Source organism: Pinus tabuliformis, chromosome 8 (genome assembly GCF_031772625.1).
Source record: "Pinus tabuliformis cultivar Carrire ecotype Pingquan chromosome 8, CPIR1, whole genome shotgun sequence".
NCBI classification, from domain to species: Eukaryota; Viridiplantae; Streptophyta; class Pinopsida; order Pinales; family Pinaceae; genus Pinus; species Pinus tabuliformis.
In genome coordinates, this window is record NC_142294.1 from 298,606,610 (window position 1) to 298,750,788 (window position 144,179).

Below are 144,179 nucleotides of genomic sequence, written 5' to 3' on the forward strand. Positions count from 1 at the left end.
GCGGGATCGGGGGGGGGGGGGGTGGGCACGCTCCCCCGCAGCACTGCGCCGAACACTAAAAGGGAGAAAATGTTAGTATGTTGAATTTCAATAATAAATTTCAAACTCAATACAAAGTTTAATTTCATAAAAATGGTTGGTAGATGTTGATAAGCATCAAAACACTTACCTCATAATTTCCACATTACGAAATTTTACAAAATCATAAATATAACTAAACTATAAATTTATTTTAAACCAACCTAGATTCTTCTTAACTTTGGATCTATAATACTTTGAGAGAGATCAAATCACTTGAGGTGCAAACATTTCCTCAAATTTTTCACTCAAGAAAGAGTTTTGCACGAGATTTGATCCCTCTCGACGCTTGATATATCTAGAGTTAAGATGGATTTAGACTCATTTTAGCAATGTTTTAAGCTAGTTGTGTCAAGAGACACTCTACGACCTAGAATGGAAAAAATGTTGTAAATTCTTGTTATGTTATGTTATCTAAAATTTTTGACTTGATCAAATAAAAAAATTTTGATATATATGTGTGTGTATGTGTGTGTGTGTGTGTGTGTGCACGTATTCTAACTAATAGACAAAATGTTTTTTTGGTCCTAATCTCATAATACATCTTTTAGTAAGATTTTGATTTCATATTGTTTAAAATGTGTTTTCGAATGCATAAATGGATTTAGCATCCTCAAAAATACATGACACTTGATATTTGCAGATTAAACAACTTAAATTTATGATTTTTAAAAATATCTACTAAAATTTGGACAAAATTGACCTAGAAAAGTGTTTGGAAAAGGGTCATTTCATCTATTAGTTAGATTATATATATGTGTGTGTGTGTAAACCTTTTCAATAAAAGAAAAATAAAATAAAATTATATATATATATCTATATATATATATATATATATATATATATATATATATATATATATATATATATATATATATTCATTCATTCATTCTAGATCCATCTTAATTATGAGATTTTCAAGGGTTGAGAGGGATCAAATCTCTTGAGGTTCAAATCTTTCCTCTAATTTTGCACTCAAAAAAGAGGTTTGCACACCTTGAGAGATTTGATCTCTCTTGATGTCGGAGAGATCTAGAGTTAAGATGGATCTATATTGGTGATAATAAAATGAAAATTTTGATCTTCTATTTTTTATTTAATGACCTTTGTATTGTCTGTTAATTTTATTTTATTCTACCTGGATGCGGGTGACAATCAAGGTAATTAATGCAGAATCGACTGAAAGGTGGCGAGAGGATGAGCCACATGGTCGTCGGCGTTCCTCCCCACACCAGTCTGAGCCGAATTTATGGCCGTCTGCAAGCAGCATTTAATGAATGCTTGGGCTAATAACTAGCCATTATGTGCCTAGAAATAGACTCCCCTCGCCATACTGTTTTCCTTCCTCCCCTGCTCAATTGCAATTGCCCACACCAAGATGTTGAACCCTGCTCTCGCACTGTCACCGGGAGTCGTTGCTGGTTAGTGAGATATGTTGATCTTGGCAATGGGCATCACTATTCCCATTCCAGGCTTTGCTGTTTAACCTCAGCCCAGCCGTCCCTTGTTCCTCCTCGGCTCAATTCCTCTGTCATTTCTCCCACTGAAAACTTGGCCAGGCATTCCGTCATGGTTCGTCATCGCATGAGGAGCCGCAGAGGGGGTACTCAGGGTGGTAGTGTCCGCCCTCAGGCGACGCTAAGTCCTGAACCCGCCGCCCCTTCTCCTTCCCCTAAACTTCCTTACCCCCATAGCTCTGTTTTGGGCAGGTATCCTAATACCCGCAATGGTTGGGGAAGCGCTCAGTTTCCAGGTGGTTGCCAAAGCGATGTTGCGGTTCACACTACCAACTTCCCTTTGCCACCTCACCCAGCTCCCCACTTGATCCAATTCAGATTCCGCAGCAACCTAAATAGACCGGTGATTACTGCCACCATCACCATTGTTTTCACTGAAGAAAATGAGCCGCAAGCCACCCAGGCGGGGAGTACTGAAGCGCAGCAGGAGGAGGCTCACAGACACGGGAATGGCTGAGATACTGGAAAGCATCTGCTGGATGAGGAAAGGGGTTCTCTACATGGCTAGGACATGGGTGGCGGTCAACATGCAACACGAGGAGGTTCTGGAGCCACGCAACCACCAGGTGGCAGCATGACTGATGCGTTGGCTCTGCATGCAGTTGCTGGCAGCTCTGGGGGTGTCCAACTTGCGTGTGGGCCACACAGTGGCGTGTCGGAGGAGGAGGATGATTGGGATCAATATGTGTGTCCAGTTGAAGAGATACCTATCCTAGACGAGTTCAAATGATGATGCGTGGCAGCCAGGTGTCACCAGCTGAGGTCTCATTTGCTGACTGGTCTTTTTCTGATATGTTTGTTCTGTTGGAACTTTTCTAGGTTTATGTTTGTCTCGTTGGAACTTCTCTCGTTTTGTTTTTTCCTGTCTTAAAGACTGATATCCCATATCTAGGTATTTTTTGCCTTTGCGGACTGGTTTCCCCAACGATGGGGCAGTCAAGATATTCTCTAATAAACAATGTTCAACACTGTCAAGGCCTGAGCCTCATTGTACTCATATTTTGTTACATTTTAATAGATTAACTTTACTTAGGAAAAAAAAATAAAAATCTTTTATTCTATAATTCTTTATTCGAAGTCACAATTTCTTCTTAAATTTAGATATAATAGTATTTCATATATTAATTCATTTTATAATAATAATGGTAATGATAATGATAATAATAATAAACTTATAATTTAGTTAGTTTTTATGATTTTTTTTTAAATATTGGCCATGTGAAATGTATTATAATTTAAGTGTTTTGTTGGCTATCATTAGTTTTACCAACAAGATGTGTCATAAGGTTGATGCTTTGATGTCTATCATGAGCTTTATGGGTCATCTAATTTATACGGATGTGCTAGTTACCATAGGTATGTCTATTTTGGAATAGAGCTTGCACGCTTTTAATTTAATTAATAATAATTAATAGGTGGATGGTAGATATTTAAATCTATAGAATATTCACAAAATATTTTTAGTACTAATCACATATAGAGAGTTGAGATTTACTTCAAAGGTACTTATGCCTTTTTGTTTTTCAATTTAATTAAAAATGTTATAAAATAAAATATATAAAAAACATTTTGACTTTGAAATGAGTTATGGTTTTTTAGGTATGTGGCATTGATAAGCCATGGTAGTGATCCATGGTATTGTAACAAAGCCTATTTATATGTTAAGAGTATTCATGGTAAAGTGGGGTTGAATCTCCATAGTAAGAATCTTGTTACATATTTTTTTAAATGTATGTATGTATTTTTAACTCATATATTAATTTTTCTTGTAATTATAAATAATAATAATAATAATATTTTAAAATAAGGTTATAAGTTAGTTAATTTTTATGATTTTTTAAATCTTGATAATGTGAGATGTATCATGAAGTAAGTGTTTTGATGCTTATCCAAAATTTCCAATCATTTAATTACACCAATAATCATGTCTATTTTGGAATGGGGATTCCATAATTTTAATTTAACTATCAATAATTATTAGGTGGGTGGTAAGGATTTAACTCTCATGGGATATTTTAGAATATTTTTAGTAGCAGTCACATATCAAAGGTAGAGATTTTTTCCAAAAGTAATTATATTCTTTCTACATTTTTAATCAAACTAATTAATTAAAGAAATGTCATACAAATATGATTTATGATTTTTTGGGCATTTGGTATTAGTAAGCCATGGTATTGATCCATAGTATTGTAACAAAGCCTAAAAGTCTCTATGCTAAAGTGAAGGTGAATCTCCATAGTTAAGAACCACATGTTTTTTAAATATACATATATTTAACTTATATTAATTCTTTTTATAATAATAATAATAATGATAATAATAATAATTTACTTAATTTTTATGATTTTTAATTTTTTTGGCAATGTGAAATATATCATGAGGTAAGTGTTTGATGTCTATCCATGTTTACTAACCATTTAATTTACATGGTTATTCTAGTTTATATGGTTACACTAATTAAATTGAAAAAACAAAAAAACTAATTTTGAGATAAATCTCAACCCCCTATACTATTTCTAAAGATATTCCATGAGTATTACATAAAATTTAAATCCCTATCATCTACATATTAATGATTCATCATTAAATTATATTCCAAAATAAATATGCATGTCCACATAATTCGTATAAAGAAGAAAATTAATATATAGCTATAATTCAAAATAAAGTTAAAATTTAATTTTTATGATATTTTTGAAATGTATCATAGGTAAATGTTTTGATACTTGTCCACACATTTACTAACCATTTAATTTATATGGATGAATTAGCAAAATTGAAAAGCAAAAAATGCATAACTACCTTTACTATAAATCTCAACCCTTTATCTTGACTATTACTAAAAACATTTCATAAATATTCCATAAAACTTAAATCTCTATCATTTACATCTTAATTATTGATAATTAAATTAATATTCTGAAAATCCTATTCCAAAATCAACATATCTTAAAAAAAATATATTATTAAAATAAACACTATCTCTTAACATATCTATTAATGTAATTAATATAAAAAAATTAATATTATTAAAATAAACACTATCTCTCACCATTTTTTTAAATATTAAAAAATGAAAAGTAAAAATCATTAATTTCAATGAATATCAAAATAATATATTCACCATTTAAGTTTAAAAATAAAATAAAATAAAATATAAAAAATAAAGATCTCTTAACATAAAATTGTAGTATTATCCAATGTAAATATTATTTACCATTTAAATCACTTGGATCCTCTCCGTATAATATGCATTTTACATTCTTCATATAATTTATATTTATAATTTAACCACGATTATTTAAAATTAATAAATAATTGATCAACAATAATCAATCTCCATTTCATGGAAAAAATACTCACAATTATAAATAAAACTAATGGCCAACCAAGCAAGAACGCGATGATAAAATTTGTAAACATCATATACAAAGCTGCAAATAAGAACATTAACAGAATAGCATTAATTCCGCTCAAATTAAGAGAAGTGGACCGGGTTATACTCAAAAATTAAAAGGGAAAGAACATTATTGAGGTAGTGGTATCCTCAGAGAGATAAGAGTGGTAGTTGTAGGTGTTGGGGGTGTAACAACCGTTTCTTAATCTGGCCAGCCCAGAGACCCTTCACAGTCTATAACTGTGACACATGAGCATTGCTTTTAAACTGTCGGTTATGTGAATACGATCTGCAAAGTCCCCTGCACAAACAGACTGAACCCATGCCACTTGAAAATCCTTCTGTAATTGGCAATGTGAATGCCAAGTTACCTAGCGAGGAAACTACACATGCAGTTAAGCTTGAAGCTCCAACGGTTGATCTTGATGAGCAGATCTCAAAATCTGAAGCTCAGGCCACTGGAGAGCACATAGGAATTAGTTGGTCTAACACACCACCTTCAAATAAATCACGGAAGCATGGGACGTTCATAATATCCCCAGATTGGCTGCCCAAAGGATGGCTCACTGAAGTCAGGACCAGAGAGACAGGCCGCAGAGATAAGGTACTGATGCCCACTTCTTCTTTATCTTCAACATTGAACTGAAGCGTGCGTTTCTGTAGAGGGGCTGGCATTTTGTCTTTCACTTTTTATTTTCATTTTTTTGGGTTGTTTTGATGAGCTGTTCGAAATTTTAGAGGCATGGATCTGTTATATGTATTAGATACATTTTTAACTATATTTAAACAAGTTTCAAAGGGATGGTGGTTGCAGTTCAGAACAAATAAGAAGAGAAACACAAAGTGGTATCCACCCAATGTGGCTCCTAGGGACATTCTATAAAAGATTCATACTTTGCAACTTTGATTTTGATTTTGAGCTGGGGAAGGTCAGGAAAGTTATTGATTTTTTCATACAATTAGATCATGTCCTCAGCAAGGCCTTCTGTAAAATTCAACCACTGTTAAGCTAGTGAACTAGATTGCTGTCTAGCACTTGCAGCACAACATACTTGTTTTGACAATTGCACAATTGGGTGTATTACCAGTTTTCTTTCATTGACTATGCCTTCTCTCTGGTTCTTGTAATTTGAATAGTACTTTAGTTGTATTGTTGTAGTTTGTTTGCTTCAGTGTACTTGGCTTTTTGTGATTCACTTGAGAAACATATTCACTTCACTTCGTTCGTTCCATTCAATATTGTATTTGTTTGAGAAATCTGATCTCGACCACTTCAAATTTAATTCAGAATTCACCCTTGTTCTTGACTGCTTACAGGAAGCTCCAGAGTGAGTTTTGTGTTTGTTAATTGAATTGGATTTATGCAGATCAGTTTGCTTGAGAACAACATACAACCCCTAGGGGCACCACCCTGAGACTGGAAAAGAGACAGTTTGAATTAAGAGGGATCCAGTAGTGACAAGGTTGGTTGTCTAGAATCGTTGCATAGATTTACCAATGTAGATACACATGATAACACGACCATATTGAAGAGGCTTGATCTTTCAATGAGAACTTTTAACCCTTTCTTTTTGCACTTGTAACCAAACTCAATCACCTACTTGGAAAGAATGAGACACTCAATGTGTGTTGTGGTTTTTTGTGCTTCTACTGCTAATACTACAAGACAGACTGCACTTGTTCATGGATTCATTAAATCTACTTGATGAAATTATTTGCTCTATCATATTCATTGGAAATATAAAGAGCAAAGGATGTTGAGGATTGTAGGTATGGACATCAACAATGTCTGATGGTTGGACACCAAAACAGGTCTAGAAAGGACTTTGTTCAGTGCAATTGTTGCATGCTTTTTTACAAGAATGTTTAATGAAAGCTATGTTCTAATCCTGGCTGTGAAGGTGTGCATGACTATACATACACCATAGATGATCTAAAGTTATGTTGAATAGTGTTTATTCATCATTTTGAGTGTGGAAAGTACTAAAGTGTTTGAGTTGGGTGCCAAGCATTGATGACAATGCATCTAAAAAATGATTTAGAAACCTAGAATCATGATTATTCCCCATGGAAGAAGGTAAACCAAAATGGGACCAAACATGGATGAAATTCATGTGAGTTGTGATAGTATTCTTACAAGGATCATGTTAGTCATGGTAGAGAAGCTACCAACCATAAATAATATGCAGCCATGCTGGTGCTTGGTCATGGGTAAACCCAAGAGAAAATCTAAATTGACATATTCCCAAGGTGTAGAAGGAAGATGAAATTGTCTATACACATCTAAATGGCGATTGGCTGGTCTAGCTATGCAACATGAAACATGAGATTTGAGGTAGGTTTCAACATATTTTCTTATGTGAGGTCAATACAAACCCATTGCAATGATGCTACTATCTTCCTCACTCCAAACTGTCAAGCTAACTTAGAAAACAAAACTTTCAAATCAGCAACTATTTGGGTTCAGATGCAAGTGCACAATTTATCATGGTGGTAAACAAGATCACGTCGCAAGTGGAAATCAACTATATCTATAGTAGGTCCTATAGAGGTGCCATTATATCCATGTTGGAGGGTAGTGTAGATTGTTGTTAACTTTTGTTGTTGTACAAACCTATCCATCTTGTTGTATTACAACCCTTGGTGTTTGTTACTGCAAAATATAGCAACCTATTGTAAAGTTTCACTAGGCATTCTAACTTCTAATTCTTAGAGCAACAAAGAGATCAACAATCATTGTCACCTCAATGGCATCTCCTCCGCTATTTTGTGATCAAATATTATCCCCACAAGGAGGATTACCCAATAAGACTTAGAGGTTAGGTGACTAAGGATCTTAGGCAATATGGCTCTCTAAGGATCTTGCAACACCACTCCACGCCACAACAAGTGGCAAGAGTTTCCAGTGGAGAAAGGGTCAACAAAGGGCCTTTGAGGAGCTAAAGAAGAAGATTATTCAAACACTAGTTTTGGCATTACCGAACTTGCAACAACCCTTCGAAGTGGAGACAGATGTGAGTGGGTATGCTATGGGAGTGGTCTTTATGCAGGGATGAAGGCTTGTGTGCTACCATTCTAAAGTATTTCATGGGGCAATTCTTAACTATCCTACTATGACAAGGAGCTCTATGCCCTAGTACAAGCTATGAAGATGAATAAACATTATTTGATGGGAAAGGAGACAATAATCCACACAGATCACCAACCACTATAGCACCTACAAGCCTAAACTAAGCTACAACAAACTAGGTATTACAAATGGATAGTGTTTCTATGACAGTTTCATTTAGTGATCAAGTACAAGAAAGTCAGCACAAACAAGTTGGTCAACATGCTTTCAAGGCCACTCGCATCAAAGATCACATCTTTGGGAACTCTAAAGTACATGGATCCATTCATCCATGATGCATATAGAGAGGCATACTTAGAGGATGCGGACTTCAAGGAGGTGTTTTAGCAGTTATAGTGCTAGAGGCACGTGCACGATGGTGATAGAACAGTTGACTACCATCTCCAGGATGGGTTACTCTATAGGTTGGATAAGTTATGTGTTCCTAAAGGTAAGAAATTGCAGCTGATCAAAGAGGCTCACACCTCCAAGGTTGTAGGGCACTTTGGTGTAGGGAAGACAGTGGCCAACTTGTAGAGGTATGTGTAGTGGCCCAATATGCAATAATAGGTAGCTAGGTTTATAAGAGGATGTGTGCTTTGTTGTACCAGATAGCCTTGTAATAAGAAACAGGGTCTATATCATTCTTTACTTGTACCTGTTTGTCCCAGGGAAAGCATTTCCATGGACTTTGTGGGAGGTTACCAACAACCAGGTGTTGAAGAATCTAGGGCATATTGAATTAATGAGATTCTTCTTATTTTGATAACTATTTGTGAGGCATTTAGTCTTTAGATCATTAGATCTTTTGCTTTTTATGGTCAATGTGTTTATTTCTTACTTCAACAAATAGCTACCAAAGCAAAGAGACAAGAGCACAAGATATGTCATTCTGCCAGGGGCAAAACCTCTCCCTCTTGGAGAGGAAAACCCACACAAAATTCTTCTTATAGAGATTCTTATTGCCGAACACCAAGACCACGACCCTTGACTTCCTGAGCCACTCCAAGACCAAGACACTAATTCTCTGCTTTGTCACTATAGAGATCATCACTGCTGCTGTATTGTTATTCCTTCAATGAGATCTTTATAATGTTAGCTAGTTCACTGTTGCTACTCTATTGCTGAGATTCTCCTTATCTTCTTCAGAATCATGAAAATCATAATTGTAATTGTGACAAAGATTTATTATAACTTCATTCAGTGTGATTGCGTTGAGTATATTACACAAGTACACTGAGACTTGTGACTGAGATGTCATATGATTGCGTTTTGTATGCCAAGGATATATCTCACATGACTGTGTTTGTATTCACAAGATTGTGTTTTGTATGTTATACAACTACCTGAGACTATATCACGTGATCCTTCTTTGTCATAGGTGTGCAGAGAGTATGATACTTAGATGGTTTCCATCGAGACAGAGTATCCACCGAAACAGAGCATCCACCGAGATGGTGATGAAAGGAGTTCTGAGGTAGTGTTTGCGTGGAGATCATATAGGGATGCTGAGACAGAGTGTCCTTCTCTGTCACCAAAACAGAGTACCCTCCGAGGTCATATACTGAAATTCTGTCACTTGTTTTGTATCACCGAGATCATATGTCGAGTATGTCACTGTTTTGTATCACCAAGATCATATCTCGAAATTTCAGAGTGATCCAAGGTTTGTGTCTTCGTTGATCATTCTTAGTTGCGTATACATATAGTTATTTGACCATGTATGCAAGCCGACATGAGCCAGTGTACTGTTGCGTCCTTTTGTTGAGCCGACATGTCATCTATATATACACTGAAGCTGACTTGACTATCTTTCTCATTGTTTTCGCTGGCAGACTTCTTCTTTGGAGAATGGTGCTTGTCTTGGAGGGCTGCTTGACACTAGGTTGACCCATGTGCATTACATAAATGCTCAAGAAGAGCTCTTTAACATGATTTTGACTCTTTGACTTTCCTAGACCTATGGAATGAGCAAGAAACTCATTCATATAATTTACAAAGATAATATTTCTTTTTCTTGACAAGTACAAAGATCAAAATTACATTTTTACAAATACCGAACCTAGTTACACTTTTCTTCACAACTCCCTCTTAACTAGGTAGGTATTTACAATGGTACTTGGTTATTCTCAATCTGAAGAATTTCTCATAAGAAGAATTGGATTGATAATCCCATCTGTATAGCATCATATCAACCAACATTGTCACAATGCAAGGCATTGACGAACAACTCCATTTCTCCACGAGATCATGAGATACAATGTTGGCGAGACCAATGATTTATAGACACCTTCATCATTGTCTCTCAAGGTACATACCCACCCGGGTTTGTTAGAGAATCTAGGGAAAAGTAGTGTTGATGATTCTCCGAGAGTTGATAACAATTTGTGAAGTATTTTTACCTTTTTTGTTAGCTTATTTTTATTCTTCTTCTTCTTCTTATAAGTGCATATGTAACTTACCTCTTTAGCATTGTACGCGCAAACCACCACTTGACTTTACCCAATGCCTTTTTGAGGGGGTAGGCTTCTTATAGGGGCCTAAACGTGGATTAGAAGGGTAAAGCCAAGCGAGTGTATTAGCCAAGGTAATAGCTATAGCGTAATAGCCCATAGAAGGAGGTTGGCAATCTCAATTTTGACAGATCTGGATGAATTTGGGTTTTCATTAACTGGTTGGGATCGGCTCATCATCAAACTGCTATCAAAACAAAATAACAAGAACACAAAATTTGTCTCTTTGCCAGGGACAAACCCTCTCCACTCTTGAGAGGAAAACCCTTTGTAAAATATCTCTTATTGAAGCTTCTTATTTGAACAACTACCAAACCCTAAACCCTTGACTAGGATATCCTCCAAGCATCAGCCAAATCCTTCTTCTTTCTACATTGTCACTTCTGGCACATCTTTCGACAGTTCTTCTGGCACTTTGTCTTCCAACACTTTGTCTTCTAGGCTAGGAAACCCTAGAATATTAGGGCTTCTTTACTTCATTATAGATAGAGGCTTCTTTTCTTCTCTTTGTATACCTTGTAGGCCTAGGTATACATCTGAATGAGGCTATTCATGTTGTTGCCTTAAACTGTTGTCAAATTCGTAAGAGTTGTCTTGCTACACGTGTGGATAGGAGCCCTAAAACAATCCTTTTATTCTCGCTGGCTCTTCCTTCCTTCCTCGCTGATGAGAGAGGCCTTGTAGGCCTAATTTGCACCCAACAATATTGAGATATGCTGACCTGTACCTTTCTATTGTTATAGCCGCAGTCAAACCTTCCTTGACCTCGCACGTGTGGCTGTAACAACTTCAAAAATGACCTCCTTCCCTTCGTTGTTTTGTCTCCTTGACTTCACTGTCCTAGTTGCCCTTTTTCTGCCTTGTCTTCATCCCTTTTAGCCCTTCTATCTTCTGCAGATTTCAGAGAGAGATTGTGTGTCAAATGAGGAGTGGACAACCTCTATTTATAGAGGTTTGTCCCTCCTCTTTAGGCCAACATGACTTTCATTTAGGATGACTTACAGTTTTTCTCTATAATTCAATTTTACCCATCGTTTTGCTACTTGTAGACTTCGTTGCTGCTAGGAGAGGATTTGACCATGCTTGGAGGTGTTCCCATGACCTTGTATGATGACTTACATGATGTAACATGCCCTCAAAGGGTCTTACCATAATTACATTTTGACTTTGACTCTCTAGAAGCACTTCAAAATGTGCTTGACCTATTTTCAATGAGCAAGAAACTCATTGACAAATAATATCAAAATAAATTGTCTTTTCTTGAATAAGTACAAATATCAAAATTATATTTATGAAGACCTAGCCTAGTTACGTTTCCTTCAACAGGGTTTTCATTGAGTATGACCTTCTAGGACCATTCTTATCTTGGGTTCCCAGCCCTCAAAGTATATCAGTCCTCTTGCCTACTCTTGTCTTGGATTCCCTACACATCCTCAAAGAGTATCGGATGCCAGATGATTACCCAATCCTCCATTCTTTCTTCTAAAATGAAGACAAGAATGTTGTGTCTATCATGTGTCTACATTTCCATTCATGGCCTTCACCTAGACTTACGGCTGTTAGTCCTGGTCTAGTGCATGACACATAAAAACACAACTATCACTCCTTTGTAATCAGGGGTGATCTAATCCAAGTTCCTTCTTGATCAGAGACCTGTCAAAGCTCCCTCTTAGCTAGGGACTCTTCTATACATCAACAACTTCTTCTTCGTGGGTCCTTCAGTTTCTTGATCAAATTCTCTTCTTGATGTCATGAAAGTTAGTTGAGCTTCTTTTTTGTAGGGCAACAGTCATCAATCACTTTCCTCCTTAGTTCGTCATGTCATTCCTTTCTTCATGGAAAGTGGCCTTCTTCATATTTGGAACCTTCGTCATATGACTACTTCTTTCTCATCATGCTTCTTCCATTCATCACATGAATGCTAGTTGTACTTGTAAGTAGCCCTGCATGAACTTATCCAGATATTATTCAAGAAATCAAATATATCATTAAATCAAATCATACCTTACTAGGTGGCTCTTCATCATGACATCTTTTTGTAGGTATCAGCATCCTGCATTCATGTTGACACATCTCCCAAAGATATCCATTGTCAAGGGTCTACATCTTTTCCATCAGAGTCTTCATATCTTTCCGGGAGATTTTCTAGTCAAGTCTTCTTGATCTTTTGGATGTTGATTGCCTTCATCATGGTTGCATAGCTCACGATCTCTTCCTTCCTCACTCATTCCATTCTCAGGGGTTACTAATCAGAGTTCTTGTAATCATAGTCAACCACCTCATACTTTATATGAGAACATATTATGTTGATTTCATCTAGTGTGACTTATGCTTTTTTGCATCTTTTCAGAGGAGGAGATCCTTTTTCTCTTGATCATGCTTCTTAAGATAGAAGTAGTGATCCATGTTACTTGCAACCATACGGCATTATAAAATACAAGCATACATACCTCATTTTACCTTTAGGTCATATAGGCTTCTTCCAATAGCTTCCTTGATCTCATGTTGATCATGTTAACTTATTTTACTAGCTTCTTTACCAATATGATGTACCTGCACCACTTAGACAACAAGTACAAACCAATTATGTAGAAGCACGAATTGGTCATAACAAAAACTTTATAGTAGCAGAAGTATTTATAATTTTTATAATTAGCAAGAGATTACACTCTTCAATCATCTAGACCAGGTTTGATACAAACCCTAAGTCATATCAGCAATTCAATTATGATTAGGTAACTTGAGAAACCATATGATAGACTATCTATTAGAGTTTTTCGGTAAACCCTAAATTTTATCAACACGAATTGCTTCTACTAGGGTTTGATGTAAACCCTAGATTTTCAATCAATTATCAGCATATAAGGAGTTTCTTACTAGGGTTTGAGGTAAACCCTAGATTTTCCATTTATAAATTCTCAACACAATTTATAAGTTCAGATGAATACACATACTAGAGAATTTAATCATCACTAGGATTTAGTTACAAACCCTAGATTTCACTTATCATCCTAGAACTTTCAAACTTTGACTAGGGCTTGACTATCAAACCCTAGATCCCATAATCTTTAGAAAATTTGATCAGCACATATTTCTAGGAGATAGCCATCATGTATAGACACATTATATAGTTAATACATTGACCAAGACTAAGCTAGAAAAAGAAACATGTACCTAGGGTTTCATTCTTAGGATTTTTCATGGCACAGATCTTGCTTGTAGACCTAACCAAAACTTAGGGTTTTGATTCATTGTCAAAGCAAATCCTTATTCCATCAGAACTTCAATGGTTCAAGATTTCAACCTTAATAGTTTAGAGCTTCCGTGATCATATCAAAAACTCGAATATGATATTATCAATATAGGAATTTCTTCATTGATAGCCCTAATTAGGTTTAGGGATTGACATCCTATCAATATGTCCTTAGGTTAGGGTTTCCAGAGAACCTTTCAAGGTTCTTTTCATTGAAACAATTTAGAGATGAATAGGGTGGTAGATTCATCGGATGATGAATTACCTCAAACAAGAATCTTTTATGATTCAAGAGATCTAAACAAGATGAACATTAGTAGTGTAGATAGGATTTGACAAAGAGAATAACAAAAACTTTATAATAGACATACCTGTGACTTTTGACAAACCTTTGTGATGCCTTCCTCCATATTCCTTGATCTTTTAGCAAGTCCTTAATAGTGGCCTGCAATATATGCTTTCAAGCAAAACTGTGGTACCAAGAATATGCCTTCATTTTTCAAGTTAGATTTCGAATATATAGGATCAATTTAATTTATTTCATATCTAAACTTTTAAGAATCACATGGACTATCTGAAGGTTATAAATTAAACTAGCTAATCTTAGAGATTCATACGTACCTTTGACTTGTTTACTTTAATACTTACTTGGTTACTTCAGATCTTTAGAGGATCATTTCATCTAACTGTGATGACATTGAATCAGTGAGACCTTTCTTACTATGGTAGGTTAGGCAAAGACTATAGCATCACCATAGGCTGAGACTGGAGCATCATCATGGGCTGAGACTTTATCAAAATTGTGGTATATGAGAGAAGGAGAGTTTTGAGATTGTTCTCGTGTTATGACTTAAGTCAAGGTGATGTCTTTGAAGTGGCATATTTCTCATTTCTGAATTTTTGCAGTGGCATTCTTTTTATTGACACCACATCCTTATGACTGCCTAGCATTGTGTTTCTTTAATGTAGATCTTTGTGAAAATTTCTGAATTTACACATCATAAATCCTACTGCAGTCACTGTTTTTCATCTCCTACTTGTTTTTACATTCAACAAGTTATTAAATTATTTAAATAGTGATGAAAACACCATTGCAGACTACACATACATACAAATCATGAACTGAAAATAGAACGAGACAAATACGCAAGGGACACCGTTATTTTTGGACAAATGTCCCCGGAAAAATCCAATGTGGGAAAACCAATGCAACAACTCTGAGGGTTTTCTATTTTTAAGCAGTAGTTCCGAATACAACTCTGGATGCCCTCTCGGCTATCCAGTTACAGAGATAAAAATATATTGGCAGAAACCTAAGTGAGATTATCTCACTTCACCGGGCAAAATCTCTCCGTTTTGGCAACTGGAATAACTGTCCCCGACTACAATTGTGCTTCCCCTTCGCAGTAGCTGCGTGGGTCTGCGTGGAGCACAATGGGACACTGCGTCAGCACTGTGCTACCTCCTTCTGCCTCCTGGAGCTCTAACGTCAGCCTTCTCGGCTGATCCTGCTGCTCGGCTGAATTCAGACTTCTGCTGGAGGGTGGCTCTACCCCTGCGCTGCCACTGCGTCAAGCAATGCGTGGGCCCTCCTGGCCCAGTGTCAGCCTCCCTGGGTCTGTTCTACCTCCTTTGGTGTTTCTCTGCATTTCTCTGTTGTGTATTCGAGGTCCTAGATAAGATCCTCCTACCTCAACTATCCTTGCCTCTCTAGTGCAACAGATCACTTGTTCGATTTTCTCAAGTGTATCTCCAACTAACCCTCAAGCCTCCTCTTATACTTTTCTTGTTGATGAATCAACGACCGATATTAAGTCCCTAATCAGTGGCTAAGATTAAAACAGACTTGATCCTCGTCACTTAGAAGTTTCTCACCCATATTCTTATTAATACCCATTAATATTTTTTTTTACCTAAGTTTAGACTTAGGAACCCATTAAAGATATTAATTATTTTAATATCTCCTCATGAGGGTGGAATTTCTCCAAACGATTTTTGGGTTTTGGAGATCTCATGTGTTCTAGCTCCTCCACAAAATTTTAGAGCTAGAGCACATTCGATGCTACCCAAAATCAACACTCCCTCTTAGCGAGGAAAGTGCCTTAGCAATACTTCTCAATAGAAGTATTACACTGATCCACTGCATCGGTCCTCTGTGCTGTTGATGCTTGGCATGCTGCCCTTCATCCACTGCACCGCTGCATCCTGTACTGCTGCCCACGACTCTGCCACTATCGCTGCTACATCTGTACTGCATCACCCTCTCAAAATGTTGCATCATGCTACCCATAGCACTGCCACTGCTAACTACTGCATTGCAACTCAGTTACTGAGAAGTAAGTAACTGAAAATTCACCCAAAAACTGACATGCTGGTTAGTCTGGATGCCTCGTGAAGCTGAACCTACCTCTGCTGCTAATCTGTGCTAACCCTCTGTTGCTACTACGTTGCTGCAAACTGCTTTGTGCCTCTCGTACTACTACAAAATCCACCGCACTACCTCAGACTTCGGCACTCTAGCTCTGCCACTGTCGCTCCAATCGACAACCATCATTTTTCTACTGTCGTTAAGGGATCCCGTAGTCGTATGTGATCCAATAGTTTGGGCACCTCAAGGATCCTGCCCCAGGCATGTAGTCCTCTCGACTACAACTCCATGTCGCCCCACCTCTTCTCCAGAGGCGCATGAGCACTCATGGCACAATTGTCATCCTCACCTTCCTTGTCAGCTTTTGCTGGAGTAGCCTTCAAGTTAAAAGCCTCCTCCTTGCCCTTCTTCCGGGGGCACTGAGTGGCGAAATGTCCAAGTTCCCCACACTTGAAGCATCTGACCTTGGAAATATCCTTCTTCTTTCTCTTTTGCTGCCCTTGCTATCCCGATGATGCGAGAGCTGCATCCTCCTCCTCCTCCTTCTTGACCTAGGCTCCTTTGCCGCTACTCCCTGCCTTGGTCAACCTCCTAATCTCTTCTTGTCGAAGAGCTGCCCACATCTCCTCCCAACTGGGGAGAGTGCTCTGCCCAATATACTTTGGACAAATGTCTCCCGGTCCTTGGTGACTGCATTTAGGGCAATCCTAACCATGAATTTAGGATCTGGTGTAGACCCCATCGAAGTCAACTGGTCGCGAATCCCTTGCAACCTGAGGAGGAAGGGGTCGATCTCTTCTCCCTTCTGCATCTGGTACTGTCTCAACTGATTCTCTAATAGCATCTTCCGTTGGACAGAAGTGCCCTGATACAAGGTGGTTAGCATTTCCCACATCTCCCTTGTTGTGTCCTTCTCAGCAATGTGTGGGACCGCATGATCTTTGACCTCGTCTAGAATCATGCGTTTAGCCTTCGCCTGGGCCCAATGTTACTTGGGAGCGGGAGCGAAATCGGGGAGCGGGAGCGACATTTTCAAAAGCTCCTGGTTTGGGAGCGAATACCGGAGCGTTTTTTATATAATATATATTTTTTTTATATTTTTATATTTTGATACATATATGTCAACAAAAACATGTATAATTATGAATTAGATATAAAAAACATAGATTGAACCATATAACAACAATCATCTAGAAGTTATAATCTTCATCAACCACGTCGACAAGTTAGTAACATAGTAACATAAAACATATTGATTCTCGTGATTCATCAATCTTAAAATTTCAAGCTTTCAAAATTCAATATATAACATTTATCATCATTGATCACCAAAGTTGTACTTGTAAGCTAAGTGTAACCATTATAACAAATAATATCTAACATGAAATGAAATGAAACAACTTTCAACTTTCATGAAGCATCATATTCATAATTCATTACTAATGAGTTATAATTTCCAACTTCAAACTTAAATTGTCATATATTGTTTAAAAAAATATCATAATAAATATGAAAGAGTCAACAATTATAAAAACTACTAGAAACTAGAAAAGACAAGTAAATTTATTATCTATTGCTTATGCTTGGGCCTCTTGCCATCACGAGAAATGTCTAGTTTTTTAGTCTTGTTGGAAAATCAGGATCTTTGTCATTAATATCACCCTCTAAGCATTAATACCCAGAGGTATCTTTTTCATTACCTCTGTATCTGTATAGGGATCTTTGTCATTAATATCACCCTCTAAGCATTAATATAAGATAGAAAAAGCATAGCATGTCATGTCAAGATTTTGTTTGAGTGATGTGTACATTTTTAAGAGGATCATGATAGAGGAGTTCGACAACCAATGTCACTAACATCAAGGTAAATAGAGGGATTGGTGCTCTTGATTAAATACGAGTTCCATACCCTAATACATGACAAAATTCAATGGAAACATTGCAATCCTGAAATCCTGAAAAACTGATAAGTCTGTTGGATTTTGAATGAAATCTAAAATTCTACTTTCTCCATATGAAATCCAATGAGGTCGGAACCACTCTCAAACATCCTGAGTCATTTCATGGTAATGTTAAAAATTTAAGTAAAAGGATGAAAATGAAGATTAAGGAGAATGTCACTTTTACTTTAAGAATTTAACATTACCATGAATCACATATCAATACTAGGGCCATAGGCTTGATCATTAAGTTGCCCCACTCAAAACTTATTTGTTTCTTTGAAAAAAAATTGCATTTGGAACATTACTGCAAATTTTTTTTTGCAAAAAAGGCTAAATGCTCCCGAAAAGGCAGGGAGCGTTTTTTTTGTAGGGAGCGCGCTCCCGAAATCGCTCACTTTTCGGGAGCGATTTTGGGAGCGTGCTCTCGACCCACTCTCAAGTCGCTTCCGCCCAGAGCACAGATTGGGAGCGGGATCGAGGGGGGGAGTGCTCCCCTGCAACATTACCTGGGCCTCCTCGTACTTCTGCAACAGATCAGTGTCGAAAGGAACAACAACTACTTTCAAGGCATAGTCCTTGATGTGATGTTTGTCTAGGATTGCCAAGATCCTGACCTTCCAAATGACAAAATTGGATGCTCCATCCAATCTATCTTGATCCCTCAGTCCATTGACTGCCATCTCTGCTCAAAAAAATAGGACTAGTTCTCTTCGCCCTCTCTTGCTGCTAATCCAGCAAGACTTGGATCTGGATTTCTTTGGCCCAAGAAAACCTCAAAGGAACAAGCTCCTTTGGACTCCCTCTGAGTCTTGATTTCCTTCACGAAAATCCTCTAGCCAAATATCGAATCACTCCTCTCTAATCCTCCTTTTGCTGCTATAACTAGGATCTAGATTTCTTTGGCTAAAAATCTGTCAAGGCAGTGACTCCCTCTACCTCGGCTCTGTCTCCACAGACACTGTTTTGCACCAAAAACAACAACATCTATTAAAATTGGCAACTAGGGCAAACTCCATGTGGGTCATCTTATTCATGGCTGATAATATTTTTATTAGATTCCTCTCGTCGAGAGGTGTAGGATTGATCTAAAGATCATCCAATTCCGATAAGTATTTATGGAGATATGAATTTATATTGATTATGGAATAATTAGCAGCCTGACCAGCAATTCATGTAGGCTGAGAAGCCCAACAGACGCATCTATTCATCATCAACATTTGTGTATAAATACAGGAGGTCTTTTCCTCATTTGTACACACTCTCCTATCACATCTCTCTCTCTCTCTCCTGTGCAGAAAAGAGGCTTTTCTCCTACTGCGCAGAAAGAGACTCTTCTCTCACACGTGTGGAAGGAAGACACAGAATTTAGGGCTGCAACTGCAGATTAGAAGTTTGACCAGCGTTGACCATCAGACTCTCTCTCAGAACTGCGCTATAGGTGGATCTAGATCTTCTCTGAAGGCCACATTTTTTGGTGAAGGAATCAAGCCGATCCGACAGTCGGTTTGCAAGATATTGTCTGCCTTAGTTTGGGACTGATCTAGGGTTTGCTGCTGTTGATGTAAATCAGATTTATGTACTATTTCTCTCTACTGAATTATTGAATATAAAGGAAGATTTGATCAAAGGGTTTCCCCATATTGGGGTTTGTCTCTGGCTAGCCGCCACATCTTTTGTCTCTTGTCTTGGCTTGTTTTCTGTCGATCGTTTAATGTTCTATCTGCACTTTACTTTATGTACATGTGATTGCTAATCCATGGATAATAATAATAAAAGGAAGTAAATTTCTCTAAGCATAGAACATACCATAAATTAACATGGTATCAGAGCTGAGGTGAAGACAGAGCCTGAGCAAGAGCAAGAGCAATCACCGAAGAGAAGATTGGCAAGGCTATCCTAAAAGAACTATGGGTCCTCCACACTCTTCCCTGCCGAAGACAAGCTCCATGAGAAGGCTGACTATCACGGATGGAAGATGTCTCTCGATCTAACCTTAGAAGATCAAGGAGTGTTGGACCATGTGAGAGGCAATGTTGTTGAGCCTCCATCAAATGCACTCGCTGTTGCCAGGAACAAATGGAAAATCGGCAAAGTCAAAACAAAGAAGATCATCCGGGACTCTATCGACAAGCGCTTGGTGGCCTACATCTCCGACCTGAACACCTCCAAGGAAATCTATGATAGACTGGTGAGTTTATTTAAAGTTAATGATGCAAATCAAGTCTTGTTTCTTAGAAATAAGCTGAAGAAAATTAAGAAGGACAAAGATTAGAGTATGCAAGCATACTTCTTAAGAATCACCGAGATCAGGGATGATCTCCTATCTATTGGGGAGATTATTACTGATAGGGAAATGGCACTCACGACTCTTGGAGGATTACCATCCTAATGGTACGTGTTCAGGATTACTCTTCTCAACAATAATGTAATTCCTGGTTTCAAGGAATTAATGGCAAGATGCATTCAAGAAGAAACAAGGATAGAAGAGCAAGAAATTCCCATGCCTAAAGGTTCTCCTACTGCCTTTTCTTCTCATGCTAAGAAAAGAAATAGTTTCGGGACTAAATCAAAAAGAAAGGCTGGACCTAAGGGTGGAAGAAAAGGACGATGTTACATTTGCGATAAAGCAGGGCACCATGCAAGGGAGTGCCCTGATAGAAGGGACTCACACCAGGACGATGATCCAAATCCCTCTCATGACAATCAAAGGAATGGCAAATCTAATAGCAAAGCTAAAAGGAATGCTGAAAATCAAGGAAGAGGACAACCATTCAAGAAGGCAAGAAATTCCAGGTATGAATCTAACACTGTTGACATTAAGCAGGATGAATATTATCTACTAGCTTCTCTATCTACCTCTGCTCCTCCAGACTCGCTGGGAAATTGGCTTATTGATAGTGGTGCCTCAAGGCACTTCACTGGTTACAAAGAAGTTCTCCATAATCTGATAGAGAAAGAAACTAACCTGGAAATTGTCCTTGGAGATAATATGAAATATCCTGTGAAAGGTGTAGGCAATGTCTCTCTTAAATTGAATCAAGGTAATACGATCCACTTACAGGATGTATTATATGTACCTGACCTCAAAAAGAACCTGGTGTCCATTTCGGCAATGGAAGACAAAGGCTACAAGGTGGCTTTCATTGATGGCAAGGTACGTGCATGGAAAAACAATATTAAAGATGCCTTCACTCTTGGGTTTCGAGTTGATTCATTATATCAGGTTGGAGGAAGTCCGCTAGGTGTCATGTCTTTTGACACATCTCAAGCCTTGATCGAGAAACCAAAAAGAAGATCAAGATCTTAAGCACTGATAATGGGACTAAATATGAATCTAACGAGTTTTGTAAAGACGCTGGCATTAAGAGGGAGACTACGACACCATATACTCTTGAACAGAATGGTGTGGCAGAAAGGAAGAATCGTACGATTATGGAAGCTGTCCGTGCCATGCTCCATGATCAGAGACTTCCGAAGTTTCTATGGGCTGAAGCTGCAAGCACCGCCATATATGTACAAAACCAATGCACTCATCAAGCATTGGGTTCCAAGACTCCTGAAGAAATGTTCACCGGTAAGAAACCTGACGTATCTCACCTTAGAATTTTTGGAAGCCTTGTATATTTTCATGTGTTGAAAGAGAAAAAGAATAAATTGGGTGCATCTGGAAAGATAGGAATCTTCATGGGCTATGGTGAAAATACTAAGGGCTGTAGAATCTATGTAACCGGTCAAAGGGAAGTCGTGATTAGTCATGATGTCACCCTTGACGAAAATATGGCTCTCAGTAAGGTGGACAATCTTCCTACTTTGAGGAGCTCTCAAGAAGCTGACACCAGGGAACCGAAAGAAAAAGATGATGTAACAATGCCCGATGTGGATGAACCCATGGATCCTATTGATCCACCTAAGCCTTCCTCTTCTAGGAAGAGGCCCTCTTGGCTTAGGGGGCTACTCGATGATGCTGAAGGACACACTGTAGCCCGAGGAACCTTCCGTGAAAGTAAGGAACCTTCTAGGTATCAGGGATACCTGACCATCATGAGCACGATCATACAAAATGAGCCTTCATCATTCTCAGATACCGTCAAGCATCAAGTATGGAAGGATGCTATGACCAAAGAATATCAGTCTATTATGAAGAATGATGTCTAGGAAGTAGTTTCCAGACCCCAGGACAAGACAATTGTGACTTCTAAATGGCTTTACAAGATAAAGCATGCAACTGATGGAAGTACGGAAAAGTATAAGGCTCGTTTTGTCGCTCGTGGCTTCTCCCAGAAGGAAGGTATAGACTATGACGAGATATTTGCACCTGTTGCTAGATATACCACCATTCGCTCAATCATAGCCCTTGTAGCTTCACAAGGATGGAACCTACATCAAATGGATGTCAAGACCGCGTTCTTGCATGGTTCGATCAAAGAAGAGGTCTACGTGGAGCAACTCGAAAGATTTGAGATGTATGATCCAAAATCTCATGTATGCAGGTTGAAGAAGGCTCTCTATGGGCTGAAGCAAGCACCCCGAGCATGGTATGAGAGGATCAATAGCTACTTGATGAAGTTGGGATTCACTAGGCATGAAGTCGATCCTAACCTTTACTTTAAGGTTGAAGATGACAAGCCTCTCATACTGGTGTTGTATGTGGATGACCTCTTTCTATCAGGTGCAGACCCTCTCATTCACAAATGTAAGAGGGAGTTGGCTTCTAAATTTGAAATGGACCTAGGATTGATGCATTATTTCCTAGGACTTGAATTGTGGCAGAAGCCAAGGGAAATTTTCCTATCTCAAGGAAAATATGTGGTGAAGATATTGGAAAGATTCGGTATGGTTGACTACAAGCCTATTACTACCCCGATGGAGCTTGACTTTAAGAAGTTAAGCGGTAGCGCTGCTAGACCTGTTTTACGAAATGCCACTGAGTATCGTCAACTTGTCGGAGCATTAATGTTCTTAGTGAACTCCCGTCCAGATATATGCTTCACAGTCAACACGTTGAGTCAACATATGGTTGAACCTCACCACATACATTGGATTGGTGCCAAGAATCTATTGAGATATCTTCGTGGCACAATTACTTATGGGTTAAGATACACTGCCGGAGATGTGAGACTACTTGGATACACTGATGCTGATTGGGCAGGCAATGTGGAGGACCGTAAGAGCACTTCCGGGTGCTGCTTCTCCTTGGGATCTACTTCGATATCTTGGATGAGCAGGAAGTAGAAGTCGGTGGCTTTGAGCACCGCTGAAGCAGAATATATTGCTGCTAGCATGGCCTCCTGTGAGGTAGTCTGGTTGCGAAAGCTCTTCAGTGAGCTGTTTGGATTTACATTGGATACCACCGTGATCCTATGTGACAACCAGAGTGGGATTCGTTTGTCAGAGAATCCCGTATTTCATGATCGCTCCAAGCATATAGATATCAGGTACCACTATATTCGAGATATGGTGCAGCGGGGAGTTATAAGGCTCCAACATATCAATACAGATGAACAGGTCGCCGACATTCTGACAAAGCCCCTAGGAAAGGTCAAATTTTTGACATTCCGAGAAAAACTTGGTGTCATTCAAAAACCCTCTGATGAGGGTCCTATATGATGTATTGAGCTCTAGGAGCTCCGGGGGGGTGCAGGGTACTTCTTGGAGCGACATGACAAACAGGGTAAAAGAATCAAAACTTTCCTTGTGACACCCCATGGCGACTATGTAGCAGGATGATTTGTTCTCCTGTGAGGTCTGGATGATGTGTTCTCCATGACGATTATGTAGAAGGATGATTAGTTCTCCTGTGAGGTCTAGATGATGTGTTCTCCATGATAATTGTGTAGCACGATGATTAGTTCTCCTGTGAGGTCTGGATGATGTGTTCTCCATGACGATTGTGTAGCAAGATGATTAGTTCTCCTATGAGGCCTAGATGATGTGTTCTCCATGGCGATTGTGGACAAGATGATTCGCTCTCTTGTGGGACAGTATGATTTGCTCTCCTGTGGACAAGATTGATTAGTTCTCCTATCGAGACATCCTACCCATGCAGTCTAGGACTCATGGGAAGTACCTCTCATCTGATCAATGAGCAGGGAAATGAGGATAGGGACCATAGTAGTACCAATGGACGCATCACTATATCTACCGTACTCCCTGTTGACCCCTACTGGTCAACTGCCCATGCAGTACACCTCCTTTCTGTTGGCAGAGAGGGGTAGCTCCTGAGCGACATGTCCGTGCCAGCCTACAGTCATCGACAGCTTGATCATTTTTGTTGTAAACCCAGTCTGCATGTATAAGTTGTAAATAATCTAAGCAGATCAGAGTCATGTATGTAAAGTTGCCTAGGTGGACCTAACTTTCTAATGATGATCTGCGTCCCGGGAGGTTTTTCGTATCACCGATCCACGATCGGCAGAGTTTTCCTTCAAACCTGACCCCAAAGCCGGGATGGATTTCGTCATCAGAACTTTAGGAAAATCCTAGTGTGTTAAATCTGCTAGATTATAGTTGTGTCGCAGAACTGGGTGTTTTGTGAGGGTCTGTATTAAATGGGTTTGTCCCTTAAGATGTAATTTTGTAAAAGTCATGATGTAATGTGTCCTGAGGGTCGAGAAATGTTTTAAATCCCCTCATGAGTCCTAAGTCCTAGGTCCTAGGTGATGTTTCTGAAGGCTTAGTTCAGTGATCCATTTTAAAATGAATTTAAAAAATTAAAAAATGAATAAAAATAATAAAATAATAAAAAATTAAAAAAATAAAGCAAAAACCCTAACTAATAAAATAATAATATTTTTTTAAGTTAATAAATCGACGGATGAGATCAAGAGATGTCTTGATCCTCATCAACGGTCGAGATCATTTCTACATGGATCACTAGAACTAGCCGTTAGGATCATTTCCTTTATATAGGGTCTTAGGGGGTCATTTCATTCATTCGATCTGTGAGTCAGATATTGAAGAAGCTCTCTTGTAAATCTGTTTCTGGTTAATAAAGGAAGACTTTGGGGTCCATATCTTGCTGGTGTTACTCTCTTGGAATGCTGTGAGATCATTTCATTTTTTGCATATGTTATTTTCAGCCATTAATAATAGCTTTTCGTAGAGTATTGTGAGCACAGGTATCTTGTTCACTTGCTGGGGTTTGGGTGCTGTTAGGGTTTCTGAAGTAATGGCAGGTATCTCCATTACTGTTTGAGATCTAGCAGCATTTTTTGCCCTCTTTGTTGACGGTTGTTTTGAGCTGTGCAGAAAACATTTTCTGAAGGAATTTTGTGGGCGTTCGGGGAAGTTCTCGGCTGAACCAGCCAACTCCCGCAAGCATTTTTTTGTTGAGCCCAGTTGGATTTGATCTTGGGTCTATCATTCGGTTTATTTATTTGATTTGCATGAGAAATTTTCTGAAGTTCTTCACAGTGACAAATCTAAAATTTTCGTTTCGTTAAAATATTTCCGTTCTTATTGCTGAATCTGGCTGTTAAGGGGCCAAATCTGTAAATTAATCAGTAGTCTTAGGGTTTCAATTTTCTCTGATCTAGGGTTTTAAATTTTTTGCTTTATGCAGTTTTTATCAGGGTTTAGGGTTTTTAGGTTTCATTTTATCACATAAAAAATTTGGAAAATCATTTTTGCCAGTTTCAGTTGTTTTTCATGTTATATCTTAAGATCTGAATTTTTCAAGTCGAGATGCGAATATGATATCTAGTTAATGGTCTAGGATTCTCGTGGTGGTTTAAAGCATTTATCTTTTTTCAAAATTCTCAGTCGCTGGATATCGTTTGGTTATGTGATTTCGCTGATACCTTTTGATGACAAATGATTGCTGTTCACGGTTTATTTTTCTATATCTAACAAGTAATCATTTTAACAATAATCTCTTAAGGCACTGGTCTGCTCAATTAATCAAATCATTTTAGTGCTTTTTATATCGTATCTCGTGTCTCCCAACCAACTGGTCGACAGTTGGTCTCATCATCTCACAGGGACTACCCCCCTTAGCCGCGGGAGACAGGCTTAAACGGAGGGATCGGGGATCAGAGTGACAGCCCCCGGTCTGAGCGTTGTCGTGCCAATCCGCGCGACAACATTTTTTGGCGCCGTTGCCGGGGACACGTTGCCGGGGACACTTTGTTCTCGGTGTTTCAACGACAATCATCCTTCTCATTTTTATCTGTTCATCTGGCCCGGCAACTACAACATTTTTTTGGCGCCGTTGCCGGGGAAATTGTTTTCTCGGCGTTTCAACGACAATCTTCCTTCTCATTTTTATCTTTTCATCTGACCCGGCAACGCCAACATTTTTTGGCGCCGTTGCCGGGGACAGAGTTTTTCTGTTCTTGGGGTTTCATCGACATTCAGCTTCTCATCTTCTCATCTCTCATTTGAGCTGGCAGATTCAAATATTTTGGCATCTTTTCATCACATATCAGCGGCATCTCTTCAGTTTTGTTTCTTGTTTGGGTGGCGACTCCATTTTTCTCATTTTTCCCAGACAAGAAGCTTTCCTCATATCTGCTTGTGTTTACTTTTTGGATCCTAGAATCAGATTCGTTGTTCAAGTGGCGACTCCACTTCTCTCATCTCTTAATTTTCTTGAGCAGAAATCTCTTTCTATCATCCATTTCATCCCCTGCTGTTCATCATGGATTATTCATGTAAGCCATGTCATTTTACTAATAATCTCCATGATCTTCCGAAAGAGGCCATTTCTAAATTATTTAAGTTCTCGGGTGATGATCCGGTCGCTGTTAAACATCATTTAAACATGTTTACTTGTGTAAAGATCTTATATTGTAGATTTCCTCAATATAATCATGAAGACTTCAAGATGCGTCTATTTGTCCATTCTTTAGAGGGTGATGCCTTGAATTGGTTTAATAATTTTCCTAATGATTTTTTCACTTCTTTACAAGACATTCTCGATGCTTTTAAAGATAGATATGATAGTCCAAACAGCTTGCCTTCTACCTCTAAAACTGTGCAAAAAGAAGAAAGTAATCATATTAAAGGTCAAGCTGTTGAAGAAAGTTTTCAGGATCAGAATGTGTCATCCACCGGAAATATTGTAGATCAAGTTCATGATAGTGAAAAATCAGGGACAAATAACAATGAAAAAGAAGAGCAAAAGCAAATTATACAAGATCTAATGATGCTGGTAAGAAACATGGAAAGCAATCAAACTAGTCTTATCAATGATGTTAAAACTTTAGGCACCCACCTGGAAAAACGTAATAGGGAGTTGGAGGTCACACAAAATCAGCATGCTAAGGAAATTGAGGCCATGAAAATTAAATATGAAACAGAAATTAGAAGCATGCAAAGCAAGATGTCAGTCTTAGAGGAAAATATGGTGACCATGAAAGCTGATCATGATAGGGAAATTGACTCTATGACGTTCAATCATAACAATCAGTTGGCTGACATGCAAGCGAATCATAAAGAAGAAATAAATTTCATGCAACATTGCTTGATGGACATAGAGGAAAAGAATGATAAAGTAATAAAACACATGCAAGAACACCATGCCATACAAATCAGTGCTATAAGGGATGAATGCTCTAGTCAGATGGATGCCATTAGAATACAAGTTCAAAAGATTCAACAATGGTCAGATGATAAGAGAAACCAGGAGCCTTCTCATTTGCCGCAACAAGTTCCATCTTACTACGAGGAGGTCATTAGGTGGTTAATTGAAGGTGATCCAGATAAGCTTAAAGACGATAAAAATCAAATGCAAGACACAAAAAGACTTAGCATGCATATCTTACATGCTTCATCTGATAGTTTCGAGACAGAAAGTTCCAGCTCATCAGTAATTCATCCTGCCAGAAAGAAAAAGTGCAAGAGGAAGAAGATTAGACGAAGATTTGATGCATAAGACGGCCGTGAGCAGCTTGATTTTCGGATAGGAAAGAGTCCTACCATATGCAAAATTGGACATGGCACATCCGACAAGCAGTCGACAGATTTGCCTGAAAGCAGGCAAATGCTCAGTATGCACTATATTGAACACATCTGATGCCGTAGGGCATCCTTTGTATCGTATTTCTAACCCTACTTCCTTGTTTTTTCCGCATTTTCATTTCTGCTTTAGATAGTTAATAAATGAAGAGCTTTTCTCTTTCCTGTGCTTAATGTATATGATGATTTTGGAATGGACGCTATTTATTTTTATCTGTGTGTTGTATGGATGCAGATTCTGGATTCTCACATTCCTGCAAGCAGCAACGTGTCCCCAAGTAGAGCCAGATGTTGACCCCTACTGGTCAACTGCCCATGCAGTACACCTCCTTTCTGTTGGCAGAGAGGGGTAGCTCCTGAGCGACATGTCCGTGCCAGCCTACAGTCATCGACAGCTTGATCATTTTTGTTGTAAACCCAGTCTGCATGTATAAGTTGTAAATAATCTAAGCAGATCAGAGTCATGTATGTAAAGTTGCCTAGGTGGACCTAACTTTCTAATGATGATCTGCGTCCCGGGAGGTTTTTCGTCTCACCGATCCACGATCGGCAGAGTTTTCCTTCAAACCTGACCCCAAAGCCGGGATGGATTTCGTCATCAGAACTTTAGGAAAATCCTAGTGTGTTAAATCTGCTAGATTATAGTTGTGTCGCAGAACTGGTTGTTTTGTGAGGGTCTGTATTAAATGGGTTTGTCCCTTAAGATGTAATTTTGTAAAAGTCATGATGTAATGTGTCCTGAGGGTCGAGAAATGTTTTAAATCCCCTCATGAGTCCTAAGTCCTAGGTCCTAGGTGATGTTTCTGAAGGCTTAGTTCAGTGATCCATTTTAAAATGAATTTAAAAAATTAAAAAATGAATAAAAATAATAAAATAATAAAAAATTAAAAAAATAAAGCAAAAACCCTAACTAATAAAATAATAATATTTTTTTAAGTTAATAAATCGACGGATGAGATCAAGAGATGTCTTGATCCTCATCAACGGTCGAGATCATTTCTACATGGATCACTAGAACTAGCCGTTAGGATCATTTCCTTTATATAGGGTCTTAGGGGGTCATTTCATTCATTCGATCTGTGAGTCAGATACTGAAGAAGCTCTCTTGTAAATCTGTTTCTGGTTAATAAAGGAAGACTTTGGGGTCCATATCTTGCTGGTGTTACTCTCTTGGAATGCTGTGAGATCATTTCATTTTCTGCATATGTTATTTTCAGCCATTAATAATAGCTTTTCGTAGAGTATTGTGAGCACAGGTATCTTGTTCACTTGCTGGGGTTTGGGTGTTGTTAGGGTTTCTGAAGTAATGGCAGGTATCTCCATTACTGTTTGAGATCTAGCAGCATTTTTTGCCCTCTTTGTTGACGGTTGTTTTGAGCTGTGCAGAAAACATTTTCTGAAGGACTTTTGTGGGCGTTCAGGGAAGTTCTCGGCTGAACCAGCCAACTCCCGCAACCATTTTTTTGTTGAGCCCAGTTGGATTTGATCTTGGGTCTATCATTCGGTTTATTTATTTGATTTGCATGAGAAATTTTCTGAAGTTCTTCACAGTGACAAATCTGAAATTTTCGTTTCGTTAAAATATTTCCGTTCTTATTGCTGAATCTGGCTGTTAAGGGGCCAAATCTGTAAATTAATCACTTGTCTTAGGGTTTCAATTTTCTCTGATCTAGGGTTTCAAATTTTTTGCTTTATGCAGTTTTTATCAGGGTTTAGGGTTTTTAGGTTTCATTTTATCACATAAAAAATTTGGAAAATCATTTTTGCCAGTTTCAGTTGTTTTTCATGTTATATCTTAAGATCTGAATTTTTCAAGTCGAGATGCGAATATGATATCTAGTTAATGGTCTAGGATTCTCGTGGTGGTTTAAAGCATTTATCTTTTTTCAAAATTCTCAGTCGCTGGATATCGTTTGGTTATGTGATTTCGCTGATACCTTTTGATGACAAATGATTGCTGTTCACGGTTTATTTTTCTATATCTAACAAGTAATCATTTTAACAATAATCTCTTAAAGGCACTGGTCTGCTCAATTAATCAAATCATTTTAGTGCTTTTTATATCGTATCTCGTGTCTCCCAACCAACTGGTCGACAGTTGGTCTCATCATCTCACAGGGACTACCCCCCTTAGCCGCGGGAGACAGGCTTAAACGGAGGGATCGGGGATCAGAGTGACAGCCTCCGGTCTGAGCGTTGTCGTGCCAATCCGCGCGACAACATTTTTTGGCGCCGTTGCCGGGGACACGTTGCCGGGGACACTTTGTTCTCGGTGTTTCAACGACAATCATCCTTCTCATTTTTATCTGTTCATCTGGCCCGGCAACTACAACATTTTTTGGCGCCGTTGCCGGGGAAATTGTTTTCTCGGCGTTTCAACGACAATCTTCCTTCTCATTTTTATCTTTTCATCTGACCCGGCAACGCCAACATTTTTTGGCGCCGTTGCCGGGGACAAAGTTTTTCTGTTCTTGGGGTTTCATCGACATTCAGCTTCTCATCTTCTCATCTCTCATTTGAGCTGGCAGATTCAAATATTTTGGCATCTTTTCATCACATATCAGCGGCATCTCTTCAGTTTTGTTTCTTGTTTGGGTGGCGACTCCATTTTTCTCATTTCTCCCAGACAAGAAGCTTTCCTCATATCTGCTTGTGTTTACTTTTTGGATCCTAGAATCAGATTCGTTGTTCAAGTGGCGACTCCACTTCTCTCATCTCTTAATTTTCTTGAGCAGAAATCTCTTTCTATCATCCATTTCATCCCCTGCTGTTCATCATGGATTATTCATGTAAGCCATGTCATTTTACTAATAATCTCCATGATCTTCCGAAAGAGGCCATTTCTAAATTATTTAAGTTCTCGGGTGATGATCCGGTCGCTGTTAAACATCATTTAAACATGTTTACTTGTGTAAAGATCTTATATTGTAGATTTCCTCAATATAATCATGAAGACTTCAAGATGCGTCTATTTGTCCATTCTTTAGAGGGTGATGCCTTGAATTGGTTTAATAATTTTCCTAATGATTTTTCACTTCTTTACAAGACATTCTCGATGCTTTTAAAGATAGATATGATAGTCCAAACAGCTTGCCTTCTACCTCTAAAACTGTGCAAAAAGAAGAAAGTAATCATATTAAAGGTCAAGCTGTTGAAGAAAGTTTTCAGGATCAGAATGTGTCATCCACCGGAAATATTGTAGATCAAGTTCATGATAGTGAAAAATCAGGGACAAATAACAATGAAAAAGAAGAGCAAAAGCAAATTATACAAGATCTAATGATGCTGGTAAGAAACATGGAAAGCAATCAAACTAGTCTTATCAATGATGTTAAAACTTTAGGCACCCACCTGGAAAAACGTAATAGGGAGTTGGAGGTCACACAAAATCAGCATGCTAAGGAAATTGAGGCCATGAAAATTAAATATGAAACAGAAATTAGAAGCATGCAAAGCAAGATGTCAGTCTTAGAGGAAAATATAGTGACCATGAAAGCTGATCATGATAGGGAAATTGACTCTATGACGTTCAATCATAACAATCAGTTGGCTGACATGCAAGCGAATCATAAAGAAGAAATAAATTTCATGCAACATTGCTTGATGGACATAGAGGAAAAGAATGATAAAGTAATAAAACACATGCAAGAACACCATGCCATACAAATCAGTGCTATAAGGGATGAATGCTCTAGTCAGATGGATGCCATTAGAATCAGTGTTGCACACATCGCGATCGGGATTTAATCGGCGCCGGGAAAAAAGCGGAAAAAATCGTTAAAATCGGGAAAAAATCGGAAAAAAGCGGGAAAAAATCGTTTGGCACAAAAATATTCATTTTTTTTCATTTTTTTTCAATTTTTTTAATATCTAAACCATCTACAACATAAAATAAATACATTGACACATAAATATGATAAAAAAACTAATATATAAGATGTTTAATATCATTTCTAGCGCTAAAATCACACATAACATTGAATCATGTCCTGAATAGTAAGTCCTGAGTCCCAAGTCCAACTCAGCCTCAAAATATCAACAAAAAATATGATAATGTATCTCATCATGTCATAATGTCATATACAATAAAATGAAAGTCTAATCCTATTGATTTCCTCTGCCCCTCTTGCGAGAAAATGGCACAGCTTTCTCTTTCCCTCTAGATGTAGAAGCTGGTGCCTGTGCTGGTGGAAATGGCAGTGGAGTCTGACGTGCTCTAGAAGCTGAAGAACTAGAAGTAGGAGCTATAGGAGGTAGACCACGTCCTCTACTGGTGGCAGGGGTAGGCTGGGCGGATGGTGTCACCTCGAAACATTACAATCTCCCAATCCTAAAATCCTGAAAAACTGATAAGTCTGCTGGATTTTAAATGAAATCTAAAATTCTACTTTCTCCATATGAAATCCAATGAGGCTGGAACCACTCTCAAACATCCTGAGTCATTTCATGGTAATGTTAAAAATTTAAGTAAAAGGATGAAAATGAAGATTAAGGAGAATGTCACTTTTACTTTAAGAATTTAACATTACCATGAATAGCATATCCATACTAGGGCATAGACTTGATCATTAAGTTGCCCCACTCAAAAATTATTTGTTTCTTTCAAAAAAATTGCATGAAAAAACCCAAAAAAAGTTATAAAACTATGCTGTCCCAAGCCCCCACGATTTTTTCCTTAAAAATCGCGATTTTTTGAAAAAATCGCGATTTTTTCGATAAAAATCGGTATAAAAAAAAAGTGGCGATTTTTACGAATAAAAATCGCGATTTGATCGGGCAGAGGAAAAAATCGCGATTTTCTGATAAAATCGCGATTTTATCGCGATTTTAACAACACTGATTAGAATACAAGTTCAAAAGATTCAACAATGGTCAGATGATAAGAGAAACCAGGAGCCTTCTCATTTGCCGCAACAAGTTCCATCTTACTACGAGGAGGTCATTAGGTGGTTAATTGAAGGTGATCCAGATAAGCTTAAAGACGATAAAAATCAAATGCAAGACACAAAAAGACTTAGCATGCATATCTTACATGCTTCATCTGATAGTTTCGAGACAGAAAGTTCCAGCTCATCAGTAATTCATCCTGCCAGAAAGAAGAAGCGCAAGAGGAAGAAGATTAGACGAAGATTTGATGCATCAGACGGCCGTGAGCAGCTTGATTTTCGGATAGGAAAGAGTCCTACCATATGCAAAATTGGACATGGCACATCCGACAAGCAGCCGACAGATTTGCCTGAAAGCAGGCAAATGCTCAGTATGCACTATATTGAACACATCTGATGCCGTAGGGCATCCTTTGTATCGTATTTCTAACCCTACTTCCTTGTTTTTTCCGCATTTTCATTTCTGCTTTAGATAGTTAATAAATGAAGAGCTTTTCTCTTTCCTGTGCTTAATGTATATGATGATTTTGGAATGGACGCTACTTATTTTTATCTGTGTGTTGTATGGATGCAGATTCTGGATTCTCACATTCCTGCAAGCAGCAACGTGTCCCCAAGTAGAGCCAGATGTTGACCCCTACTGGTCAACTGCCCATGCAGTACACCTCCTTTCTGTTGGCAGAGAGGGGTAGCTCCTGAGCGACATGTCCGTGCCAGCCTACAGTCATCGACAGCTTGATCATTTTTGTTGTAAACCCAGTCTGCATGTATAAGTTGTAAATAATCTAAGCAGATCAGAGTCATGTATGTAAAGTTGCCTAGGTGGACCTAACTTTCTAATGATGATCTGCGTCCCGGGAGGTTTTTCGTCTCACCGATCCACGATCGGCAGAGTTTTCCTTCAAACCTGACCCCAAAGCCGGGATGGATTTCGTCATCAGAACTTTAGGAAAATCCTAGTGTGTTAAATCTGCTAGATTATAGTTGTGTCGCAGAACTGGTTGTTTTGTGAGGGTCTGTATTAAATGGGTTTGTCCCTTAAGATGTAATTTTGTAAAAGTCATGATGTAATGTGTCCTGAGGGTCGAGAAATGTTTTAAATCCCCTCATGAGTCCTAAGTCCTAGGTCCTAGGTGATGTTTCTGAAGGCTTAGTTCAGTGATCCATTTTAAAATGAATTTAAAAAATTAAAAAATGAATAAAAATAATAAAATAATAAAAAATTAAAAAAATAAAGCAAAAACCCTAACTAATAAAATAATAATATTTTTTTAAGTTAATAAATCGACGGATGAGATCAAGAGATGTCTTGATCCTCATCAACGGTCGAGATCATTTCTACATGGATCACTAGAACTAGCCGTTAGGATCATTTCCTTTATATAGGGTCTTAGGGGGTCATTTCATTCATTCGATCTGTGAGTCAGATACTGAAGAAGCTCTCTTGTAAATCTGTTTCTGGTTAATAAAGGAAGACTTTGGGGTCCATATCTTGCTGGTGTTACTCTCTTGGAATGCTGTGAGATCATTTCATTTTCTGCATATGTTATTTTCAGCCATTAATAATAGCTTTTCGTAGAGTATTGTGAGCACAGGTATCTTGTTCACTTGCTGGGGTTTGGGTGTTGTTAGGGTTTCTGAAGTAATGGCAGGTATCTCCATTACTGTTTGAGATCTAGCAGCATTTTTTGCCCTCTTTGTTGACGGTTGTTTTGAGCTGTGCAGAAAACATTTTCTGAAGGACTTTTGTGGGCGTTCGAGGAAGTTCTCGGCTGAACCAGCCAACTCCCGCAAGCATTTTTTTGTTGAGCCCAGTTGGATTTGATCTTGGGTCTATCATTCGGTTTATTTATTTGATTTGCATGAGAAATTTTCTGAAGTTCTTCACAGTGACAAATCTGAAATTTTCGTTTCGTTAAAATATTTCCGTTCTTATTGCTGAATCTGGCTGTTAAGGGGCCAAATCTGTAAATTAATCAGTTGTCTTAGGGTTTCAATTTTCTCTGATCTAGGGTTTCAAATTTTTTGCTTTATGCAGTTTTTATCAGGGTTTAGGGTTTTTAGGTTTCATTTTATCACATAAAAAATTTGGAAAATCATTTTTGCCAGTTTCAGTTGTTTTTCATGTTATATCTTAAGATCTGAATTTTTCAAGTCGAGATGCGAATATGATATCTAGTTAATGGTCTAGGATTCTCGTGGTGGTTTAAAGCATTTATCTTTTTTCAAAATTCTCAGTCGCTGGATATCGTTTGGTTATGTGATTTCGCTGATACCTTTTGATGACAAATGATTGCTGTTCACGGTTTATTTTTCTATATCTAACAAGTAATCATTTTAACAATAATCTCTTAAGGCACTGGTCTGCTCAATTAATCAAATCATTTTAGTGCTTTTTATATCGTATCTCGTGTCTCCCAACCAACTGGTCGACAGTTGGTCTCATCATCTCACAGGGACTACCCCCCTTAGCCGCGGGAGACAGGCTTAAACGGAGGGATCGGGGATCAGAGTGACAGCCCCCGGTCTGAGCGTTGTCGTGTCAATCCGCGCGACAACACTCCCTATGCTAGGATGACCTTCATTGATCTGGGATCAATGATACTGGTCTGGGACTAGTGGTAGGAGTTGTACCCACTATGACACTGACTTCAGGTCAGTTGAGGATTGGTCTGGGACCAGTGGTACACACTCTGAGACTGACTTTGAGTCAGTGGATGATGATACTGGTCTGGGACCAGTGGTAGGAGTTGTACCCACTATGACATTGACTTCGGGTCAGTTGAGGACTAGTTTGGGACCAGTGGTACACACTCTAACACTGACTTTGAGTTAGTGGAGGATGGTATGATACATCCTCGATCATTTCTTCTTCTTCATAATTCGGACAAAGTAGAGCAGAGCAGAGCAGAACAGAGCAGATCAGAACAGGGCAGAACAGAACAGAGCAGAGCAGGCAGAATAGAGTAGAGCACAGCAGGGTTCAAGCGGTAATGGACAGTGCATTTGATGGATGAATAGTAGTGACCAACAGAGGAATTGCATATGGAGTTCTCCCTAGTTGAGAGGGAGTGTTAAAATTGGCAACTAGGGCCAAACTCCATGTGGGTTATCTTATTCATGGCTGATAATATTTTTATTAGATTCCTCTTATCGAGAGGTGTAGGATTGATCTAAAGATCATCTGATTCCGATAAGTATTTATGGAGATATGAATTTATTTTGATTATGGAATAATTATCAAGCCGACCAACAACTCATGTAGGCTCAAAAGCCCAACAGACGCATCTATTCATCATCAACATTTGTGTATAAATACAGTAGGTCTTTTCCTCATTTGTACACACTCTTTCATCACATCTCTCTCTCTCTCCTGCGCAAAAAAGAGGCTCTTCTCCTACTGCGCAGAAAGAGACTCTTCTCTCACACGTGTGGAAGGAAGAGACAAAATTTAGGGCTGCAACTGCAGATCATAAGTTTGACCAGCATTTACCATCAGACTCTCTCTCAGAACTGTGTTGTAGGTGGATCTTGATCTCCTCTGAAGGCCGCATTTTTTGGTGAAGGAATCAAGCCGATCCGATGGTCGGTTTGCAAGATATTGTCTACCCTAGTTTGTGACTGATCTAGGGTTTGCTACTGCTGATGTAAATCAGATTTATGTACTATTTCTCTTTGCTGAATTATTGAAGATAAAGGAATATTTGATCAAAGGGTTTCCCCATATTGGGGTTTGTCCCTGGGTAGCCGCCACATCTTGTGTCTCTTGTCTTGGCTTGTTTTCTGTCGATCGTTTAATGTTCTATCTGCACTTTACTTTATGTACATGTGATTGTTAATCCGTGGATAATAATAATAAAAGGAAGTAAATTGCTCTAAGCATAGAACATACCATAAATTAACAACATCCCACTAGCTCCACTGATCGAATCTTCTCTGCTCCTCTAGCCTCGACAACTAACTGATTTGAGTCTCTCAGGCTCTGCGCTGGCCTAAAGAGATGATGCAGTCACTGCATGAGCTCTTCTCGGGTATTGCGTCACCCTCTCCACAGGCTCAGAATGCTGACCCACGCACTACGTGAGCCTCTGCGTCACTCGTACAGCTACTCCTCTGCCTCTGAAATAACACTGTCACTCGGGACAACTGCTTCTCTGTAGCAAATTCTCTGAATCTCCTAGTTGGTGGCTTCAGTCTCCTATGATCTGCATTGCTCTGATACCATGTGAAAATTTGTTAAAATTGGCAACCAGGGCAAAACTTCATGTGGGTCATCTTATTCATGGCTAATAATATTTTTATTAGATTCCTCTCGTCGAGAGGTGTAGGATTGATATAAAGATCATTCAATTCCGATAAGTATTCATGGAGATATGAATTTATTTTGATTATGGAATTATTATTAAGCCGACCTACAACTCATGTAGGCTCAGAAGCCCAACAGTCGCATCTATTCACCCACCAACGTTGTGCATAAATATAAGAGGACTTTTCCTCATTTGGACTCACTCATCTCATCACATCTCTCTCTCTTTACTGCGCAGATATGAGTCTCTTCTCTACTGCGCTGAAATGGGTCTCTCTCTCTCACACATGTGAAGCCAGAAGCTGTTGAATTTGAAGCTGCAACTGCAGAAGTAAAGATTGACTTGCGTGGCCTAGAAGATCTCCTCTTTGGAACTGCACTGTAGGTTCATCTGAACCTCCTTTGAAAGCCGCAACTTTTTGTGGTGGAATGAAGTCAATCTGACGAACGGTTTGCAAGATATCGACTGCCCTAGTTTGAAGCCGAAAACTGCTGAAACTGAAGATGCAACTGCAGAAGTAAAGATTGACTTGCGTGGCCTAGAAGATCTCCTCATCTGAACTGCGTTGTAGGTTCATCTGAACCTCCTTTGAAAGCCGCAACTTTTGGTGGTGGAATGAATTCAATCTGACGAACGGTTTGCAAGATATCGACTGCCCTAGTTTGAAGCCGGAAACTGCTGAAACTGAAGATGCAACTGCAGAAGTAAATATTGACTTGCGTGGCCTAGAAGATCTCCTCATCTGAACTGCGCTGTAGGTTCATCTGAACCTCCTTTGGAAGCCGAAACTTTTGGTGGTGGAATGAAGTCAATCTGACTGTCAGTTTGTGAGATATGGTCTGCCCTAGTTTGATAATGAAGCCGCTAATGCTAATGCTACTGATCTAGGGTTTGCTACTGCTGATATGAATCAGATTTATTGTACTATTTCTCTCTGCTGAATTATTGAAGATAAAAGAAGATTTGATCAAAGGGTTTCCCCACACATTGTGGGGTTTGTCCCTGGCTAGCCGCCACATCTTGTGTCTCTTGTCTTGGCTTGTTTTCTGTCGATCGTTTAATGTTCTATCTGCACTTTACTTTATGTACATGTGATTGCTAATCGGTGGAATATAATAATAAAAAGAAGTAAACTGTTATAAGCATTGAACATACCATAACTTAACATGGTATCAGAGCTAAGGTGAAGACAAAGCTCGAGCAAGAGCAAGAGCAATCATTGAAGAGAAGATTAGCAAGGCTATCCTAAAAGAACTATGGGGTCCTCAACACTCTTTCCTGCCGAAGACAAGCTCCGTGAGAAAGCTGACTATCACGGATGGAAGATGTCTATCGATCTAACCCTTGAAGATCAAGGAGTGCTGGACCATGTAAGAGGCAATATTGTTGAGCCTCCATCAAATGCATCCGCTGCTGCCTGGAACAAATGAAAAAATGGAGAAGTCAAAACAATAGAAGATCATCCGGGACTCTATCGACAAGCACTTGGTGGCCTACATCTCTGAACTGGACACCTCCAAGGAAATCTACGATAGACTGGTGAGTTTATTTAAAGTTAATGATGCAAATCAAGTTTTGTTTTTAGAAATAAGTTGAGGGAAATCAAGAAGGGTAAAGATGAAAGTATGCATGCATACTTCTTAAGAATCACCGAGATCAAGAATGATCTCCTATCTATTGGGGAAACCATTACTGACAGAGAAATGGCACTCACAACTCTTGGAGGATTACCATCTAAATGGTATGTGTTCAAGACTACTCTTCTGAACTATAATGTAATTCCTGGTTTCGAGGAATTAATGGCTAGATGCATTCAAGAACAAACAAGGGTAGAAGTGCAAGAAATGCCCATGCCTAAAGGTCCTCCTGCTGCCTTTTCTTCTCATGCAAAGAGAAGAAAGGACTCACACCAGGACGATGATCAAAATCCCTCTGATGGCAAATCAAAGGAATGACAAATTCAACAGCAAAGGTAAGAGGAGAGCTGGAGATCGAGGAAGAGGACAACCATTCAGGAAGGCTAGAAAGTCCAGGATGTATTAAATGCACCTGACCTCAAAAAGAACCTAGTGTCCATCTCGGCAATGGAAGACAAAGGCTACAAGGTAACCTTCAGCAATGGCAAGGTATGTATATGGAAATGCCTTTACTCTTGGGTTTAGTGTTGATTCATCATATCAGGTCAATGGAAGTCCGCTAGGTGTCATGTCTTGTGACACAACTCTTCAGTCCGAACTTTGGCATCAGCGGTTTGCCCACCTTCATACAAAGCTCTACCCGATGTAAGACAAATGGTAACAGGGATGCCCGAATTCCAAGTAGAGAAAGAAGGTGTATGTCCGGGATGTGCCAAAGGAAATCTCAAAAGGGAACCATTCCCCTCAAGCCAAAGCAAGACCTCCGATATATTACAGTTGGTTCACTCAGGCATACCTGAGGTTGGCATTAAGAGGGAGACTACTACACCACATACTCCTGAGCAAAATGGTGTGGTGGGAAGGAAGAACCGCACGATGATGGAAGCTGTCCGGGCCATGCTACATGATCAAAGACTTCTGAAGTTTCTATGGGCTGAAACTACAATCACCACCGTATATGTACAAAATCGATGCCCTCATCAAGCATTGGGTTCCAAGACTCTTGAAGAAAAGTTCACCGCAAGGTAAACAATCTTCTGACTTTGAGGAGCTCGCAAGAAGCCGACACCAGGGAACTGAAAGAAAAGGATGATGAATCAATGCCTGATGTAGAATAACCCATGGATCTGATTGATTCTCATCCACATGAGCCTTCCTCTTCTAGGAATAGGCCTTCATGGCTTAGGGGGATACTTAATGATGCTGAAGGACATGCTGCACCCTGAGGAACCTTCCATCAAAGTAAGAATCTTAACAGGTATCAGGGATACCTGACCATCATGAGCACGATCATACAAAATGAACCTTCATCATTCTCAGATGTCATCAAGCATTAACTATGGAAGGATGCTATGACCACAGAATATGAGTCTATTATGGAGAATGATGTCTGGGAAGTAGTTCCCAGACCCTAAACAAGACAATTGTTACTTCAAAATGGCTTTACAAGATAAAGCATGCACCAAATGGAAGTATGGAAAAGTATAAGGTTCATTTTGTTGCTCGTGATTTATCCCAAAAGGGAGGTATAGACTATGATATTTGCACCTGTTGCCAAATATACGACCATCCGCTTGATCATAGCCCTTGTGGCTTCACAAGGATGGAACCTACATCAGATGGATGTTAAGACCGCGTTCTTGCATGGTTCTATCAAAGAAGAGGTCTATGTGGAGCAACCTGGAGGATTTGAGATTTATGATTGAAAATCTCATGTATGCAGGTTGAAGAAGGCTCTCTATGGGCTGAAGCAAGCACCCCGAGCATGGTATGAGAGGATCGATAGCTACTTGATGAAGCTGGGATTCACTAGGAGTGAAGCTGATCCTAACCTTTACTTTAAGGTTGAAGATGACAAGCCTCTCATACTGGTGTTGTATGTGGATGACCTCTTTCTAACAGGTGCAAACCCTCTCATTCACAAATGTAAGAGGGAGATGGCTTCTGAATTTGAAATGAAGGACCAAGGACTTGAAGTGTGGCAGAAGCCAAGGAAAATTTTCCTATCTCAAGGAAAATATGTGGTAAAGATATTGGAAAGATTTGGTATGATGGACTGCAAGCCTGTGACTACCTCGAGGATCTTAACTTTTAAAAGTTATATGGTAGTGATGTCGGACCAGATTTGGGAAATGCCTCTGAGTTTCATAAACTCATTCGCATTGATGTTCTTGGTGAACCTCCATCCGAACATATGTTTTGCAGTTAGCATTGTGAGCTCATATTTGGTTGAGCCTCACTGGATTGATGCCAAGAATCTTCTGAGATATCTTCGTGGCACAATGGGTTAAGATACACTGTCGAAGATGTGAGACTACTTGGATATACTGATGCTGATTGGGCAGGCAGTGTGGTGGACCGTAAGAGCACTTCCGAGTGCTGTTTCACCTTGGGATTTGCTTCGATATCCTGGATGAGCAGGAAGCAGAAGTCGGTGACTTTGAGCACCGCTGAAGCAGGATATACTGTTGCTAGCATGACCTCGTGTGAGGCAGTCTGGTTGCGAAAGCTCTTCAGTGAGCTGTTTGGATTTACATTGGATACCATTGTGATTCTCTATAACAACCAGAGGTGGGATTCGATTATTGAGGAATCCCGTATTCGTCGATTGCTCCAGCAGATAGACATCATCTGGGATATGGTAAGTTGATGAGCAAGGAGGCTCCATCGCATTAAGATGATGTACAGGTTGATACACCTTGTCAAAGCCCTGAGGAAAGATCTAATTTGTGATTTTCCCAAACGACTTGGAGTCATCAAGAAGCCCTTGTACAAGGGTCCTGCATGTTGCATACATTGAGCTCTGGGAGCTCTGAGGGCTTGCGGTTCCTACTGGAGCAACATATGACCACAGGGTGACTCACCCTCCCCTGGTGGTGCACACTGGAACAAGATGATTCGCTCTCTTGTGGAACAAGATGATTCGCTCTCTTGTGGAACAAGATGATTCGCTCTCCTGTGTAGCAGGATGATTAGTTCTCCTGTGAGGCCTGGATTGATGTGTTCTCCATGGCGATTGTAGCAGGATTGATGTGTTCTCCTGTGAGGCCTGGATTGATGTGTTCTCCATGGCGGCCTGGATTGATGTATTCTCCATGGCGATTGTAGCAGGATTGATGTGTTCTCTTGTGAGGACAGGATTGATTAGTTCTCCTGTTGAGGCATCCTACCCATGCAGTCTGGGACTCATGGGAAGTACCTCTCATCTGATCAATGAGCAGGGAAATGAAGTTAGGGACCATAGTAGTATCGATGGACGCATCGTTGTAACTACCGTACTCCCTACGCTAGGATGACCTCCATTGATCTGGGATCAATGATACTGGTCTGGGACCAGTGGTAGGAGTTGTACCATACTATGACGCTGACTTCGGGTCGGTTGAGACTGGTCTGGGATCAGTGATACATACTCTGAGACTGACTTTGAGTCAGTGGAGGATGATATTGGTCTGGGACCATTGGAGTTGTACTCACTATGACGCTGACTTTGGGTTGGTTGAGACTGGTCTGGGACCAGTGGTACATACTCTGAGACTGACTTTGAGTCAGTATGATACATCCTCGATCATTTCTTCTTCTTCATAATTCGGACAAAAGCAGAGTAGAACAGAACAATGCAAGAGCAGAGCAGAACAGAACAAAACAGTACAGATCAGTGCAGGGCAGAACAAGAAAAAGCAGAACAGGCAAAATAGAGCAGAGCAGGGCAAGGGTCAGGCTGTACAAGGCAGTGCATTTGATGGATGAATAGTAACGACCGATAGACAGATTGTAGATGAAGTTTTCCATGGTTGAAAGGGAGTGTTAAAATTGGTAACCAGGGCAAAACCTCATGTGGGTCATCTTATTCATGGCTAATAATATTTTTATTAGATTCCTCTCGTCGAGAGGTGTAGGATTGATATAAAAATCATCCAATTCCGATAAGTATTCATGGAGATATGAATTTATTTTGATTATGGAATTATTATCAAGCCGACCTACAACTCATGTAGGCTCAGAAGCCCAACAGTCGCATCTATTCACCCACCAACGTTGTGTATAAATATAAGAGGACTTTTCCTCATTTGGACTCACTCATCTCATCACATCTCTCTCTCTCTACTGCGCAAATATGAGTCTCTTCTCTACTGCGCTGAAATGGGTCTCTCTCTCTCACACATGTGAAGCCGGAAGCTGTTGAATTTGAAGCTGCAACTGCAGAAGTAAAGATTGACTTGCGTGGCCTAGAAGATCTCCTCTTTGGAACTGCACTGTAGGTTCATCTGAACCTCCTTTGAAAGCCGCAACTTTTGGTGGTGGAATGAAGTCAATCCGACGAACGGTTTGCAAGATATCGACTGCCCTAGTTTGAAGCCGGAAATTGCTGAAACTGAAGATGCAACTGCAGAAGTAAAGATTGACTTGCGTGGCCTAGAAGATCTTCTCATCTGAACTACGTTGTAGGTTCATCTGAACCTCCTTTGAAAGCCGCAACTTTTGGTGGTGGAATGAAGTCAATCCGAAGAATGGTTTGCAAGATATCGACTGCCCTAGTTTGAAGCCGAAAACCGCTGAAACTGAAGATGCAACTGCAGAAGTAAAGATTGACTTGCGTGGCCTAGAAGATCTCCTCATCTGAACTGCGCTGTAGGTTCATCTGAACCTCCTCTGGAAGCCGAAACTTTTGGTGGTGGAATGAAGTCAATCCGACTGTCGGTTTGTGAGATATGGTCTGCCCTAGTTTGATAATGAAGCCGCTAATGCTGATGCTACTGATCTAGGGTTTGCTACTGCTGATATGAATCAGATTTATTGTACTATTTCTCTCTGCTGAATTATTGAAGATAAAAGAAGATTTGATCAAAGGTTTCCCCACACATTGTGGGGTTTGTCCCTGGCTAGCCGCCACATCTTGTGTCTCTTGTCTTGGCTTGTTTTCTGTCGATCGTTTAATGTTCTATCTGCACTTTACTTTATGTACATGTGATTGCTAATCGGTGGAATATAATAAGAAAAAGAAGTAAACTGTTATAAGCATAGAACATACCATAACTTAACAAAATTTATGAATCTACACATCAAAAATCCTACTGCAATCACTGGTTTATCATCTCCTACTTGTTTTTACATTCAACAAGTTATTTAATTATTTAAACAATGATGAAAACACCATTGCAAACAACACATACATACAGATCATGAACTGAAAATAGAACAAGACAAATACACAAGGGACATCGTTATTTTTGGACAAACGTCCCCGGAAAAACCCAATGCGGGAAAACCAGTGCAGCAACTCTGAAGGTTTTCTATTATTAAGCAGTAGTTTTGAATACAACTCTGGATTCCCTCTCAACTATCCAGTTACAGAGATAAAATATACTGGTAGAAACCTAAGTGAGATTATCTCACCTCACGTGGCAAAATCTCTCCGTTTTGGCAACTGGACTGACTGTCCTCGGCTACAACTACACTGCCCCTTCGCAGTAGCTGCGTGGAGCACATTGGGACATTGCGTCGGCACTAAGCTGCCTCCTTCTACCTCCTGGAGCTCTGACATCAGCCTTCTCGGTTGATCCTGCAGCTCCCCGGTTGAATTCAGACTTTTGCTAGAGGGTGGCTCTACCCCTGTGCTGGCACTACGTCAAGCAATGTGTGGGCCCTCCTGGCCCAATGTCAGCCTCCCCGAGTTTGCGCTGCCTCCTCTGGTGTCTCTCTGATATGTATTCGAGGTCCTGAAGAATTTTCCTCCAACCTTAACTATCCCTGCCCCTTCGCTGCAACAGATCACTTGTTCGATTTTCTCAGCAAACCTCGCCCCAAAAAAATCGAACTAAATAATCTCTCAAGTGTATCTCCAATTGACCCTCAAGCCTCCTTTTATACATTTCTTGTTGACGAATCAATGATTGAGATTAAGTCCCTAATCAACGACTAAGATTAAAACAGACTTGATTCTCATCACTTAGAAGTTTCTCACCCATATTCTTATTAATACCTATTAATATTTTTATTTTCCTAAGTTTAGACTTAGGAACCCATTAAAAATATTAATTATTTTAATAACTCCTCATCTGTGTGGAATTTCTCCAAACGATTTCTGAGTTTTGGAAATCTCATGTGTTCTAGCCCCTCCACAAAATTTCGAAGCTAGACCACATTTGATGCTACCCAAAATCAACAATCTTGATGTCCTTCAGCTTGCTTTAATTCCTTGCTAGAAACTTTATCTTTGAATGTCTCTTTTCCGCCCTTCCTTTCGACTGTAACCATAGCTTTGAAACCATGTTGAAGAATCTAGGGAATATTGAATTAATGAGATTCTTCTCATCTTGATAACTATTTGTGAGACATTTAGTCGTTAGATCATTAGCACAATATTTTGCTTATTATCATTAGTGTGTGTATGTCTTACTTCAACAAATAGCTACCAAAGCAAAGAGACAAGAGCACAAGATATGGCATTCTGCCCGGGCCAAAACCTATCCCTCTTGGAGAGGAAAACCCGCACAAAATTCTTCTTATAGAGATTCTTATTGATGAACAACAAGACCACGACCCTTGACTACTTGAGCCACTCTAAGACCAAGACATCAATTCTCTGCTTTGTCACTATATAGATCATCACTACTGCTGTACATTTGTTCCTTTAATGAGATCTTTATAATGTCAGCTAGTTCACTATTGCTACTCTATTGCCGAGATTCTCCTTATCTTCTTCAGAATCATGAAAATCATAATTGTAATTGTGACAAAGATTTATTATAACTTCGTTCAGTGTGATTGCGTTCAATATATTACACAGGTACACTGAGACTTGTGACTGAGATGTCATATGACTGCGTTCAGTACAGGACTGCGTTTTGTATGCCAAGGATATATCTCACATGACTGTGTTTGTATTCACAAAACTGTGTTTTGTATGTTATACAACTACCTGAGACTATATTACGTGATCCTTCTTCGTCATAGGTGTGCAGAGAGTATGATACTTAGATGGTTGCCATCGAGACAAAGTATCCACCGAAACAGAGCATCCACTGAGATGGTGATGACATGAGTGCCGAGGTAGTGTTTGCGTGGAGATCGTATAGGGATGCCGAGACAGAGTGTCCTTCTCTGTCACCGAAACAGAGTACCCTCCAAGGTCATATACCGAAATTCTGTCACTTGTTTTGTATCACCGAGATCATATGTCGAGTATGTCACTGTTTTTTGTCACCGAGATCATATCCCGAAATTTCAGAGTGATCCAAGGTCTGTGTCTTCATTGATCTTTCTTAGCTGCATATACATGTATGCAAGCCGACATGAGCCAGTGTATTGTCACGTTCTTTTGTTGAGCTAACATGTCATTGATATATACACTGAAGTCGACTTGACTTTCTTTCTCATTGTTTTCGCTGGTAGACTTCTTCTTTGGAGAATGGTGCTTGTCTTGGAGGGCTGCTTGACACTAGGTTGACCCATGTGCATTACATAAATGCTCAAGAAGAGCTCTTTAACATGATTTTGACTCTTTGAATTTCCTAGACCTATGGATGAGCAAGAAATTCATTCATATAATTTACAAAGATAATATTTCTTTTTCTTGACAAGTACAAAGATCAAAATTACATTTTTACAAATACCGAACCTAGTTACACATTTCTTCAACACCAAGAAGGGACACGACTACTTGTTCGTGGTAGTTCATAGGTTCAGCAAGATGTGTGTTTTTGACGTCTTGTAAAAAGACCATTAGTGGATAAGAAACAAAAAACTTGTTTTTTGGACAGGTTTGGGTGCACTTTAGGATATAAAGGAGCATCATTTCAGATAGGGACACCATATTTTTGAGTGCATTTTGGACTACATTGTGGAAGAATATGGACACGAAGTTGAAGAGGTATACAACATTCCATCATCAGAGAAATGAAAAGAAAAAATTAGTCAACAAGACTTTGGTGTAAATTTTGAGGGGTTATAATCAGAAGCATATGAATACTTGGAATAAAAAATGGGTATATATAGAACACTCTTATAGCAAAGCAATCCACACTTCTACTAGTAAGTCGCCATTTGAAACTTGTTTTGGATATTTGTCCCCTTCACCTTTGGATATTGCATATGGGAAACAAGGAGTGTGGGGGAATCTTACATGGGGTGCCTTGAGGGCTAAAAATTTTGTTGAGAAGATCAGGAAAATCCATATACAGGTACAAGATACACTGCAGAATTCACAAGAAAAATATAAAGGTGGGCATGATCAAAGCATAATAGAGTAGTTTTTCAAGGTGAGAAAGAGTATGATTACAGTTGAACAAGGAGAGGCTATAGGGTTTTGGTAATAAAATCGCGATTTTTTGACTCAGCCGATATTGTTGCTCGATTGTTATAAAGTTTTTTTTTTGAAAAAATTGCCAAAAAATCGCGATTTTTTGAGACGGAAAAAATTGCGACCCTCTGAGATAGCGTGTTTTATAAGCAAATTGATGAGTTTTATTTCTCATTTTTAGCAGACATCGAACTTGTTTGAGAGCCGAGGAGGAGAGGAAGGCATCTACTAGGGCAGAGGAAGAGAAAAACAGGAGATTTTAGCATCCCAAGCAAGAGAACTTCATGTTTGGAGCAAATTTCATCGGAAAACTGTGATTTCCAAGTATGAGCACCAAATTTGGCCATTTTTTTTTGGTTTTTTTCTTGTTTTTGCTTTGGGTTTCTATAACCCATTGATTATCAATGATTTTCGAGTGGATTTGATGGTGTTTTTTTTTCATTTTTGTTGCATAGAGTGGAGAGCGTTCATTTTGGTAAAAAATGCAAAGACTTGATTGTTAGATTTATTAGTTTAATTTTTTCTTGTGCTCTATTTTTTTGCATCATTTTTTATTGGGTTTGAATGTGCATTTTTCTGTTATTGCTGGATTGAGTTGAAGTTTTTTTTGTTTGTCAAAAATTCAATGTGTTATGTCATGTATGTAATTTATTTTTTTATTTTTTTTAACTTGCAATTCTTATTGTGCCATAGGTTCAACTTCAAACTTCATATTATATTAAAACTCAAGAGTTCAACTAAGTTACAAACATGCCAAGGAAATTGGACCCTCTGTGGGAATTTGGTGAACCTGATGGAGGGTTTGATAGAATAAACTTGTCTTGCAAGTTGTGTGGGCAGCATATGTCAGGGGGGGTTTATAGATTGAAGTATCACTTTGCACAAATCCCTGGACGTGATGTAGGGCCTTGCACCAATACAAATGCGGAAATCATTTGAAGAGCCATGAGATCATTGGAAGAATTAGAGCAAGACAAAGTGACCAAAGCAGATTTGAAGAAGCAACTAGCAGGGAGTGTGTTAGGATGTGAATATGGAAGTGGCACTGGTTCTACTTCAACATCAATGTCTACAACCAACCCTGTAGCTACCTCATCATTTTTGTTCCTAGAACCACGACTGGTTCACAACCATCTATCACTTCAATGCTTAAAAAAAAGGAGAAAGAACAAGCTGACAAGTTGTTGGGCAAGTTTCTCCTTTGGAGTGATATTCCTTTCAGCGTTGCAAGGAATAATCCATTTTTCTAGCCTGTTGTTGATGCTATTGCAATTGTTGGCCCAGGGTACAAAATCCCTTCTTATGATGACTTTAGAGGCCGCATTCTTCAAGATGAAAAGGTTGACTGCACCAAAAGATTGGAGGAGTTTAGGGCATCATGGGCACAAACAGGATGCACTGTGATGTCAGATGGTTGGACCGACCAAAAGGGGAGAACCCTTATAAACTTCTTGGTTAATTGTCCCAAGGGGACAATGTTTATGAAATCTGTTGATGCATCTTCACATATCAAAGATGCAAAATTATTATGTGATTTGCTGGATGTGTTTATTTTGGAGGTGGGTGCAAAACTTGTTGTCTAAGTCATAACGGATAATGCTGCAAATTTTGTTGTTGCTGGCAAGATGATTATGGAGAGGCATCCTGCTTTATTTTGGACACCTTGTGCTGCACATTGTATTGATTTGATGTTGGAGGATATAGGAAAAATTTCCTTTGTCAAAGATATTGTTGACTCATAAAAAAGCATTACAAAATTTATATATAATCATGCATCTGTACTTAGCTTGATGAGAAAATTCACCAACAACAAGGAGTTGGTGCGCCCCGCCATTACACAGTTTTCCACCAGTTTCATATCTCTTCAATCCCTCTTGAATTCTATGTGGGATGTGAAGAGAATGTTTCGTTTAGATGAGTGGCGTGTTTTGAATTTAGCCGCAAACCAGAGGGAGAAGCTATATGTAGATTAGCTTCATACCAGGAAAACTTTTGGGCGGGAGTGAGGAGGTGTGCAGCATTACTGAACCTTTGGTAAAGGTTCTTCAATTAGTTGATGGTGAGAAGCCCGCAATGGGATATTTGTATGAGGCCATGGACTTGGCCAAAGAATCCCTTCGGGCCTACTATGATGATAAGGGAGATGAGGGGTTTCAGAAACAACTCCTCCTATGGGAAGTGATTGATGAACGATGGAACAACACACTCCATCGTCCCATTCATGTTTCAGGGATCTACCTGAACCCCACATTTTCTTACCCATGTGGATTCTTATTTGATGCTGAGATCATGGATGGATTCTTAACCTGTGTTCAGAGGATGGTGTGATCTCCAACAGAACGTGCAAAAATCTCCAAAGAAATGGAGATATACAGGATGGCAGGTGGCACATTTAGCTTTGAGATGGCTGTGGTTGATAGGAAGACTAAAATGCCAGGTATTTTTTAGTTTTTTTCAAATTTCATTGTCTCTTCAAGTTCATAACTTCATACTTTGCTTCAACTTTCAAATTTCATTTTTTTCTTATGTTTATCTTATTTGTAATTTTTTTGTAGATGCATGGTGGACTCACTATGGTGCTAGAGTACCCCATCTACGAAAGCTTGTCATTCGAATCCTCAACCAAACATGTAGCTCCTCAGGATGCGAGCGCCACTGGAGTGTATTTGAAAAAATACACAACAAGAAGCGCAACAGATTAAACTTAAAACTTAAAATATTCCAAATTTCCAACTAATTTTTTGAATTCATTAAATAATATTTTTTTTATAATTATTATTTTATGATCTTTGTACAAGTTGGAGTCCCAGCGACTTAATGACATGGTCTATGTCTAATACAATCTTCGATTGTGGGTGAGGCAACTTGAGAGGATACCTGATATGGAGGCCATCTCATTGGATGGGATTGACACCACTGCTACATGGAGGGTTGAGGCCGAGAGACCTCTCATGGAGTCTGCCGATGATTGGTTAGAGCAAGAGGTAGTGGAAGGCATAGAGGGGGAGGAGGAGGAGGAGGAGGAGCAATAGGAGGAGGTGACACCACCTACCCAGGCTACCCTTTCCGCTAGTAGAGGATGTGGTCTACCTCCTGTAGCTCCTAGTTCTTCAGCTTCTAGAGCACAACAGAGTCCATTGCCAACTCCACTGACATCTACATCTAGAGGGAAAGGGAAAGCTATTGCATTTTCTCGCAAGAGGGGCAAAGGAAATCAATAGTATTAATTATTTGGTTAATTTCATTGTATATGACATTATGACTCATGATATGTGATACATTATTATATTTTTTGTTGATATTTTGAGGTTGAGTTGGGACTCAGGAGTCAAGACTTACTATTCAGGACATGATTCACTGTTATGTGTGATGTAGCACTAGAAACGATATTACACATCTTATATATTAGTTATTTTATCATATATATGTGTCAATGTATTTACTTTATGTTGTAGATGCTTTAGATATTAAAAATATTGAAAAAAATGAATATTTTTGTATTTTACGATTTTTTTTTTCCGATTTTCCTGATTTTTTTCGATTTTTTCCCTTCGCCAATTTAATCCCGATCGCGATTTTCACAACATTGGTATGGTCCCTTTGAGATACTGAAAAAGGTGAGAGATAATGCCTATAGACTCAGTCTACCACCATACATGTGCCTTTACTTAGTTGTGATTGTAGAGAATCTGAAGCTCTAGGAGCTTTCCATGCTAGATGAGCAAGAGGAACATGTCCTACCTTTCGTAGAGGATTTGGCACTAGATGCTTAGGTAGAGTTAATAGAGGATACAATTTTGAAGAAGCAATCCAAAACTATGAGATGGGGGTAGTATAACCTTTGGTATATTGGGCTGAAACGACAACTTCTAGGCAAAGCTAAATGGTACACCCAAGAGAAGGTGGAGGGAAATTTTCCTCACCTCATTCAGTAGAACCCTGATTTCAAATTAATTTTAAATACCAAAACATGAAAATTTGAATACTGAATTTGAAAGAATAATCTAATGAACTGAAAGATTGAACTAATGAATACCAACTTGTCTGCTCTGCTGCAAATTTGTCTGCTCTGTTGTAATTCTTGTTTGACTATGTTACTAAAACGGCCAAAACCTCCCTGCCGAACTGGGTACAACCTAGGTACTCAGTCTCAAAAAGCTTTCCAATTGAAGCAATCTGATTCCCCCGTGCCCAAAAACTCCAGTTTAATCAAGACTCAAGTTCCCTTCATAGCTGTACCACAATGTTCCAAAATTGTTCTCATCTCTGCTCCCTCCATAAAAATGGTTTTTCTCCTCCCCTTTTTCAAGATTTCCTTCCTTCTTTTATTTCCTCATCCACCGCCTTCTTCTCATCTCCGTGTCAATATTTTGGTTATGTGTAACTTTTATGAAATCAAATCTCATTTGATTTCGTTGATTTTTGTTTGGGTAAGCAGTTTTGATTTAATAAAGTTTATTTATTATTTTTAATGAATTTTAAATTTGTTTAATTTATAATTTTAATTAATTTATATTATTATTTTGTTAATTTTAAATTGTAAATTAAAATTAACATTTTCTGCTGGTTTTAAGGATTTATCATATATATGATACTCTGGTGAGGTATTAATTCATTACCTTAATTTATATCTCCTCCTGTAGTAACTAGTTTATATATAGTGCGATACATGTGGGTCCATGCATATGTAGCTATCGTATGGAGGTCTCGTATGTATGCTAATACTCGTATTTTATTTATAGGTGGGTCATTACATACATCCCTCCTTCCAAAAACTTCGTCCCGAAGTTAGGGTTTCTAAAATATATTAGTGATTAATGTGAGTATATAAGTCTTTATATTTCAAGATTGAATTCGTTTTATATGGGTATTTAAAATTTTGTTTTCTTAAATATTTTAAGATTTTACAACTATAATATTCATGTTCTGCCCTGGTTGGTTCCCCAAGCTACTCTAGAATCATCCTATCCTTCCTAATCTCTTCCGCTTCCATCCTATCCGTCTTCTACTAGAGTGTGCCATGGTGTCAACTATACTGATTAACCATTCATAGGCTCTCAAGGGTATCAACGTCGATTATATCAACCTGATTGCCCAGTAGGCATCTGGAAGTCATCATCACACGTCTAGGGGAGCGTGATTCACACAGTCCTCCCATGACTCCAGGTTTTGGAGGATAAACGGTGGGCAATACCTCCACCCCTCCTAGTGGGATCTGAGTCAATGCTCTTTCATGGAACCTTATTGAGTCTTAATTGTACTGAATTTTTTGTCATCACGTGGCCATTTTGGTAACAATGCTAGCTGCAACATAAACACTTGTCCACATATTATAACATATGCATCAATATAGATATAAAATAAACAATTTCTGTTTATCTCTAGTATAACATATTTGGTCATGTCCTACTCATGTTATCGACTTTCATATTGAAATTGTAATCATTCTTTTATTTCTATCTCATTAATTATATCGATATGCATAAATGAACCAAAATTTATAATATCTTAATTCCTATCATAATTCATGATTTAGATTTTATAGCAAGATTAATCAAATATTAAACTTCACCTTGGTATCCGTAATTCAGTAAGGTTAATTTGAATAACATATTCCATCTTGGTATCCACGTACCAGTAGAATTAAGCAGATAACATATATCATATTTCAATAACATAAAAATTCTCTCATGTGATTTCTATCAAAAGACTTTGTTTAATTCATTATGGATCACAGAAGCTTGAATACAGAAATAAAAATTCATGTTTATATGTGATCATTCCAAAATGGTTTTGAGTATCTGATTTACAGTAAAGTAAATATATACAAAATATGGCTTAAAGTTCTTCAAAATTAACACAAGTTGGGGTATTTTTGACATGATTTTTGTATCTTCCCAAGTAGCCAATCCAGGGCTATACTTGTTCCACTGGACCTTAACTTGATCTACCAGACGACTCCTGTGCTGTCAAACCCTACGTTTTAGTATACAGAATGGTTCGACTGATATGATTCCCTCTTCCAATACCTGCAGTTCCTTCCATTGAAGGTTATGAGATCTATCAGCGATGTAATGCCTTAATAAAGATACATGAAATACATTATGAACTTTATGCAAGTGAGGTGGCAGTGCAAGACGGTAAGCGATAGATCCAACTCTTTCCATGACTTTAAATGGTTCGATAAATCGGGGTGACAACTTTGTCCATTTTCCGAATCGGATAGTGCTTTTATTTGGTTTGATGCGGACAAAAACCTGATCCCCTACTTCATACTTCCTGTCAGTTCTGTGGGCATCATCATAACTCTTTTGTTTATCCTGTACTTCTTTTAACCGTTGTTTAATTTGTTTTACTTGTTCCTCCATCTCTTGGATTAATTCTGGCTCTACTATCATCCGATCTTCTAACCTGTCCCAACTTAATGGTGTTCTGCAAGGTCTGCCGTATAATGCTTCAAATGAAGGCATTCCGATTGAACTGTGGTAACTATTATTGTATGCAAATTCGACCAAGGATAAGTACTTTTCGCAGTGTGATTTCTGATCCATCACATACATCCTCAACATATCTTCTAGTACTTGATTCACCTTTTCTGTTTTCCCATCAGTTTCAAGATGATAAATTGTACTCAAATTTAGTTGAGTTCCTAAGGTTGACTGCATGCAAGTCCAAAATCTTGAAGTGAATCGTGAGTCTCTATTTGATATCATCTTCTTAGGTATTCTATAATATCTGATAATTTCATTTATAAATACTCGAGCTACATCAGCAACTTCGTAAGTATCTCTTACGGGAATGAAATAGGCACTTTTCGTTAATTTATCCACTACCACCAGAATATCATTGTGTCTTTGTGAAGTAAGAGGTAGCCCAGTGAAAAAATCCATAGAAATGATTTCCCATTTGGTCATAGGAATGTCATGAGGTTGCATGAGACTTGCTAGATGACAACGATCAACTTTTATTTGTTGACATTCAAGACATTTTGCAATGAATTAAACGATATTGCACTTCATGCCCGACCAGAAGAAGAGTTTCTTGGTATCAGAATACATTTTCTTTACTCCGGGATATGCACAATATACTGCTATGTGGGCTTCCTTAAGAATGGTGTCTCAGAGATCCCCATTATCAGGAATATACATCCTTCCATGAAATCGCAAGATTCCATCATCTTCTAATTCATATCCCTCAAACTTAGGTTCTTTTGGCTTTTTATTTTCAAGATTAGATCTTACCTTTAAATACCAGCTATCTCTTATGAGGTGTTCTAGTATTCATTGCCTTAAGTCTACTTTGATAGGTATGAGGGAAAATATTCGGGGTCTTTTGCTTAAAGCATCTGCCACTACGTTCTATTTTCCTTTACTGTATGATATTCCAAAGTCATATTCACTTAGGAATTCACTCCATCATTTTTGTCTAGCATTCAAGTCTCTTTGTATGAACAAATACTGTAGACTTTGATGGTCGCTTTTAAGCATAAAGCTTCACCCTACTAGATAGTGTCTCCATATCTTTAAAGCTAGTATTACATCGGCTAACTCTAAATCATGAGTGGCGTAGTGTTCTTCATGAGGCTTTAACTTTCTTGAGGCATATGCTATTACTCCTCTATCTTGCATTAATACTGCACCTAACCCTTAATTGGATGCATCAATACATACAATAAAATCTTTGTCCATATCAGAGACTCTTAAGATTTGTGCACTGGTCAGTAGTCTTTTGAGTTCAGAGAATGCTTTATTACATTCCTCAGTCCATTCATACTTAACACCTTTACGTTGAAGAGTTGTAATTGGCTTTGCAATTTTGGAGAACCACAAATCTTTGGTAGTAATCGGCTAAACCCATAAAGCTTCGCACTTCGTGTGCATTTTTCGGTATTGGCCATTCCATGATTGCTTTTACCTTCTTAGGATCTACTGAGTTTCCTTCACCAGATATGATATGACCTAAGTAATGAATTTTTTCTTGAAAGAAAGAACACTTGGATAACTTTCCATATAACTGGTGTTTTCTGAGGCAAGGTAATACTATCCATATATGATCTTCATGTTCTTTCTTATTCTTGGAGTATATGAGAATATCATTTAAGAAAACTTGTACAAAGTGATCAAGAAATTTGCAGAAAATGTTGTTCATAAGGTTCATGAATATTGTTGGTGCATTAGTCAACCCAAATGGTACCGCAGTAAATTCATAATGCCCAAAGTGTGTTTGGAATGTAGTCTTAGAAATATCGCTTTTTGAAATCCTTAGCTGATGATAGCTTGATTGTAGATTAATTTTTGAAAAGACAACAACTCCTTTCATTTGGTCGAAGAGGTTATCAATTCGAGGCATTGGATACTGATTCTTTACTGTAGCTCGATTCAAGTCTTGGTAGTCTATGCATAATATTAAGGAACCATCTTTCTTTTTGAAAAAAATTACAAGAGCACCCCAAGGTGATATACTGGGTCGAATGTGTCCTATATCCAATAGTTCCTTCAACTGAATTTGCAATTCTTGAAGTTCTGGAGTTGTCATTCTATAAGGTGTTTGTTGTAGCTCTGATACCAATTGCTGTAGATCTGATCCAAAAATATATGAAAATAGAACATAACCCAAGAAAGAACAAGATAGAAATAGATAGAAATGCTTCTTTATTATCAAACCCTTAAGGTATATAACATTCCACCCCCCTAAGCATGTTTCGTCCCCGAAACATGGGAAGAACACAAATAATAAGATCTACTCAAAAGAGTAGTCCACTGATACCATGCACGTGCATCTAGCCATCCAAGAGAAAGGTGAACCCTCGATCTCGCTGGTGCCTCGCTCGCTTGAGATGGAAGTTGACCGTGGCAGCTCTTCTGTGTTGATGTGTAGTAGGTGGATTGTCTCTCCTTTCTATCCATCATGTGACTACTTGGTTTCCATGATGGTTGTCTTGCGGGGTGATGTCGGTGATGATATGTTGAAGTTTTAACCCACGATGGCTTTTGCTTGACTTCACCCTGCTGTGGTGCCTTTTGTGGTGTCTTCTTTTTCAATATGACTTCAACCACTGAGCCCTCCTCTGATGTATCATCACCTGTAACCTTTTCTTCTGCAGCCTCTATTTGTGTTTGATTGTCGATCATCAAAGGCTCATCATCTGATATGTCAGTCCCTTGAACATCTTCTGCTTTAGCCTCCATGTGCTCTACCTGTTTATGGATAGAAATATCCTGTAATGTAATTTTCTTCTTTTTATACCATAGCTTCAGGAATTTCTTCTGCACATTAATATTGATAGTACCCACGGATTCCATCCAAGGATATCCCAAAACAACATCCATATTATCCATCTCTGAGGCATAAAAATCACCATGCAACACATATTTATCCATAGAAATCTTCAAATCCTTGTACACTTGAACATCCTCATTATCAACCTTTGTATGTTCAATTTGTTTTGCTGGGACTTGCAATTTTTTTGCCAAATTAACACTGATAAAATTATGTTTACAACTAGGATTGATAGAAACAATGATCTTCTCTTTCTTAATCAATCCATGAATCTGCAGTAAGGATATACCAGTAGGAAATAACCCTTTAGGTTCCTTGGTTTCCTTCTTTTCTGTAAAAATAAAATCTTTGCTAGGCTGTGTGTCTGTTTGTGTGTGCTTATTCACAAGATTTGATTTACGGTCAAAGCGCTCTATAAGAGCTTTTTTGAAGGCATCCCAATTCTGAAAAGGTCCATTGCAACGCTGATGCCTTTCCGCCCATAGCCATCGTACATTCCAGGTACCTGGTCCCCTCCATAAGCTTAGTCCAATCATCTAGGATATGATTCAATCTGAAATACTGCTCCATTTGTGCTAGCCATGTTGACGTGTGAGAACCGTCAAATTTATACAAGTCCCTTGAACTCCGATCTAGGCCCGCCATCACAAAAATATTGAAATGGTCACAGATCCGTCAATATTGCTCAGAATCTCTATTATAACCTGTTTTTAGAAATGGAACAACCACTCTGCATCTGCCCATGTGGTAGAAATCTTGATCCAGGCACTTGAAATTTCAGATCTGCGCTGCTACTCTCCCGCCGTCACCCAAAATTTCTGCAAAAAGAGCTGATTTTAATTCAGCGATATCTCCCTCATCCGGACTCCGATTCGACTGATTTTTTTTTTGAAATCATGTGTTTTTTCACAAAGATTCCAGATCTACAATTAGATCTTGCAGATCTGGCACCAAGACTTCTAGATCTGCGCCGCAAACTCGCTGTCCTGAAAATTGTCTGCAACCCCACTGATTTTTAAATCAGCGATATCTCCTTCATCCGGACTCCGATTCAACTGATTTTTTTTTTGAATTTGGGTATTTTTTCACAAGGAATACAGATCTGTAATTAGATTCTACAGATCTGGCACCAAAACGTACAGATCTGATCTGCAATTTCGCCACCCAAAAATCCCTGCAAAAAATAAAAAAAAATTCCACGGTTTGCCCAAGAAAGTGCTCTGATACCACTTGTTGTAGCTCTGATACCAATTGTTGTAGATCTGATCCAAAAATATATGAAAATAGAACATAACCCAAGAAAGAACAAGATAGAAATAGATAGAAATGCTTCTTTATTATCAAACCCTTAAGGTATATAACAGTGTTTTAGAGATTGGTTGAGTACCAGGTTTCAACTCTATTGTGAGATCTAGCTCTCTTTCAGGGGGTAATCCTGGTAGTTCCTTTGGAAATACATCTAGAAATTCGGCTAACATCGGATATTGTTCTAAGGATAGTCCTTTTTCTTTGCTTACTTCTTGAACTGCGTATGCTTGACAACCTTTCCTTAAGAAACGCTTCATTTGCATTGCAGATATGTAGCATAAAGATATTTTTGTCTTGATACCTTGAATTTGGATTGTCTCTCCTTCATCATTTATACCGAGAATTCTTTTCCCATAACAGTCTACCCAAGCTTGATGAGCTTCTAACGAATTCATACCTATGACAAGATCATAAGTTCCTAGGGTTGTGACATAAACTTTCAATTTAGTCGAACAGGCCCCTAGATCAAATTTGCATTGTTCCACACTTAAGTCTACGGATTGGAGTTATCCTGAGGCCATTTCTGCCTGTTTGAAATCATTTTGTTTGCGAGCTGCCAACTCACATTTATTTAATGCATATGACGAAATGAAACTATCTGTGGCACCAATATCAAATAAGATTTTGATTTTTATACCATTAATAATACTTGAGGATTCCACTACAGTGGATTGATGTGCTGCTTGATTGTTGTTGACTACTGCATGGATTCTATGATTGCCTTGGGTATTTGGTATTGGTTTTTTTCCTGTCCTATGCAATATACTTGATGAAGCTTCTGGACAATCATGTTGAAAATACGGTCCTCCACATCCCCAACAATTAACCTAGGTCGGTCCTCTTGAATCATATTGTGAGTTTCTAGATAAAGAGCTTCGCCCTCTCATGCCACTTCCTCTCATATTTCTTCCTCTATTAGCAGTTCCACGAGATTTCCATGGACTTGTGTTTGATGATTCAGCGGCTATAGTATTAACTGTCATGGGAGCTCTTGCTCCTACACTTCTTGGGGTAAATTTATTACCATAAGGTGGTGGTCTTGAGCTACTTCCCCTGAAGAAATTTCGGGGAGTCTTTCCTGGAAACCCTGATTGTAGAGGTTTTGTTGGCCCGACATCCTTTTTGATTCCTAGATGCTCTTCTGCATAGCGGCCACATTCTACCACCTCGGCTATTGATGATGGCTTCCACATCCTAACCAAGGCCCTGATGTAAGGGTTTAACCCAAATATGAAGCGTTCAACTTGACGTTCATTGGAATATAAGTAATGAATGTATTTCACAAGCTCCATAAACCTTATTTCATATTCTTCCACTGTTTTATTACCTTGAATTAATGTATGAAAGGCCCCTGGCTTGTTGTTCTTGAAAATGTGGAGGTAAATATTTAGCGCAAAATCTTTCCTCGAACAATTCCCAAGGGACGTCATCCATTGTGAGGTGTAGTTGTTTTTCCAGATTTCCCCACCAAATCAAGGCACTTTCCTTTAATTGAAATACGACAATTTTTGTTTTTGAAGAAGAAGAGTACTATCTTAGTTTGAAACATTTGTTCATTCCTTCTAACCATGCCTCAACACGTTCTCCAGCTCGTCCTCCAAAAGATTCTGGGAGTTTAATTTTCTGTAGCTCCTTAGAAATATCTTCCTTTGATCTTTTTTATACTCGAAATTTTTTGGTTCCGCTGAATTTGTTTCCATGGGTTGAGGTTGCTCTTCTTTGGTCTTAGCCATTGTCGACCTTTTTAATGTTTCCAATCAGGCTTCCAATGAGTGCATTATCACGACCAACTCCGGTTCTGGAGAGATTGGTGTTGATGATGGTTTCGATGGAGGCGGTGATGGTGGTGGCGATGAAGATGGTGATGATGACAGTGGTGGTGTTAATGACAGTGATGCTGCTCGATCATGTCGTCGTCGCTGATATGTCCTTACCATCGTAGTGTTTCCTGTATACATAATAAATTTGTGAAAATTTGAGATATACTTTCAGATTTAACATATAATTTCAAATTTCAAATTTACAAACGGGTATAGTTTTTTTGCTATTTTTACCTGCTAGGTAGGTCTCACTGGAATCGAGGTCAAGGAGGGTGGTCTTGCGACCTCCTTGTCCTAATGCAGGGTATTCTATCCTAATACATAATAATACTTATTCTAATGCATGGTTTTTTTTTCTAACCATAATCTCAAATATTATGTTTTCAAAAAAAAATTATAACCTTTAAAATTTTCATAAAATTATGACTATAGAATTTATAACCTCATTAAACTTCAGCCTTATAAAAGAAAATATTTTTTATTTTTGTTTTTTTTTATAAATATTACCAATTCATACTTAGTTATATAACCTAATGTTTATTTAATTTATTTTATAAAATTTAAATTATAGAAATTCAAATATAAAATATAATAATTAAATATGACTAAATGGTATACTAAATCTAAGTTCTTGGTTTAGTTTTAATTTTTATTTATTTATTTATTTTTATTTTATTTTATTTTATTTTTTATTTTTATTTTAGTGGAGCCCTATATTTAAAATAATCTCTCTGGGCACCACTCCCTCTTATTAGTGGAATATCGGGCTTCTAATCGATCATAGGTGCTAGACCCTCCGCCCCCAAACGTAATGAACGGGTCGATGATTCATTAACACGATAGTTTATATCATGACTTATGGTCTTCAACGCAAGAGCCCACGGGGCATACAATCCATTATGCATCGGATAAACTACTAATCTCACGCCATCATTTAGCACGCATTCGTTTAGTTGGGCGGGTGTTGAATATACTTCTTGCCTCGTATTTACTTGTAAACTCTACAACCCACTCTGCAAATAAGAATCAATCCCAGTTTATGCAATGAGGAATTATTTTATAAGTTTGTGTGTTGGATAGCGTAGTGGATTAGTGTATGATATGCTTGGGCAAGTCCATTGCAACCACGATGAAGTCTTAACACAAGGACATGCTCTTTCTTTCCTGCTAACGTTTCCCAACCAAGGATGTAGGTGAGGGCAAGGTTGATACAGACATACCCATATAATCCGGGTAAGCTACAATCAGCTAGATGTAAGGTGTAGTAAGCTATATTAATGGGATTATGTGATGCAGTCTTATCTGAATTCGGTGATGTATATTAGACTTACTTCTGTCAGGCTAAAGAGCGCGCGCAGTGAACCTGGGTATATCACACACCAATGGCAGACACCCTTTTTGTTGCAAAAGAATTTAGAAAACCTTTGAATTTAGGGGTTTTAGTTACAGGGCTGACAATCAACTTAAATATTGGCATGGAGTACTGAACTATGTCGGCTCTAACACCAATCTCTGTTATATGCGGGAGACATCTTGGTGCTCCATTGACAACAGGACCGGTTTCTTCTGCCCTAAACATGTCACTTATCGAACATCCAGATAGTCTTCCTACAGAACTTTGGTTATAGGATGAGAGAGAGCTTAAAAGCAACGAAGAAAACAATCTAACAGGGAGTCTGCAAGGCGGTCAAGTCTACATAAACAGGCTGAGTGCGAGGAATGATAGATACAATGTGCTCGAGTATCAGTGTTGAATGTTGATGTTTTAATGCCAGTCAAATCATAAAATGTCGTAAGCTTCATTCATAAATACAATAGTATTATTATGCCAAAAAGGCATACCGCTGTTGAATCTATCCTTGGATCATTAGTTATGACAAATTGGGTTTCACATTTGGCCATACTTGATTACCTGCCTAAATATTTATTGTAGCTCTAGGAGGCCTATTCAAAGTTGATCACTTTACAATAATTTCACAATTCCACAAATAGATAATAACATTAAGAGTGTACCATATGTATATAGTTCCAACTTCTGACTATTTTCTCTTATACTTGCATACTAGTCCTCTTTATGTTTTCTTGTATGTAAGTATCTTTCAATCATTGGTATTTTGTTTGTATCAAAATGACTTCAGGATTTCCTTTAATGGCCACATTTTGAACTAGGATGTTTGACTTTGTCCTCCATTTTAAATTTTCTGCACTAACAAAGTGGAAGCAACAAGCTTCTGCTAAAAATCAAGGGTGGTACTATAAAGGAGAGCGTATTGTTAAATTCAGTGTTCTTGAAACTAAGGTTTCTGACAAACTTTAATTGGAGTCTACAAATATGCTTAGTTTCAAACAAAATTTAATTGGAGTCTACAAATACTGCATATGCACTTAAGGTTTCCTGGTTTGAGAGTTATGAAGGATACTTAGAAATCTAATATAAAATTTCGAAAATAATACTGATTATAGTATTTATAATTTTTATTTATTATCATTGTAACCTTATTATAACAGGGCCGAGAGTTTGAGATGGCTCCGATACCAAAATGTAAGAACCCTGATTTCAAATTAATTTTAAATACCAGAACATGAAAATTTGAATACTGAATTTGAAAGATTAATCTAATGAGTTGAAAGAAAAAACTAATGAATACCCACCTGTCTGCTCTGCTGCAAATTTGTCTGCTCTGTTGTAATTCTTGTCCGACTATGTTACTAAAATGACCAAAACCTCCCTGTCGAACTGGGTACAACCTAGGTACTCTGTCTCAGAAAGCTTTCCAATTGAAGCAATCTCATTCACCCGTGCCCAAAAATTCTAGTTTAATCAAGACTCAAGTTCCCTTCATAGCTGTACCATAGTGTTCCAAAATTGTTCTCATCTTTGCTCCCTCTGTAAAAATGGTTTTTCTCCTCCCCTTTTTCAAGATTTCCTTTCTTCTTTTATTTCCTCATCCACCGCCTTCTTCTCATCTCCATGTCAATATTTTGGTTACGTGTAGCTTTTATGAAATCAAATCTCATTTGATTTCGTTGATTTTTATTTGGATACACAGTTTTGATTTAATAACGTTTATTTATTATTTTTAATGAATTAATTATATTTATTTAATTTATAATTTTAATTAATTTATATTATTATTTAATTAATTTTAAATTGTAAATTAAAATTAACATTTTTTGCTGGTTTTAAGGATTTATCATATATATGATACTCTGGTGAGGTATTAATTCATTACCTTAATTTATATCTCCTCCTGTAGTAACTAGTTTATATATAGTGCGATACATGCGGGTCCATGCATACATAGCTATCGTATGGAGGTCTTTTATGTATGCTAATGCTCGTATTTTATTTATAGGTGGGTCATTACAGGGGTAGCATAACCTTTGGTAGATTGGGCTGAAAAGACAACTTCTAGGCAAAGCTAAATGGTACACCCAAGAGAAGGTGGAGGAAAATTTTCCTTACCTCATTCAGTGCAAGCTTTCGGGGACCAAAATCTTCTCACAATGGGGAGTTGTGATCTAGATTGGATCATTATTTCGTTTGTCATCCATCTCAATGCTTTCAGAGTGATGAATAAGCTCGGAATGCCATTTTTACTGGTGAGATCCAGTTTGGCAAATTTGGATCTGGAACCTTTGAAGAACATTTTCAGGAATTAAATGGCATTTTTGAGGGGTAAAAACTTGTTGCTTTATCTTGGCACTTTTTTCATATTCTACACATAGAGACCGTTCTAATGACATAGGAATCGCCTCAGTTGGAGTCTGTATGAAAAAGTTGACATAGGAATCGCCTCAGTTGGAGTCTGTATGAAAAAGTTATGTCACTTAGAAGCTGACTTTCCTATTTTTGTAACCGTAATTCAAGAGGATGCCATGCCAGTCACCGTTATTCATGGAAAAGGGGATTGCCACGTGATCATGATGAATAATACTCTATGAGAGTCCATTTTGTAACTCTAGTTAGAAGGAGTAGTTAAACCTAACCACTAGTAGGCTATCAGGATGTGTCATAACCAAACCACTAGAAGAAAAAGGGTTTCCATTGTTTTTTAGTGTAACTTTTTCCATAGATGTAGAGTAGATGACAAGGATAGGGAAAGAGCACAAAATGAGGATTTGTGCACTGTAGTAGCCCACGGGCAATAAGACTTACTTCTTTTATTCGTAGCCATTTTCTATTTAAAGAAAGAGAGCAGAGCGACCTCACTTTCCAGGTGGGTTTTCTCCCGAAACGGTTTCCCATGATATATCTTGTCTCAATCATGGTTTGTGATTTTTTATTTTGTTGTTCTCTATTTTATGTATGGTTTTGATTTGCATTCATGTGCAGTAAACAATAATTTACAAATCCAGAAAATCTAAAGAGAAATAAACAAACATAGTGTGGATTTTGTATTTTTAAGAAATTAAGAATAATTTATCAGATCTGTTGTGATGAATTGTCCAATGGAACATCCATGGCATTTTATGGATCAGAGAACAAAACGACCACCAATCATGAAGGGAAGTAAAGAATGAAAAGGAAAAGGAAAATTTAGTTTACACCATTGGACCCTCTCTTGCAGCCTTAATATGGAGTAATCAATAATCAATTACAGGAACTATTGCTCAATAACTATCTCTGGCATGCAACTCTCATTAATGTCACTAAGGACATGTTGCGAGGTGGATGAGAAGGGAGATAAATGAGGGGCAAGGTCTCAACTAACAAGTCACTCGTCATTACAAAAGGAACAATTGAAGTTGGCTCATCATGCGCAAGTTGTGGAATCTAAATATGACTGAGGAGTGCTATTAGGAGGAAGTGGGAGTGTCTCAAATGAATAAAAAATTATATCACATGGCATACAAGGCTTTTGATCCTCCTCATCACTTAGATCATGATCTTCTTCTCCTACTTCTTCCTCGATACCTTCAACAGAATTAAGGAGGCATCCTACTTGGAGGGCTATGGCTAAATCTTGAATGGTATCTTCACAATGAAATATTGGGCCCCAATACACAAGAAAATTTTCAATGAATGATTTAATGGAAGGAATGATTTTATGTCCATAAGAATATTTAACTCACATCTCTCTCTTGATTGGTTTGGTTCATACATATCAGAAACAAGGAGGTCTGAGCTCACACGTGCGAAGGGAAGGAGACATTTTTTGTTTTCTACGTTGACTTTTTGATTGGGACAGTTTAACCATCCTTTGACTAGCATTGACTTGGCATGTTTTTGACTTGGTTTGACCAGATTTGGACTTCTTTTGGGAGATCGAGTTCAGGGGTTGTTTGATTGAACTTTTCTAGGCCATTTGACTAGCATTGACCAAAATTGCAGACCTAGGGTTTTTGTAGGTCAAAGTTTGACTTTGACCTGAATTGGAGGGACTATTTTGACTGAGGTTTGACCAACAAAGAAGGTCAAGTTGTTTGACTATTAACCAAACTCTTTTGGAGGAAGTTTGACTGTTGACTTTTGTACTGGTTAGGGCATCATAAGCTGTTGTTGACTTTGACCATAATTGTAGACTTGATTTATTGACTAGATTTGACTTTGAAGCTCATCTTTTGTATATTGGTTAGTTGACCACTTGGATAATCAAAGGTTTGACTTGTTGAAAAATCAATGTGATTGTAGATTAAAGTTGATTATTCTTACTTGATAATTACTTGTGATATTTGTTGGCCTTTTATTACTTTATATTTACTTCTTCATCAAATAATTACCAAAAGCATGAAGATCACAAAGACATAAAGAACACAAGATATAGGCTCCAAGCCAGGGAAAACCCCTCTAAAGGGAAAACCCAGAAAGAATACTTCCCTTCTTATAGAATCAAATCAAAGTGAGACCTTCAATACCCAAAGACCAAAATCAATATTCCTTCCAAGCACCAAGTTAGCCCTCCAATACGATCTCTTCCAAACAAGTCAAAGTCCACCAAAGTCAACGCAAGTCAAACTCTGAAATCTGTACCCATCAAAGTTTCATCCCTTCTTCTTCAGATCTGAAATTCAGACCTGCAACTCTTGGCCCTGAAAATCACACAAAAACCCTAATTTCTTCACACGTGTGGGCAAAAAAGGGTCAAATTTCAAGTCTTCTTCCTTCACTTTTTACTTCTTTTCTCCTTGACTCTCGCTCTTGAATGCCTTCTTGTTTTGTTGCAGATCAAACTTGTGATGTGTGTCCAAATGAGTTGAAATCTCTTCCTATATATAGTCTTCTCAAGAGGTTGAATGGGCCTCTCCTAGGCCGACTTATCCTGGTAGGACCGACTTGGTCTTGGAGGAGAAAATGACTTTTCTAGACTTAAAATAATGACTTCCTTTTGTTACAAAGAGTCCAAATATGACTATAATACATGACAAATATTCTTCTTTGACTCAACAAGCCCCAGAATCATGAAGAATATGGTTTGACCTAGACTTGAGCATGAAACTCATGCTTTGAACAAATAAAATTCTTTTTCTCTTTTTGTAAAAATTATACAAAATCATGATTACAAAAGTCATTATGAATACCGAATCTAGTTACATTCTCTAACATGACTTTGACTCTTTTGTTGATGAATTGGAACATTGTATCTATATGTTGAACATTTGATGACAATCTAACAGAAGAATAATTTTGAAAGGGTTTTCCCCGTTGTGGGTTTTTCCTTGGTCTTTGACCAAATACTGTCTCTCTTGTTCTTGGCTGACTTCTCTTGCGATTGCTTATTGTTCTTGGAAGATTGAATTTATATTGGATAAATTGATTGCTAATTGAAGAAAATTTAATATAAGTGATTGTGTTAAGCATAGAACATTGGAAATTTAACAACCAAGGTATCATGTCGCCAATAAATAATTTTTCTAAGGAAAATCCTCATTTTTACAATTTTGGTGTTGAGAAAATATTTTGGTGTGTAAACTTAGAAAAAGTGGGTTGAGGAGTCACCCACTTAATTTTTAGAGAAAAGGAGGAAATAAACATTAGAGAAAAAGAGAAATTATTTTGTTAGTGGAATGTAGAGGCCACTTAAAAGGGGAATTCGACCCCCTTGAGAAATTCGCACTAGGAAGGGAGGGAGGAAGAAAAGGGAGTTTGAATTAATGAATAAGGGGACCCAGTAAGGAAACAAGGACAAGCATATATAAATAGCACATGGGGGCTTCGTTTTTGCATCTTTTTTCCATCTGTTTCTTGAGATTGAGCTCTCTGTTGGAGGTTGTTGAGCACAAGAGGAGCAAAGTTGTTTAACTCAAGAGTTTCAAGCAAAACTCTGTAGGGATTTACAGGGTAAGTTCCTAAGATAGAACACCAAAGGACACTGCTCACAAACAGATCACAGATCAATACACCAGTATTCTTGACGTGGTTAAAACTCTCAAAGAGGGAAACAGTCCACGGCCTGAGCCAACGCGGCTACTTCAGGGAATTTATTAATAAAAGAAAGAAAATTTACATAAGCTTCTTTCATTAACGGTCACCCTACAAATGACCCTCCATGCTCTTTAAATAGAGATCATGGACCAATCGAGTGTTAAGCCATAGATCAAGTGTCGGTAATATCGAGGAGAGAATGAACCGTCAGATCACATCATGTCTAGAACATATCGTGACCGTCAGATTGTAAGTTACAAAATTACATAGTAAAGAAATACACTTTACCTAACTCTACACTAGACCAAGTTATACTTAACTATTTCCTATGTGTCAAAATATCCTAACATCCCCTCTTAACAACAACTTGGGATAGGATTGAAGGATGTACAAATATGACACAATAGGAGAAGGAAGGAAGCATTAGAGCCTATCCCCCCTTAGTGACAACTTCCCGAACTCCAACCATAAATCGAAGTTTAGTAAACTTCGCCTCTGTGAGAGCCTTTGTAAATATGTCTTCAACTTGATCATCGGTTGAACAATATTGCACTTCAAGAACATGGTCATGAATGAGCTTTCTGATGAAGTGCATGTGTAGTTCAATGTGTTTGCTGCGCTGATGTTGGACTAGATCTTTGCATAGTTGAATGAACTTTGATTATCACACCAAAGTGTAGTCGATGCTGCTATTGAAGGCCAAAATCTGACAGGATCTGACGAAGCCACAGGGCTTCCTTACTAGCTTCTACGGCGCCACGATACTCTGCTTATGCTGAAGAAAGATAAATGGCACTTTGTTTCTTGCAAGCCATGTAATAGGTCCAAAACCAAGAGTGAACACATAACCTGCAGTAGACTTCCGATCATCAGGGTCACCAACCCAATCGGAATTAGTGAAACCAACCAATAGAGGAGATGCTTTTGCACTATAATGAATCCCTGTTAAATTGGAAACTAGGGACAAACTCCATGTGGGTCGGATTATTTATGGTAGCTGATATTTTTATCAGATCCCTCTCGTCGAGAAGTGTAGGATTGATCCAAAGATCATCCAATTCCGATAAGTATTTATGTAGATATGAATTTATTTCGATTATGTAATTATTAACAAGCCAACTAGCTCTTACGCAGGTTCAAGAAGCCCAAACGTCATGTCTATTCAACCTATACGTTTTAGTATAAATATAAGAGGATTTGATGTCATTTGTGTACAATTCTTGAGTGATCTCCTCCTCTCCACATCTTGGGTTTTTGGAGAAAGAGTGAGACACCAAGAGAAACACACACTGGCCCAAAGATGATGCCCTAGCCTACACATTGTACAAAATGCCCTAATATATCTGAACATAGTCCTGTAATGGAGTCACCTAGCTGCAATAAAGGAAAACACTTACACGCTCATCACACGCTGTTCAGGCAAATATTTACACGCTGGTCATACGCTGATGAGGCAGACATTTACACGCTGATTATATGTTGTTTAGGCACACATATATGTTGGTTGTGGAAACAGCTATACGCCGTTCAGGCAGATGTCATGATGGATCGGAGACAGCTATACGTTGTTCAACATATATATGTATATTCGCAGGGCTCCATACTCGCAGTTCAGCACGGATATGGATCATGAAGCCGCAATCTATGTATCGGGTCAATACATGAAGCCATAATCAATGTACGTAGCCACAGTCATGGGTTCATGGTTACGTTGTTCATTATACAGTCAACGTGATGCCCTATACACAAGGCAGAGGACGCAGCGATACACATAAACGCAGTCATGGTTATAGCCGCAGTGATGAAGAGGTAAACGTTGTCACGGTATTGCTATTTGTATATATGTCAAGAGAAATATATATACGCACAACATTAATAAGACAGTCAATGTTCTACGCTGGTCATTAAAAGGAAAGCTGCACTCATACGCTAAACCCTAACACGCAGTTAATGGGACAATTATTAACGCACTCAAGGACGCAGTTACACGGCACTTATACGCTGTCCTGAAATGTATTACCTATGTATGTTGTTCTTTACGCAGGGCAGAAACGCAGTCATTCATATGACACCTATATGCAAAAGAAAACGAAGCCGCAGTCAAAAGCTATAGCCAGATATGAACGCAGTTCATGACACGCTGTTAAGAAGCTACAGCTAGATATGAGGGTATCCAGAATGAAGCATTAGGTGCAGTCACACTCGGATAACTGAAGCGTATAGATAGTCTTAGCATTCCAGTATTGGGTTAATCTCGCATGAATAAGAGCAATCTTTCGGATGGAGATAGAACAGTAAGACAATCATGCCACAAAATTGATCTCGGTATTACAGCAAAGAATATTCAGACCTGTTATTTAATAGTCTCGTGTCTCGATGGAAGCATAGATATGGTCCTAATCTCATGTTAGATAATCTCAGCACAATGAGATTTCATGCTAATAGATAAGACAGCATGAGGATGCATGAGAGCAGCATTATAGTCATTGAGGTGCAGATCCATGATGATTGAGAACAACTCAATAATTTTTCGAGGCAGTACTACATAATGAATGGGCAGCATGATAGAATCATGCAACAGCACAACACATGGGCAGCATGATGTATGATGTCATGGACAACATGATGTGTGGACAGCATAGTGATCATGAGCAGCATGGTGATACAGCATGATGGTGCTACACGGTTAGGTGCAGCAAATGGACGAGATGCAGAATGATGATAGGTGGACTCACCTTGGAGGATCAGTTGAAGCAGAATGTCTTCAACTGATTTCACCGTTATAGGAGATGATCTATGCTCAGATCTAGATAAGTCAAAGTGTTGACTTCTGTTGCAAATGTACTATCTCTCTCTCTCTCGTTCTCTACTGAACTTTGAAGAACATAAAATAAGAATTTATCAAGGGTTCCCCACACATTGTTAGGTTTGTCCCTGGCTTGCGCCACATCTTGTGTCCTCTTGTCTTGGCTTGTCTTCTGCGATTTATATTTATGTTCTATCTGCAGTTTACGTTATACTGATGTGATTACTAATATGGAAAAGAAATTAAATAAATTGCTCTAGCATAGAACAGACCTAGAATTAACATGGTATCAGAGGTGAGTTGAAGACAATGCCCAAACAAGAGTGAAAGAGCAATCACCGAAGATAGTTAGGACAAGACAGACGGATCAATGGGTTCCTCATAATTCACCTAGGGTGAAGTCGAAGTAAAGAATGTTATCAGAATGGGACATCAGAAGTTTCTGATGGCCCATCTAAAGATCACTTCATTGGGAAGTTCGGATCTAAGGGTGGAAGGAAAGGCAGATGCCTTGTTGAAATAAGTTCGGCCGTTATGCAAAGGAGTTTCTGAATGGCAGAGACACATCTCTTGATGAAGATAACAATCATTCCTAGGACATATTCAATGATCAAAGGAATGACTGGTAATGCAGGTCATCAAGGAAATGGTCGACTCTTCCACGAAAGCAAGGAACCCCAAAATCTTTTGTATGTACTTGATCGCAAGAAGAACCTGGTGTCCATCTCAGAAATGGAAATCAAAGGTTACAGGGTGTCACTTATCAATGGAAAGGTACGTGTTTGAAAATTGATCTTTCAAAGATGTTTTTGAGTTTAGGGTTGTATCAAGTTGCAGGAAGTCCACTAGGGACCATGTCCATTGACTCAACACTAGAGGTCTGTGAGTCAGATGGTGACTAGGATCCCTGAATTCAAAAAGGAGCATGAAGGTAAATGTCTAAAATGTACCAAAGGAAAATATTATAAGGGGACCATTCCCCTCATGCAGCAGGTCCACAGGCTTGGAACAACCCGAGGAGTTTGAGACTCATAATCGGGAATCTCCTGTATACAAGTGGAAGAAAGCCCTCTATGGCTTGAAGCAAAACACCTCGGGCATAGTATGAGAGGATTGATAGCTGTCTAATGCAGCTGAGATTCACTAGGAGTGAAACCGATCCAAACCATTACTCGAAGGTTGTGGATGATAAACCTCTCGTACCGGCACCTATATCTGACAGGTTCAGACCATCTCATTTATAGGAGACAGAGGGAGTTGGATTCTGAATGTGGAAAGATAAGCTGCAAGCCTGTGACTACCTCGAGGATCTTAACTTTCAAGAAGTTATATGGTAGTGATGTTGGACCTGATTTGGGAAATGCCTCTGAGTTTCATAAACTCATTCGCATTGATGTTCTTGGAGAACCTCCATCCGGACATATCTGTTGCAGTTAGCATGGTGAGCTCATATTTGGCTGAGCCTCACTGGATTGGTGCCAAGAATCTTCTATCTTCAGGGCACAATCTCTCATGGATTGAGATACACTGACGGAAATATGAAACCACATGATTATTCGAATGATGAGTGGCCAGGCAGTGTGGAGGATCACTAGAGCACTTCTCAGTGTTGTTTCTCTTTGGAATCTGCCTCGATATCCTAGATGAGCAGGAACCAGAATTCGGTGACTCTGAGCACCACCAAGGCAGAATACATTGCTGCTAGTATGGCCTTCTGTGAGGCAGTTTGGTTGTTGAAGCTCTTCAATGAGCTGTTTGTACACATGATGAATACCACTAAAATTCTTTGTGACAACCAGAGGTGGGATTCGATTATTGAGAAATCCCGTATTCGACAATTGCTCTAACAAGTAAACATCAGATACTATCTTATCTAGGATATGGTAAGTCGATGAGCAAGGAGGCTCCATCGCATTAAGATGATGTACAGGTCGATACACTTTGTCAGAGCCCCATGGAAAGATCAAATTTGTGATTTTCCCAAACGACTTGGAGTCGTCAAGAAACCCTTGTACAAGGGTCCTGCATGTTGCATACATTGAGCTCTGGGAGCTCTGGGGGCTTGTGGTTCTTACTACAACAACATATGACCACAGGGTGACTCACCCTCCCCTAGTGGTGCGCACTGGAACAAGATGATTCGCTCTCTTGTGGGACAAGATGATTCGCTCTCTTGTGGAACAGGATGATTCACTCTCTTGTGTAGTAGGATGATTAGTTCTCCTGTGAGGCTTGTATTGATGTGTTCTCCATGGCGATTGTAGCAGGATTGATGTGTTCTCCTGTGAGGCTTGGATTGATGTGTTCTCCATGGCGGCCTGGATTGATGTGTTCTCCATGGCGATTGTAGCAGGATTGATGTGTTCTCATGTGAGGACAGGATTGATTAAGTTCCCTTGTCGAGGCATCCTACCCATGTAGTCTGGGACTCATGGGAAGTACCTCTCATCTGATCAATGAGCAGGGAAATGAAGTTAGGGACCATAGTACTACTCATGGACGCATCATTGTATATATTGTACTCCCTATGCTAGGATGACCTCAATTGATCTAGGATCAATGATACTGGTTTGGGACCAGTGGTAGGAGTTGTACATACTATGACGCTGACTTTGAGTTGGCTGAGACTGGTCTGGGATCAGTGGTACATACTTCGATACTGACTTCGTGTCAGTGCAGGATTGGTCTGGGACCAGTGAGAGTCGTACATGCTATGACGCTACTTCAGGTCGGTTGAGACTAGTCTGGGACCAGTAGTACATTCTCTGAGCCTGTGATACTGGTCTGGGACCAGTGGTAGGAGTTGTACCTACTATGACACTGACTTTGGGTTGGTTGAGACTGGTCTGGGACTAGTGGTACATACTCCGAGACTGACTTCGTGTCAGTGCAGTATTGGTCTGGGACCAGTGAGAATGGTACACACTATGACGCTGACTTCGGGTCGGTTGAGACTGGTTTGAGACTAGTGGTACACTCTCTGAGACTGCGATACTGGTCTGGGACCAGTGGTAGGAGTGGTACTTACTATGAAGCTGACTTTGGGTCAGTTGAGACTGGTCTGGGACCAGTGGTATGCACTCTAAGACTGACTTCGGGTCACTGGAGAATGATATGACTCATTCTCGATCAATTGTTCTTCTTCATAGTTCAACAGAGCTGAGTTGAGCAAAGCAGAGCCAGCAGAGCAGAGCATAGCCAGCAGAGCTAGCAGAGCTGAGCAGAGCCAGTAGAGCAGAGCAGAGCCATCAGAGCTGAGTAGAGCCAACAGAGCAGAGCTAGGCAGAGCAGTGCAAGGCACTAATGGCAGAGATAGTACAGTCGGACATATGGATCAGCGGATGGAGTTCTCTCTAGTTGAGAGGGAGTGTTAAATTGGCAACTAGGGCCAAACTCCATGTGGGTCGGCTTATTTATGGTAGCTGATATTTTTATTGGATCCCTCTCGCCGAGAGGTGTAGGATTGATCCAAAGATCATCCAATTCTGATAAGTATTTATGGAGATATGAATTTATTTCGATTATGTAATTATTAACAAGCCGACCAGCTCTTACGTAGGCTCAAGAAGCCCAAACGTCATGTCTATTCAACCTATACGTTTTAGTATAAATATAAGAGGATTTGATGTCATTTGTGTACAATTCTTGAGTTATCTCCTCCTCTCCACGTCTTGGGTTTTTGGAGAAAGAGTGACACACCAAGAGAAACACACACTGGCCCAAAGATGATGCCCTAGCCTACACGTTGTACAAAATGCCCTAATATATCTGAACGCAGTCTTGTAATGGAGTCACCTAGCCGCAGTAAAGGAAAACACTTACACGCTGATCATATGCTGTTCAGGCAAATATTTACATGCTGGTCATACGCTGATCAGGTAGACATTTACACGCTAATTATATGTTGTTCAGGCATACATATATATGTTGGTTGTGGAAACAGCTATACGCTGTTCAGGCAGATATCACAATGGATTGGAGACAACTATACGATGTTCAACATATATATGTATATTCGCAGGGCTCCATACTCGTAGTTCAGCGTGGATATGGATCATGAAGTTGCAATCTATGTATTGGGTCAATACATGAAGCCGTAATCAAAGTACATAGCCACAGTCATGGGTTCATGGTTACGCTGTTCATTATACAGTCAACGTGATGCCCTATACACAAGGCAGAGGACACAGCGATACACATAAACGCAGTCATGGTTATAGCCGCAGTGATGAAGAGGTAAACGTTGTCATGGTATTGCTATTTGTATATATGTCAATAGAAATATATATATGCACAGCATTAATAAGACAGTCAATGTTCTACGCTAGTCATTAAAAGGAAAGCTGCACTCATACGCTAAACCCTAACACGCAATTAATGGGACAATTATTAACGCACTCAAGGACGCAGTTACACGGCACTTATACGCTGTCCTAAGATGTATTACCTATGTATGTTGTTCTTTACGCAGGGCAGAAACGCAGTCATTCATATGACACCTATATGCACAAGAAAACGAAGCCGCAGTCAAAAGCTACAGCCAGATATGAACGCAGTTCATGACACACTGTTCAGAAGCTACAGCCAGATATGAGGGTATCCAGAATGAAGCATTAGGTGCAGTCACACTCGGATAACTAAAGTGTATAGATAGTCTCAGCATTCTAGTATTGGGTTAATCTCACATGAATAAGAGCAGTCTTTTGGATGGAGATACAACAGTAAGACAGTCATGCCACAAAATTGATCTTTGTATTACAACAAAAAATATTAAGACCTGTTATTTAATGGTCTTGTGTCTCGATGGAAGCATATATATGGTCCTAATCTCATGTTAGATAATCTCAGCACAATGAGATTGCATGCTAATAGATAAGACAGCATGAGGATGCATGAGAGTAGCATTAGAGTCATTGAGGTGTAGATCCATGATGATTGAGAACAACTCAATAATTTTTCGAAGCAGTACTACATAATGAATGGGTAGCATGATAGAATCATGCAGCAGCACAACACATGGGCAACATGATGTATGAGGTCATGGACAACATGATGTGTGGACAGCACAGTGATCATGAGCAGCATGATGGTGCAACACGGTTAGGTGCAGCAAATGGACGAGATGCAGAATGATGATAGGTGGTTGGAGGATCAGTTGAAGCAGAATGTCTTCAACTGATCTCATCGTTATAGGAGATGAACTATGCTCAAATCTAGATAAGTCAAAGTGTTGACTTCTGTTGCAAATGTACTATCTCTCTCTCTCTCTCTTTCTCTACTGAACTTTGAAGAACATAAAAGAAGAATTTATCAAGGGTTTCCCCACACATTGTTGGGTTTGTCCCTGGCTTGCGCCACATCTTGTGTCTTCTTGTCTTGGCTTGTCTTCTGCGATTTATATTTATGTTCTATCTGCAGTTTACTTTATACTGACGTGATTGCTAATATGGAAAAGAAATTAAATAAATTTCTGTAGCATAGAACATACCTAGAATTAACATGGTATCAGAGATGAGGTGAAGACAATGCCCAAGAAAGAGTGAAAGAGCAATCACTGAAGACAGTTGGGACAAGACAGAAGGATCAATGGGTTCCTCATAATTCACCTAGGGTGAAGTCGAAGCAGAGAATGTTATCAGAATGGCGCAGCGGAAGTTTCTGATGGCCCATCTAAAGATCACTTCATTGGGAAGTTCGGATCTAAGGGTGGAAGGAAAGGCAGATGCCTTGTTGAAATAAGTTCGGCCGTTATGCGAAGGAGTGTCCGAATGGCAGAGACACATCTCTTGATGAAGATAACAATCATTCCTAGGACATCTTCAATGATCAAAGGAATGACTGGTAGTGCAAGTCATCAAGGAAATGGTTGACTCTTCCATGAAAGCAAGGAACCCCAGAATCTCTTTTATGTACATGATCGCAAGAAGAACCTGGTGTCCATCTCGGAAATGGAAGTCAAATGTTACAGGGTGTCACTTATCAATGGAAAGGTATGTGTTTGAAAATAGATCTTTCAAAAATGTTTTTGAGCTCAGGGTTGTATCAAGTTGCAGGAAGTCCATTGGGGACCATGCCCATTGACTCAGCACCGGAGGTCTGTGAGTCAGATGGTGACTAGGATGCCTGAATTCAAAAAGGAGCATGAAGGTACATGTCTGAAATGTACCAAAGGAAAATAGTATAAAGGGACCATTCCCCTCATGCAGTAGGTCCACAGGCTTGGAACAACCTAAGGAGTTTGAGACTCATGATCGGGAATCTCCTGTATACAGGTGGAAGAAATCCCTCTATGGCTTGAAGCAAAACACCTCGGGCGTAGTATGAGAGGATTGATAGCTGTCTAATGCAGCTGAGATTCACTAGGAGTGAAACCGATCCAAACCATTACTCGAAGGTTGTGGATGATAAACCTCTCATACTGGCACCTATGTCTGACAGGTTCAGACCATCTCATTGATAGGAGACGGAGGGAATTGGATTCTAAATGTGGAAAGATAAGCTGCAAGCCTATGACTACTTCGAGGATCTTAACTTTCAAGAAGTTATATGGTAGTGATGTCGGACCTGATTTGGGAAATGCCTCTGAGTTTCATAAACTCATTCACATTGCTGTTCTTGGAGAACCTCCGTCCAGACATATGTGTTGCAGTTAGCATGGTGAGCTCATATTTGGCTGAGCCTCACTGGATTGGTGCTAAGAATCTTCTATCTTCAGCGCACAATCTCTCATGGATTGAGATACATTGCCGGAAATATGAAACCACATGATTATTCGAATGATGAGTGGGCAGGCAGTATGGAGGATCACTAGAGCACTTCTCAATGTTGTTTCTCTTTGCAATCTGCCTCGATATCCTAGATGAGCAGGAAGCAGAATTCGGTGACTCTGAGCACCACTAAGGCAGAATACATTGCTGCTAGTTTGGCCTTCTGTGAGGCAGTCTGGTTGCTGAAGCTCTTCAGTGAGCTGTTTATACACATGATGAATACCACTGTGATTCTTTGTGACAACTAGAGGTGGGATTCGATTATTGAGAAATCCCGTATTCGACGATTGCTCCAACAGGTAGACATCAGATACTGCCTTATCTGGGATATGGTAAGTCGATGAGTAAGGAGGCTCCATCGCATTAAGATGGTGTATAGGTCGATACACTTTGTCAGAGCCCTGTGGAAAGATCAAATTTGTGATTTTCCCAAACGACTTGGAGTCGTCAAGAAACCCTTGTACAAGGGTCCTGCATGTTGCATACATTGAGCTCTAGGAGCTTTGGGGGCTTGTGGTTCTTACTAGAGCAACATATGACCACAGGGTGACTCACCCTCCCCTAGTGGTGCACACTGGAACAAGATGATTCGCTCTCTTGTGGGACAAGATGATTCGCTCTCTTGTGGAACAGGATGATTCGCTCTCCTGTGTAGCAGGATGATTAGTTCTCCTGTGCCTGGATTGATGTGTTCTCCATGGCAATTGTAGCAGGATTGATGTGTTCTCCTGTGAGGCCTGGATTGATGTGTTCTCCATGGCGACCTGGATTGATGTGTTCTCCATGGCGATTGTAGCAGGATTGATGTGTTCTCCTGTGAGGACAGGATTGATTAAGTTCTCCTGTTGAGGCATCCTACCCATGTAGTTTGGGACTCATGGGAAGTACCTCTCATTTGATCAATGAGCAGGGAAATGAAGTTAGGGACCATAGTAGTACCGATGGACGCATCGTTGTATCTACTGTACTCCCTATGCTAGGATGACCTCAATTGATCTGGGATCAATGATACTGGTTTGGGACCAGTGGTAGGAGTTGTACATACTATGACCCTGACTTCGGGTCGGCTGAGACTGGTCTGGGATCAGTGGTACATACTCCGAGACTGACTTCGTGTCAGTGCAGGATTGGTCTGGGACCAGTGAGAGTCGTACATGCTATGACACTGACTTCGGGTCGGTTGAGACTGGTCTGGGACCAGTAGTACACTCTCTGAGCCTGCGATACTGGTTTGGAACCAGTGGTAGGAGTTGTACCTACTATGACACTGACTTTGGGTTGGTTGAGACTGGTCTGGGACTAGTGGTATATACTCCGAGACTGACTTCCTGTCAGTGCAGTACTGGTCTGGGACTAGTGAGAGTGGTACACACTATGACGCTGACTTCGGGTCGGTTGAGACTGGTCTGAGACCAATGGTACACTCTCTGAGACTGCGATACTAGTCTGGGACCAGTGGTAGGAGTGGTACTTACTATGAAGCTGACTTTGGGTCGGTTGAGACTGGTCTGGGACCAGTGGTACGCACTCTAAGACTGACTTCGGGTCAGTGGAGAATGATATGACTCATTCTCGATCAATTCTTCTTCTTCATAGTTCAACAGAGTTGAGTTGAGCAGAGCAGAGCTAGCAGAGCAGAGCAGAGCCAACAGAGCTAGCAGAGCTGAGCAGAGCCAACAGAGCTGAGTAGAGCCAACAGAGCAGAGCTAGGCAGAGCAGTGCAAGGCACTAATGGCAGAGATAGTACAGTCGGACATATGGATCAGTGGATGGAGTTCTCCCTAGTTGAGAGGGAGTGTTAAATTGGCAACTAGGGCCAAACTCCATGTGGGTCGACTTATTAATGGTAGTTGATATTTTTATTGGATCCCTCTCATCGAGAGGTGTAGGATTGATCCAAAGATCATCCAATTCCAAGTATTTATGGAGATATGAATTTATTAACAAGCCAACTAGCTCTTACGTAGGCTCAAGAAGCCCAAACGTCATGTCTATTCAACCTATATGTTTTAGTATAAATATAAGAGGATTTGATGTCATTTGTGTACAATTCTTGAGTGATCTCCTCCTCTCCACATCTTGGGTTTTTGGAGAAAGAGTGAGATTCCAAGAGAAGCACACGCTGGCCCAAAGATGATGCCCTAGCCTACACGTTGTACAAAATGCCCTAATATATCTGAACGCAGTCCTGTAATGGAGTCACCTAGCCGCAGTAAAGGAAAACACTTACACGCTGATCATATGCTGTTCAGGAAAATATTTACATGCTGGTCATACGCTGATCAGGCAGACATTTACACGCTGATTATATGTTGTTTAGGCATACATATATATGTTGGTTGTGGAAACAGCTATACGCTGTTCAGGCAGATATCACGATGGATCGGAGACAGCTATATGCAATTCAACATATATATGTATATTCGCAGGGCTCCATACTCGCAGTTCAGCGTGGATATGGATCATGAAGCCACAATCTATGTATCGGGTCAATACATGAAGCCGTAATCAATGTACGTAGCCACAGTCACTGGTTCATGGTTACATTGTTCATTATACAGTCAACGTGATGCCCTATACACAAGGCAGAGGACGCAGCGATACACATAAATGCAGTCATGGTTATAGCCACAATGATGAAGAGGTAAACATTGTCATGGTATTGCTATTTGTATATATGTCAATAGAAATATATATACGCACAGCATTAATAAGACAGTCAATGTTCTACACTGGTCATTAAAAGGAAAGCTACACTCATACGCTAAACCCTAACACGCAGTTAATGGGACAATTATTAACGCACTCAAGGACGCAGTTACACGGCACTTATACGTTGTCTTGAGATGTATTACCTATGTATGTTGTTCTTTATGCAGGGTAGAAACGTAGTCATTCATATGACACCTATATGCACAAGAAAATGAAGCCGCAGTCAAACGCTACAGCCAGATATGAACACAATTCATGACATGCTGTTCAGAAGCTACAGCCAGATATGAGGGTATCCAGAATGAAGCATTAGGTGTAGTCAAACTCGGATAACTGAAGCGTATATATAGTCTCAGCATTCCAGTATTGGGTTAATCTCGCATGAATAAGAGCAATCTTTCGGATGGAGATAGAATAGTAAGACAGTCATGCCACAAAATTGATCTCAGTATTACAGCAAAGAATATTCAGACCTATTATTTAATAGTCTTGTGTCTCAATGGAAGCATAGATATGGTCCTAATCTCATGTTAGATAATCTTAGCACAATGAGATTGCATGCTAATAGATAAGACAGCATGAGGATGCATGAGAGCAGCATTAGAGTCATTGAGGTGCAGATCCATGATGATTGAGAACAACTCAATAATTTTTCGAAGCAGTACTACATAATGAATGGGCAGCATGATAGAATCATGCAGCAGCACAACACATGGGCAGCATGATGTATGAGGTCATGGACAACATGATGTGTGGACAGCACAGTGATCATGAGCAGCATGGTGATACAATATGATGGTGCTACATGGCTAGGTGCAGCAAATGGACAAGATGTAGAATGATGATAGGTGGAGTCACGTTGGAGGATCAGTTGAAGCAGAATGTCTTCAACTGATCTCATCGTTATAGGAGATGATCTATGCTCAGATCTAGATAAGTCAAAGTGTTGACTTCTGTTGCAAATGTACTATCTCTCTCTCTCTCTCTTTCTCTACTAAACTTTGAAGAACATAAAAGAAGAATTTATCAAGGGTTTCGCCACACATTGTTGGGTTTGTCCCTGGCTTGCACCACATCTTGTGCCCTCTTGTCTTGGCTCGTCTTCTGCGATTTATATTTATATTCTATCTGCAGTTTACTTTATACTGATGTGATTGCTAATATGGAAAAGAAATTAAATAAATTGCTCTAGCATAGAACATACCTAGAATTAAAAATCCCAAACTGAATTGTACCTCAAACATAACAAAGTATTCTTTTAGCTGCTTTCCAATGACTTTCATGTGAGTTTTGCACAAACCGGGCAATAAGGCCAACAACAAAGGAAAGGTCAGGACGGGTATGGGTTAGATACAAAAGTTTTCCTACAAGTTGATGGTATAAGGTAGCATTAACTTCAGGGGAAGTACAAGTGACTGAAAGTTTGGCTCCAGACTGAAAGGGAGAAGGGGCTGGCTTACAGTCTTCCATGTGAAAGTGGCATAGAAGATCACAGGCATACTTGGACTGGGAAAGGGAAATACCTTCCTTGGTTTGCAAGACTTGAAGACCAAGAAAATAATGTGAGTGTCCTAAGTATGTCATTTCAAACTTCTTTTTAAGACTGGACTTCACATGGTTTATAAGGCTGGGATCACTACCAGTAAGGATAAGATCATCAACATAAAGAACAAGAATGATAAGATACTTACCCACTTTCTTGGTGTAGACAGTATTGTCAGAATGACACCTAGAAAAGCCAGTATCTAAAAGAAAGCTATCCATTTTGGCATATCGAGCCCGAGGGGCTTGCTTGAGACCATAAAGGGATTTCTTAAGCTGACATACAAGGCTAGAGTCTGTTTGTATAAAGCTAGGAGGTTGTTCCATATAGATTTCTTCATGCAAGTCCCCATGCAAAAAGGCAGGTTTAACATCCATCTGATGGACTTTCCATTTGAAAGAGGCAGCAAGGGAAAGAACAAGGCGGATAGAGTTCATTTTGGCAACAGGAGAGAAGGTTTCAGTATAGTCAATGCCTTCAACTTGTGAAAAATCCTTAGCAACAAGACGAGCTTTATGTTTATCAACTTTTCCATCTGGTCCATACTTGGTTCTGTAAACGCATTTGCATCTAACAAGTTTTCGTCCCTTTGGAAGAGGAACAAGATCCCATGTATCATTTGCCAATAATGAACAATATTATTCATTCATAGCTGCGTCCCAATCTGGATGGCCTGAGGCTTCTACAAAGGTGTCAGGATCATAATTCTCTGAAGCTTGAGCCAGTAAAGAAGAGGCTCTATCGAACTGAGAACGTGTATGTCACTGATATGTAGGATCACTTGCAAGAGCACCTGCTGCATCCCGAATAGGATAAACCCATTTTGGAAGATGAGGAGCTGAAGGAGGATCTTGAGAAGGTGGGGGAGGATTGTCATCCTCGCTGTCATCATCTGAAGAAGAAATATTTTTAGAAGTAGAAGGGATAGAGAGAGGTGGCACATCCGTCGAGCTAGGCTCGTAGGCCGATCTATTTTCAACAAACTTTACATATTTTTTAATGATAACATTTTTGGACTTAAGTGGAATAAGTCTATATCCTTTGAAATCTTTAGAATATCCAACAAAATACATTTTTCACCCTTAGGTTCTAAGGCTTTATGTTTCTTATCAGGAACATGGGCCCATGCTTCACTTCCAAAAACACGAAAGTGATTTACATCTAGTTTAATTGAGCTCCATGCTTGTTGGAGTGATATTCTTTAAAACCTTGGTAGGAGTGCGATTTACTATGTAATTGGCACAGTTAATTGCTTCTGCCAAAAAATTAAGACTTAGTCCTTTAGATTGAAGCATACAATTAGCCATTTCCTTTAAGGTGCGATTCTTCATTTCAGCTACACCATTTTGTTGTGGAGTATATGGAACAATATGTTGCATTTGAATTCCATGCTCAGTGCAAAAATTGATGAATTTGTTGTTAACATATTATCTACCATTATCAGATATTAGCTTAAGAATTTGATGTCCAGATTGTTTCTCAACAAAGGCCTTAAAGGCCGAGAACATGTTAAATACTTCACTCTTGAGTTTTAAGAAGTATACCCAAGTGCGTCTGGAGAAATCATCAATGAAAGTTAAGAAATACTTGTAGCCAAAGAATGAAACAACTGGAAGTGGACCACATAAATCACTATGCACAAGCTGTAAAGGGGCTGAGGCGTGCCAAGAGGCACTTTTTTCAAAACTATCACGATGATGTTTTCCGAGTACACATCCAGAACAAACACCATCTCTGCAAGATACCATAGGAAGACATGTCACCATATTTTCTTTGCATTGATATTGAAGGGAGCAATAGTTTAAGTGACCAAATCGCTTATGCCAAAGTTTGCTCACTTCATCATTATGAGCAACAAATACCGAGGGAAGAGTTGATGACCCAAGGTTGTTAAACTTATACAACCTTGTAGAATCATCAGCAATGCCAGTAGCTAAAATCTGTTTAGGATCTCTTAGGTTCTTAATTACAACATCATGAGGTGAAAATTCAACGATTTTACCTTCACCTGAATGAGTTATCTGATATACAGATAGAAGGTTGTAGGATAAGATTGGAACACATAATACATCATTAAATTGACCATTGTCTAGATGAATAGTTCTAGTCCCTACAACACTAAGAGATCTATCATCACCAACATATATATTTTTGGTGTTACAATCATTTAAAGAAGGAAACATGGCTTTGTTTTTGGCCATGTGATAAGAAGCTCCAGAATCAATGAGCCACTCATGAGAATGAGAAGAAGAAGATACATTTATTGCATAACCAGACCGAGATGCTTGACAACCACATGCAGAAAGTGCTATTCCTGAAGATGAAGTTGAAGTTGAAGAATGCTCCAAATGGATGTTATGCTTCTTCATTGCTGCTTCCAAGGCTTCCATCTTCTTAAAGCATTTGGATTCTAAGTGTCCATCTCGATTACAAAAGTTGCAATGTCTATCAATCTTCTTCCCTTTGCTTTTATTTGCCTTATCATTTTGTTGAATTGATTTTTCATTTTGAGACTGAAATTGCTTAGGACCCTTGTTTGGTTTAGGACCATTCTTTTTAGGATACTGCTTCTTAGGATTCTTTGAATTTGGTTGTTGTTGGGAGGCTAAGGCTTTCTTAGAAGAATTTCCAAGATTAAGAAGACCAAGATGTAAGAGTTTTTCTTGTTCTCTTATTAAAGAATCACAAAAGGCATCAAAAGAGGAGGACTTGTAGTCTTGTCCTTGAGAAATGAAGGCTTCTCTAGTAGAATGGAAGGTGAAAACAAACACAGAGTAGGCTGGTCCCAACTTAGTAAGAATGAAATAGATAAGGCTACCATCTTCTTTCTTAACCTTAACACCTTCCAAGAGAAGTCTAAGGGTCTTGAACTTGGACAAAAAATCTTCAATGGAAGAAAAATTATTGGGGTCCAACGTAAGAAACTAATTTTCGAGTTGATGGGCTCTAGTTTCATTTTTAATTCCAAAAAAATTAGTGAGTTGTTTCATTGCTTCATTAGGGGTATCAATTTCTGCGATATGGAATCTAAGGTCTAGAGAAATAGACATCCCTATTAACCCACGTGCTCGATCTTGCCTATTTTCCCATTTGGCTGTCTTATCTTCATCTTTAGGTTTAGTTTCTTGGCTTGAGGCTATTCTGTAAATACCTTTACTTCTAAGTAAATCCACAATGTAGGACAACCATTGGAAGTAGTTGGTGCTGTCAAGAAAACTGGTGTATTGATCGGTGATCTGTTTGTGAGCGGTGTCCATTGGAAGTAGTTGGTGCTGTCAAGAATAACTTGGGATGGACTTTCCATTTTAACAGAAACTGAAGCTGTAGATGTTGAAACTAAGTGTTCCAATGGAAAGATCTCGAAAAATTAGGCTGATTAAAAAAAAACGGCTTTCGGATGAAGAAGTTATGGCTTTTTGAAGAAAAGTTGTTGAAGATGCCGACAAAGTGCGTGAATGTGCGAAAGTGAATGATAATGTTATATTTAAAAAAAATCTCCCCATTTCCAAACTTAATCTAATTAGCTCACTTTAAAAAATATTTTATGTGACCCACTTTTATAAATAAGTGAAAATCACTTTTATAATGGTACTTTATGAGCTACTCACTAAATTGTAACTTAAATAAAAGATAAAGAGACTTTAGAATTATAAGTGACTCACTTTTTATAATGGGTGAGAACACTTTTACATAAAGTAACTTTAAAACATAAGTTACATGTGCTTTTTGAAAAAATAACTCAACAAAAAGAAAGACTTGAACCCAAGACCTCTATTCTCATAAAGTAACTTTGGACCAAGTGAGCTAGTTTAAAAGGTTGGTAATTTTTGGAAAAGAGGAAGGGTTTTTTTTTTAGTCACTGAAGCTTTGGGGTGCGTGCTTACTTGAAAAATCTCTTTTTGCCTACAAAACAAAAAACCACACAACCCAACACGGACATGCAAAAAAAACCAAACCTTATGGCTTGAAGTTAGTTTTCACCGGAAACTAAATATTTTCCTCAATGTTTCTGATTTTCCAAGATCACACTAAGGTGCTGCGGAAAAGAGCATACGCATGAGAAAAATCTTTCCTTTCTGTTTCTGATTTGCCTAGATCGCACAGAGTCATGGGGCAAAGAGCATACGCAGAAATGAAAGGTATAGATCCGGTAATAAAAAACAGAGAGCTAAATAAACCGAAATAAATAGAGAGATGAATAACTAGAACTGCAAATAAAGACTATATACCTCCAGATCCTAAAAATGACATAGCTAGGGCTACCAGAAATCTTTTCGCGTGAAACGAAAGGGTTTCCTCACTAGAAAAAATGCTCCTAACACAACAGAGAAGTCCTCTCGGCCCGAAAGCGGTCAGAAACAGTAGATCTAGGAAACGATAGTTAGATGTAGTTGTATCAGCTTCGGATTTGGATCACCAATGGATGCAGCCCTCAAATAGCTCTAATACCATGTAGGAATTTACAGGGTAAGTTCCTCAGATATAACACACACCCTAAGTCACTTGACACGGGGATTCGGGATTCGTGGTGTCGGATTTTGACACATTGACCCCCCGGAACAGGACTCGTAGGATTCGTTATATATATATATATATATTAAAAATTAGATATTTCTTACACAAATTTTAATTAATGATACAAATTTATTGATTTCAAATATAGATCTTCATCTATAGCTATTAGCGTGCATAGTACATACAAAATTCAAATACATGTCAATCTATTATCTATTTCTTATGCTTGGCCCTCTTGCCACCACGAGAAATTTCTAATTTTTTAGTCTTGTTGGAAAATCTGGATCTTTGTCATTAATATCACCCTCTAAGCATTAATATCCAGAGGTATCTTTGTCATTACCTCTGTATCTGTATAGGGATCTTTGTCATTAATATCACCCTTTAAGCATTAACATAAGATAGAACAAGCAAAACATGTCAAGTCAAGATTTTGTTTGAGCGATGCGTACATTTTTAGGAGGGTCATGATACAGGAGTTTGACAACCAATGTCACTAACATCAAGGTACATAGAGGGATTGGTTCTCTTGATTAAATACGAGTTCCATACCCTAATACATGACAAAATTCAATGGAAACATTGCAATCCCCCAATCCTAAAATCCTGAAAAACTGACAAGTCTGTTGGATTTTGAATGAAATCTAAAATTCTACTTTCTCCATATGAAACCCAATGAGGCCAGAACCACTCTCAAACATCCTGAGTCATTTCATGGTAATGTTAAAAATTTAAGTAAAAGTGACATTCTCCTTAATCTTCATTTTCATCCTTTTACTTTAAGGAGAATGTCACTTTTACTTTAAGAATTTAACATTACCATGAATAGCATATCAATACTAGGGCCTAGACTTGATCATTAAGCTGCCAAAACACTTGCCAAATGAAAATATGCGTGGCTGTAATGACCAAATGTGGCCTTTTCATACCTATACAGGTCACTTTTGTCGCCTAACGAGTCCTGGAAAACAGGACACGCTGCCAAAATCTTGTCACGCAGTTGGATTCGATGTGTCAAAATAGGACACGACGTGTCATGGTTTTTGGACACAAATCTCGAGAGAATCGTGTCGGACACGATGGATTCGGGATTCATGGGGCCTATAAGACAAATCCGGTTATCTAGAACACCAAAGGACACTACTCACAAATAGATCACAGATCAATACACCAATATTCCTGACGTAGTTAAAACCCTCAAAGAGGGAAACAGTCCACAGCCTGAGCCAAGGCGGCCACTTCAGGAAATTTATTAATAAAAGAAAGAAAATTTACATAAGCTTCTCTCATTAACGGTCACCCCACAAATGACCCTCCATGCTCTTTAAATAGAGGCCATGGACCAATCGGGTGCTAAGCCATAGATCAAGTGTTGGTAATACCGAGGAGAGAATGAACCGTCGGATCACTTCATTTCTAGAACATATCGTGACCGTCAGATTGTAAGTTACAAAAGTACATAGTAAAGAAACACACTTTACCTTACTCTACACTAGACCAAGTTATACTTAACTATTTCCTGTGTGTCGGAATATCCTAACAAACTCTTTATTATGAAACTAGCTCACAAAAAGATAGAAAAAAAAGATTAGTGCCTTAGAAATCAACCTCTTCGAGGGGGAAACCTCCTTTACATTACACAAATGAACAATTCTTGGATGATACAAATGACAAGACCTCCTTTCTATATATAAGAGTCTAAGGGGTCATAATATAATCAAAGTCGACATAACAGTAATAGTGTAAGGGCACAAAAATAACAATAGTGGGCTTCTATGGGGCACAATAATAACCATATGGGGACTACATGGGCACAACAATATAATATGGGGGTTGCACTAATAACAATAAGGGGTTACACGACCTAACATGCCCCTCTCCTTCAAAAAATGTTGTCATCAATGCTTGAGTAGTTCTGGATGCTTTTGTATAAAATTCTCATCCTCTCATGCGGAATCTTCAGTGGGTAAGTTCTTCCACTTGATGAGATACTCAGAAATTGATCGATTTTGTAGCTGTCGGGTTCTTGTTTCCGTGATCGCTTCAGGTTTCAATATGATTTTTCCTTCCTTTTCAAGTTCTGACAATATTGTTTGAAATGGGATCTTGTCACCTATAACCTTCTTTAAGCATGAAACATGGAAAACTGTGGGCACTCCGGAAGATGTAAGAAGCTCCAATTTATATGCCATAGTACCAACCTTTTGTAGCACATTGTAAGGACCAAAAGACTTTGGTGATAATCTATTTTCCTTCTTAGCTTGCTTGAGGGACATTTGTTTGCATGGTTATATTCGTAAAAATACACAATCGCCTATATCAAAACTTCTTTCACTGCAATGTTGATCTGCATGTTGTTTCATTCGATTCTGCACCAAAGTGGGGTTATCCTTTAAAAGCTGTAGAACTTGTTGTTGATGCTCGATGTGATCTTTCACTGCTTGAACCTTTTTCTTCTTGATATGTATTTCTATCTTGAGAGTTTGAGGAGTGGTAATTCTTGCCAATGCATTACAAGATATGGTCGGATTCATTTCTTGATGCTTGATGTGATCTTTCACTTCTTGAACCTTTTTCTTCTTCATATGTCCTTCTATCTTGAGAGTTTGAGGAGTGGTAATTCTTGCCAATTCTTTACAAGATATGGTCGGATTCATTTCTTCTTTCTCTAGGGTTGGTCTTGGTGTATATCCTCTTCTTTTGACGTTTCTTGATCATTTTCTTCCTCCTCTTCACAATCTATGTAAAATAATTTCTTCTCAGCACACTCATGACCTTTAGTGTATTTGCTATCACCACTGTAACAAAGCCCTTTTGCTCTTTTTTCTTCCAATTGTTGTGGTGTAAACCTTGTAGGTTGTGAAAGCCTAGGAGCAAAAACACTTCCATATTTATATTTGTGAGTGGTAGGATTCCTTGTTTCCATAATTCCGCTTTCAATTTTTCTTGCCAACTTGAATGCCTTCTCCAATGAATCAGGTTCCCAAAGACGAACCTCATGTTGAATGTTATCCTTTAACGTCCCTATGAAGACATCAATCCTTTGCTTATCTGGAATATCATTTACCCTTATATTCAATTTTTGAAAGTCCTCAATGTGCTCTACCATTGAACTCTTTTGTTTGAGATTTATCAATTGGCTAAAGAAGGTGTTGCTCTCTGTATCCTCATAATGTGCTATCATTTCCTCCGTAAAAATTGACCAGGTGACAAGTGGTTTACTGGAACAAAGCCCTCTATACCATATAAATTGATTTGGTTCTAAATATAAAGATGCAATATGTACCTTTTGTAACATTTGTACAACATGTAGATCAAAATATTGCTCCATTTGTAGTATCCAATTTACCAGATCCTTGCCATCAAACTTCCTCATATCGCTTTTTCTTGATTTTAGGAGCTCGATATTGAATCTGTTGTATCTCTGAAATTTCAGATCTCCAAGGTCTGAAATTGCGACCTACGGTAGCCCTCTGCGTTCTCTTTCCAATGCCATCAGTTTGATCGAAATTGGATTCTCCAAGAAAGATTTATAACCAATCTCCCAAGATGACCTGATTATATACCTTTTTAGTAGAGCGAACTTGTACGAAGTGCCATGTGTCACTGTTTTGACCTTCAGACCTAAAAACAATACACAGAAAGGTACAATCCGTCCTCTTTCTGTAGCTTCTTACGAAATTTCAATCTGATGCTCAGAGAGAAAGTTATGACGATTTTCCCCGGGTCACCTACTTGCGATATAATTCGGGATCCTGCAAAAACCCTAACTTCCTTGGATCATATCTCCGAAAATATAGCGAGCCAAGATCTAAAATTTGGACCTGAGGTTCAAAGAGATTTGTCGTCAAATGGGTTTTCTTTTAGTTTCTGAAACGTCGCAGAAATAAAGTTATTGCGAAAATTCCACGATGACCTGTTTGGAGTGGCGAAACACTAGAATCCAAAGCTCTGATACCAAATGCTATGAAACCAACTCACAAAAAGTTAGAAAAGAAATATCAATGCCTTAGAAATCAGTCTTTTCGAGGGGGCAACCTCCTTTACATTACACAAATGAACAATTCTTGGATGATACAAATGACAAGACCTCCTTTCTATATGTAGGAGTCTAAGGAGTCATAATATAATCAGAGCCGACATAAGAATAATAATGTAAGGGCACAACAATAACAATAGTGGGTTTCTATGGGGCACAATAATAATCATATGGGGACTACATGGGCACAACAATATAATAAGGAGGTTGCAATAATAACAATAAGGGATTACACTAGTAGTATAGGGACCTAACACTCTCCCTCATTTGGAGAACTTCGAGTGTCTCCCTAGTGAGGCTTTCGGGGAGTTTACTTTAGGGCTTCCATAAGAAGTTATTTGCAGGGATTTCTCTTAGATGTTCGCTCTACCTAGGCAGAGAAGCATATTTACAATGTTCGGTTGGAGCAACTCCCTTTGGTAGCAGGATCCAGGCTTTATAGGGGATTTTCCTTTGGGAAAAAGGAAAATATTAGCACTATTTTGTAGGGTTGAGACAAAGGGATATTTATGGGCCGATTTCTTCCACTTCTGGGCCTGCACAGGGGTTATTGTGTTGGGACTACATAGAGGTTGGGAGTTGGAGTTTTAGCTAAGAAAGTGAGTGATTTTGGGTGGAGAGTAATTCTCAAATAATTTTGGAGGGTTGAGCCATTTTCCAGCAGTATTTCACTTGTTGGGCGCAAAACTGGTTGGTTGGGAAATTCACTATTTTTAAGGCATTCTAGGTCAGCGGGAATTAGGTTGAGATATTTTTCTGGGTTTTGGTGGATTGGGTTTGAGGAGCATCCAATTAATTTTTAGAATTTTTGGAGCAGATTTGAGGGCCAAAACTACTATTCTCCTTCAGCAACAGCAACATAATTTCTGGGCAGTGTGAATTATCTGTTTGAGCCATTGCAGTTCGGATTCCACCTCATTTTCATTTGGGTTTTGTATGCTTGCGGTAGCAAACGCAGGTTCCATTTTCTACCACTAATGTACTCATATTTTTTCATATTAATACCATTGCTTAGATTTTTGGCTCCATTTTATGCGTGTATTGATTGTGGTTGTGTTATCAGAATTTTATTTTGCTATAGCTAGTGCATGCATTTGATATTCACTGTTATTTCCTAGTTAGGAACATTACAGTAGTATAAAAGCATGTTCTTGGCCAGTTGTGGACAAAATTAGCAGGTGATGCCACGTAGGTACTAAGGCGTCATGTTCCACAAGGGCAGAGGAAGAGGTAGAGGAAGAGGTCATGGTAGAAAAGATGAACCTAACCATTTTTAGATACAAAGATTGACAATGATAGAGAACACATGGAGAACTAGGGGAGAAATGAGCAACCTAGGAAGAATGGGTGAGATCCATTGTTGGAAGAATTAGTGAGGCCGAACCAATAGATGATGAAAATGATGCGACAGATGTTGGGTATGCAATTGCAGGGCATACAAGGAAGACCAATGATGGAGAAGGTGGGTCCCAAACAAGAGAGGGAAGTCATGTGCATGCACGCACAAACCAACAGCCGAGCACCCATACTTATGGCTAGACTATGAGACCCATGATGCCTCGCTTTCTGGAGGAGCCAGAGAGGGAGAGGGGAACCAAATGCATTCGCTAAGCTGATGAGGTCTTTCACTGATGGAGTTGATGAGTATGAGGCATTAGATCCCAGGGTCCAAAGAGTTTTGTCCTTTGGGGATTATTGACACCTAAAGGAGAAGTATAGATCCGGGGCAGGAGTACCTTTCAGAGGAGGATAGCACCAATAGAACCAGGATGCTCAGAAGTTGGTAGGGAAGATAACGCTGCCCTATTTTGATGGATCAACTAGGAGTTTAGTTAGGGCGTGGATTTTGAAGTTAGACACATATTTCCACCTGAACCTTATTCCGGAGACAAGTGCAATCATATTTGCCACTCTACATATTGAGGGAGATGCACAGGAGTGGTGGTACCATGGATTGGTCACATTGGGGCATGCATCTATCACATCGTACACTGAGTTCACGAGGAGTCTGGTGGAGAGATTTGACAGGAAGGACCTCGAGTTACACTTCAAGGAGCTAGCCAACCTGAAGCAGATAGGCAGCGTCGAGGCATACATGGCAGAGTTCCAGAGACTAGTTGTTATGGTCTCTGACATTTCAGAGATGAGACTGATCATGTTGTTCATCGAGGGGCTGGTAGAGCCATTGCGTGGTTGGGTGAGAGATTATAAGCTAGTGTCATTGTAGGATGCCATAACTGGACCAAGGACATGCTTGATGCAGTTCTGAAGACCAGGACACTAGTACCTCCCAGGCCTACCTTTCCTCAGAAAGGTAAGAACATTAAACCTCCTCAAAAGGAGTGGAGGGGACTAGGACAGTTGGATGATGAGACCAGGCAAGACCTCTGGAAGAGGAAGTTGTTCTTTACATGCTAGGAGCCATGGGCACCAGTGCACTAAGGGCAAGGTCCATTACATAGAGGTGTTAGGCAGTGATTTGAAGGATGTGGATGAACCAGAGATAGATGGAGTAGATTGTGGACCACAAACTATGGGAGGAGGACCACCACCACCAACTAGAGGAGTTATCGCTTCGCTTTGGGGAGTTCTGAAGTACTTGACGTTAAGGATTGGGGGCATAGTGCAGGGCCAACGTGTATTAGTATCAGTGAACAATGGCAGTTCGTGAAGGGGTTTTCTTAGCTAGCAACAGCCCTCATAAATTTGACAAAGAGGAGGGCATTCGAGTGGAAAGACATGGCACATGAGGCTTTTGAGTGCCTCAAGAGGGTGATGAGCCGTTGCCCAGTCTTGGCCTTACCTAATTTTTCGCAACTCCTTTGTGTTGGAGTGTGATGCCTTTGGGGAGGGCATTGGGGCGGTTTTGATGCAAGGAGGTCATTCGATTGCATTCGAGAGCCGGAAGCTATAGAGCCATGAGAGGTTGCATTCTATATATGATAAGGAGATGCTAGCCATTATGCATTCTTTGGCCAAGTTCCAACAATACTTGGTGGGTAACAGGTTCAAGGTGAAGACTAATCACAACAGTCTTCAATTCTTTTTGGAGCAAAGGGAGCTTCAGGAAAGGCAGTAGAAGTGGGTCAGCAAGATCTAGGCTTATGATTTCGTGCTAGAGTATGTCAAGGGCAAGCAGAATATAGTGCTAGATGCACTCTCTAGGAGGCCCGCGACACTCTCGCTCATGGATATCACTTAAGATTAGAAAGCATAGTTGTTGGTAGAGTATTCCAAGAATCAACAAGTATGCGAGATCATGGATGGTACTTTTGGGGATGACAGATATTGGGTGATGGACGAGGTCATATACTCTAAGGACAAAATATATTTGGTGCCAGGCTCACGTTTGAGAGAGAAAATCTTGCATGCAGCCCATGAATTACCCATGGCAGACCACCAAAGGTTTTTCAAAACATACCGGGCTATCAGAGAGCGCTTCACTTGTAGAGGCCACAAGGAGGACGTTCAGAGGCATGTATGGGGGTGTGATTTTTTCCAGAGAAACAAGGGGGAGCAGACACATCCAACTAGCCTACTACAACCCCTTCAGATTCCAAAGAGGAAGTGGGAGAGTGTCTCCATGGATTTCATCACCAGTCTTCCAGTTGCACAGGGGCGTGATTGTATCTAAGTAGCGGTGGATAGGTTGACCAAGTTTTATCATTTCTTTGCTATTCCATCCAAGTCCTCAACTTCATAGGTAGTTGAGCTTTTCTTTAGAGGGGTATTTGGGCTACAAGTTCTTCCCAAGACCATCATTAGTGACTGGGTCAGCAGGTTTATGAGGATGTTTTGGCAAGAGTTGTTTAGATTGGTGAGCACTGAGCTCACTCCTAGCACTAGCTACCACCCTTAGACAGATGTGCAGATGAAGATCATGAATAAATGGCTGGAGGGGTACTTGCGAAACTACGTGACAGAGAAACAACGCACATGGGTGACGTGGCTACACCTGGGAGAGTATTGCTACAATACCACTCACCATATGTCCATCGGTATGTCACATTTCCGTGCCATTTATGGTTATCATGAATTATCTTTTACTGATATGGGTTTTGGAGATAGGTGAGCCCCTAGGGCAAAGGATTGGATATAGGAGAGCTAAGAGATCTTGATGGCTCTCAAAGACAATTTGCAGATAGTACAAATCACCATAAGATGTATGCAGACAAACACCAGGTTGAGAGACATTTTGAGGTTAGGGACTTAGTTTTTCTGCATCTCTAGCCATACAAATAGTCCACACTGGAGCAGAAGGGAGCTGAGAAGCTCAAACCATGTTTTTATGGGCTGTACAAAGTGACCAGGCAGGTTGGAGAGGTAGCTTATGAGCTAGAGCTTCCACCAAGGAGCAAAGTGCATAACGTGTTCCATGTGTCTTGCTTGAAAAATACCTTGGGACAACAGGTGACAGCTACCACAGAATTGCCTCCTTTGGATGATGAGGGACACTTGGTTTTAGTACTAGAGGTTATTTTAGAGGTGAGAGAGAGGAAGCTCAAGAACAGGATCATCAAGAAGTTTCTTGTCAGTTGGAAGGACCTACCAGAGGAGGATGCAGGGAGACAGGTTCTAGAACATCCAACATTATAGTTGCTTGAGGACAAACAATTTTTGGGCAGGGAGGACTATCATGTCCTCAACAAATTATTTTTCTAAGTAAAATCCTCATTTTTGCAATTTTGGCATTGAGAAAATATTTTGGTGTGTAAACTTAGGAAAAGTGGGTTGAGGAGTCACTTAATTTTTGGAGAAAAGGAGGAAATAAACATTAGAAAAAAAAGGAAATTATTTTGTTAGTGGAATGTGGGGGCCACTTAAAAGGGGAATTCGACCCCCTTGAGAAATTCACACTAGGAAAGGAGAGAGGAAGAAAAGAGAGTTCGAATTAGTGAAGAAGGGGACCCACCAAAGAAAAGGGACCAACATCTATAAATAGCACATGGGGGCTCCATTTTTGCATCTTTTTTCCATCTATCTCTTGAGAACGAACTCTCTCTTGGAGGTTGTTGAGCACAAGAGAAGCAAAGTTGTTTAGCTCAAGAGTTTCAAGCAAAACTCTCACTCATTTCAGAGAACTTCGAGTGTCTCCCTAGTGAGGCTTTGGGGGAGTCTTCTTCAGGGCTTCCACAATAGTTATTTGTAGGGTAGATGCTTCATTTGTAACAGGTTTGGCCACTATGCTAAAGAGTGTCCTAATAAAAGGTATACACCTTAGGATGATGAAATCATCAACCGCAACAATTTTAGGGGCAACAACAATCAAAGGAATGGCAGGTTCAACAACAAAGGAAAAGTGAATGCTCCTGCTATTCAACATGGAAATGGTCAACCTCCCAAAAGATCAAGAAACTACAGGTATGATGAATCTAATGTTGTAAATAACAAGAAAAAATAATTTTATCTTATATCTGCCCTCTCTACTGCCTCTCCTTCGGATACCTTGGGAAATTGGTTGATTGATATTGGTGCCTTAAGGAACTTCACTGGGTATAAGGAGACTCTTTCAAATCTGATAGAAAATTATACAAATTTGGAAATCATTCTTGGAGACAATGCCACCTATCCCGTGAAAGGAGTTGGGAATGTTACTCTTCAATTGAATCAAGGTAACACCATTCATCTACAAGAAGTACTATATGTACCCGATCTAAAGAAGAACCTGGTATCTATCTCGACAATGGAGGACAAAGGATTCAAGGTAGCATTCATTGATGGAAAGGTATGTGTTTGGAAAAGAAATTTCAAAGAATCATTTACTATTGGATTCAGGGTTGACAACCTATATCAAGTTGGAGGAAGTCCATTGGGAGCTATGTCTTGTGACACATCTGTTCAATCCGAATTATGGAACTAAAGGTTTGCTCATCTTCATTATAAAGCCCTACCCGATGCAAAAGGATGGTTACAAGTATGCCCGAATTTAAAGTATAACCTAAAGGTGTTTGTTAGGGATGTGCCGAAGGAAAACATAGAAGGGGACTACTCCCCTCAAGTGATAGCAAGACTGCATCTGGTTCTTATCTATCTGGTATGTTGCTCGTGACATCTTTGGGAGGATAGTTATATTATGCTATCTTTGTGGATGACTTATATCACAAAACTTGGATTTATTTCTTGAAGAAGAAGGATGAAGTGTTCACATGGTTCCGCTCTTTCAAAGCCTTGGTCGAAAATCAAATAGGGAAGAAGATCAAAATATTGAGGACCGATAATGGAACCGAATATGAATCAAATGAGTTCAATGACTATTGTAGAGAAGATGGCATTAAGAGGGAGACTACTACTGCCTATACTCCTAAGCTAAGTCACATGACACGAGGACACGAGACACAGAGGACACGTAAATACGAGTATTCAAAACGAAACGCAGCGACCTGGAAACAGGACACGGGGGACACGTTTTATATATATTTAATAAAAATATATATATATACCGAAATATAGTTTTTTATCCATATTAAATTGCAAGTTGCAGCTTATCTAATCAAATTAAATATAATTACTTCTCAAAGTTCATAGTTCACTTTAAAAAAATAAATAGAATCAAAATTTACAACTTACAAGCACATAAGAAACTAAGTAGTAAGTACTTACTACTAATTATAAATCTAGAACTTAGATTGTGTCCTTTCTTACTTTGACAAATGCCAGGATTTAGGACTTCAGCGTGACAGTGTAATTGCCAACTTAGTGCATGCTGATTTAAATTACAGTTAAGCATTTGATTGCTCTTCCAACATAATATGGGGTAGACCAGCCATCATTGAAGTTGAAAGGTTTCAACATGCCAAATGAATCTGAATGAAAACTCTAGTATTGTCTAAAACACCAAAAGGTCAAGACTCAACTACATCCCTGACTCCCTCCACGGAATAAAAGGTATAACTGTATAACAGTATAAGTTGTGGGCCATATGGTATATGCCCAAAATCAACATTACCTACTCTTCAGTGAATGCAGTATCCAAATGATGTTAAATATGTCAAAGGGTTTGCTCACAATTTAGAGACAAAATAATGTTGAATCAAAGGGTTGTCTGAATGTCATAGTAAGTTATCTAGAAACACCGAATTATATGTATCAAATGCATTGACAATGGACATGAATTCATAACCATACATTCGATCAAGATTCAAAGTCAAAAGATATCTTGCTCCCAATGAGAGTGTGACTGTGTCTGTGGCAGATTAGTTACTTAAAATAACCCCCATATCTTATTCATGAAAGAGTATCATAACCCTGCATATTGCCATAATGTACTCAGGATAGCCAATCGTTATGGTTTATTGATTATGATTCACCTACATATTCCTTGAAAGAGCATCTCAAAGTCAGAGAAATAACAGAATCTCACCCATGCCATATAGACTCAGATTCCTTTGACTTACCCTAGCGATAAGATTGATTTGTCTCCATGGGTTTAGGGGTTCCGGTTTACTGGTTTACGGGCTGGTCTTGAATGCTGCACAGCAATGGGCACGGGCACCAGCCGCACCACAATCTGCTCCAGACTCCAAATTCAGTGCTAACTTCAAACACCCTGCTCCACACGACAGCTCCAGACGACAGCAGGACGAAAATAACCGGGAAAAATCCATCGCGTAGGCTTTAAATTACATTTTTTGCGGGGTACGTATTCAACCTGTCGAAATACGTTAGGGCCACGTTTTCTACCAACGAAATACGCGTTTTCTAAATTCAGGACACGACGAAAACCGGCGAATACGTATTCAATTTTTCAGGACACGTTAAAAACTGTATTCGACACGTATTAGGGCCGTTTTCGTGTCCAGTACGTAAAATACGGGACACGGGACCCTGGAGGATGTGTCCTGTGACTTAGCTCCTAAGCAAAATGGAGTTGCTGAAAGAAAGAATCATTCCATTATAGAAGCCACTCGTGCCATGCTTCATGATCAAAGCCTTCCGAAGTTCCTATGGGGAGAAGCTGCCAACACTACCGTGTATGTTCAAAATAGATGCCCTCATCAAGCATTAGACTCCAAAACTCCCAAAGAAGTTTTCATTAGTAAGAAACCTGATGTTTCTCACTTTAGAATTTTTGGTAGCCTTGTGTATTTTCATGTGCCGAAAGAAAAGAGAAGCAAATTGGATGCATCTGGGAAGAAAGGAACATTTGTGGGCTACAATGAAACTTCAAAGGCATATAGAATCTATGTGCCTGGTCAAAGAGAAGTGGAAATAAGTCATGATGTCACCTTTCATGAAGATGTTGCCCTTGGGAAGACTAGGAACCTTCCAAGGAAGGACAAAGAAGAAGATACAGGAAAGCAAGGAGAACTGTAGGATGAGCCGATGCCCGATGCTGAAGGACCGATGGATCCCATTGATCCAGCTCCCCATGAGCCCTCCTCAAGAAGGAGATCCTCATGGCTTAAGGACACTCTCGAAGATGCCAAGAGACATATTGCATGAAGGGGGACATTTCGTGAAAGTAAGAAGCCGAATAGGTACCAAGGGTACTTAGCTGCCATAAGCACCGTTGTTCAAACTGAGCCTTGCACATTCGAAGAAGATGTGAAGCACCTAGTTTGGAAGGATTCTATGAACGAAGAGTATGAGTCGATTATGAAGAATGATGTCTGGGATGTGGTCCCTAGACCCAAGGACAACTCCGTTGTTACCTCAAAATGGCTCTACAAGATCAAGCATGGAGTTGATGGAAGTGCTGAAAACCAAATTCGAGATGAAGGACCTAGGATTGATGCACTACTTCCTAGGCTTGGAGGTTTGGCAAAAGGCAGGTGAGATTTTCCTTTCCCAAGGAAAATACATTGTGAAGCTACTTGAAAGATTTGGGATGGTGGATTGTAAGTCCGTGACTACTCCGAATGAACTTAACTTCAAGAAGTTATGCAGAAGTGCTGTTGGGCCCAATTTGGGAAATTCTTCTGAGTATCGTCATCTCATGGGGGCCCTGATGTTGTCGATGAACTCCTATCCGAACATATGCTTTGTAGTGAATACATTGAGTCAATTTATGGTCGACCCTCTTCACATAAATTGGATTGCTAGCAAGAATCTCTTGAGATATCTCTGGGGCACAATCACCTATGGATTGAGATACACTACCGAGAATTTGAGGCTCCATGGTTATTTCGATGCTCACTGGGTTAGCAGTGTGGTGGATCGTAAGAGCACATTGGGATGTTGTTTCTCACTAGGTTCTGCTTCGATATCCTGGATGAGCAGGAAGCATAAATTGGTTTCTTTGAGCACCGCCAAGGCCAAATATATTGCTGCTAGTATTGCCTCCTGTGAAGTTGTTTGGTTGAGGAAACTCTTTAGTGAGTTGTTTGGGCATGTGTTGGATACCACCGTGATCTACTACAACCAAAGTGGGATTCGTCTTTCTGAGAATCCCGTGTTTCATGATTGCTCCAAGCATATTGATATTAGGTACCACTTTATCTGGGATATGTTACAACGGGGAGCAATAAGGCTCCATCACATCGGGACTGATGAATAGGTCACTGATATTTTTACGAAGCCCCTGGGGAAGGTCAAATACTTAACCTTATGTGAACTACTTGGAGTCGTGGAAAGACCCACTTATGAGGGTGCTGTTTGAGTTGGATATTGAGCTATGGGAGCTCCAGGGGCTTGGGGTACTTCTTGGAGCTATGAGCGACCATAGGGTGAGTGGTTCACCTTCACCTAATGGTGCCCTGTGTACAGTGTGAGTGGTTCACCTTCCCCTGTGATACCCCATGATGGTTGATATATGCATAGGATGAGTGGTTTACCTTCTCCTGCCGATAGATCCTACCCATGCAGTCTGGGACTCATGCGAAGTACTTCTCATCTGGCCAATGAGTTGGGAAATGAGGATAAGGACCATAGTACTACTGATGGATGCATCGTGTACTACCGTACTCCTTATGCTAGGATGTTTGATATTGATCTAGGATCAATGGAGACTGACTTTGGTTGAGTGGAGAGTGGTATGATACACTCTCGATCATTTCTTCTTCATTATTTCTTCATGGTTCAACAGAGCAGAGTAGAGCAAAGCAAGGATGACAGAGATGGACATATTTTCAGATGGTTTGGCAGGTGGATTTCTCCCTAGTTGAGAGGGAGTGTTAAAATTGGAAACTAGGGCCAAACTCCACCTTGAACAACTCATATGATGGAGATGATATTTTTATTGGATTCCTCTTTCTAAGAGGTGCAAGATTGATCTAAAGATTATCTTATTTTGACAAGTAGAAATGGAATTATGAATTTATTTTTTCTATGGAGAATTTGTCAAGGTTGACTCCAATCAAATGTAGGCTCATAAAGCCCAACGGATGTTTCTTCACCCTCAACGTTGTGTATAAATAGGAGAGGCCTTTTCCTCATTTGAATACACCATCAACACATCTTTCTCTCTCTTCTTCTCATTGGTTTGTACAACAAACATGAGCATCTCTCTTCTTCATGCGTTGACTTGGGTTGACTGGAATTACAAGTAGAAAATCATAGATCTGTTTTGGGCCAATTGCAGGGACGTTGACCAGCGTTGACCGAGGGTCAAACCTTCTCCTTTGACTACGTTTTTTAGGTAGAAAATCCAATCTCTTGAGGCTGCATCTCTTGGCACAGAAATCCAGGAAATTGCAGCAGTTTGACTTGCATTGACCGCTGCGTTGACCGAGTTTGACTGAATATTTCAGGACTATTTTGGGTTGCTTTTGTTATTCTTTGGAGGCCGAGTTGACTGGGTTTGATCGAGCTCATTTGGAGGACTTTGTCTACTAGTATAACCAATGTTGACATTTTGGTTAGGGCATCCTGTTGTCTAATTTTTGACTAGACAGTTTTGATAGTGTTTGGGCAAGTAAATTTTGTATTATGTACTATTTGTCTTTGCTAAACTTTTGAAGAATAATAAGAAGATTTGATCAAAGGGTTTTCCCCACATTGGGGTTTTTCCCAATGTTATCAGAACCGAACTGGTTCCGGCAAAACTGGTCGGTTTGACCAATTTGGAGGCAAAACTGGCCCGAACCGGTTCGGACCGGTTCCAAATTGGTTCTTGCCAGCCCGTGGGCCCCACGGCCGTGTGGCCAGGCAGGCCAACAAATTGATTTTTTTTCATTTTTTTTAGTTATTTATTTATTATTTTTTCTAAATTCTGAACCTAATCTAGCCCCCCCAAAGCTATTTAAACACCCCCACACCCTCTATTCTACTCACACTATTCATTCGTCTCTTGCATTTCTTGAGCTAAGTTCGGAGAGGAGAATTTGGAGAGTTTTTTGCGGGAGATTTTTTACAGATTTGAAGAGTTGATTGGAGTCTTGGAGAGCTATTGGGTTGGAATATTTTTGAGCTACTTCAAAGATTTATTTTTTCCTAGATATTTTTGGGTTTTCTTCAGTGGTTTTTGCAATTGGTGGAAGAGGCAGAGGCAGATATATCAGAAGCATCAGTAGTAGCTTCAAGTCCAGGGGAATCAAGCCGTAATCCCATTGCAGACTTGGATGCTACTCATTCTTTAGATGAGGATGAGGAGGATGATGATTGATGATTTGATCATTGATTTGCTATAGCTGTAGCTTGTAGCATTGTAGGATGTAGTATAATACTATGATCTAGCATGTTATTTTGGACTATAAAGGCCTTTTAGAGCCTGCTTCTTGATGTTTGTAACATTTTTGGTTCAACGATGTTTTGCACTAAGTGCTATTTTGGTTATATGCACTATTACTTGCTATATAAATGAGAACTTTTGCATATTTGTGTATAAATGGTTTGGATTCATATGGATGTACATGAATATATTTGTTTTTTCTTTAAAATATGAATATTTTATGTATTTTGGGTAAACTAGTTTTTTCTGGTTTTTTCCGAGTTTTTTTTTTTTTGTCGTTTACCGGGTTCGGTCCGGTTTCGACCGGTTCCCGGTCCACAAGGTTTTTCAGTTCGATGACCAGTTTGGTTCCGATAACATTGGTTTTTCCCTGGCATCTGCCAATTATTGTCTCCTCTTGTCTTGGGTTGTCTCTTGCTTATTGTTTATGTTCTATCTGCATTTACTATCAATGTTAATGTGATTGCTAATTTGGAATTTGATATTGGGCTTATAAGAAAAGTTGAAGTAAATTGCCCTAAAGCATAGAACATACCTTTGTTATCTAAAATTAACACGACACCACCTACAATGGTCACTAATAAAGCACGTAGTCTACCAACTCCTACTTCTTCTAGAGTACATCAAAGTCCAATGCCAACCCAAGGGACTTCTTCATCTCGAGGAAAAGCCATCACTTTTTCTTATAAAAGGGGTAGAGGAAATCATTAGTTAGAACTTAGTGGTTTACATATCTAATTTCATTGTATATGACTCATGATATGATATACATTTATTATATTTTTTATTGATATGAGACTGAGTTAGGACTCTAGATTTATGACATGATTCATTGTTATGTGTGATGTAGCACTAGACATCTTATACATCCTATATATTAGTTTTATTTTCATATTTATGTGTCAATGCATTTATTTTATGTTTTGGATGCTTTAGATGCTAAAAAGATTGAAAAAAATAAATATTTTTGCATTTTTATATTGTTGTTAATGTTTTATTTTTTTTACCATTGTTTTCCTGATTTTTACGATTTTTTCATTTTTGGACCCTCGCTGATATTATTTGGATGTTGATGTTTGCAACACTAGTCTACACAAAGTAAATGGGTTACAAGCCAACCCAATTGCTCAATGAAATAAAATACACCAACATATGCCCACTCATGTGAGTCGTAAGCTCTCTCTAAGCATGATGTCATGCCATTTTAGGTCTCAAAATGCTTCAAAAGTACGATTGAAGGGTTGGATGTGTCTCTAAGCATTATGATCAGCCTCATTTTGAGGAAAATTCCTCAAATCAAGCCTCAAAGCATCTCCATGTGTCCAAAAGCGAACTCTGGGTGCCTTGCATCATCTCTATGGGTGCCATCTAGACAACATCGTATACTCTCTCTCTAGTGTTGGAGTTCCATCAGGTGCTACCATCCCTTTGTAATCATCTTGGGATTCAACATCATTTGGGCCTAGATCAAGTCATTCCCATCAAGAAGTGTCAAGGCCAGCCTAGGGGCATGTTGGTTCCACCAGGTACATCATCAAGAATCCTCGATGCTAGGAAAGATGTGTTGCTCAGCGTTTTGGCATTTGAGGGTGCTCTAGGTTGTCCATCAATTGATAAGATCATCAAAGTGCCAAATTCTTTGCTGTTGAAGGGCAACATTGCATCTACAAGGTCATCATGCTCTCTAGAAGTGTAGTATGGCCTAGGCATCATGTGGAGTAGGAAAGGAGTAGTGTGCTCTCAAGGCCTTAGTTGTTATGTGCAAACCACCTGGAAAAATCATCTCAAATTCAAGTGAAAGAAAACCATTCATTAGGGACAATAAACCATAGATGCATCAAAGTGGACCATTCGTAAATGCTCAGGAACTAGGTGATGGCTAATGAGGGGGTAGAGACCATGCTAGGATTTTTCCCTTGCACTAATTATGTCATGGCCATCTTTTACATTTTAACTTCACTTTTTCATTTGTTGTGACCATTTTATGCTTTTTCATTCTTGTAGCTACATCAACCTCCATTGAAAAGTTTTGAGCCATGCTTAGGGATGTGGATGTGTGAGCGCCAAATCCCTACGAACATATGATAGCTAACCTGAAGGATGGAGGTGGTATCCGGGGAATGATGAAAAATTCCATGTATGGAATGGTAATAGACACACTACTTCAATCAATGTTTCCCAAGTAGTGCCCCTCATATAACCCTAAGGCCTTAGGGGAGGTCCCATTGGACTAGGGCTAAATACTAACCCCTCCCGATCACCCCTTTATCCATGTTAAAATGCCGAAAACATTAAATAGAAGCACTTCATCGCAAAATGGTTAAAGTACCTGCTGAGTGGTAGGCCACCTTCATTCAAGTGGAATGTTGCATGGTGAGAGGTGTATTATTGGTGCAACTGGCGGAGGAATGTGCTATATCATCATCACTGAGCAATGTGTAGGGTTGTTGGCTGGCTAGCTGTCCAGGATAGGAGAAAAAGGTTTTCTCCCATGGGGTTACCCATTTTGGTGGGTAACAGGTCTCAGTTTGGAAGAATAGTTGTGTTTGATTTCCTTCTTAATAGTTTTGACTGAGTGGCCATACTAGTTGTAAGAACCCTGTAGAAGAAAAATTGTAGAAGTTGACAAAAAGAAACATATATGCAGCTTAAGTGAATATAAGATCAAAATAAGGGCATGAAGGCTGCCTAGACCATTGTAACACTACATGATTATTCAAGCTTGAGACTCAAAGATCTATAAAGCAGTGTTGATAATATCGGCGATATTTCATGAAATATTGCGAATATCGCGTGATTTTCAAGCAAACGATATTTTGGCAAGTAAATATCACGATATTTTGAAATTCTCGGCAAAATATCGCGCTATTTTGAAAATGTCGGAAAAATATCGCGCTATTTTGAAAATCTCGGCTAAATATTGCCATATTTTGAAAATTTCGGCTAAATATCATTATTGCTTTATATATTCAAAAATTTGAAAAAGAATGTTTTATGTTCGCTGATATTTTCCGATATTTTGCCGATATTTTCGCCGATATTGCCAAAAAGATGTTTTCAGGACCCTCGCCGATATTTTTCCGAGAACGACATTATCAACACTGCTATAAAGACACAACATAATCAAACCATACCTGTATGTTAATCAAAATTCTGTTTGAATCGTGATCAGAAATGTGAAACTGGCTGCATAATGAGCAGTGCACACAGTGAAGGATGCAATGAAATAAAGGCTGGAAAATGGATGAGTGGAGACTGTACTGTAGACTGTTCCCTGAATGATCTCTCCTTTTCTGACCTCTTCAGTCATCTCATATAGAAATCTCAAAACTTCAAACTGGTATTCCTTGATTTAGAACTGTAATCCCATGCATGTGAGCCTAACTACTTGTAAACAGACCGCATGCTGAAAACGTAGCTATTGTTTGGATTCTGGAATACTATGTGGTAAAATAGGTCATTCACACAGCCCCCCGGGGGATCTCACTTGGCAAGCCTGTGAAAATGTAAAGTAAATGTGAGTACAAGGTCCCATGTTCAAATCCCCCAAATGTTAACTTAACCGGTGGCCTCGTGTTGGAGGCAATGAGGACCTACCTAGGGGTTATAGTGGTAGAGGTACGAATCGATCCCTTGTCACGTGAGGACAAGACTGGCTCAGTTGTCGATTCCCCGAGAACAAAAAAATTAGCTCCTTCACACTACATGAAGGTTGCACTGTTAGTTTGTGATGCCTCCCCACCATTGACTGATAACAATCCTTCTATTGCAACTGCTGCTACCTGAGGATTCACATAAAAGTTGCCAAAATAACTAAAACAGTGCTGTCATGTGACTATTTAGAGAAGACTAACCACCAACACAAGCTAGTAAATAGAGCACAGGACTACTGCTATGCTTTGGCATAAGGAATGGAAGACTGCTGGTCATTGTTTATGCACGGTAGAAATGCTGGAAACCTATCACTTTGCTAAATACAACTTAAGTATCAATGCCTTCAGTGCACTACCTGGGTAGCCTCTTGTCAAGCGATCTGCAGCCTATGAATCTAGAACTGCTTTGACAAATTCTGTTTTATAACAAGTCAAAATTAAACAATTCCCCTGGTTTAAGAGAAATTTTACGGATGACTGCAAGATGACAAGCTGATCTGCTGCAAAACTGTATTTACACTGCCACTTGTCGAGAAAATCCTTTAAAATCATCGTCTCAGGACTGACCCTGTCTAGATCACAGGTTTTAATAGGCTGTTGTCGCTGTCGACTCATAAACCTGCCAATAAACATCCACTGCAGCTATATTATTGCCACATATATGGCTCTCCACTCATGGAAATAAACTAGCATGCCCTTATTCTCAAAATTTGATGCCACCAAAATAAACTCCACCTCCACTAAATGAATGTAGCTAATGCAAACTAAACTTTAATTATAAGGACGTTCATCTAGGTTTGAGAATGTCAAGCCTGCCTTGTCAACAATATTATTTTTTCTAAATTAGCACTAGCAGACATGAAGTAGGAGACCAAGTTAACCCACATGCAAACTGAATGAAGAGATTGAACAGGTCAAAGATAATTCCATTTAGGGTTTCAGTTTAGCAATTTTAGCAAGGCAAATTAGGGTGTCCAAGATTGGCAAGGATCATCCACCGGTAAAATTAAAACTCAAGCCGTGAGATGATGATTCTGTCAAATATACCAAAGAGGTTGAAATAAGATTTGAAGATGGAAATGTTGAGCACAAATTCGACCTAGGGTTTGCCTTAAGTGACAGCCCTAGCAATGGCTGCCACGTATCACAATGAGAACACCTCCACTTTCTCAATCCATGGCTGCACACTAGAGCCAGGAATCTAGAGCCTGTACCTACCAAAAATAATAATGCTAAACATAGCCATGGAAAAAAGAGTAGCTCGACTCCTAAAAATTAGGAAATATGGAAAATGAAAGGAACTTCTATGAGATTACTGCCAACCATAGCATGCCTAAAAAATGGCATTGCTAAAAATAGTGGTGTATAACATGTCAACGAGAATGAGTCCCCAGTTCTGTTTGAGGCTCGGTTTACTGCTTTTGAAGGTCTGGTTGGCCTAACTAGCTAGTTCTAATTCTAGTTTAGCCAGTTTAAAAACTATGATCCATTTATGGCTTCCAGTAGGAGTATGCACGGTGCTTAATACTTTCCAAATATATTACCCTACCAAGTTAATCCCATGTTTTCCAAACAGCGTACCCTACTAAACTAATCCAGTGTTTTTCAAAGGGCTCAATTCCTGGCATTGTTTTTATTATTTGTTTGTAACACATCTTATGAAAATAAAAATATAAAATGGACTATTGGAAAGAATTGTCCAATTTTGAAGTACATTGTTTTCAAAACTATTTCCTAGTAAATTTGAGGGTTACAACTAATGTTCCCCTTATCACGAAAATATCGGAATTATTGTGATATTGTCTCCAAAATCCCAAGTGGAGATATTATCGCTTGTATATATTGTGATAACTTGAGGTTTTAAAATTATTGCGATAATTTCTGAAACTATTGCAATAATTTCAGTGATTATAGTGATAATTTGGAAATTATCACTTGGTTTGCATCAATATTACTTTATAACCAAATTCTTGGTCATTTAACACTCGTTTTGCAAAATTTAGCTAGGGGATTGAGCTCTGAGGATATTGTGACTATTTTCCATCAAGAAAACAAGGGGAAATATATTGTTTTCATTTCACATGATTCATGTCATGAAATGCATACCCTAGTAATTAATGTTTATATTAAATTCTTAAATTCTCCTTTCTATTTCATTTTCATCATTTCAGTTAAATTTTTAACATTACCATTAATTGTTTTAGGATATTTGAGAGTGGTTCCAACCTTAGTGGACTTCATATGGAGAAAGTAGAATTTTAGATTCCATTTAAAATTTTGTAGATCAACAATTTTCAGGATTGGCAGGAATGGAACGTTTCCACTAAATTCTATCATGTATGAGAGTATTTTAACTGACATTTAATAAATATCACCGAGCCTTATATGTACCTCAAAGTTGGTGGCATTGATTGTTGGACTCCTCTATCATAGCCTTAGGAAAAATGTACCCTTCACTGAAGCAAAATCACTGATTAGGCATGCTAAGCTTTTTCTATCTTATTTGAATGCTTAGAGGGTGATATTGATGATGCGGATCTCAGTGTTGGCAATTATTTTGATGTTATGTAGCTAATTGTTGTAGCATTTCTTTTTAAGACACAAGGCCACTTAGAGCTTCTCTGTTTATATATTTTAGTTCACAGATGGATTGCACTTAGTGCCATTTTGGTTAATACATGAGGGACTTTGTGTTGAAGAATGTAGCTAGTGTTGGTCTTCATAATTATATTTGAGTAATAATGAAATATATTTGTCAAAAGAAAGAAAAATAAATTTTATTATTAAAGAAATTGACTTATTAAAGCATGGGTTTCATGCTTGGGTCAATTGTTTTTAGGTCAAAGCCTCCATTGAAGGCTTCTAGGGTTTATGTTAAGTGTCCTTGTCCATGTCATATTGTAAAAGGCCTTTCTTGGGATTTATTGTCAAGAAAGAAATTTATTTTATTGTAAAATAGGTCAATTAGGCCTCCTGTTGGCCTCAAACTAGACAAGTTGGCCTAAATAGAGCGGCGGAAACTCCTATATAAAGGCAAGAACTTCACCTCGTTTGTCAGTCACACTCATCAAGTTCAATCTGCAACTTATGGGGCCAGAAAAAGGTGCGAATTTCAAGGAGAGAAGAGGAAAGGGCTAGCAAAGGAGGAGGCGGTCTCTCTCAAGCATAAGAAGTCGAAATTCTCTCTCTCTCTCTCTCTCTCTCTCTCTCACGTGTGAAGCTGTGAAACTGTTGGAGGGGCTGAAAACTGTAGAGCTGAAGTTGGGCCGAAATTCTAAAGCTAGGGTTGAAATTTTGTAGCTAGGAAGTCGAATTTCTGGATTGTATGTGGATTGTAGCTGCGCTGAAGCTGCTGGATAAGAAGAGACCACTAAATCATCTTGGAACACTGACTTGGTGGAGGAGGAAGGTCTTTTGGTCTAAGGTCTTGGTCTATCTCATTTTGAATCTACTGAAGGAAGAGTTCTTTGACTAGGTTTTCCCCTATATAGGGGTTTTAGCCCTGGCTGAGTGCCTACATCTGGTGTCCATGATCTTCATGTTTTTGTTTTGATAATTGCTTGATGAGAAGAAGATAAAGGAAAAACACAAAGAAGTTAATAAGAACATAATAATATCACAAGTAATTATCAATATAAGAAAATCTTTTTGCCTTTTCGATTTTCTAACACTTTGTATCTTTGTATATTGGATTCATATGGATGCACATGAATATACATGTTCTTTTGTAAGATTTGAATATTTTATGTATTTTTGGTCGACTTGTCTTTTGGTCTGGCTTTTTTCTGTTTCTGGTCTGGATCAAGTTTTCCAGTTTTGGGTCCAATTGTTGAGGATGCTTTGACCATTTTCCATCAATAAAAGGGGAAATATGTTGTTTACATTGTCATGATTCATCTCGTATGATATCTTTTTTTTTTATTTTTTTTTTATTTTTTTATATGTGATATTAATTTTTGTATCATCTTGTCAAAACTTATGGCTCAGTACAGAGATCATATTTCAGTATCAATGTCCAATCTATCACTTGGCATTTTATGCATCTTATATATGAATTTTATTTTTCATATTTATGTAGCAATGTGTTTGTTTGATGTTTTATTTTTTTACCCAAAACTGGTGAATATATTATAGGTGGCCAAAATGGCGAAATAAATACTTACCTCCTGTTTCAAAAAATTCTCTAAGCAGCATTATATGTATTCTATCATCTAATAACTAATCTCCTAATCTTTCTGTTTCTACATAATTTCTATCATTTAAAGTGTATATCCAATAAAAGATATTCTAAATGCAGATTGCTTTATAAAACATGAACAAAAGTTAAATCATTTGGGATCTGTGTCTTTTGACTGCTGTCCAAAACAATTGTCCTTGTCCTTGTCCATTACTTGATCTGAATACAATCTTGAGGTTCCTGAGATTTTGTAGAGAATCCAAGCAAATTGATATCATAACTTTGAGGGGGAAGAAACCTTAGGGAATGGTTGCTAGGCTTAAATCCCCATTTTTCTTTATAGTTCCAAGAGGTAGCCTGGATCCTTCATTTGTCAGTCCATCTACCGCTGCGTTGTTCTCCCTTAATATATGATGACAAGAGATTTTGAGCAGGTTCTTAATGAGCTTTGTGATGCGAGAATCGATGCGATCATGTAGTCTTTCACTTGATCCATCATGTAGTCTTTCACTTGATCCTGCAATGGTGTTTGTTTGATGTTAATGTTTAAAACTTTGAAAAAAATGATTGTTTTTATATTTTTTAAAGTTTCCTGATAACTTCTAATATTTCCCTGATATTTTCAATAATTTATATTTTGGACCCCTGGCAATAAATTCCCGATAATGTTAAATGTAACATTGGTTACAATACTATTTGCTTTGTAGTATTACCATGATCCAGTCACATTGCGCCAATTTCGGACCAGGAAAGAAGTGTCGAGTTTTCTGGAGAAAGGGAAACTGGACAGGTATAAATCAAGGCCTAAAATGAAACCTGAAAGAGAATTTGGAGATGAAACTAAGGGCTTATCTGGAACATTATCTAAGATCTATCCAAGTGCTTCAAATATTGATGGAATTTCACCATATAGTGCTTCCTGTGCCTCTTTGCTCCCATCCACTCCCTGTACTATTCCATCCTCCATAACTCATAATTCTGATTTTCTTGTTGCCAATAAATGTACTTCTCCTTTGACTTCCTCCCCATCTCCAACGTTTAGGTTTACCCCTCAGTTGGGAGCTGTTAATAATTTAAGTATACCAACTGGTACACCTATATCACACCTTCATTTCTCAGCTGTGGCACAAAATGCAATTAACCCAGATACTATTAGGAGGCCTACAAAAGTTCGATGGGTTTTGAATGGTACAGAAGGATCTTGGGTTCCTATATTCAATGAAGAGAAGCCTATCAAATCCTACAAGAAGGAAGGGAAAGTGGATGTTTTCTCTCAATGACAGCAATGCTGACACATGCAAACGGTACTTTTTATCAATATTTCTATCTTGCACATTCTTTTCTGTCTCTTCATTGTTAGAGTATAAATTTGCATTCACTATTTCAAAGTAATTTTGGTGATAGCATTCTAAATTATAGTGCTCTTAGAATTTGATACTATATTGCAGAGTTCACGTTAAGTGAAAATAATAATTTGGCAGATCCAAATATTTTGCACATTCAGGGAATGCATATATGTCAGTCAGAGTTCCGTAACTTTCACATTTACCTGTTATTCTATCTTTTTGCCATAAACGCCTTTGACTTCTAACTTAAAGTGCTTGTGCAGGTGATGGTGGCCCATGCAAAGAACTTTCCAGGAATGGGATATTCTCAGAGATTTTTGATAAGAAATTGACCTTACAAATGGGATGTTTTCCATATGTCATCTCTTTAGACACTCTCCAAATTCTGCGTCGTAATTCTTGTATTGGAACATTGACCTGAAAATTATGATTCTGGATGAGAATGTGGTATGTGGCAATTTATTTTCTACCTAAAGAAAATTCTTTGTAAAGGAACATAGTGTGAGGATTTTGATATTGGGCAGGCCTCCTACAAGGAGTTCCATGGAAGGAGGTGTTTCAGGCTCAGCACATTTTTTCTTTTTATATTAGTTTTCCTGAAAGGGCAATGTTAAGTTCCTAGACATGTGTAAGGAGGCTTAAAACACCAACAACTGAACTGATTGAATTGCTTGAAGAAGTTGGAAGCGAACATTGCACCCAAGCTCCGGCTTCTTGAATGGACAGGGAGACAGCAGTCATTTCCTTTAAAGATGACTATTCATTACAAAAACAGTTTGTTATGTGATTAAAGTTGCCATATTTCTGGAATTCTATATTTTCATATTTTCCCACCATTATGTCTTCTTCTCTTTTGGCTTAACATATGAATCTTGCAAGCTTTGCATTTCACTTTCAAGAATAGCAGGCGTAGGAGTTTGCACATGCTGGTGAGATGGATAAAAGTTTATTAAAATGGATACTTGCATGTATGTTAGAGAAAAATTAGGTACCAACAAGTAGATTTCTTCGATTGCTTCACATTTGTGAATCAATCCCTTACTGAATAGGGTAGGTAGAACAAATCATTACATAGTGAAATGATTAATCTCAGAATGAGTTGATTTCAAGCTGTAAATTCTCTTCCAGATAGATATCTTGCTATTCTTGATCATGCTTCTGTGTTACCAAAGGTGTTTTTATCCTATATTTTACCTTTCAATTTTCAATCATAGTTGCACATGGCCACTAGATATTTATATGACTCAATAACTTTTCAAATTACAGCTGAAAACATTAACTGATGAAAACCTCTAGCCAAATTGTTAACCTCAAATATTAATCCTTGTGCTTTGGAGTAAGCAGGAGGACAATGTGGAAGTATATAAAAACATACACATCAGTTGTATGACAATAGTACAGTGATCAGTTTACATAAAATAGTGAAAAGATGTAGAGATGAGAATTTGAGTTTAGGAAGAAGGGCCATCGATGATATTTTATATGTAGGGAACAAGGGCAGAAATGACCTTTTCTGATTTATGTTGTATAGAAAGATGATTTAAACTGAATTATTCTCTAATCCATCTGGTGAATACTCCCATTGTGTGATGTACAAGAGATGTTATAGACAACCTTTGATCTGTTGATTTTGGGTAGCATCGGATGTGATCTAGCTTCAAAATTTTGTGGAGGGGCTAGAATACATGAGATCTCCAAGACCCATAAATCGTTTGGCGAAATTCCACTCGGATGATGAGTTATTAAAATAATTAATATTTTTAATGGGGTTCCTAAGTTTAAACTTAGGAAAATAAAAATATTAATGGGTATTAATAAAGATATGAGTGAGAAGCTTCTAAGAGACGAGGATCAAATCTGTTTTATTAATATCTGTTGATAAGAGACTTAATCTTCACCGTTGATTCATCAACAGGAAAAGTATAAGAGAAGACTTGAGAGTCATTCGGAGACACATTGGGCAAATACTCAGTAACCCGAGGGAAATCGATTCTCAAGGAGGAGGAGTTCAATTTCAGAGGGAGAGTGGCAGGGTGAAGGAAGAGGAGGGCATCAGCATCAGTCAGAGACTGAGGAGGAGGTGACGTAGAGCATCCTAAAGACATCGTAGAGGGAAGATCAGAGAGACAACTTAGCTGGAGACACAGTCCTCACGCATGCCTCATGCAAAAGTGACACAAAGAAGGACAGAGGGTCTCCGGGGTGTCAAAACTTCTCCAGGTAGGAAAAGTGTCTTAGATGTTTCTATCAGAAGTGTCTCAATATTCTGTAGAATCATTCCTTGTAAAGAGATTGTTTCTGAAGATTAATAAATAAACCCTCATCTTTTGCACCAGTTTTCCCGCATTGGGTTTTTGCGGGGACAATTTTCCAAAATAACTGTATTGATATGATTGATTCTTGTGCTTGTATATCACTGTTATTTTCACTATGCTATTATGTGATAACTGCAGTAGAATTTATTTTGGTGTTTACTGAAGGGTTTTTGTAAATAATTTATTGTGGAAGATAAGTAGGAGAAAAAAATCAGTTACTGCAGTGGAATTTCGTATTAGAAATTTTCACATGGTATTGGAGCTGAGATCAGGAAATAGGATTAGAAAATCTGTTGAGTTAGGAGCATAATGTTGGGGCAGCAACTCAAAAGGACTCACGCAGTTCTCTAGGGAAAGAGGAAAGCATGAAGAACATGGATCACGATTATTCTATGTTAGCTTCCAGACTGGAAGAAGAAGTCACTTGCTTAGCAAGTTATGCCTCCTCTGAGTTTGGTATATTGATAGTAGAGCTTCTGCGCACATGACAAGAATACGAGAATGTTTTTCGAATTATCAGAAAGAACAGATGAGCTTCCAAATCACCATGGGAAATAAGTCAAAATGTACCCTTGTAGGAAGAGGTATTGTAGTCTTTCAAACAAAAGCAAGGGATCAGCTTCAAGAAACCAATGTGCTGCATGTGCTAGGATTGGGGATGAACTTACTCTCTGTATCTTAGCTAGAAAACAAGGGGTATGATGTTTTCTTCATTTGGAAGAAGGTATATGTCAAACACCCGAGTTGGAAAAAGAAGGCTCAAATTGGAGTCAGAAGTAACAGGCTGTATAAGTTACAACTAGAATCTCCAATGGCACTAATGGGCAACAATGGGGAAAAAGATTTTAATGAACTATGGCATAGGAGGATATGGCACTTACACCATGGAGCTCTAAGAACTCTCAGAAGAACCATCACAAGAGTTCCAGAGTTAAGTACCAAACGAGACGATGTATGCAGAGGGTGCGCACTAGGCAAGTACGCCAAAGCGGCTTATTCCATAAGTAACAATAGGGCTAAGAGTGTGTAGGGATTGATACACTCAGATATCTGCGAACCCATGTCCACAAAAGCTCTTAATGGTGCCGAATACTTAGTCACCTTCATTGATGACCATTCCAGAAAAACTTGGATCTACTTTCTAAAAACCAGGATGAGGTTTTTAGCTGATTCAAAGAGTTCAAGGCTTTAGTTGAGAATTTGACAGGAAAGAGGGTAAAAGTGTTGCGCTCAGACAATGGTGGAGAATACATTGACAAGGATTTCATTGATTTTTGTGCAAGGAAAGGCATCAGAAGAGAATGGAAAACTCCCTATAATCCAGAGCAGAATTGAGTAGTAGAAAAGAAGAACAAGACTATTGTTGAAGCAGCCAGGGCGATGTTGTATGATCAGGATATGCCCAAATTCCTATGGGCAGAAGCATGCAACACGACAATTTATGTCCAGAACAAGACTCCTCATAGGGAATTAGGTAAGATTACTCTAGAGAGTGTCTTCACCGGTAAGAATCCTGAGGTGAGTCATTTCAGGATATTTGGGAGTTTGGCATACTGCCATATACCGGAAGAAAAGAGGAATAAATTGGATCAAATAGCAGAAAAAGGATATCTTGTGGGATATAGCGAGAATGCTAAGGCATATAGAGTCTATCTTTCGAGGAATAGGAAGATTGTAATCCAACGGGATGTAAAGTTCATGGAGGTCAGAGCTTTTAGGAAATCCTGATAAATTCCTTTCGAAGAGCAGTCAAAGAATGATCCATTAGTCCAGCCACTTCGACCAACAGGAACTAGCACCAGTGGAGTCTTAGGAAGAGGAGGAGTAGATAGATCTACCCACTACTAGTGGAAAAACGAGTCAGGAACTTCGACAGATACTACAGGATGCAGAGGATTTTGTTGGTGTGCCTAGGAACGAGAAAAGGGAGTGTGGACAGCCAGACAGATACCAAGCCTTAGTGGCTCAGGTTGGAGAACCCTCTAGTTTTCAGGAGGCCGTTCAGCATCAAGTATGGGTAGATGCTATGGTGGAGGAATACAATTCCATAATGGTCAATGATGTCTGGGAAGTGGTACCTAGGCCTCAGGACAGGTCAGTTGTAGGTTCGAGATGGATCTACAAAGTCAAATACGCTGCAGATGGCAATGTGGAAAAATACAAAGCTAGGTTTGTGGCTAAGGGGTATGCTCAAAAGGAAGGGATATACTACGAAGAAACCTTCGCCCTAGTAGCTAGGTATACTTCTATTAGATCCGTGATATCCCTTGCAGCACATATGGGGTGGGAGATTCACCAGATGGATGTCAAGACTGCGTTCTTGAACGAGGTGATAGAAGAAGAAGTATACATTGAACAACCAGAGGGTTTTGAGACACATGAGAAGAAATCTCATGTATGCAGGTTGAAGAAAGCCTTGTATGGGCTTAAACAGGCGCCTAGAGCATGGTACGATCGAATTGATGGTTACTTGCAGAAGATGGGATTCTTCAAGAGTGATGCAGATCTTAACCTCTACTATCTGGTTGTAGAAAATGAGCCTCTAATCCTAGTGTTATATGTGGATGATCTTTTTCTGACAGGCTCATCTAGGTTCATCAAAGATTGCAAGGAAAACCTAGCTACATAATTCGACATGAAGGATTTGGGATGAATGCATTATTTCCTAGGGTTGGAAGTTTGGCAACAGAAGGGAGGGATTTTCCTTGGACAAGGGAGATATGCTACAAAGATTTTGAAAAGGTTTAGAATGTAGGAATGTAGACCTATGGCTACTCCAATGATTACCAACTGGAAGAATCTTGATGCATTCGAAGATAAACAAGTCGATCCCACCTTGTACAAGCAGCTCATAGGGTCCCCGATGTATCTGGTCAATACTAGGCCAAACATTTGTTATGCTATCAACACCCTCACTCAGTTCATTGTGGTACCAAAGAGGGCACACTGGGTAGTAACCAAGCATGTTCTTAGATATATATGAGGAATAGTCGAACATGGACTAATGTACACCCAAGGCAATGACATCAGCCTTAGTGGGTTCACTGACGCAGATTGGGCTATAAGTTCAATAGATCGGAAAAGTACCACTAGGTACTGTTTCAACATTGGATCGGGAATGACCTCCTGGTGTAGCAGGAAACAGAAATCTGTAGCTCTGAGCTCAACTAAAGTTGAATATATGGCAGCTAGCATAGCTTCGTGTGAAGCCATATGGCTTAGGAAATTGCTTGTGAATCTATTCAAGAGAAGGATGGAAGCGACCAATATTTTATGTGATAATCAAAGTTGCATCAAACTTTGAGAATCCAGTTTTTCATGATTGGTCGAAGCACATTGACACCAAGTGTCACTTTATCAGAGACTGTGTCCAACGAGGGGCAATACAGTGGAGTTACACCCCCACAGGAGAACAGGTGGCAGACATTCTCACCAAGGCTCTAGGAAGAACAAAGTTTGTTTATTTCAGGGAGAATATGGGGATGGTTAAGAATCCGTTTCAATAGCAGATGCATATAGTAAAGGGAGTTGCAGTGCAGCAGTTAGTAGTGGCAGTGCTATGGGCAACATGATGCAACATATTCAAAGGGGGCTGCAGTACATATGTAGCAGTTACAGTTGCAGTGTCATGGGGAATAGTATAGGTTGTAGTAGCGCAGTAGATGAGGGGAAGCAGGCCGAGCATCAGCAACACAGAGGATTGATGTCGTGGATCAGTGTGGTGCTTCTATTAGGAAGCATTGCTAGAGCACATTCCTCGCTAAGAGGGAATGCTGATTTTGGGTAGCATCGGATGTGATTTAGCTCCGAAATTTTGTGGAGGGGCTAGAATACATGAGATCTCCAAGACCCATAAATAGTTTGGAGAAATTCCACTCAGATGATGAGTTATTAAAATAATTAATATTTTTAATGGGGTTCCTAAGTCTAAACTTAGGAAACTAAAAATATTAATGGGTATTAATAAATATATGGGTGAGAAGCTTCTAAGAGACAAGGATCAAGTCTGTTTTAATCTTAGTCGTTGATTAGGGACTTAATATCGGTCGTTGATTCATCAACAGTAAAAGTATAAGAGAAGACTTGAGAGTCATTTGGAGACACACCCGGTAAATACTCAGTAACCCGAGGGAAATCGATTCTCAAGGAGGAGGAGTTTGATTTCAAAGGGAGAGTTGCAGGGCGAAGGAAGAGGAGGGCATCAGCATCAATCAGAGACTGAGGAGGAGGTGACGCGGATTATCCTAGAGACAACGCAAAGTGAAGATCAAAGAGACAACTCAGCTGGAGACGTAGTCCTCATGCAGAAGTGACGTGTTAAGTTATGGTATGTTCTATGCTTATAAAAGTTTACTTCTTTTCTTGTTATTTCATATTAGCAATCACATGTACATAAAGTAAACTGCAGATAGAACATTAAACGATCGAAAGAAAACAAGCCAAGACAAGAGACACAAGATGTGGCGGCTAGCCAGGGAAAAACCCCACAATGTGTGGGGAAACCATTTGATCAAATCTTCTTTTATCTTCAATAATTCAGCAGAGAGAATTAGTACAATAAATCTGATTTATATAAGCAATAGAAAACCCTAGATCAGCAGCATCAGCATTAGCGGCTTCATCATCAAACTAGGGCAGATGATATCTCACAAACCGACTGTCGGATCGGCTTGATTCCACCACCAAAAGTTGTGGCTTCCAGAGGAGGTTCAGATGAACCTATAGCATAGTTCAGATGAGGAGATCTTCTAGTCCACGCAGGTCAAACTTTACTTCTGTAGTTGCAGCTTCAGTTTCGACAGCTTCCGGCTTCAAACTAGGGCAGTCGATATCTTGCAAACTGTCCATCGGATTGACTTGATTCCACCACCAAAAGTTGCGGCTTTCAGAGGAGGTTCAGATGAACCTACAACGCAGTTCAGATGAGGAGATCTTCTAGTCCACGCAGGTCAAACTTTACTTCTGCAGTTGCAGCTTCAGTTTCGACAACTTCCGGCTTCACATGTGTGAGGGAGAGACCCTTTTCTACGCAGTAGAGAAGAGACTCTTTTCTGCGTAGTAGAGAGAGAGAGATGTGATGAGATGATTGAGTCCAAATGAGGAAAAGTCCTCCTATATTTATACACAACGTTGGTGTTTGAATAGATGCGACTGTTGGGCTTCTGAGCCTACATGAGTTGTAGGTCGGCTTGATACTAATTCCATAATCAAAAGAAATTCATATCTCCATGAATACTTATCGAAATCGGATGATCTTTATATCAATTCTACACCTCTCGATGAGGGAAATCTAATAAAAATATTATCAGCCATGAATAAGATAACCCACATGAAGTTTTGCCCTAGTTGCCAATTTTAACACTCCCTCTCAACTAGGGAGAACTTCATCTGCAATCTGTCTATTGGTCGTTACTATTCATCCATCAAATGCACTACCTTGTACAGCCTGACCCTTGCCCTGTTCTGCTCTATTTTGCCTCTTCTATTTTGTCTTGTTCTGCCCTGTACTGATCTATATTGTTCTGCTATGCTCTTGCATTGTTCTGTTCTGCTCTGCTTTTGTCCGAATTATGAAGAAGAAGAAATGATCGAGGATGTATCATACTGACTCAAAGTCAGTCTTAGAGTATGTACCACTAGTTGCAGACCAGTCTCAACCAACCCAAAGTCAGCGTCATAGTGAGTACAACTCCATTGGTCCCAGACCATTATCATCCTCCACTGATTCAAAGTCAGTCTCAGAGTGCGTACCACTGGTCCCAGACCAGTCTCAACCGACCTGAAGTCAACTTCATAGTAGGTACCACTCCTACCACCGGTCCCAGACCAATATCGCAGTCTTAGAGAGTGTACCACTGATCCCAGACCAGTCTCAATTGACCCGAAGTCAGCGTCATAGTATGTACCACTCTCACTGGTCCCAGACCAGTACTGCACTGACACGAAGTCAGTCTCAGAGTATGTACCACTGGTCCCAGACTAGTCTCGACTGACCCGAAGTCAGCGTCATAGTATGGTACAACTCCTACCATTGGTCCCAGACTAGTATCGCAGTCTCAGAGAGTGTACCACTGGTCCCAGACCAGTCTCAACCGACCCGAAGTCAACATCATAGTATGTACCACTCTCACTGGTCCCAGACCAGTACTGCACTGACACAAAGTCAGTCTCAGAGTATGTACCACTGGTCCCAGACCAGTCTCAACTGACCTGAAGTTAGCGTCATAGTATGGTACAACTCCTACCACTGGTTCCAGACTAGTATCATTGATCCCAGATCAATGGAGGTCATCCTAGCGTAGGGAGTACAGTAGATACAACGATGCGTCCATTGGTACTACTATGGTCCCTAACTTCATTTCCCTGCTCATTGATCAGATGAGAGCTACTTCGCATGAGTCCCAAACTACATGGGTAGGATGCCTCGACAGGAGAACTAATCAATCATGTCCTCACAGGAGAACACATCAATCCTGCTACAATCGCCATGGAGAACACATCAATCCAGGCTACCATGGAGAACACATCAATCCAGGCTACCATGGAGAACACATCAATCCAGGCCTCACAGGAGAACACATCAATCCTACTACAATCGCCATGGAGAACACATCAATCCAGGCCTCACAGGAGAACACATCAATCCTACTATAATCGCCATGGAGAACACATCAATCCAGGCCTCACAGGAGAACACATCAATCCAGGCCGCCATGGAGAACACATCAATCCAGGCCTCACAGGAGAACACATCAATCCAGGCCGCCATGGAGAACACATCAATCCAGGCCTCACAGGAGAACACATCAATCCTGCTACAATCGCCATCGAGAACACATCAATCCAGGCCTCACAGGAGAACACATCAATCCTGCTACAATCGCCATGGAGAACACATCAATCCAGGCCTTACAGGAGAACTAATCATCTTGCTACACAGGAGAGCGAATCATCCTGTTCCACAACAGAGAAAATCATCTTGTCCCACAAGAGAGCGAATCATCTTGTTCTAGTGCGCACCACCAGGGGAGGGTGAGTCACCCTGTGGTCGTATGTTGCTCCAGTAAGAACCACAAGCCCTCAGAGCTCCCAGAGCTCAATGTATGCAACATGCAGGACCCTTGTACAAGGGTTTCTTGACAACTTCGAGTCATTTGGGAAAATCACAGATTAGATCTTTCCTCGGGGCTTTGACAAGGTGTATCTACCTATACATCATCTTAATGCGATGGAGCCTCCTTGCTCATCGACTTAGCATATCCCAGATGATGTCTATCTGCTGGAGAAATCGACGAATATGGGATTCCTCAATAATCGAATCCCACCTTTGGTTGTTACAGAGAATCACAGTGGTATGTGTTCAAACAGCTCACTGAAGAGCTTCCCTAACCAGGCAGCTTCATACAAGTTCATACTCATAGATATGTATCCGGTCTCGGCGGTGCTTATGGAAACCGACTTCTGCTTCCTGCTCATCCATTATATCGAAGTAGAATCCAAAGAGAAACAACACTAAAAGTGCTCCAGTGATCCTCCACACTACCTGCCTAATCAGCATTCGAATAATCATGCAGTTTCATATTTCCAGCAGTGTATCTCAATCCATGAGAGCTTGTGTCTTGAAGACATCTTAGAAGATTCTTGGAACCAATCTAGTGAGGCTCAACCAAATATGAGCTTACAATGCTAACTGCAAAACATATGTTCAGACGGAGGTTCACCAAGAACATCAACGGGAATGAGTTTTTGAAACTCATAGGCATTTCCCAAATCTGGTCCGACATCACTACCATATAACTTCTGAAAGTTAAGATCCTCAAGGTAGTCACAGGCTTGCAGTCCTCCATACCAAATCTTTTCAGAATCTTCACCACATATTTTCCTTGAGATAGGAAAATTTCCCTTGGCTTTTGCCACACTTCAAGTCCTTGGTTCTTCATTTCAAATTCAGAAGCCAACTCCCTCTTACATTTGTGAATGAGAGGGTATGCACCTATTAGAAAGAGGTCATCCACGTACAACACCAGTCTGAGAGGCTTGTCATCTCTAACCTTAAGGTAAAGGTTAGGATCGGCTTCACTCCTAGTGAATCCCAGCTTCATCAAGTAGCTATCAATGCTCTCATACCATGCTCAGGGTGCTTGCTTAAGCCCATAGAGAGCCTTCTTCAACCTGCATACATGAGATTTTCAATCATAAATCTCAAATCCTTCAGGTTGCTCCACATAGGCCTCTTCTTTGATCGAACCGTGCAAGAACGCGGTCTTGAAATCCATCTGATGTAGGTTCCATCCTTGTGAAGCCACAAGGCTATGATCAAGCGGATGGTCGTATATCTAGCAACAGGTGCAAATATCACATCATAGTCTATACCTTCCTTCTGGGAGAAATCACGAGCAACAAACGAGCCTTATACTTTTCCGTACTTCCATCTGCTGCATGCTTTATCTTGTAAAGCCATTTTGAAGTAACAATTTTCTTGTCCGGGGTCTAGGAACTACTTCCCAGACATCATTCTCCATAATAGACTCATATTCTATGGTCATAGCATCCTTCCATACTTGATGCTTGACCACATTTGAGAATTATTAAGGCTTATTTTGTATGATCGTGCTCATGATGGTCAGGTATCCCTGATACCTGTTAGGTTTCTTACTTTGACGGAAGGTTCCTCAGGGTGCAGCATGTCCTTCAGCATCATCAAGTATCCCCCTAAGCCATGAAGGCCTCTTCCTAGAAGAGGAAGGCTCATGTGGATGAGGATCAATCAGATCCATGGGTTCTTTTACATCAAGCATTGATTCATCATCCTTTTCTTTCGATTCCTTGGTGTCGGCTTCTTGAGAGCTCCTCAAAGTCGGAAGATTGTCCACCTTGCGGAGAGCCATATCTTTGTCAAAGGTGACATCATGACTGATCACGACTTCCCTTTGACCGGCGGTGAACGTTTCTTTAGGAGTCTTGGAACCCAATGCTTGATGAGGGCATCGATTTTGTACATATAGACGGTGTTTGTAGTTTCAGCCCGTAGAAACTTCGGAAGTCTTTGATCACGTAGCATGGCCCGGACAGCATCGAAAATTGTACGGTTCTTCCTTCCCACCACACCATTCTGCTCAAGAGTATGTGGTGTAGAAGTCTCCCTCTTAATGCCAGCCTCAGATATGCCTGAGTGAACCAACCATAATATATCGAAGGTCTTGCTTTGGCTTGAGGGGAATGGTCCCCTTTTGAGCTTTCCTTCGGCACATCGTGGACATACACCTTCTTTCTCTACTTAGAATTCGGGCATCCCTGTCACCATTTATCTTACACCGAGTATAGCTTTATAATGAAAGGGGGCAAACCTCTGATGCCAAAGTTCGGACTGAAGAGATGTGTCATAAGACATGACACCTAGTGGACTTCCATCGACCTGATATAATGAATCAACACTAAACCCAAGAGTAAAGGCATCTTTAACATTATTTTTCCATATATGTACCTTGCCATCACTGAAGGTTACCTTGTAGCCTTTGTCTTCCATTGCCGAGATGGACACTAGGTTCTTTTTGAGGTCAGGTGCTTTTAATACATCCTAGAATTTCGAGCCTTCTTGAATGGTTGTCCTCTTCCTTGATTTCCAGCATTCCTTTTACCTTTGCTATTGAATTTTCCATACCTTCAATTACCATGAGAGGGATTTTGATCATCGTCACGGTGAGAGTCCTTTCTATCAGGGCATTCCTTTGCATAGTGACCTGCTTTATTACAAATATAACATCGTCCTTTTCTTCCACTCTTAGGTCTAGTCTTTCTTTAGGCAAGGGCATTTCTTGCTCTTCTACCCTTGTTTCTTCTATCTAGCCATTAATTCCTCGAAACCAGGAATTTCATTATTGTTCAGAAGAGTAGTCCTGAACACATACCATTTGGATGGTAATCCTCCAAGAGTTGTGAGTGCCATTTCTCTGTCAGTAATAGTCTCCCCAATAGATAGGAGATCATTCTTGATCTCGGTGATTCTTAAGAAGTATGCTTGCATACTCTCATCTTTACCTTCTTGATTTCCCTCAGCTTATTTTTAAGAAACAAAACTTGATTTGGATCATTAACTTTAAATAAACTCACCAGTCTATCGTAGATTTCCTTGGAGGTGTCCAGTTTAGAGATGTAGGCCACCAAGTGCTTATCGATAGAGTCCCGGATGATCTTATTCGCTTTAATTTCTCTGTTCTTCCATTTGTTCCTGGCAGCAAGAGGTGCATTTGATGGAGGCTCAACAATATTTCCTCTCACATGATCCAACACTCCTTGATCCTCAAGGGTTAGATTGATAGACATCTTCCATCCTTGATAGTCAGCTTTCTCACGGAGCTTGTCTTCGGCAGGAAAGAGTGTTGAGGACCCCATTGTTCTTTTAGGATAGCCTTTCCAATCTTCTCTTCAGTGATTGCTCTTGCTCTTGCTCGGGCTTTGTCTTCACCTCAGCTCTGATTCCATGTTAAGTTATGGTATGTTCTATGCTTATAACAGTTTACTTCTTTTCTTGTTATTTCAGATTAGCAATCACATGTACATAAAGTAAAGTGCAGATAGAACATTAAACGATCGAAAGAAAACAAGCCAAGACAAGAGACACAAGATGTGGCGGCTAGTCAGGGACAAACCCCACAATGTGTGGGGAAACCCTTTGATCAAATCTTCTTTTATCTTCAATAATTCAGCAGAGAGAAATAGTACAATAAATCTGATTTATATCAGCAGTAGCAAACCCTAGATCAGCAACATCAACATTAGCAGCTTCATCATCAAACTAGGGCAGATGATATCTCACAAACCGACTGTCGGATCGGCTTGATTCCACCACCAAAAGTTGTTGCTTCCAAAGGAGGTTCCGATGAACCTACAACACAGTTCAGATGAGGAGATCTTCTAGTCCACGTAGGTCAAATTTTACTTCTGCAGTTGCAGCTTCAGTTTCGGCAGTTTCCGGCTTCAAACTAGGGCAGTCGATATATTGCAAACCGTCCGTTAGATTGACTTGATTCCACCACCAAAAGTTGTGGCTTTTAGAGGAGGTTCAGATGAATCTACAACGCAGTTTAGATGAGGAGATATTCTAGTCCACGCAGGTCAAACTTTACTTCTGCAGTTGCAGCTTCAGTTTCGGCAGCTTCCGGCTTCACATGTGTGAGGGAGAGACCCTTTTCTGCGCAGTAGAGAAGAGACTCTTTTCTGCGCAGTAGAGAGAGAGAGATGTGATGAGATGATTGAGTCCAAATGAGGAAAAGTCCTCCTATATTTATACACAACGTTGGTGTTTGAATAGATGTGACTGTTGGGCTTTTGAGCCTACATGAGTTGTAGGTCGGCTTGATAATAATTCCATAATCAAAATAAATTCATATCTCCATGAATACTTATCGGAATCGGATGATCTTTATATCAATCCTACACCTCTCGACGAGGGAAATCTAATAAAAATATTATCAGCCATGAATAAGATAACCCACATGAAGTTTTGCCCTAGTTGCCAATTTTAACATGACGCGGAGGATAGAGGGTCTCCGGGGTATCATAACTTCTCTAGGTAGAGGAGGAAAATTGTCTCAGGTGTTTCTGTCAGAAGTGTCTCAATATTCTGTAGAATCGTTCCTTGTAAAGAGATTGTTGCTAAAGATTAATAAATAAACCCTCATCTGTTGCACCGGTTTTCCCGCATTGGGTTTTTTCTGGGGACAATTGTCCAAAATAACTGTGCTGATATGATTGATTCTTGTGCTTGTATATCACTGTTATTTTCTCTATGCTATTATGTGATAACTGTAGTAGCATTTATTTTAATGTTTACTGAAGTGTTTTTGTAAATAACTTATTGTGGAAGATAAGTAGGAGAAATAAATTAGTTACTGCAGTAGAATTTCGTATTAGAAATTTTCACACTATCTTGAGAAAACATTAAGGATATTGTAATCTCACTGTTTTTTCTAGCAACATCCAGATGTTTGATAGAGGTGTTATGATGATAATGGTTTCAAATTTCAATAAATGTTCTACATAATTTATATTTAACTAGTGAAGCTCGGGGATGAAATGTAACATTGTGCTTATTAGGAACTCACAATCTAAATGTAACTTGGAACATCTGCACTGACTGCTTAGGATTTTTATTATTATAGTTCATTTTCTTATGATTTCACTCAGTGTTCTTGTTGATCGAGGTCCACCCTCCCAATCACAATTTTTCACACAATAGGGGGAGGTGAATGATGAAAATCTATTAGTTAACGTCTACATGTTGTGAGGAGAAGGCATACCTTATAAATCCAAGAATAACAAGAAGACCTATGTTAGAACTGTAGGGGAGTTACAATGTTTCAGCCCCATGAAGCCCAATTAACCCTTAATGTAGCATCCTACCCTCCACTTTATTATTTGCTAAGGTTGGTACCATGCAATCTTTTGTATATGAAAGTCAACTTTACATGGAAATGAAAGAAATGCAAGGAAACTAATCTTAAAATGTACTTGTAATGCCATCAAAAGATATTTTCTTGCAAGAAAGACATCTATACCTTGTTTAATCTGCTCTCCCACTTGTACTAGTTACAGTGATTACAAATTTTAAAGCTTTCTATTGTAGACAATGAATGTAGAATCCCTGATCCCCTTTTTTTGTTACTCATTGTTTTGTTACATTTATACAATAGGTACATATCATACTAGTGAAGCCTATGAAGGACTCCTAGCTACATGGAACTTCATATTATTGGTAGAAAGCATAATCGATTTTGTGTTTAAGAAATTTGTGTAAATATGATAATTTGGAAATTTATGCTTGAGCCTCCTGTGAGTCAATTAACGAAGGTTTCGTTTGGTGAGCCAAAGTTGGATTTGATGCATAACATAATATGGTCTCTATAAAGGTTTTGCAAAATATGTTTTGAGAGCATAGAAGTGTGTGAGCCAACACAGAATTTGGTGTTTAGAACATTTCCCTAGTTCAACTTTTATAAAAAGTTGACTTTAGAACATATATGTAGAAGTGAGCATAGTATCAAGATCCCTATAATACCTTGTTTGATAATGAGGAGATGGCATGCAATCCATAATTTTATGTTACTCTGAATTCAGACGATCTTGTGCTAATGTAAGCATTGAAATTCCTTACTTCTACCATCTAAACTAGTATTCTCTACATCACCAACAATTTCTCATTTCTTAAAATTGAGTTGCGATTTAGTGTTGCAAAAACCCCATATTAATGAAAGGATCCAGAATAGAAAGTTGGACTGAACTAAAAATATTTTGAATATTGTGCCTTTTAGTCAAATTGAATGCACACCAGAAGGTCTCCAAACATGGTCATAAGACTCAGTATGCAAACCAGATATATCTCATATATAGATACAACAATGACCAATATGTAAATATAGTTATTGTTGACCTAGGTTGTCATTGATGTCAATATGGCAATATTCTAGATACTAGAGGATGACATGAAGCCAAGGGGAAGCCGAGTAGATCCATGAAGAGACAGGAGCAAGGCCATCAGGATAGCCAAGCTAAGAGGAGTTACCAAAGGAGGCATATCAAAGCATATTGCAAGATATCAGAGCAAGAGAGGCATTCATATATGCAAGGAGGTCTTTGAAAGACACATTGGAGCAAGAGGAGCTACAGGAGCAAACAGAGCGAGCAGAACAGAGCATATATATATATATATATATATATATATATATATATATATATATATATATATATATATATATATATGCCAAAGTAGAACAGAGCCATGGGAGGCAACAAACAGAACTATCGGAGCCACAAAGGAAGCAAACAGAGGTTTCGGGAGCAAACAGAGCTATCGGAGCTACAGAGGAGCCATATATATATGCCATATATAAGCGTTTAATAGAGCCATACCGGAGGAGCATAAACAGAGCCTACCGGAGGAGTATAACAACGGAGCAATATATATACAGAGTTAAAGGAGTGGAGCTATATACGCCATCAAAGAGCATATTGGAGTGCAGACATATATATGCATGCATTTAATAGCCATCGGAAGCCATATATGCCACAAATAACACTACGGGAGCAAGAATGTCAAAGAATGCACTATCAGGGAGTAATATAGTGTATATGCAGGCGGATTACACTATCGGAAGCTATCGGCGGCCAAAAACCCATATATGTATGCTTTGATACTATCGGCGGAGAGAAAGCCCATATATATAGGCTTAACACTATCGGCGGGCATCTATGGCACATTACACTATCGGGAGCGGCGATATGCCTCAAACTCATGTATTTACCCATCGGCGACAAAAACCATGCATATATGTGTTTAACACTATCGGAGGCGCAAACGGAGGCCAAGGCATGTACATAGGCAAATACACTATCGGAGGCAGAAAGCAGACCTGAATTTTTATGAACGGGAGCGTTGAGTTGTATCAGGTCCGGTACATAATATTATATTGCATCGGCACTTCGGGAGCGGCATTACAGTGTGTCAAGTGGACCATTGCGATCGCCGATAGCGATTATCGCATCGGGAATTCAGAGCGGAGGTAATACAGTGTTAAGCAGCCCTTTCCTTGCGATCGCTGATAGCGATACATATATATATATATATATATATATATATATATATATATATATATACGCGGACCCGATGGAATATCACAACTGACTCAATGCAATATCGCATCCGTCGCTATATCGCAAGCCGTAAAGTCTTGCCACATGAAAGCGCTGATTGTGATAAGGCTGCGGACCTGACGGGCATATTAACTATGGTTTAATACCATATCGCATCCGCCCATCGCAATGCTACATAGAGGGTTGTCCGACTACAAGCGCCGATTGCGATAAAGCATGTGGACCCGATTAAACATTATAACATGGCTTAATATAATATTGCGTCCAGTGGAGGATCAGCTGTCGGCCATCGACAATGCCATGGTATTGATGTATAAAGGACCTCTGGAAGTCTAAAGCGTCGATTGTGATATGGACCGGACTCAATATAGTTTAGATGCGGGTATCATATACCCTAAAGTCTGCCTTTTAGTCTTTTGGACTATTTTCGCTCTTATTTCTTGTATATTTGCATATTTGGCCTGCGCGGGGTTTTTGGAGACAGAGATATGTTGAGGAATGCTCTCGATAGCTCAGAAAGCTAGAATCAAGCTGATTGCGATTGCGATAGGATGTGGCAAGCCTGTTAAACGAAATAGTCCCTGTGTATGTCCATAATGATTGAAAATGAGCGCTGTTATAGTCTAACGTAAAACATGATTTCTCTGTGCATTTGTGGATCTCGCTTAAGAAGTTATGTGTCTCAAGAGTGCTGGGGAGCACGAAGAGACAGAGGAAACCACAGAGACCGAGGAGGAAGCCAAAGGGCCAGCGAAGAGAGGAAACCAGGAGATAGAGGCATGGGAATGCATATACAAAAAGAAAAAATAGAGAAGCCGTGTGTTGAATGTTGTTGCTGGTGAATGTTGGTGAGTGTTGTTGAAGTTTGTTAAACGTTGTTGAAAAACTGGAAGAAACAGGGGCAACAACAAGTCTAGTTGAACAGAGGGAAGCTGAAGGTCCAGTAGGACAGAAGGACGACGAAGGACCAACAATGTATTAATCAGGTATAAAATACACTTTGAAGAAAAATTCTGTTATGAAACAAGTAAAGTTTTATCTGACATCATTTGAAAGGAGCAGTAGCCAGCACTGGTATTAAAACATATGTTAATGTATTTCTGGGAAGTAAGATTGCAATAGCAGAGAACAGTGAGAAGCAACCACACCTGCAACATTTACTATGACTGGTAGAACAGAGGTTTGAAACAGAGAAGTGGTTATTGTGTAGATCTTGGTTGTCATTGATGTTGTAGCATGGAGACTACAGTGGAGCTGTAAAGAAACAGAACTCAATAGAGAAGAGTTCTGGGAGCAGAACATTACTATCAAATGAACCTTGACAAGATTGGGTCAGAACCCTTGAGGCTAGTGCCTTAGAAGTAAGTAGGATTGGAGTCCTTGGGGTTGGTTCCTCAGAAGCAAGAAGGATAGGAGTCCTTGGGGCTGGTGCCCTCAGAAGTAAGTAGGATTGGAGTCCTTGGGGTTGGTGCCTCAGAAGCAAGAAGGATAGAGTCCTTGGGGCTGATGCCCTCAGAGGTGGGAAGGATTGGAGTCCTTGGGGTCGATGCCTCAGAAGTGGGAAGGATAGGAGTCTTTGGGACTGGTGTCTCAGGAAATGGAAGGATTGAAGTCCTTGGGAGTTGGTGCTCCTAAGTCCAAGATTGGTGTCTTGGTGAAATAGAGTTGGTGCTCTAGAGGTTGGAGCCTCACCAAAGTCTAAGTTGGAGCTTGGCAACTGATTGCAACCATCTATATATTGTATCTATTTTACTACACACTTTATATTAATAAAAGCATTTATTCTTGTGGTTCATCTTGTGTTCTAAATATATATGTTTTAACTAGTAAAACAATAGTCGAAAAAAGAAATATTGATTCACCCCCCCTCTCAGTGTTTCCAACAATTGGTATCAGAGCCAATACCTTCATTCAAAGCTTAACAACTTGAAGGTTGACCTTTAGAACACAAATGGTGAAGTCAAGGAAGAAAGTCTCCAATCGTCCTAAGGGTGTGTCTAACTCTACTACTAAAATAGAAGACAATCAATTTGAGGAGGCTCCAAGGCTCAATGGGAACTTTAATATATGGAAAGCAAGAATGAGGAATTTCTTACAGACTCAAGGTGTTGAAATTTGGAAATTAGTGATTGATGATAGCAGGATGGTAGAGAATCCAAGGAGTACAATGCAAAAGCAGTAAAGGCAATCTTGAATGGGCTACTTGATTCTGTAAAGAACAATTTAGGAAAAGATTCATCAACAAAGGGCATATGGGACAAACTTCATGATCTTCACTCAAATGGAGCATTGACCATGACCACCAGTGAAGAAGATGATGGAAATCTAGAAGGAAATCCAAAACCCATCATAGAAGCTGAAAATGAGAATGATGACATCAAGGCTAAAGCAGACCTAGAAGATGAAGAGAATGCAAAAGACTTTGTAGAAGAACTCCTTGTTCAACTTATGACTGCCATGGAAGAGATTAACAATTTGAAAAAGGAAAATGAGGCACTTAAGAAGATAGCTCCAGTGGGTGACCAAGATCACACAAGAAAGAAAGTTGACCTCATCAAGCTTCAAGTACATGAAAGGGATGAAGAGCTTGCCAAGATTAAGAAGGAATTTGATCAAAGCAAAAGAAAGCATCATGAAGAAGTCATATCCATGACAAATCAATTGAATAAAGCAAAGAAGCAAGAAGATACCTTGTCAAGTCAACTTGAACAAAGGCACAAGAGCTTGAACAAACTTGAAAAAGAGATTGGGCAGTACAAGGTAGAGGTCTCCTCTCTCAAATCTCAACTACAAAAAGCAAGGAAACAAGTACAAGGAGCTGAAAAGACCATGGAAGCATTGGAAGTCATAGAAGGACAGGTTGATGAAGCAGGAAAGGAAAGAAACACCATGATCTGTCAGCTAAAAGCAAAGAATGAAGAAATCTTTGAGTTAAAACCAAACATCAAGATTCTCAAGACTGAAACATGTGAAGCTATTCGTATCAAGCAAGAAATTGAGGAACAACTTGCTAAGAAGAATAGTGAGTGTAAAAGATTGGAAGACGAGATTGTCCTCCTCAGAACAAAGGTTGAACGGATGAACAAAATCTTGAAGATCTCTCAAGCCTTGGATGAGATTCTCAGCTATCACAGATGTCCATTTGATAAATCAGGTCTTGGGTATGCAGGTGAACCCTCAAACAAGAATGAAAATGCTTTAAACAAAAGAGATGTGAAGAAGCTAGAAAGGAATGGTGATGCTCCTAGTTCCAGCAAAGGCAAGGAGAAAAATCAAGGCTACAATAGAAGAAATCCTGCTCCAAGAAGAAATCTAGCTCCAAGAAGAAATATAGATGATGTCGAAGATGCGAGAGGCAATGGTTATCATCAAAGGATCTTAGGGTAGAAAGGCTTCATAAGTAGATTAAGGAAATCTCCATCTCCCAGGTACCAAAGTTCATTTTTTGGTTATTGTTATTCTTGTACAAACTTTGGTCACATGGCAAAAGACTGTAAAGCATATCATAGATATAGATATTATAGTCCCCAACAATCTCCAAGAAACAATTTTGCAGGAAGAAAACATGAATTCTTATTCATGAACAATGTAGAATGCTTCAAGTGTCATAACAATGGTCATATGGCACGTGACTGTAACTTAAATTGGGCTCTTACACAAGCTAGAACCATGCAAAAGAAGAAAGTTACACAAGTATGGAGAAGGAAGCAAATACAGTCCGAAAGTCCCTTGAGCTCTCCAGCCAACAACATATGTCATTGGCCTGAATTTTGACAATCTAAGCATTTTATGAGAAGACTCTGCCGAAAGAGATGATGCATACAGTTAGGGGGAGCTTGTGATTCTTGATCATTATTGCTGAAGCTATTAGTGAAAGGGTCCTTATGAAATCCTTGTTGAGATATATTAACAATCATTCTTTGATGAAGATCATTTCTCAGGAGTACTCCATTGAAGAATATGATCCTGTAACCATTCTTTGGACTGCTGTTAAAGATTCTTTCCACTTAATCACTAAGTAGTATTTGAAGCAACAGAGAAAGTCATCTAATGCTAGAGAAAAGAGGGAAAACAACCATGGTGCTGTTATCACAAAAGTTTATGTCTTAACTCAGGGATTTAATGTGAGAACAGATAAATTCTGGACACTAATAGAGACAGTCTTGATACAAACAGATACATCTGGAATGTAGTTTGAAGTAAGAGCAGCTGGCAGTGTATAACAAAATGAATCATTGCAAATAGACGCAAATCAGCGGAATGATTTTAAAAGACAGTCACAGATTGTATATCTAAATCTGCTAGCAGAAATAACATGCAGAGACTTGTACAAGAACACAAGGAAAAGATGGCTCATATGAAGGAGAATGTTGTGCAGTCAAGCATAACTTAAGCTGATACATATCACTTAATAAATATAGCAATAGTAAGGCACAACTCCTCACAATTTTGTCCAAATCCAATAATGATTGAATACTGGATGGTAGTCACTCAAGGAGAAGCACAATGACACAAAGAAATTCAGATATGAAGAAATGCAACAAGAAAGAAAATCTCAGTGGCAGTCTCTCTAGATTCGGACTATGAAGGTCTCTCAATTCTGCCTGTGGAGACAACAATATGGATTGAAGCATAAAAGCCTGGACTTGGACACTTGGTGTATGGCCATTTGCAATCTAAATGAAAGCATTGAAGTAGAGCATCCTTAAGCATTGTTGAAGCCATGATAAAGCAGTTCTGAGACATGAAGAGGGAATAATGTGCTAATTGATAATAAAGCATCAATCCTTCTATCTTGAGTAAAAAAGAAGAAGAGCACTATGACAGGGAGAGTCACAGACCCATGAAGATCTACCATTCATGAAGAATAGAAGCAGTTTGATAGGGGGAGTCCTAGAGCACTCCTTTGCCATTGATGTCAAAGGGGGAGAGGAGAAGAATATTGCCATCAATAATAAAGGGCAAGATTGTTGACCTAGGTTGTCATTGATGTCAATATGGAAATATTCTAGATACTAGAGGATGACATGAAGCCAAGGGGAAGCCAAGCAGATCCATGAAGAGACAAGAGCAAGGCCATTAGGATAGCCAAGCCAAGAGGAGTTATCAAAGGAGGAATATCAAAGCATATTGCAAGATATCAGAGCAAGAGAGGCATTCATATATGCAAGGAGGTCTTTGAAAGACACATTGGAGCAAGAGGAGCTACAGAAGCAAACAGAGTGAGCAGAACATAGCATATATATATGCCAAAGTAGAACAGAGCCATGGGAGGCAGCATACAGAACTATCAGAGCCACAGAGGAAGAAGACAGAGGTTTAGGGAGTAAACACAGCTATCGGAGCTACAGAGGAGCCATATATATATGCCATATATAAGCGTTTAACAGAGCCATACCGGAGGAGCATAAAGAGATCCTACTGGAGGAGTATAACAACGAAGCAATATATATACAGGGTTAAAGGAGTGGAGCTATATACACCATCAGAGAGCATATCGGAGCACTGACATATATATGCATGCATTTAACAACCATCGGAAGCCATATATGCCACAGATAACACTACGGGAGCAAGAATGTCAAAGAATGCACTATCAGGGAGTAATATAGTGTATATGTAGGCAGATTACACTATCGGGAGCATTGGCGGCCAAAAACCCATATATGTATGCTTTGATACTATCGGCGGAGAGAAAGCCAATATATAGAGGCTTAACACTATCGGCGGGCATCTATAGCACATTACACTATCGAGAGCGGCAATATGCCTCAAACTCATGTATTTACCCATCGGCAACAAAAACCATGCATATATGTGTTTAACACTATCATAGGTGCAAATGAAGGCCAAGGCATGTACATAGGCAAATACACTATCGGAGGCGGAAAGTGGACCTGAATTTTTATGGACAGGAGCGTTGAGTTGTATCGGGTTTGGTACATAAAATTATATTGCATCGGCACTTTGGAAGTGGTGTTACAGTGTGTCAAGTGGACCATTGCGATCGTCGATAGCGATACATATACATACATACATACATACATACATACATACATACATACATACATACATACATACATACATACATACATACATACATACATACATACATATATATATATATATATATATATATATATATATATATGCGGACCTGATGGAATATCACAACTGACTCAATGCAATATCGCGTCTGTCGCTATATCACAAGCCATAAAGTCTTGCCACATGAAAGCGCCGATTGCGGTAAGGTTGCGAACCCGACGGACATATTAACTATGGTTTAATACCATATCATATCTGCCCATCACAATGCTACACAAAGGGTTGTCCGACTACAAGTGCCAATTGCGATAAAGCATGTGGACCCGATTAAACATTATAACATGGCTTAATATAATATCGCGTCCAGTGGGGGATCGGCCATCGGCCATCGGCGATGCCATGGTCTTGATGTATAAAGGACCTCCGGAAGTCTAAAGCGCCGATTGCGATATGGACCAGACCCGATACAGTTTAGATGCGGGTATAATATACCCTGAAGTCCACATTTTAGTCTTTTGGAATGTTTTTGCTCTTATTTTTTGTATATTTGTATATTTGGCCTGCGCGGGGTTTTTGGAGACAGAGATACATTGAGGAATGCTGCCGATAGCTAAGAAGGCTAGAATCAAGCCGATTGCAATTGCGATAGGACATGGCAGGTCCGTTAAACGAAATAGTCCCTGCGTATGTCCATAATGATTGAAAATAAGCGTTGTTTCAGTCTAACATAAAACATGATTTCTCTATGCATTTGCAGATCTTGCTTAAGAAGTTACGTGTCTCAGGAGCGCTGGGGAGCACTAAGAGATAGAGGAAACCACAGAGACCAAGGAGGAAGCCAAAGGGCTAGCGAAGAGAGGAAACTGGGAGATAGAGGCATGGGAATGTATATACAAAAAGAAAAAATAGAGAAGCTGTGTGTTGAATGTTGTTTCTAGTGAACGCTGGTGAGTGTTGTTGAAAGATGTTAAACGTTGTTGAAAAAATAGAAGAAACAAGGGCAAAAACAGGTCTAGTTGAACAGAGGGAAGCTGAAGGTCCAGCAGGACAGAAGGATGACAAAGGACCAACAATGTATTAATTAGGTATAAAATACACTTTGAAGAACAATTCTGTTCTGCAACAAGTAAAGTTTTATCTGACATCATTTGAAAGGAGCAGTAGCTAGCACTGGTATTAAAGCATATGTGAATGTATTTCTGGGAAGTAAAATTGCAATAGCAAAGAATAGTGAGAAGCAACCACACCTGCAACATTTACTGTGACAGGTAGAATAGAGGCTTGAAACAGAGAAGTGGTTCTTGTGTAGAGCTTGGTTGTCATTGATGCTGTAGCATGGAGACTACAGTGGAGCTGTAAACAGACAAAACTTAATAGAGAAGAGTTCTGGGAGCAGAACATTACTATCAAATGAACCTTGACAAGATTGGGTTAGAACCCTTAAGGCTGGTGCCTCAGAAGTTGTTAAAATTGGCAAATAGGGCAAAACTCCATGAGGATCGCCTTATTCATGGCCGATAATATTTTATCTATATTCCTCTCATCGAGAGGTGTAGGATTGATCTAAAGATCATCCGATAAGTATTTATGGAGATATGCAACAACTTATGTAGGCTCAGAAGCCCAACAGACACATCTATTCATCATCAACGTTTGCATATAAATACAAGATGTCTCCTCCTCATTTGGACACACACTTCTTATCCATCTCTCTCTCTCTCTCTTCTGTGCAGAAAAGAGTCTCTCTCTCTCTTGCGCAGATAGGTCTCTCTCACATGCCGCTGATGCCGATGATGCTGATGCCGGGATGCCAATGACGCTGATGCCGATGATGATGATGCTGGTGATGCCGATGATGCTGGTGATGCCGATGATGCTGATTCCGATGATGTTGATAATGCTAATTCCGGTGACGCTGATGCCGGTGATGCCAGTGATGCTGATGATGTTGATGTCGGTGATGCCGATGATGCTGATGTCGGTGATGCTAATGATGTTGATGATGTTGATGTCAATGATGCTGATGCCGCTGATGTCGATGATGTGGATGCCGCTGATGCTGATGATGCTGATGTCGTTGATGCGATGATACTGATGCCACTGATGCTGATGTCGCTGATGTTGATGTCGTTGATCTAGGGTTTGCTGCTGTTGATATAAATCAGACTTTTGTACTATTTCTCTTTGCTGAATTATTGAAGATAAAAGAAGATTTGATCAAAGGGTTTCCCCATATTGGGGTTTGTCCCTGGCTAGCCACCACATCTTGTGTCTCTTGTCTTAGCTTGTTTTCTATTGATCGTTTAATGTTCTATCTGCACTTTAATTATGTACATGTGATTGCTAATCGGTGGATAATAATAAGAAAGATAAGTAAACTGCTCTAAGCATAGAACATACCATAATTTAACATGGTATTGATGCTGAGGTGAAGACAAAGCCCAAGCAAGAGAAAGAGAAATCACCGAAGAGAAGGTTGGCAAGGCTATCTAAAAAGAACTATGGGGTCCTCAACACTCTTCCCCGCCAAAGACAAGCTTCATGAGAAGTCTGACTATCACGGATGGAAGATGTCTCTCGATCTGACTTTAGAAGATCAAGAAGTGTTGGACCATGTGAGAGGTAATATTTTTGAGCCTCCATCAAATGCATCTGCTGCTGATAGGAACAAATGGAAATCTGGAGAAGTCAAAGAAAAGAAGATCATCCGGGACTCTACCGAAAAGTGCTTGGTGGCCTATGTTTCTAAGCTAAACACCTCCAAGGAAATCTACGATAGACTGGTGAGTTTATTTAAAGTTAATGATGCAAACCATGTTCTCTTTCTTAGAAATAAGCTGAAGGAAATTAAGAAGGGTAAAGATGAAAATATGCAAGCATATTTCTTAAGAATCACTGAGACCAAGAATGATCTCCTATCTATTGGGGAAGTAATTCCTGACAGGGAAATGGCACTCACAACTCTTGGAAGACTACCATCTGATGGTATACATTCAGGACTACTCTTCTCAACAATAATGTAATTCCTGGATTTGAGGAATTAATGGCAAGATGCATTCAAGAAGAAGCAAGGATGGAAGAACAGGAAATGCCCACACTTAAAGGTCATCCCGCTACCTTTTCTTCTCATGCTAAAAGAAGAAAAAATTTCGAGGCTAAATCCAAGGAAAGGTTGGAATATGAAATATCCCGTGAAAGGTGTAAGCAATCTCTCTCTTACATTAAATCAAGGTGATACAATTCACCTACAAGATGTATTATATGTACCTGATCTCAAAAAGAACCTGGTGTCCATTTCGAAAATGGAAGACAAAGGCTACAAGGTGGCTTTCAACGATGGCAAGGTACGTGTATGGAAAAACAATATTAAATATGCCTTCACTCTTGGGTTTCGAGTTGATTCATTATATCAGGTCGAAGGAAGTCCACTAGGTGTCATGTCTTGTGACACATCTCTTCAGTCCAAACTAGGGCATCGGAGGTTTGCTCACCTTCGTTATAAAGCTCTACCTGATGTAAGAAAAATGGTGACCGGGATGCCCGAGTTCAGAATAGAACAAGAAGGTGTATATCCAGGATGTGCCGAAGGAAAAGCTCAAAAGGGGACCATTCCCCTCTAGCCAAAGCAAGACCTCCGATATATTACAGTTGGTTCACTCAGACATATTTGGTATGATGCCTATGAACTCCTTGGGAGGATATTCATATTTACAGATGACTATTCTCACAAGACTTAGATGTACTTCTTGAAAAGGAAGTGTTCTCTCGGTTTCGACACTTCAAAGCCTTGATTGGAATCAAACCAAGATCTTAAGGATTGATAATGGGACTGAATATGAATCTAATGAGTTTCATGATTTTTGTAAAGAGTCTGGCATTAAGAGGGAGACTACTACACCATATACTCCTAAGCAGAATGGTGTGGCGGAAAGGAAGAACCATACAATCATCTAAGTTGTTCATGCTATGCTTCATGATCAAAGACTTCCGAAGTTTGTATGGGCCGAAGCTGCAAACACCGTCGTATATGTACAAAATCGATCCCCTCATCAAGCATTGGGTTCCAAGACTCCTAAAAAAATGTTCATTGGTAAGAAACCCGACGTCTCTCATTTTAGAATTTTTGGAAGCCCTGTATATTTTCATGTGCCGAAAGAGAAAAGGAATAAATTGGGTGCATCTGGAAAGAAAGGAATCTTTGTGGGTTATAGTGAAAATACTAAGGGCTATAGAATCTATGTAGCCGGTCAAAGGGAAGTCATGATTAGTCATGATGTCACCTTTGACAAAGCTATGGTCCTTAGCAAGGTGGACAATCTTCCTACTTTGAGGAGCTCTCAAGAACCTGACACTAGGGAACCAAAAGAAAAGGAAGATGAGACAATGTCCGATGTGGAAGAACCCATGGATCCTACTGATCCTCCTCTGCCTGAGCCTTCCTCTTCTAGGAAGAGGCCTTCATGGCTTAGGGGGACACTTGATGATGCTGAAGGACACACCGCACACTGAGGAACCTTCTTTGAAAGGAAGAAGTCGAACAGATATCAGGGATACCTGACCATCATGAGCACGATCATCCAAAATGAGCCTTCATCATTCACAGATTCCATCAAGCATCATGGAAGGATGCTATGACCGAAGAATATGAGTCTATAATGAAGAATGATGTCTGGGATGTGGTCACCAGACTCGAGGACAAAACAATTGTCACTTCTAAATGGCTTTACAAGATAAAGCATGCAGCTGATGGAAGTACGGAAAAGTATAAGGCTCGTTTTGTTGCTCGTGGCTTCTCCCAGAAGGAAGGTATAGACTATGATGAGATATTTGCACTTGTTGCCCGATATACCACCATCCGCTCGATCATAGCCCTTGCAGCTTCACAAGGATGGAAACTACATCAGATGGATGTCAAGACTGCCTTCTTGCATGGTTCGATCAAAGAAGAGGTCTACATGGAGCAATCTGAAGGATTTGAGATTTATGATTGAAAATCTCATGTGTGTAGGTTGAAGAAGGTCCTCTATGGGGTGAAGCAAGCACCTTGAGCATGCCATGAGAGGATCGTTAGCTACTTGATGAAGCTGAGATTCACTAGGAGTGAAGCCAACCCAACCTTTACTTTAAGGTTGAAGATGACAAACCTCTCATACTGGCGTTGTATGTTAACGACCTATTTCTAACAGGTGCAGAATGTCTCATTCACAAATGTAAGAGGGAGTTGGCTTTTGAATTTGAAATGAAGGACCTAGGACTGATGCACTATTTCCTAGGACTTGAAGTTTGGCAGAAGCCAGGGGAAATTTTCCTATCTCAAGGAAAATATGTGGTGAAGATATTGGAAAGATTTGGTATGGTGGACTGCAAGCCTGTGACTATCCCGATGGAGATTGACTTCAAAAATTTAAACGGTAGTGCTGCTGGACCTATTTTACGAAATGCCGTTGAGTATCGTCAACTGATCGGAGCATTAATGCTCCCATCCAGATATATGCTTTGCAGTCAACACGTTGAGTCAACATATGGTTGAACCTCACCACATACATTGGATTGGTGCCAAGAATCTGTTGAGATATCTTCGTGGCACAATTACTTATGGGTTAAGATACACTATCAGAGATGTGAGACTACTTGGGTATATTGATGTTGATTGGGCAGGCAACGTTGTGGACTAAAAGAGCACTTCCGAGTGTTGTTTCTCTTTGGGATCTGCTTTGATATCCTGAATGAGCAGGAAGCAGAAGTCGGTGGCTTTGAGCACTGCCGAGGCAGAGTATATTGCTACTAGCATGGCCTCCTGTGAGGCAGTCTGGTTACGAAAGCTCCTCAATGAGCTATTTGGATTTACATTGGATACCACTGTGATTCTATGTGACAACCAGAGCAAGATCTGTTTATTAGAAAAATACAGTATTTCATGATCACTTCAAGCATATCGATATCAGGTACCACTATATTCGAGATATGGTGTAGCAAGGAGCAATAAGGCTCCAACATATCAGTACAGATGAACAGGTTGCTGGCATTCTGACAAAGCCCCTAGGAAAAGTCAAATTCCTGACTTTCCGAGAATGACTTGGTGTCGTCCAGAAACCCTCTGATGAGGGTCAAGTATGATGTACTGAGCTTTGGGAGCTTCAGGGGGGCGCAGGGTACTTCTTGGAGCGACATATGACCACAGGGTGACTCACCATCCCCTGTTGGTGCACTTTGTACAGGGTAAAAGGTTCAACCTTCCCCTGTGACACTGCGTGGCGACTATGGAACATGATGATTAGTTCTCCTGTGGGCCTGGATGATGTGTTCTCCATGGCGATTGTGGAATAGGATGATTCGTTCTCCTGTAGGCCAAGATGATTAGTTCTCCATTGCATCCACTAGATAGAATGATTCGCTCTCCCGTGGACAGGATGATTCGCTCTCCTTTGGACAAGATGATTCGCTCTCTTGTGGGACAGGATGATTCGCTCTCCTGTGGACAGGATGATTCACTCTCTTGTGGGACAGGATGATTCGCTCTCCTATGGACAGGATGATTCGTTCTTCTGTGGACAAGATGATTTTCTCTCTTGTGGGACATGATGATTCGCTCTCCTATGGACAGGATGATTAGTTCTCCTATCGAGACATCCTACCCATGCAGTCTGGGACTCATGGGAAGTACCTCTCATCTGATCAATGAGCAGGGAAATGAGGATAGGGACCATAGGAGTATCGATGGACACATCGTTGTATCTACTGTACTCCCTATGCTAGGATGACCTTCATTGATCTAGGACCAATGATATTGGTCTGGGACTAGTGAGAGTGGTACCCACTATGACACTGACTTCGGGTCAGTAGAGGACTGGTCTGGGACCAGTGGTACACACTCTGAGACTGACTTCGGGTCAGTGGAGGATGGTATAATACATCCTCGATCACTTCTTCTTCTTCTTCTTCTTCATAGTTTGAGCAGAGCAGAACAGAGCAAAGCAGAGCATAGCATAGCAAGCCAGAGCAAAGCATAGGAAGATAGAGCAGAGCATAGCAAGGCAAAGCAAAGCAGAGTAGAGCAGGGGTCAAGCTATTTAGGGCAGTGCATTTGATGGATGAATAGTAGCGACGGTCAGACAAATTGCGAATGGAGTTCTCCCTAGTTGAGAGGGAGTGTTAAAATTGGCAACTAGGGCCAAACTCCATGAGGATCACCTTATTCATGGCTGATAATATTTTATCTAGATTCCTCTCATCAAGAGCTGTAGGATTGATCTAAAGATCATCTGATTCCGATAAGTATTTATAGAGATATGAATTTATTTTGATTATGGACAAATTGTCAAAGTCAGCCGCAACTTATGTAGGCTCAGAAGCCCAACAGACACATCTATTCATCATCAATGTTTGCATATAAATACAGGATGTCTCCTCCTCATTTGGACACACACTTCTCATCCATCTCTCTCTCTTCTGCACAAAAAAGAGTCTCTCTCTCATGTCGCTGATGCCGATGATGATGATGCCGGTGATGTCGATGACGTTGATGCCGATGATGTTGATGCTGGTGATGCCAATGATGCTGATGCCAGTGATGCCGATGATGCGAATGCCGGTGATGCTAATGCCGATGATGCTGATGTCGATGACGCTGATGCTGATGATGCTGATGTCGGTGATGCTGATGATGCTGATGATGCTGATGTCGATGATGCTGATGCCGTTGATGCCGATGCTGATGATGCTAGTGATGCCAATGATATTGATGCCAATGATGCTGATTCTGCTGATCTAGGGTTTGCTGTTGCTGATATAAATCAGACTTTTGTACTATTTCTCTCTGCTGAATTATTGAAGATAAAAGAAGATTTGATCAAAGGGTTTCCCCATATCGGGGTTTGTCCCTGGCTAGTCACCACATCTTGTGTCTCTTGTCTTGGCTTGTTTTCTGTTGATCGTTTAATGTTCTATTTGCACTTTACTTATGTACATGAGATTTGATGAAAGGGTTTCCCCATATTGGGGTTTGTCCCTGGCTAGTCGCCACATCTTGTGTCTCTTGTCTTGGCTTGTTTTCTGTTGATCGTTTAATGTTCTATTTGCACTTTACTTATGTACATGTGATTGCTAATCGGTGGATAATAATAAGAAAGATAATTAAACTACTCTAAGCATAGAACATACCATAATTTAACAGAAGTAAGTAGGATTGGAGTCCTTGGGGCTGGTGCCTCAGAAGTAAGAAGGATAGGAGTCCTTGGGGCTGGTGCCCTCAGAAGTAAGTAGGATTGGAGTCCTTGGGGCTGGTGCCTCAGAAGCAAGAAGGATAGGAGTCCTTGGGGTTGGTGCCTTTAGAAGTGGGAAGGATTGGAGTCCTTGGGGTTGATGCCTCAAAAGTGGGAAGTATAAGAGTCTTTGGGACTGGTGTCTCAGGCAATGGAGGGATTGAAGTCCTTGGGAGTTGGTGCTCCTAAGTCCAAGATTGGTGTCTTGGCAAAATAGAGTTTGTGCTTTGGAGGTTGGAGCCTCACCAAAGTCCGAGTTGGAGCTTGGAAACTGATTGCAACCATCTATATATTGTATCTATTTTACTGCATAGTTTATATTAATAAAAGCATTTATTCTTGTGGTTCATCTTGTGTTTTGAATATGTATGTTTTAACTGGTAAACCAATAGTTGGAAAAAGAAATACTGATTCACCCCCCTCTCAGTATTTCCAATAGTTATACAGGCTATAATCCAACAAAACAATGGTTATATCCACTTTTAAATACTAATAATTTAAAACAAGGTCCATAACACGTGTCTAACTTGCACTAACTTTTCACCCATCTACACCTTTTTCATTGATACACACAGGGTTTTCCCACTTGCATGTGTTATTTGTTTGAATTCAAGTTTTCCACTATAGGCCCCTTAAGTAATATTTCACAGTAGGAAAAGTTAGAAAAGTGAAAAGGAAGATTTTTGTAAAGTTTTTGAGTTGTGGTATGAGAGTGAAGATATGGACAAATGGGACCTAGGACGATGAATTTTGGATAACTTGCCTTCAAAGCCTTTTTAACTTTTCAATATGAAATTAAATTATATATATATATATATATATATATTAGAAAAATTTAAAGACAAGGATTCCAAATCTTGGGATGAATGCCACACCTACATTTGATTTTCCAGTTGATTCTCACAACACTCACACTTTATGTAATGTTGTATGTAAGGTATACAGATTGTTATTTTCTATGATAGTTATAGGTGTGTCTATTTTGGAATAAGGTCTTCAGAATTTTAATTTAATTATCAATAATTCCTTAGTTAATAATAATAATAATAATAATAATAAATAGTTTTGTTAAATTTTATATTATTTTTTTAATGTGGCAATGTGAGATGTATCATAAGGTAATGTGTTTTGATGCTTTTTTTTCAATAGAAAAAAGCAACAGGCTTTCATTATCTAACAAAAGTTGTTACATTTATCATAATAATATGCATTTAAAACACTACCTAATGCAAGCACTAGCAAGAAGCAAAAACCAACTCTACGTCAAACGAAAGAGGAGAGATAAAGACCTCCGAAAATAGAAGAAAAGATAGATCAACGACTTCAAAATCAACCTCTTCAAGGGAGAAACCTCCTTTACATTACACAAATGCACAATTCTTGGATGATACAAATGAAAAGACCTCTTTTCTATATATAGGAGTTTAAGGGGTCACAATATAATCAGAGTCGACATAACAATAATAATGTAAGGGCACAAAAATAACAATAGTGGGCTTCTATGGGGCACAATAATAACAATATGGGGACAACATGGGCACAACAATAACAATAAGGGGCGACAATGACAATAGTAATAATGGAATACACTAGTATTATATGGACCTAATATGCCCCTCTCCTTTAGAAAAGTGTTGTCCTCAATGCTTGAGTAGTTTTGGATGCTTGTGTATAAAATTCTCATCCTCCCATGTGGAATATTCAGCGGGTAAGTTCTTCCACTTGATGCGATACCCTGAAATTGATCGATTTCGTAGCTGTTGAGTTCTTGTTTTTGTGACTGCTTCAGGTTCCAATATGTTTTTTCCTTCCTCATCAAGTTCTGACAATATTGTTTGAACTGGGAGTTTGTCACCTATAACCTTCTTTAAGCATGAAACATGGAAAACTAGGTGCACTCGGGAAGCTATAGGAAGCTCCAATTTGTATGCCATAGTACCAATTTCTTGCAACACCTTGTATGGACTATAATACTTTGGTGATAATTTATTATCCTTCTTAGCTTGCTTGAGGGACGTTTGTTTGTATGGTTGTAGCCGTAGAAATACCCAGTCACCTACATCAAAACTTATTTTGCTGCGATGTTGATCTTTTTGTTGTTTCATTATATTATGTGCCTAAGTGAGGTTATCCTTTAAGAGTTGGAGAACTTGTTTTTGATGCTCGATGTGATCTTCCACTGCTTGAACCTTAGAATTTTCTCTTAAATATGATGTGATGGATGGTGGATGATATCCATAAAATGCCATAGATGGGGTCATTTTTGCTGCAGTATGGAAGGAAGTATTATACAACCATTCAGCCAGAGGCAACCATTTGACCCATTGTGTCTGTTTATTAGATACAAAGCAACGAAGATATGCTTCCAAACATTTGTTCACTATCTCAGTTTTCCCATCAAATTGAGGATGATATGATGAACTACGAGCTAATTGAGTACCCAGATAAGAAAATAATTTTGTCCAAAAATTTACAGTGAAAATGGGATCTCTGTGGCTTACAATAATCTTTGGGTATCCACGTAGCTTTTCAATTGTTTCCATAAATGCAGTAGCAAATGTACTAGCTTTAAATGGATGAAATAATGCAAAAAAGTGTGCATACTTGGTAATTCTATCAACTACCACCATGATGACACTATTTCCTTCAGACTTGGGTAAACCTGTGATAAAATCCATTGAAACCTCTTCCCAACGTTTACCT

The 144,179-nt window shown here is 39.3% G+C and overlaps 1 protein-coding gene across 1 annotated transcript; it reads left to right on the forward strand.

Moving 5' to 3' along the window:
* The first annotated feature begins 5,063 nt into the window (after positions 1–5,063).
* On the forward strand, positions 5,064–110,995 carry LOC149235306 (uncharacterized). The gene is made up of 3 exons (XM_089461353.1): positions 5,064–5,596; positions 109,565–110,161; positions 110,467–110,995. The coding sequence occupies exons 1-2, from the start codon at positions 5,315–5,317 to the stop codon at positions 110,135–110,137; spliced, it is 855 nt and encodes a 284-aa protein (XP_089317479.1). The 5' UTR covers positions 5,064–5,314; the 3' UTR covers positions 110,138–110,161; positions 110,467–110,995.
* The last annotated feature ends 33,184 nt before the right edge of the window (positions 110,996–144,179 follow it).

Coding starts and splice junctions, on each gene's coding strand:
- LOC149235306 (XM_089461353.1), top strand. CDS start 5,315: ATGCCACTTGAAAATCCTTCTGTAATTGGCAATGTGAATGCCAAGTTA. Junction 5,597..109,564: donor AGACAGGCCGCAGAGATAAG/GTACTGATGCCC, acceptor TTTGCTTTGTAG/TATTACCATGATCCAGTCAC.